Below are 144,179 nucleotides of genomic sequence, written 5' to 3' on the forward strand. Positions count from 1 at the left end.
GAATTCATCCTTCCTAAGGGAGAGGGAGAACCATTAGAACATGTAGCCTTTTTGTCGTTAGGCACAGATTTGATTGTTGTTGAGACTGTGGATCTGGTCAGAAACTCTGCAGTGAGATCTGGGAGGGAGGTGAGGGGCTAAAGGCGGAAATGGAGATTTTGTTCATACTGCACAAGGTCTTAGACTTTGGCATTGGTGGGGAATAACCATGCGGAATCCGACCTGGTTGCCCTACTGTCGCCACTCAGGTCCCTGTGAAAGGTTGTTGCTGAACGATAAGACGCTGGGATTCTTGGCCTCTGGAGGAGAAGAATTCAATCCGGGGCCAGAGACGAGGCTGGATCGCTCAAAGCTTTTGTGTAATAAAATTTTATTAAAGTATAAAGGAGATAGAGAAAGCTTCTGACATAGGCGTCAGAAGGGGGGCAGAAAGAGTACCCCCCTGCTGGTGTTCAGCTGGATGTTATATAGTCACTAGCAGTCTGTTAATGAAAAGAAAGGAATGTCTTAAAACTCAGAATGCATGAGGTCCCTCATCCATAAGATGCATTTTGGGACTCTCTATTGCCTAAAAGAATACACTAATTATCTGTGTAACTGAATAGAATCATAAATTCTATTATGCTTATTGGGGTATGACCACAAGTCTATTGATAATTGTCCATTGTTAACTACCTAGGCTTAAGGCATATGAATGACGGGTTAACTTTGATTGCATCTTTCTTTTCCTTTGTTCAGACTAGTTTCAGGGAATTTGGGGAGGTGGGTTTGGGCACTTAGGGTATATAAGGTTTTCAGAAAAACTCGTCAGGGTCCTTGGCTAAACAGAGACTCTGCCGTGGGCCCGCTGGTGTAGTAAACTGCACTCCACTATCTGCGTTGTCCTTCTGAGTGAGTTTGTTTCCCAGAACTTGTGGCTACAACAATATATCTCAGCATGAGAAGACTATGTGTTGCTTTTGGATGGAGTAAACTAGTAGTCTATAGGTGTCCATATATCCAGTTATATCAAATACGACTGAGCAACTGAACTGAAGTCCATTTTCATATAACACTCTGTGGCTTCCTGGGTGATTTGAATACCTTATGTCAGGTGAGTGTATGCTCCTCGGTTCTGTCTCGTCACAACAAAGGTTTGGAGCGACGGACATCAAAGCCCTCGACGCATTACAGCTCTCGGGTCTTGGACAGACCGTGTTATAGCTCTCAGGTCTCAAACAGACTGAGTTATAGCTCTTAGAGAAAGCAGTGTTACAGCTCTATTTTATTTACAGGATAGCAGGAGAATCCATCCTCGAAGCGTGAGGGCAAGCTAACCCAAAGAAGAGAGTGGAGGAGCGCACCAGCCAGCGCAGGGAGGGGCGGTGGGGGGTGGGGAGGGGGGGTGCGCAGCGCTTGCGTGCAGGGGAGAGGGAGAAAGAAAGCTCTTTGGATCCTCCTTTTACGTGTTTTTCCTTCCCCCTGGGCCTGCCCTATGCAAATTGGGCTTAGGCAGGAGTGCTGTTTGTTCTACCTGAGGTCTTCACTCCGGTCCTCCGACCTTCCTTTGTTCTATTTTCATGGGCTTTTCCCTTCCTTGTCTTTTAGCCACCGCCATTTTGGGCTCCTGTTTCCTATTCTAACTACTTAACACCTTATAATTTTTAAAACTCCTAATTGCTTTCTCTCTCCCTTTTTATTATTTTTCTCAATTGTCCCTCTGCCTCCACAGAGGATTGGTTCCGGGAGTCCCTGCCTATACTGAAATCATTGGATGCTAAAGTTCCATAGTCAGCTCTCTGATTCTGAAGTTTTTGCATTTATGATTCTTCCAAGTATAGATCCTATAGTCATCTGTATTTATTGAAAAATATCCATGTTAAAAAAAAATCCATATATGAGTGGACCCAAGCTGTTCTAACCCATTATTAGATCCAGGATTAACTGTACTGTATGATTATTCTAACATGTTGAATATTTAAAATAATATCAACACCACCAAACCCAGATACAGATTAACAATTGATGCTTGCCAAAGAGGGGGGAGGTCCATTGATAAAATAAGTGAAGGGTGTCAGAAGTGATAGATTTCTACTTATAAGATGATTGAATTTTTGACGTGGAAACGGAGAGCGGCGAGTGGAGGTCCCAGCGTAGCGTGAGTTTCTGTCTTTGGTTTCAGACCTGCCTTCTCTCAGTCTGCTTTTCTTTGTACCCCGGGTCTGAGGGTCGTTCTGACTCTAAATCCCCGCTCCCGCCTCACCACCCCCAGCAAATTCAGACGTCTCCGTAAGCGGCGAAGGGGCGCCTGCCTTTTGCTTTCAAGTCCGCACTGAAGCCGGTTCCTGCTTTTGAAACACTGGAACGCTGCGTTTCGCACCTTTTTCCGGTTTAAAACCGTTTACTGACCTCACTGACCCTTCTACCCTTTCTACACCACATACAATTCTATTAAGCGAGGTGGTGTATTCGCTCCATGTTCTTCAGCCTCTCCTTCTCGGGCCCTGGAGGCCTCGCTGGCCGCCCCGTTCCCGGAGATGCCGCCTTCTCTCCCTGGTCCAGGGATTCTGGAGAGCCCGCCCCGCTCCTGAGACCCCAGTTCCTTCCAGCCCCTCTGTCCTCACGTCTCCTCAGACCTTCCCCTGATCCCTGGTGGCAGGAGGTGACCTGAGCCAACCACGTGACACCCATGGTTCTTAGGCCTCAAATAACGGCCGCTGGAATTTGGCTCTTGCGGGAAGGTCTTTCTTAAAAAAGAAGAAAAAAAAAAAAGATTGAATTTTTGAATGTAATGCACAGCATGATGACTCATTAACAAAACTGTATCTTATATTTAATTAATTAATTATTTATTTATTTAGATGAGTCGCTTGTGGGATCTAGTTCCCTGACAAAGGATAGAATCCTCATCCTCTGTAGTGTAAGTGTAGAGTCCTAACCACTGGGCCGCCAAGAAAGTCCAAAAACTATACTGTATATTCAGAAGTTTCTAAGAGAGTGGTTCTTAAAAGTTCTCATCATGGGAAAAAAATTGTAACTCTGTTAACTAAACTTAATTTGTTAGTTAGTGCAGTGTATGTGTGGTACTTAGTCGCTCAGTTGTATCCAACTCTTTGTGACCCGAAGGACAGTAACCTGCCAGGCTCCTCTGTCCATGGAATTCTCCAGGCAAGAATACTGGAGTGGGTAGCCATTCCCTTCTCCAGTAGATCTTCCTGACTCAGGGATTGAACCCGGGTCTCTTGCATTGCAGGCAGATTCTTTACCATATGAGCCACCAGGGAAGCCAATATCAGATCATGTTATACAGTTTAAAGAAATATAGTGTTCCATTGCAGTTATATGTCAGTGAAATCTTTTAATTCTCTGATGCTCTTACTTTCTCTATGAAACCCAGATTTTTTTAAAAAGTATTTATTTTTATTTATTTTGGCTGCACAGGGTCTTAGTTGCAATATGTGGGATCTAGTTCCCTGACCAGGGATTGACCCCAGGCCCCCTGCATTGGGAGCATGGAGTCTTAGCCACTGGATCATCAGGGAAGTCTGAAACCCAGATTTTTAATTGATGTCATTTTTCATCTGTCTAAAGAATTTCCTTTATTATATTCCCACAATTTTTCTGTGTCTAAGAAAGTATTTCACCATCACTCTTAAAGATTAATGTTACAAAAAAAAAGATTAATGTTACGGATATTAAACTCTAGATTGGGGATGTCCACCCTCCCCAAACCCCATCATAATCACCACACCCACTGCACTTTAAATATTTTAACTCCACTCCATTCTTATTTGCCTGATTTCTGAGGAAAATTCAAATATAATTGTTTTTGTTGCTTCTCTATGAATAGGCATTTATTCCTGTGGCTTCTTTGAGGATTCTTTTTTATTTCCTGCATTTGAATGTGATAGACCTACCTGTAGGTTTTTTTTAATTCAATCTGTCTGATGGTTTGTGAGCTTTGTGGATCTATGGGTTGGTATCTAACATTAATTTGATTGAAGCTTCTCCATCATTATTGCCTCAAGAATTTCTTCTGTTCTTTTTTCTTTTTCTCTTTGTCATGTTTCCATATGTGTATGTTAAACCTTTTGCAGTTTTCCCACATTTTTGAATGTTCTGGTGTTTTCCATTTTATTTTATGTCATTTCTTGTTTGCTTTTTAGTTTTGGAAGTTTATACTAAGAGAACATCAAGCTTAAACATCCTTTACTCAGTTGTGTTCAGCCTGTGAATAATATGTGCATCACAGTCATTCTTCATTTCAGTTACAGTATACTTGACTGTAGCTTTGTTTTTTGGTCCTCTGTTAGAATTCTCATTTCTCAACTTACATTGTCCTTCTGGTATTGTATGCTGTTTTCTTTATTCTTTAGCAGAGGTTAATTAGCTTATTCATAATTATTTTATATTTCCAATGTGATCATCTTAACATCCATGTGATATCTGATTCTGGTTGTGAATCTTTATCTCTTCAAACTCTGTTTCGTGGGACACTGCAGTTATTCAGTAGGCTCCATAGTTGCAAAAGTGTTAGATAAATTAGACTCTGTAGGTACAATTATTAATATGTTTTGGTGAAGATAGAGTCCTAAAATTCCTAAATTCTATCCAATGTCCATTCTTTTCCCTGGATCCACTGGATTTTTTTAATGTGATATTTAAATGTCATATATTGTGTACTGAGTTCCTCTGGGCCAGTGTTACCATTCACCCATCCTGACTCAGTTAGAAGTTGTATAGTTTGTGTCCCATGTAGTCTTTCAGCTTGCAATGGAGAATCCTTGGGGCTTTATGGTATGGACATCACTCTCGTCTCAACATAAAGTGCTCAGAGGTACCCTGGAGAAATGAACGGCAGCTGGGTGAGGGCTTGATATCAGGTCTGTGTTCAAGTCATACAAGAAAGAATGACTTCCTTCCTTTGGACAAGTGTCATGGTGCCATTGTCAGTGGCTACAAATCACTTCTCACATCTTTGTCTATTCTTGACCTTTTGTCAATTTGTCATTTCTACTACTTCCCAGTTTTAACTTCACTGCAGCCTACGATTCCTGCAACTGCTTCCTCAATTTGACTCCAAGCCTATTTCTGAACATACTCCTGGGCAGTGGTTCTTTCACGTATCTGACATGGACTTCTGTTGTCATTCCTTCCTCCAAAAAAGTCAACAAGGACTTCTCTACCACTTATTTGTTTTCAGGTTCTTGGCATGGAGTCCAGGATAAGGAGACACTTTTGGAACAGAGTGAATTGCAGAAGAAGTCTCACAGATGAGGACATCCAGCACAGGTTTGCCTCCTGAGAAGGTCCAGCTGTGTAAGATGTGCATCTAGTCTTGAGAGACATTTTACATTTGGCTGAAGAACAAGGAACAAACAGCAGGCAGAAAACATGTGTATGTGGGTCATGTGGGAAATAATTCTGTTTCACTGCCAACATTCAGCACCACCAGAAGCAGCATGTTGGGGAGAAATCCTGCCAATATGATATGGGCAGACCCACATTAAAATTATTTATTTATTTATTTATTTATTTGGCTGTGCTGAGTCTTAGTTGTGACACTTAGTATCTTTTAGTTGCAGCACACTTTACCAAAGCTGGGAGATCAGTAACCATAGGAAAATCCACACTGCAGAAAAGCCATATCAGTGCAAGGAATGTGATACATCTTTTACCCATAAGTACTCTTTCATTGAACATCAAAGAACTCATACTGGAGAAAGGCGTTATGAGTGTAAAGTATGTGGCTTTCATTATCATCAGGGCATTTACAGGGGAGAAAGGCTATATAAGCCTGGAGAATGTAGGACATCCTTTAACCAAATCCACCACCTCAGTTCCCATAGGAAAATCCATCTTGGAGAAATTTATGAGTGCAGTGAATGTGGGAAATGTTTTATTGATAGTTCAAGTCTTCATTGTCATCAGAGAGTTCACACTGGAGAAAGGCATTATGATTGCAGTGAATGCAGGAAATCTTTTATTAGTAAATCCAGTCTCTTTGTTCATCAGAGAGTTCACATTGGAGAAAGAACATTATGAATATCCCAAATATGGCTGGCTATGACTTTGAAGGAGTTTAACGTTCGCTTCAGTTCAGTCGCTCAGTTGTGTCCGACTCTTTGTGACCCCATGAACCTCAGCACGCCAGGCCTCCCTGTCCATCATCAACTCCCAGAGTCCACCCAAACCCATGTCCATTGAGTCGGTGATGCCACCCAACCATCTCATCCTCTGTCATCCCCTTCTCCTCCTGCCCTCAATCTTTCCCAGCATCAGGGTCTTTTCAAATGAGTCAGCTCTTCACATCAGGTGGCCAAAGTATTGGAGTTTCAGCTTCAACATCAGTCCTTCTAATGAACATCCAGGACTGATCTCCTTTAGGATGGACTGGTTGTTAGAAGGTGCAAAGAATCTCTGCATCAAATGAACCCTTTCTAGAGAGGAAGAACAGAGATACAGTATCATCTGTTTGTGATCTCAGCGATCTTGGCACAATGGGTATGGATCTGGGATTGTGTTGCCTGGTTCAGGATTTGGGGAGTCTGGTCATTTCACTCCTCTGCTGCCCCTCCCCACCGCCAAGTTTGGGGACTGAAAGAACACCTCCATCCTAACACTTCAACACTCCCACCCCTACCCCATAAACCCTGCCAATACCATAGCCAAACCAATGCTGTGAGGGACTTACACAAGTGCCCACTACTGCCAGACCTTTCATGAGAGTGGTTCCTCTACACTCCATGTGTACACTGACTTCTACCCCTCAGTGCAAGGACTCTGTCTCCTGTGTCCTGACCATGAACTACACACACCTTCCTGCCTTACCACCAGGGACTCCAGCTTCATTTCCACCCTTGCATGTCACCCTCCTGCTTGGGAATTTCCTCACAGGGACAGCCAGGCATTGCAGACTGGGTCACCCCAGACTTCTTCACCACCATATGCAATGTTTGGTTTCCAAGGTCCTTTCCATCTTCATATACAGACTTCAGCATACTCCTTGTTGTTGCTGATTAGTTGCTCAGTCGTGTCCAACTCTTTGTGACCCCATGCACTGCAGCACACCAGGCTTCCCTGTCCTTCTCCATCTCCTTGAGTTTGCTCAAATTCATGTCCATTGAGTCAGTGATGGCATCCAATCATCTTGTCTTCTGTCATCCCCTTCTCCTCCTGCCTTCAGTCTTTCCCAGCATCAGGGTCTTTTCTAATGATTTGGCTCTTCACATCAGGTGGCCAGAGTATTAGAACTTAAAGTTCAGCTTCAGTCGTTCCAATGAATATTCAGGACTGATTCTTTGGATTGACTGGTTTGATCAACATGTTCCTATTACTCCATTATTTAGTTGACCCACAGATGGTTCTAGTCAAAGTGAGGGACACTGAAGGAATAAGAGCGTCCACTGTGGTCCTCACATGGCCTGGTTCCCAGGTTCTTCCTCTTGTCCTCTTTACTGATCTTCTCGCTGCTCCTTCCATCCCCACACCCTTCCATAAATGTAAGAATGTAAGTCACCAGATGATTGTTAAGCGACAAGTACTTGCCTACCCATTTTTGGGACCCACACTAGGCCCAGCTATCTTTTTTCTTTATTTTTAATATTTACTTTTAATTGGAGGATAATCACTTTACAATGTTTTGCTCGTTCTGCCATACAACAATGTGAATCATCCACAAGTATAAATATGTCCCTTCCCTCTTGAATCTGCATCCCTTCCCCACACCCAGTTCCACCCCTCTAAGTTGTCACAAAGCACTGGGTTGAGCCCCTAGTTCTATACAGCACCTTCCCAATAGCTATCTGTTTTATGTATGGTAGAGGATATTTCAGTTCTATTCTCTCCATTTTTCATATCCTCTCCTTCCTCCAGTGTTTCCGTAAATTTCTGTCTGTGTCTCTATTCCTGCCCTACAAATAGGCTCATCAGTACCATTTTTCTAGATTCCATGTATATGCATTAATATATGACTTTTTTTTCTTACTTCACTCTGTAAAATGGGCTCTAGGTTCATCCACCTCAGTAGAACTGACTCAAATTGATTCCTTATTATGACTGAGTAATATTCCATTGTATACATGTACCACAACTTCTTTATCCATTCATCTGTCAGTGGACATATAGTTTGTATCCATGTCCTAGCTATTGTAAATAGTACGCAATGAACAATGGGGTCCAAGTTTCTTTCTTTTTTTTTCCATTTTTTTTTTTAGTTGGAAGCTAATTACTTTACAATATTGTAGTGGTTTTTGCCATACATTGACATGAATCAGCCATGGATTTACATGTGTTCCCCATCCTGATCCCCCCTCCCACCTCCCTCCCCATCCTATCCCTCTGGGTCTTCCCAGTGAATCAGCCCTGAGCATTTGTCTCATGCATCCAACCTGGGCTGGTGATCTGTTTCACACTTGCTAATATACTTGTTTCAATGCTATTCTCTCAGATAATCCCACCCTTGCCTTCTACCATAGAGTCCAAAATTCTGTTCTATACATCTGTGTCTCCTTTTCTGTCTTGCATATAGGGTTATTGTTACCATCTTTTAAAATTCCATATATATGCGTTAGTATACTGTATTGGTATTTATCTTTCTGGCTTACTTCACTCTGTATAATGGGCTCTAGGTTCATCCACCTCACTAGAAATGACTCAAATTGATTCCTTATTATGGCTGAGTAATATTCCATTGTATAAATGTACCACAACTTCTTTACCCATTCATCTGTCAGTGGACATCTGGTTTGCATCCATGTCCTAGCTATTGTAAACAGTATGCAATGAACACTGGGGTCCATGTTTCTTTTTGAATTATGGTTTTCTCAGGGTCTATGGTGGGAATGTACATTGATATCGCCATTATGCAGAACAGAATGGAGATTTCTTAAAAAGCTAAAAACTACCACATGACCCAGAAATCCAGCCTACCTTAAACTCTAAGACTGAATGCATGCTGACACCTCCAATGAAGACTGTAATATAGCAGTATGAAATCATTATGATTTTAGTTGCATTTCTCAGGATTTTTGATGTTGAGTGTTGTTGGTTTTTAATGTCTCTTTTCCTGCGTGTCTTGTTTGGATATCTTTCTGTTCCTATCTTTTTGCCTACTTTTATTTTGTGGGATTAACCCATTTTCCCTTTCTGTGACAAAGAGGAGAGCAGGGAAACAACAAAGATATCTGTGACATTTCACTTATTCTTCAATAATGTGAGTGTCTCCTGCATGGAATTTGAATTTGGAATACTGAGAGAACATGGTTCTCATGTTTTCCTCAATTTCTTTGCTATACATAATGTAATGATCAAATACATTATACACATTTAAGATAAATGTATACTACTAACATAAGCTACCTCAATCTTAAGTGCAGACATTCAGTTACAAAGTAAATCCTTTTTTGATATTTAGCTTAATATTATATTTATATTATAGTGTTTGCCAATTTCCATGAGTGTAAATACTTCCACAGCCAATGTCGGATTGCAAACATAATGTTACTGAACATGGAGTTGGGAAGCATTGCCAGTAGTGCACCAATGTATACTTTCCCCCCTTACAGGTTTGGTAGCCAAAAATAACTTTCAAGAATGCTACCATAGTTGAATGATCATATGGTGACAGGTTTTGCATATTTTAAAAATCATTTTATGGTTGTGTAGTAGACTTAAATTTTACATATTTAAAATGTAAATTTCAATATTCTGATACTTTGTGTATACTCCTCAAACCAGTTTCTACCTGCCATTTTAATTCATCCTCAACATTAAAATTACTGATGTAAGAGCATATTCCACTTTTTATTTATGTATTTTTTTTTATATTCCACTTTTTAAAATATATAATTTTATTTATTTTTGATGGTGCTGGGTCTTCATTGTTGCACAGGCTTTTTTCTAGTTTCTAGTTGTGGTGCAAGGGCGTCTCATTGCAGCGTGCTAGAGCAGGGCTCTAGGGCACTCGGGCTTCAATAGGTTTTGCATATGCGCTTAGTAGTTTTGGTTCCCAGGCTCTATACCACAGGCTCAATAGTTGTGACCTCTGGTATTTCCTGGACCAAGGATTGAACCCTTGTCTCCTGCATTGGCAGACGCAGTCTTTACCACTGAGCCATGAGGGAAGCCCACTACTTTTGTGATGACTATTTTCAAATGTTTATATAAATGGAATGACTATTGGGTCCTACCCCTTTGTGAGATCATTTATCACATTATCAGGCAAGTGTATGCTCCTTGGTTTTTGTCTCGTCACAACAAAGATTTGGAGTGATGGACATTAAAGCCCCCCTCGGCGTGTCACAGCTCTCGGGTCTTGGACAGACCATGTTATATAGCTCTTAGATAAATCAGTGTTACAGCTCAGTGTTACAGCTCTATTTTATTTAGAAGACAGCAGGAAAATCCATCTTCGAGGCATCAGGAAAGACATGAAGAGAAAAGAGCCCCAGTGTGCACGAGAGAGAGAGAGAGAGAGAGAGAGAGAGAGAGAGAAAGAGCGAGCGAGCTTTGGCTCCTCTTTTTATGTGTTTTTCTGTTTGTTTCACCTGAGGTTCTCACTCTGGTCCTCAGACTTTCCTTTGTTCTATTGTCCAGGTCTTTTAGCCACTGCCATTCTGGACTCCTTTTCCCTATTCTAACTACCTAACAATATCATGCATTTTTTGTGTGTGTTTTTGTAACATCATGTCATCTGGAGTGTGAGTAGTTTAAGAAACAGAATGTTCTAGTTCTAGGTTTTATGTGGTGGACTGGTTGGAGGCACAGTGGGACAGACAGAAAAGTTGCAGGAGCCTGAACCCTGTTTAGTAGGAATTTGCTTGCTCGCTCCTGGCCCTAGAGCCTGGCAGAGTGAGGTCTGCTTTATCAGCAGCTGGTTTCCAGTGAGCAGGTTCACATATACCCCAGCCAAGGAGAAGATATGCTCTGGCTCCACTGACTCCATGCCCCAACATGTTGCTGGATCTGGTGCGTCAAGACCAGGGTAAGGACTTGATTTTGGGGAGCAAAGTCAAGTTCCAGGGCAGAGCCCAGGCTGGGCTGTGGTGGCCATTGTTGGCAGTTACTCCATGGATGCATGAGGAGCAGCCCACATTTTTGACGGCTGCTTAGCCATAGTTTACCCACCCCCAGCATACCTTCAGAGAAGCCACCCTGGCCCTGCCTCCTCCCTGTGGAACTGTGCCAGGCAGGGCAGGAGTGGCAGAAACTGGAGACACTGATCAGCTGTGAGGGACAAAGGGGTCTAGTCTTAGAGTCGGGATAACATATTAATAATCGCTCAGCCTGAATACCAAAGAAAGAGCCCAGAGACAAGGACAAAGACATCACAAGGTCCAGGAGAGACACACCACCGTGGTCAGACACAGCAGGCGGGATGTGGCGGTAGGCTTTTTTTTAACTGGGGAGGATAGGGAGGTTACTTGCTTTAGAGGGAATTGAGGTGAGGTTGGCTCATCAGTTGACAGGGAAACCAGGAAAAAAGCAGGCCACTCACAGTCTCTGAGAAACTCAATGTGAAGTAATTACTATCTAATGACAAAAACAAGGACTATCTGGGGCTAGAGCAAGAAGGTAGGTATTGACAGATGAGGCTTTATTGTTAAGTGAAAGTTCAGGCAGGTAAGTAGGGTATAGGTGAAGCGGACTGGTGGGGCAGGAAATATACAAAGAGGAAGAATACAGCCATTTTGGGTGTCCTGATTATCCATCATTGTTTCTCACTTAGTTGCACACCATCACTGACTATGCAGGCAAGACAGCCTTTTCTAAGTGTTTTCCCTCTTGTTCAGCTGTAGCAGGCCTGCCCAGTATCAACTTTCCACATTCCCAGTCAGAATCCTGTAGTCTTTTTTTCTTTTCCCTGACCATAATTTATAGATGACTTGAGCACTTCAGGCTGCATGCATTTCAAGAGCAATAAGATAATGTTTTCTTACTTCCAGTTACCAGAGGATGTCAGCTGGATTATCCCTACACTTCAGTGATCAGTATGATTAAAGATTTAAATTCTCTGAAGCACCCACCCCTATTTCGTCATCGACTCCCCATGTCTTTAATGAGGACGGAGGCCCCCGACACGTGATTTCCCAGCGCTCCTCCCAGTGCTGCTTGGCTTTCCTCCTTGGGCTCCCAGTGTGGCGCCATTCCTTGAGGCCTTGGCACTACATTACCCAGAAGAACTTGCGCTAAGGCGAGGTAGAGCCCTTGAAAATTCAGAAGCTGCGCATTTCCTGGAGGCCGAACATCTGGCAGTGTGACTTCCGGCGCGTTTATTTAGACGTTTTGTTTGTTGTTGAGACCGTGGGGCTGGTGATAAGCTTAGTAGTGAGGAGTTTGCTGGGAAGTGAGGGGCGTAAGGGGGAAGCGGAGCCTTCGTGCACACTGCACAGGGTCTGTTCTTAGGGTCGGGGAGGTCACCTTCTGCGGGGAGTTATCGTACCGAAACCGACCTGGTCGCTCCACTTTGGAAGCTCCGTTCCGCCCACAGGCTCGGATGGCGGCGGCTTCGCTGCCGGCGCCACCTCAGGTAAACGCTCTGCCCTGCCCCCTTTGCCGTCAAAATATGAATGCCCCGTGTGAGAGCGCCTGCTCAGGTCGCTTTATCTCAGGGCCCTCTTCCACGACAGGGCTGAAAGCCTCTTGCAGGCCTTCACGGGTGATGTCCTTATTTCCGAGGACCTGTATAATATGTGAGTGAGGCTTTGAGGTGCAACTGAAGCAGGAATGTTGGGGAACCTCAGGTCAGTCCAACTTCTGTGAGGAACAAAGTTTGCGGGCAGGCTTCACCTGGAGTGGCAAATGAGAGATTATAATTTCCTGCATAGACCCTCTGGAAGCGGTGAAGAGTTCTGAGCACAGGAGGAACGTCATCTGAATTTAGTTTTTTTAAAATTAGGCTCCAAAACTGTTCAGTGAAGGAAAAGTCTGTTGGTGGGTGATGATTAATTTGAGGCAGAGGGAATTTCTGGCTTTTCCTTGCTCACAACTCGTAAGAGGTAGTACTGAGGATGGAGTCACGAAGAAGACCTTAGCCAGCCACCGTGCCGTTCCCAGGGCTCTGGTCCCAGGCACAAGTCCTGGGAAAGTTGGAGCCTCTGGAGCGTCACCCAGGTCACCTTCCTCCATGGCCTGGCGGTTCCCACAGATTTCCAGGACTGCAGAAGCATTTTTGGTAAATGGAGGTTGTCCCTGTCCCTCAATTATTCTCAAGCCGATGCACACATTCTTTGTATTTGAGAAGGGTTTTGAGGCTCTTCACCTGCCATTTACCCAGACCCTTGGTTTGGGAACCCTGGAGAACCCCACGTTCAGGGTCCTGAATGCAGGCTGGGGTTTGTTGAGGTGGTTTTTATTTTCCATCATCAATGGGAGGAAGTGTGGAACTGGTCATTTTTAATGTGAGGCTGAACTGGTTTAGGTAAGTGCGGGTATTTTTTTTTTTCTTGGTGGGAATAAACAGTAGGGAAGAGCAGGATTTTGGCTTGAAACGACTACCTGTGTTTTCTGGAGCCAATGGGAGGGTCAGATCAAAGGAGGGAGGTTTTTTTTTTAACCCCAGGTTTCAAGAGGCCCCATCTGACTGGGAAGTGGGGGAGATGTGCAAAGAAGTTGGATGGTGGTTTTTCGGGAGTGAGTTTGTTCATTGTTTTATTTGTCCCTATTGTACCAGGGCAGTGTGACCTTTGAGGATGTGGCTGTGTACTTCTCCTGGGATGAATGGTGTCTTCTTGATGAGGTTCAAATACACCTGTACCTTGATGTCATGCTGGAGAACTTTGCACTTGTGTGCATGCTGGGTAAGGCCTGCACACCCACCTCCTTCCTCTGAGCTAGGCTCTGCCTTTCTCCTTTTCCCCTGGGGCAGTTATGTCCTTCTCACATATGGACCATGGGCACTACTTTCTCAAAATGCTGAGTTATGTCCTGTGGTTAGTATAGCTAGGAAGAGTGCAACCTCAGTGCCAGAACACCTGTATCCCCAAATTTGCAGTTCAGGATTCAGGGTCAGTAGTTTTTTTGTTTTTATAATTTTATTAAAATACTCTGTTCAGTTCTCAACTTTATGTTAATTTTTGCTGCACAGCGTAGCTACTAAGTTTTTTTTATACACACACATACACACAGACATGTATATATATTCCTTATTCGTTTCCCTTACGGTTTATCACAGGTATTGAATATAGTTTCCTGTAATATGACATCAGGACCTTGTTTACCCATGCTATGTTTACTAGTTTGCATCTGCTAATCCTATATTCCCAATCCTTCCCTCACTTACCTCCCTCCCACTTGGCAGACACAAATTTGTTCTCTATTCCTGAGTCTGTTTCTGTTTCCTAGGTATGTTTATATGTAGATATGTTGTGTCATATTTCAGATTCCATAAAGAAGTGATATCAAATGGTATTTGTCTTTCTCTTTCTGACTTACATCATTTGCAAATATTTTCTCCCAGTTTTTATGTTGTCTTTTTTGGTTGCTTTTGTTTTTAGAATACTTAAAAAAAATTTTTTTTTGGTTGCATTGGGTCTTTGTTGCTGGGAGGATTTTCTCTAGTTGTGGTGAGCAAGGTTTACAGGTTGGTTTCAGTACTTGTGACCTGAGGGTTTAGTTGCCCTGTGGCATGTGGAATCTTCCTGGACCAGGGATCTTATCCGTATCCCCTGCAGATATATTCTTAGCCATTGGACTGCCAGGGGATTCTTGACATGGATTTCGTTTATTGATTTTTGAATGCTACATTATCCTTGTGTACCTTGCAATAATCCCAGTTGGTCATGGTATATAATTTTTTTTTTCTTTACAGTTTTTGATTCAATTTACTGATATTTCATAGCATGTGGATCTTTTAGTTGAGGCATGTGAACTCTTAGATGCAGCATATGGTATCTAGTTCCCCGACCAGGGATGGATTCTGGGCCCCTTGCTTTGAGAGTTAGTAGTCTTAGCCAGTGGACCACGAAGGATATCCCACCTCTTTCATTTTTTTTCCCTTTTCTTTCATTTTTGATATTATTAATTTGTGTACTGCCTCATTTTCATAGTTAGACTGACTAGAATCCTTTTTATATTATTAGTCATTTTAAATAACAAGGTTTTTTTGAGCTTTGTTGATTTTTCTATATAGTAGTTTTAAAAGGTAAAAGCACAGATAATTGATTTTAGGTCTCCTTTTGTAATATGTTCATTCAGTGTTATAAATTGCCTTATAAACACTGCTTTCACTTACTTTGAGAAGTGTTGTGTTTATTTGAAAGTACTTAAAAAGTTTCTTCAATTCAGTTTAGTTGCTCAGTTGTGTCCGACTCTTTGCGACCCCATGAACCTCAGCACGCCAGGCCTCCCTGTCCATCACCAACTGGAGTTTACCCAAACTCATGTCCATTGAGTCGGTGATGCCACCCAACCATCTCATCCTCTGTCATCCCCTTCTCCTCCTGCCCTCAATCTTTCCCAGCATCAGTGTCTTTTCAAATGAGCCAGCTCTTCGCAGCAGGTGGTCAAAGTATTGGAGTTTCAGCTTCAACGTCAGTCCTTCCAATGAATATTCAGGACTGACCTCCTTTAGGATGGACTGGTTGGATCTCCTTGCAGTTCAAGGGACTCTCAAGAGTCTTCTCCAACACTACAGTTCAAAAGTATTAATTCTTTGGTGCTCAGCTTGCCTTATAGTCCAACTCTCACATCCGTACGTGACTGCTTGAAAAACCATAGCCTTGACTAGATGGACCTTTGCTGACAAAGTAATGTCTCTGCTTTTTTTCTTTTAATGTCTCTGCTTTTTAAGTGCTGTCTAGGTTGGTCGTAACTTTCCTTCCAAGGAGTAAGCGTCTTTTAATTTCATGGCTGCAGTCACCATCTGCAGTGATTTTGGAGCCCAAAAAAATAAAGTCAGTCACTATTGCCACTGTTTTCCCGTCTATTTGCCATGAAGTGATGGGACCAGATGCCATGATCTTGGTTTTCTGAATGTTGACCTTTAAGCCAACTTTTTCACTCTCCTCATTAACTTTCATCAAGAGGCTGTTTAGTTCTTCTTCGCTTTCTGCCATAAAGGTGGTATCATCTGCATATCTGAGGTTATTGATATTTTTCCTGGCAATCTTGATTCTGGCTTGTGCTTCTTCCAGCTCAGTATTTCTCATGATGTACTCTGCATATAAGTCAAATAAGCAGGGTGACAGTATACAGCCTTGACGTACTCCTTTTCCTATTTGGAATCAGTCTGTTGTTCCATGTCCAGTTCTAACTAACAGTTTTCTTAACATTTCTTTTTTGGGACTACTTCTCTGACCCATGTTTTATTTGAAAATGTATAATTTAATTCTCAAAATTTTGGGAATTTTTTCAGCTATCTTTGTGTTGCTTATTTTTTTTTTTTTGAAAGTTGCTCAGTCATGTCCAACTCTTTGTGACCCCATGGACTATATAGTCCATGGAATTCTCCAATCCTGAATACTGGAGTGGGTAGCCTTTCTCTTTTCCAGGGGTTCTTCCCAACTGTGTTACCGATTTTTGTTATAATTCCACTGTGCTCTGAGAAAAGACATTGTATGATTTCAGTTGTTTCAAATTTGTTAAGGTATGTTTTCTGACCTAGGATGTGGTCTATCTTGTGAATGTTATATGTCAGCATGAATATACTATTGTGCTGATTTTGAATGGAGTATACTTTAGGTGTCCTTACATCCAGTTGATTGATGATGGTACTTTTCAGTTCAACAGCATCCTTACAGAATTTCTGTTTGCTGAATCTGTTCATTTCTGGTAGAGGAGTGTTGAATGAAGTCTCCAACTATTACATCTGTTTCTACTTGTAGGTCTGTTTTGCCTCACATTTAAATATTCTGTTGTTAGGCATTTAAATGTTTTGAAGGATTATTTTGTAATCTGAAAAACTGACCCCTTTATCATTGTGTTATTCTCTTTATCCCTGATGACTTTGCTTGTGTTAAGTCAGCTTTGATATTAATATAGTAACTATTTCTTTTTTTTTTTTTTTTTTATCTTTTCCTCTTTTTTTTGACTGTGAGACATGTGGGATCTTAGTTCCATGGCCAGGGATTGATCTTGCACTCCCTGCATTGGCAGTGCAGTGTCTTAACCACTTGGCTGTGAGAGCCACATCCAGTCCTTGTGTCCTGGACATGGTGAGAGCAGCTGCTACTTCAGTTTAATCCCAGTTCATGTCCTGAACATGATTCCATGGACTGCCTCTTTCATGTATCAGATATACAGTTGTGATGATGTCATTCCCTCCAATAAAGTCAACCTGTTTGTTTTCAGGTTCTTGTCGTGGAGTCCAGGATGCAGAGACATGTTCTGAACAGAATGTATCTGCAGAGGGAGCATCACAGATTAGGGCTCCCAGGGCAGAATTGTCTCCTGAGAATACCCAGCCCTGTAAGATATGTGTCCCTGTCTTGAGAGACATTTTACATTTAGCTGAAGAGCAAGGAACAAATAGGGAGCAAAAAGAATACATGTGTGGGGCATGTGGGAAACAATTCTATTTTACTGCCAATGTTCAGCACCGCATTGGAGTGAAATTCTGCCAGTGTCATATTGGAAGACCTGCATATTTGAAAAGCTGTACAATCCATGCAGCAAGGAATCTGTCTACCAACATGGAGATTGGGAATGACTTACTGGCCTACATGGGAGTTCAGAAACAAACCACTAATACCAGGATGCCACAAAACAACAGTAAGAAGTATGATGCTGTTTTTCACAGTGGAAAAATTCATCAGAGCTGGGGAGGAGGCAAGATAGTCTCCAACCCCACAGACATGCTTGTTCAGGATGAAGAAGCCCTCACTGGTGAAGGATTTTGTGAGTTCAGCAAATGTAGGGAAGCCTGCACCCAAAGAAATAGCCTTATTCAGCACCAGGATGTTCGTGCCAGAGAAAGGTCTTATGAATGCAGCCATTCTGGAAAATTTTTTACCCACAAATCTGGCTTCCTTGCAGGTCAGAGATTTAACTCTGGAGGAACGCTATATGCCTGTCCTGAATGTGGAAAGTCATTTAGCCAAAGGAGGTACCTCAGAATCCATAGAAAAATCCACACTGGAGAAAAGCCTTATAAATGCAAGGAATGTGGTAAATCTTTCATCCAAAAGGGGAGGTTAATTGACCATCAGAGAGTTCACACTGGTGAACGGCCTTATGAGTGCAGTGAATGTGGAAAGTCTTTTGTTGCTCTGCGTGGCCTCCAGTATCATCAGAGAGTTCACAGTGGCGAGAGGCCCTATGGGTGCAGTGAATGTGGGAAATCTTTTATTGCTAAATCTGACCTCCATTATCATCAGCGAGTTCATTCTGGAGAAAGGCCTTATGAGTGCAGTGAATGTGGGAAATGTTATATTGATAAGAGAGGTCTTCAGTATCATCAGAGAGTTCACAGTGGAGAAAGGCCCTATGAGTGCCGTGAATGTGGGAAATGTTTTATTTTTTCAAGTGGTCTCCGGTATCATCAGAGAGTTCACAGCGGAGAAAGGCCCTATCAGTGCAGTGAATGTGGGAAATCTTTTATTGTTAAGAGAGGCCTCCAGAATCATCAGAGTGTTCATAGTGGAGAAAGACCTTATGAGTGCATTGAATGTGGAAAATGTTTTATTGATAGGTCACGTCTTCATCGGCATCAGAGAGTTCACAGTGGAGAAAAGCCTTATGAGTGCAGAGAATGTGGGAAATGTTTTACTGATAGGTCAGGCCTTCATCGGCATCAGAGAGTTCACACTTCTGAAAGGGCTTAAATATTGGTAACTCTTTAGCCAGAGACAGCTTCTACATATCCATAGGAAAATCCACACTGGAGAAAAGTCTTACAAGTGCAATGAATATAATACATCTTTTTTCCAAAACTGGAACATAATTGTACATCACAGAGTTCACAGTGGAGAAAGGCCTTACGCCTGCACTGAATGTTGGAAATCCTTTAGCTGAAGGAAGTACCTCAGTACCCATAGCAAAATCCATAGTGGAGAAAAGCCTTATCAGTACAAGGAATGTGATAAATCTTTTACCTGTAAGTACTGTTGCATTGGACATCAGAGAATTCATACTTTAGAAAGGCCTTATTAGTGTAATGTATGTGGTAAGTCTTATATATTCTGTCTGGCTTCCATTATCATCAGGGCAGTCACAGAGGAGAAACACTGTATATGTGCAGTGAATATAGGACATCCTTTAACCAAACCCACCAACTGAGTTCCTTTAGGATAAACCACGCTAGAGAAAACCCTTACGAGTGCAAGGAATGTGGTCAATCATTTTCCTGAAAGTGCCACTTGATTAGCCGTCAAGTAGCTCACACTGGAGAAAGGGCTTTATGAATATCGCAATATGACTGGCAGTGACATTGAGGGATTTGAGGTAGTAAGAAAGTGGGACGTACCTATGCAGCAAATAGACACTTTCTAGAGAGGAAACTGAAGCATAGAGATGCTGTATCATGTTTGTGATCTCTTTGCAATGGATACAGATCTGGGATTTAATTCCAGGTAACCTGTTTCAAGATTTAGGGAGTCTGGTCATTTTACCTCTTCCTGCTCCCTCCAGGTTTGGAGACTGAAAGAACACCTTGTCCATCCTGACACTTCTGCACCCCTCATCTCCTGCCTGATGAGCCCTGCTTATACCCTAGCCTCACGCTGATTATCTTTTTTCTGAAAACTAACATTGATGACTTTCCTGCAGATTCTTCCATTTAGCTACTCAACCAAACCAGTGCTGTGATTCAGTTTTTATTATTGCTATCTGAGAAAGAAGGGACATCCATCTCAGAGAGGTAGAGGGCTTTTCATAAGGGCTCTCTATTGTCAGACCTTTCGTGAGAGGGATTCCTCTACACTGCACATATACGCTGGTGGCTTTTCTGCTGCTCAGAGCAGGGACTCTTATATCCTGTGTTCTGACCATGAACTATGCACACCTGATGCCTGCATCACCACCAGGGGTTCCAGCTTCATTTCCACCTTTGCATAATTCTTGCAAACACTCTCCCCTTGCAAGTTCTTCACAGGGACAGCAACACTAAGCCAGGGACTCCAGACTCACTCGTTGGGTCACTCTACATTTTACACTGGCTTCACCACTTTGGGATGTGCCTGTTGTCCCATTATGCAGTTGACCCACTCATGTTCTAGGCAATGTGAGGAACACTGAAGAACTAAGAGCATCCTCTGTGGTCCTCACATAGCCTGGTCTCCAACATTCTTCCTGTTAACCTCTGCATGTCCTGTCACTTCTCCTACCCCCACTCACTTCGAAAAGTGGAAGTTGCCCAGTAATGATTGTTAATCAGTAAGAACTTGCCCCCCCCCCCCGCCCCCCGCATCATTAGGAAGCACAGTTGATGAACATTTCTAAAAAAATATTTTTGTTTGGAAACTTTCTTTACAGTACTTTGGTTCCTTTCATACAATGACATGAATCAAGCATAAGTATCTGTATGTACCCTCCTTCTTGACCATGCCCCCCCCCACTCCATCCCACCTCCCTTATGTTGTCAGAGAGCACTGAGTTGAGCTCCCTGTGTTATACTGCAACTTCTCACTAGCTATTTTACACATGGTAATTATATATTTCAATGATACTCTGAATTCCTCTCACCCTCTCCTTCACCTGCTGTGTCCATAAGTCTCTTCTCTATGTCTATATTTCTGTTTTCTCCCTGCAAATAAGTTCATCAGTACCATGTTTCTAGATTCCATATGTGTGCATAAGTAAACTATATTTGTTGTCCTTTTTTTGACTTTGTATAATGGGCTTTTAAGTTCATCCACCTCACTAGAACTGACACATCGATTATTTTTTATGGCTGAGTAATACTCTATATATATACCACAACTTCTTTATCCATTCATCTGTCAGTGAGTGTCTTGGTTCCTTCCATGTCCTAGCTATTTTAATATTGCTGCAGTGAACATTGGAACACGTGTATTTTTGAATTATGGTTTTCTCAGGGTATATAGTGAGAGTGGAAATTGATATAAACATTAGGGAGGACAGTATGGAGATTTGTTAAATGTAGGAATAAAGCTACCACAGGACCCAGAAATTCAATCTATGTTAAAATCTAAGACTGGATGCATGCTGATACCTCCAGTGAAGACCATGTGACAGCAGTGTGAAATCATGATTTTAATTGCATTCATCAGGATTCTTGAGGTTGAGTGTTGTTTCTTAATTTCTCTTTACCTATGTGTCTTGTTTGGAGATCTTCCTATTCTTATCTTTGCCTTCTTTTATGTCCCCATTTTCTCTTTTTTTGATGAATAGGAGAGCAGGTAAACAAGAAAGACATCTGTGAGAGTTCACCCATTAGCCAGTAATGTCAATGATGTCTGCACAGAATTTGGAATACTGAAAGAAAATGTTCTCGTGTTTTCGTCAATTTCTTTAGTATGCATGATGTAATGAGCAGATACATTATACACATTTAAGATAAATCTGAATTTTTAACATAGGCTATTTCAGTCTTAAGTGCAGACATTAAGTTACAAAGTAAGTCCTATTTTATAATGTTTGCCAATTTCTGTGGGTGTAAATACTCCCATAGTCAGTGTCAGATTGCCAGCATAATGTCACTTAACCTGGAGTTGGGAACCTTTGCCAGTAGGCCACCATTGTGTACTTCCCCCTTTTACAAGTTCAGTATCTCTATATATAATTTTAAGAATTTTACATTACTTGAATGTTTATAAAATGACAGGTATTGGATATTTGTTTTAAACATTTCATTGATGTATAGTTGACTTAAAATAAATTTTACTTATTTAAAATGTACGTTCTGATACTTGTGTACACACCTTGAAGCAGTGTCCTCCTGCCATTTTTAATTCATCCTCAGCGTTAAAATTACTGATGCAAGAGCATATTCTACTTTTAAAAATATATAATTGTATTTACTTACTTATTTTTGACTGTGCTATATCTTTATTCCTGTGCAGTCTTTTCTCTAGTTGTGGAGAGCGGTGGCTTCTCTTGTTGCACACTACCGGCTCTAGATCATGGGCTTCAGTCATTGTTCCCAGGCTCTAGAGCACGGGCTCACTAGTTGTGGTGCATGGGCTTAGTTGCTCTGGGGGCCTGTGGGATCTTTCTAGACCAGGGATCAATCAAACCTGCGTCTCTTGCACTGGCATGTGGGTTCTTTACCACTGAGCTTTGAGTGCAGCCCACCACTTTTGTGAGACTATTTTCAAATGTTTATATAAGTGGAATGATTATTGGGTCCTTGCCCTATGTTATATCATCTATCTTATCATGCAAGTTTTTTGTGTTTTTGTAGCATCATGTACTTTTGTGTTTTTTAAATTTATAGTCCCAGGTATCATGTCATTGCATACATCTTAGAATGCATTTGTAAACTAAGAGAGCCCTTAATGTAACTCCAATAACTTTATTGCACATGAAAGTATTCTAAATATTGCTGCATGTTAGCCCAACAGGGGACACAGTGGGACAGAGTTTGAATGCTGACCACCCTTCCATTGCGGCTGGATCTACAAACTCATGTACCAGGGCACAAAGGGGGATGAGAAATGAGATCTTGTTGGAAGATACAGTGGGAATTTCAGACCCAGCACAGCAGGTTTGGCCAGAGAAACACACAGACACTCTAGAGAGATGTTGGGACAGGCGTGTGAGATGGATGCCCAAAGTTCTGGGCTTGTTACAATATGGGTGAAAGATTGAGTTCAATGTTACAGTAAAGACAGCTGAGAATTTATACTCAAGAAGAAATGTTAGGGGACAGTGGATGGAAAAACACTGGCATGAAACACCATAAGGGCTGTTCTTTGCAAGCTGACTTAAGACTCTTGCCATAGAAATCAGATAAGCGTAGGAAACAGGTGTTTGACTAGATATCAATGTGGGAGTTATACTTGCTAAGTTGCTTTATCTCTTGTTAGGCTTCATCAAGCCTGTTAGATACCAACTTTCTGCATTCCCATTCAGGGTATTGTAGACTTTTTTCTTAAATGACTTCAACACTTCAAGCTGCATACATTTCAAGAGCAATAGGATAATGTATGTTTACTTCCAGTTACCAACGGATGTCAAGTAGGGTTGGTTTCAAGGAGTCTGAGATTATGTCTATAACACTTAAGTGATCAGTAGCATTAAATAATTAAAAGTAAAGCATTAAAGGATAGGCTGCTCTGTAGCACCCTATTTTCGTTCCCTCATGGGGCCCCCATCCTCTTTAGAATTGTGGAACCACCCTCCTTCACCTCAGGTGATTTCTCTGCGATCCTCGCGGTGCCGCTGAGCTTTTTCCCTTGGGGCTTCCAGAGTGGGGCGCAATTGCTCGAGGCTGTGGCACTACATTACCCAGAAGATTTTGCGCTAAAGCCACCTTCAGCCAATGAAAATCCAAAGGCGGTGCATTTCTTAGAGGCGGAACATCCGGTAGTGGGACTTCCGGTGTTTCGGTGGCTGACATTTTGGTCGCTACTGGGACTGTGGAGCTGGTGAGAAACTCCGGAGTGTGTTGTTGGAGAGGGAGGTGAGGGACTAAGGCGAAGTTGGACGCTTTGTCCGTACTGCGCAGGGTTGCAGGCGTCGCCGTCGGCCGAGAATAACCGTGCCGAGTCCGACTCGGTTGTTCGACTGTTGTCGCTCCGCCCACAGGCTACTATGGCGGCGGCTGCGCTGTCGGCTCTACATCAGGTAAACGCTTCGTGCTCCGGGTTCTCCCCTGCCCATTTCCTCACTGAAATACTGTTGCCCAGAGTTAGAAGCGACTGCTCAGGTCGCTTTATCTCAGGCCCCTGGTTCAGAATATGGAGGCCTTCGGAGGTGGTGTCCTTATTTCTGAAGACAAGTGTAATGTGTGGGTGAGGCTTGGATGCAGCTGAAGCAGGATCCTTGGGGAATCTATAGTCCATACTGTTTCGGTGAGGAGCAAAGTTTGAGGTCAGGCTGCAGCTCGATTACTAGATGAGAGGTTGTATTGTACCTTTCTTCTTAGGGCCTTGGGAGCCGTGGAGTTTTGAACAAAGGAAGGACACGATCTCGTCGAGCTTTTAAAAGTTCTCCAAAGACTGTTCAGTGGAAGAAAAGTCTGTAGGGAGTGATGAGTACTTTGAGCAGAGGGAAGTTGTGGCTTTTCCACGGTAGCATATGGTAAAGGGTAGCACTGATGATGGAGTCACAGAGGAGAGGTTAGCCAGTCAGCTGAGGCTCCCTGGCCCTGGTACCAGGCAGCGGCCCTGGCATGTCCTGAGTCCTTGGAGCACCGCCCTGGTCACTCTTCTCCGTGGCTTTCGTGTTCCTGCAGATTCCCAGGGCTGCAGAAGCACTTTTAGTAAGTAGAAGTTGTTCCAGTCTCTCACTTGTTATCACCCCTAGGCGCAAATTCTCTGTATTTGAGTAAGGTCTTGGGGCTCTTCACCTGCCATCCTACCAGTTTTTTGGTTTGGGGACCTTGGGAACCCCATGCTTGGGTTATTGAGTACAGGCCTGCTCTGTGGAGGAAGTATGGAACATTACTCCTGGAACTCCTGTCAGTCCATGGAAGTGCTTTGAGGTGAAGCTGAGCTGGTTTAGGTAAGTGCAGGTCTCCTTTTTTTCTGGTGGGAATAAGCAGCAGGGAAGAGCAGGATTTCAGCTTCAAATGACTGCCTGTGTATTCTGGAGGCAGTGGAAGGTTCAGATCAGAGGAGGTTTCCAGGGGGTTACATCTACTGGGCTGTGGGGAGATACATGGGGAAATAGATGGTGGCTTTTCAGGAGAGACTGTTCATGGTTTTATTTGTTCGTGTTATACCAGGGCAGTGTGACCTTTGAGGATGTGGCCATGTACTTCTCCTGGGAGGAATGGTGTCTTCTTGATGAGGCTCAGATACAGCTATACCTCGATGTCATGCTGGAGAACTTTGCACTTGTATGCATGCTGGGTAAGGCCTGCACACCCACCTCTATCCTCTGAGCCAGGCTGTCTTTCTCCTTTCCCCTAAGGACAGCTCTTTACTCCTCACATCACCGCTTTCTTAAAGTGCTGAGTTATGTGCTGTGGTTAGTATGTCTATGGAGAGTGCATCCCTACTCCTTAGTGCCTGAACACCTGTAGCCCAAAATTGCAGCTGAGGATTCAGGGTCAGCAGTCTTTGTTTTGTATTTAATTTTATTGAATTATAGTTAATTTACAATTTTGTTTTAATTCCTGTTGTACATTAGGTTCTGCTGGTTATCCGTTTTAAATACAGTACATGTCAGTCACAAACTCTCTAACTATCCATGCCCTTCTCCTTTCCCCTCTGGAAACAGCAAGTTCATCGTCTAAATCCTTGAGTCTGGTTCTGTTTCGTAAATAAGTCTGTATGTATCAGTTTTTTTTTTTTTTTAATTTTCTTTGAGTGATATTATATGATATTTGTCTTCCTTGCCTGAGGTCCTTTCTCAGTGACCTGGTTTAAAGAGGCCCTTCCCTGGAGAAGGAAATGGCAACCCACCCCAGTATTCTTGCCTGGAGAATCCCATGGACGGAGGAGCCTGGTGGGCTACAGTCCACGGGGTCGCAAAGAGTCGGATATGACTGAGCGACTTCACTTTCAGTTTCAACCCTCAGCTGAGACAACTTTCAGCTCTTGTGTTTGCTATTGATTGTTTTCTTGAGTTCTCAAAGACCTGTGACCATATTTTTTTTAAGTTGCCTGTTTTCTAATTGCATCACTTTACACGCTGTTGTCTAATAATATGTGGTATTTAGAATGCCTTCTTAATTATTTTGAGCAGCCATTGCCTGTATTTTCTTAGCACCTCCTTGATTTTCTTACGTGAACTCATCTGACAGGGAAATGCAGCTTTTTTGTTTGCCCTCTCTGCATACTGGACCGTCTGAGTCAGTGTTCTAACTAATCCCTGATGGTCTCTGAGCTACTGTTCTACCAGACTCAGTAGTTATGTGCTTCAGGAATTTTTCGGTAGAATTGGTCCTATTAGGAGACTCTTGGTGTCACCTTTGTTATCTTAAAAGCTGGTCCCTTCGCTGAGGCTCTTAATTTTTTGAAAACTTGATTCTATTTCAGCTGAAAATTGGCAAGGCTATTTAAAAAATTGAGGAAAGCCGTTTAAGAAATTGAAAAGTAATCACAAACAACATTGGGTAGTTGTGACTTTCAGATCTGTATCAGTTGATTTTTGTGCTCTTTTCCCTGTGTACGTGGTGGTTCTATTTTTCTCCAATAAAACTTTTTATTAAAAAAAAATAAAAAAAATAAAAAAATAAAGAAGCCCTTCCCCAACACATACACACATTAGTCACTCTCTGGGACGTTATCCTGTTCTAAAAGCACCTTTGAGGTGTCCTGGTTGTTTGCTTACTTGTTTATGAACTGCCTTCCCCACTTAGAGTGCTAGTATCCGAGAGTGCTTTTATACCTGCTTCACAGCTGTGTTCACAGCCTGGAAGAGTGCCTGCTGTATAGTAGGTGCTCAGTGTAATCTGGCACATTAACTGGTTGAGTCGCTTTTCCAGTGAACAGATAGAAATATGTTGTTTCTTCCCACAGAATACTTTCAGTTTTGGTTGGTTTGAATCTATTTTAGTTTTCCTAAGTTTTTATTTTGTAGCAGGTTATAGCCGATTAACAATGTTGTGATAGTTTCAGGTGAACAGGGAAAGGACTGGGCCATCCATGTACAGGTATCTGTTATCTCCCAAACTCCCCTCCCATACAGGCTGCCACATAACATTGAGCAGACTTTTGTGTGCTGTATAGTAGGCTCTTGTTGGTTATTCATTTTAAATACAGGAGTGCGCACATGTCCACCCCAAACTCCTTAACTATCCCTTCTTGCAGTCCTTCCTCCTGGCAGCCATTCTCTAAATCTGACTCTTTGTGTTTTGCAACTTCATTTGTATCATTTCTTTTTAGATTCTACATATAAGGGATGTCATAACTATTTCTCCTTCTCTTTCTGACCTAACTTTTCTCAGTATTGACAATCTCTAGGTCCATCCATGTTGTTGCAAATGGCATTATTTCATTTGTTTTAGTGGCTGAGTACTATTCCATGGTATATAAGCACCACATCTTCTTCATCTATTCATCTGTCGACAGACATTTAGGTTGCTCTCATTTCTTGGCTATTGTAAACATTACTGCAAGGAATATTGGGGTGCATGTATTCTTTCAAACTATGTTTTTCTCTGGATACAAGTCCAGGAATGGGATTGGTAGATCTTAAGGTAACTCTTATTTTTCTTGTTTTAAGGAACCTCTGTAGTGTTTTCCATAGTGACTGTACCAATTTACATTCTCACCAGCAGTGTAAGAGGTTTCCTTTTTCTCCACACCCTCTCCCAAATTTGTTATTTGTAGAGTTTTAAAAAATTAGTTAATTAATTTACTTATTTTAATTTTGGTCACACTGGGTCTTTGTTGCTTTGCTGGGTCTTTTCTCAGCGGAGAGAGGGGTCTCCTCTCTAATTGAGGTGTCTTCTCTTGTTGCGGAGCATGGGCTGTAGCCCGCAGGCTTCAGTAGTTGTGGCTTGTGGGTTCTAGAGTTGTGGTGCACAGGCCTAGTTGCTCCGCGGCACATGGGATTTTCCCGGATCATGGATTGAACCAGTATCCCTTGCATTGCAAGGTGGATTCTTTACCACTGGACTATAAGGAAAGACCATATTTGTGGACATTTTACTGATGGCCATTCTGTCCAGTGTGACGTGGTACCTCATTGTATAATAGTTTTGATTTGCATTTCTTTGATAATTAGTGATGATGAGCACCTTTTCATGTGCCTGTTGGCCATCTGTATTTGTTCTTTGGAGAGATGTCTAGTTAGGTCTTCTGGGTTGGGTTTTTTTGTTATCAGTTGTACTCCTCTCTATATATTTTGGAAATTAAGCCCTTATCAGTTACATTATTTGCAGTAGTTTGTCTTTTTGTTTTGTTTATGGTTTCCTTTGCTGTGCAAAAGCTTTTGTTTGATTTTGTTGTTGATCACTCAGTCAGTCGTGTCCAATTCTTTGCGACCACATGAACTGCATGCTAGGCTTCCCTGTCCTTCACCATCTCCTGGAGTTGCCTTATGTCCGGTGACTTAATGGTACCATCCAACCATCTCATCCTCTGTTGCCCTCTTCTCCTTCTGCCCTCATTCTTTCCCAGGATCAGGGTCTTTTCCAGTGAGTTGGCTCTTCACATCAGGTGGCCAAAGCATTGGCGCTTCAGCTTCAGCATCAGTCCTTCCAATGAATATTCAGGGTTGATTCCTTTTAGGATTGACTAGTTTGATCTTTTTGCTGTCTAAGGGACTCTCAAGAGTATTCTCCAGTGCTAGAGTTTGAAAGCATCAATTCTTAAGCTCTCAGCCTTCTTTATGGTCCAAGTCTCACATCCGTACATGACTGTGGGAACATCTATACATGACTATGTTTGATTAGGTCCCATTTATTTGTTTTTGCTTTCATTTCTCTTGCCTTGAGAAACTGTCAGGGTCAGTAGTCTTCCATCAGCCTGATTTATTTCTCCTTGTTTGCCCTCTTTTTGGCCAAGTGACTTTCCAAGTGAATGGTACCCAAGTTTTACTCCATTCCTATACCTGACATTCTTTTTGTGCCTGACTCTGCAACAGTGTTGTCACTGACATGGTTACTACTGAAACAGACCATGAGATGTTTCTGCAAGATCTTTTTTCAAGATTCCAATTTCTTTATATCCATGCCAGCATCTGTTATTTTCTGTTCTTTTGTTTTGGTCTCCCCAAGGGGCATGCAGGATGTTATTTCTCTGACAAGTGATGACCAGGGATTGAATATCTGCCACCTGTATTGGCAGTATGCAGTCTTTTTTTTTTTTTTTTAATATTAGGGAATTGAAGGTATGAGTGCAAGGTTTTTCTTTTTTGTGTTTTGTTTTTTATTTATAGTATTTATTTATTCTTTTGGCTGCCCTGGGTCTCACTTGTGGCACTTCAGATTGTTGATCTTCAGTCTTTGTTGCAGCATGTGCCATCTTTAATTACAGCATGTGAACTCTTAGTTGTGGCATGTGGAATCTGGTTCCCTGACCTGGGATGGAAACCGGGGCCCCTGCCTTGGGAGCCTGGAGTTTCAGCAACTGGACCACCAGGGAAGTCCTTGTTATTTTCTTTTCTTTTAATCATTGCCATCCTAATGGATGTGAAGTGGTGTCTTTTCCCATTTTGGTTACATCCCTCATGGTGTGCTAATTGGTCATTTGTATATCTTTAAAAAATATCTACTCAAGTCTTGTTTTAATTTATTAATCTGGTTGGCTTTTCAGTTGTTTTTGAATTACAAATTTATCCATTGATTGTGAATATCAGTCCTTTACAATTTATTTATTTATTTGGTTGCGCTGGGTCTTCGTTGCTGTGCACAGGCTTCTCTTTAGGGTGGCTTCTCTTTTACCACGTGAAAGAGGCTCTCTCAGTAGTTGCAGCACCAGGGCGCAGGAGTTGCCGTGTGGGGGCCCTTGGATGTGTGGGCTTCAGTAGTTGTGGCGCACAGGCTTATTTACTTACATGTGCAATCTTCCCAGACCAAGGAGTGAACCTGTGTCCCCTGCATTGGCAGGTGGATTCTTATCCACTGTACTATCAGAGAAGTCTGATATTAATCCATTTTTGTATTTGTGTTTTGGAAATGCTTTCTCCCAACCTATGGTTTCTTTTTTTACTGTGTTTATACAAACTTTTCATTTTTTTCTCTTTTCCCCACAGCTTTCTTGAGTTATTATTGACACATGATACTGTATAAGTTAAAGGTATGCAATCGAAATTGTTCCTTTTTATGAGGCCCAGTTTGTCTTGTATGTTTTTTCCTATGAATTTGTAATTTTATCTCTTAAGGTTAGATCTTTGGTATACTTTCAGTGAATTTTTGTATATGGTATTAGATAAGGTTCTATTTTCATTGTTGTACATGTGGGTATACAGTTTTCCTAGCACCATTTGTTGAGAAGACTGTCTTTATTGAATGGTAATGGTCCTCTTGTTAGTAAGTATTGGATTACATATTTGAGGGTTGATGTTTAGACTCGTTAGTCTCTGTTTTATTCCATTAGAATATATATGTTTTTATGTCAGTAGCACACTGTTTTGCTTTCTCTAGCTTTGTAAGAATTTCGGATTCATGTGTTGTGGGTCCTTAAACTTTGTTCTTTTTAAATAAAATGTTTATTTGTTTAACTGTGTATTTATTTCGGCTGCATTGGATCTTAGTTGTATCATGTGGGATTTTTTGCATCATGTGGAATCTTTTGTTGGAGCAGATGGGCTCTTTACTTATGGATCACAGGTTCAGTAGTTGTGGCTTTTGGGCTTAGTTGTTCCAGGGCATGTGAAATCTTAGTACTGTACCACTAAGGAAGTCCCCATCTGAGTGTTAAAATTGATGAACCTACATGAACACATCGTTATCACTCAAAATCTGAGTTTGTGTTAGGGTCCACTCTTGATATTTTCCATTCTATGGGCTTTGATAAATGCTTAATTACAGATATTCACCATTATAGTATCATACAGAATGTTTTCAATTTTCAACTAAAAATTCTCTGGGCTCCGCCTGTCCATTCCTTCTTCCCCCTTACTCCTTGGTATCCCCTGATTGTTATTTTACTGTCTCATTAGTTTCCCCTTTTCAAGAATGTCATACCCTTGGAATCATGCAGTATGTAGCCTTTTCATATTGGCTTTCTCATAATGGTAAGTATTTTAAGCTTTTTGCCTGTCTTTTCATGATTTGAGTAGTTTGTTGCAGTTTAACTCTGAATGATATTTCTCTTCTCTGGGTGTATCATGTTTATCCATTCATCTACTGAAGGACTTCTTGACTACTTCCAAATTTTGAAAGTTATGAATAAAGCTACTGTAAGTTTCTGTGTCAAGGTGTTTGTGTGGATATACAAAGTGGACTCTACCACTAAGCATTCCAGTTGGCATTGAGTAAAATTCCGTTGCTTCACACCTTTACCAGCATTTGCTGTTGTCAGTGTTTGGATTTTGGCTGTTTTATAGATATATTAATGTATTGGCATAGCCTTTTGCATTTAATTTGCAGTTTCTTTCATCTATGCACACGCTAACTTGTTGTCTGTATATCTTTGCCTTTAATCAGGTGTCTAGTGAGCTTGCTCAAACTCTTGTAAATCGAGTCGGTGATGCCATCCAACCATCTCATCCTCTGTCATCCCCTTCTCCTGCCCTCAACCTTGCCCAGCATCAGGGTCTTTTCCAGTGAGTCAGTTCTTCCCATCAGGTGGCCAAAGTATTGGAGTTTCAGCTTCAGCATCAGTCCTTCTAATGAATATTCAGGACTGATTTCCTTTAGGATGGACTGGTTGGATCTCCTTGCAGTCCAAGGGACTCTCAAGAGTCTTCTCCAACACCACAGTTCAAAAGCCATCAATTCTTTGGCGCTCAGCTTTCTTTATAGTCCAACTCTCACATCCATACATGACTACTGGAAAAACCATAGCTTTGACTAGACGGACTTTTGTTGGCAAAGTAATGTCTCTGCTTTTTAATATGCTGTGTAGGTTGGTCATAGCTTTTCTTCCAAGGAGCAAGTATCTTTTAATTTCATGGCTGCAGTCACCATCTGCAGTGATTATGGAGCCCAGAAAAATAAAGTCTGTCACTGTTTCCACTGTTTCCCTCATCTGTTTGCCGTGAAGTGTTGGGACCAGATGCCATGATCTTAGTTTTCTGAATACTGAGCTTTAAGCCAACTTTTTCTCTCTCCTCTTTCACTTTCATCAAGAAGCTGTCTAGTTCTTCACTTTCTGCCATAAGGGTGGTGTCATCTGCATATCTGAGGTTATTGATATTTCTCCTGACAATCTTGATTCCAGCTTGTGCTTCATCCAGCCTGGCATTTTGCATGACATAGTCTACATATAACTTAAATTAGCAGGGTGACAATATACAGCCTTGACGTACTCCTTGCCCTATTTGAAACCAGTCTGTTGTTCCATGTCCAGTTTTGACTGTTGCTTCTTGACCTGCATACAGATTTCTCAGGAGGCAGGTCAGGTGGTCTGGTATTCCCATCTCTTGAAGAATTTTGCACAGTTTGTTGTGATCCACACAGTCAAAGGCTTTGGTGTAGTCACTAAAGCAGAAATAGATGTTTTTCTGGAACTCTCTTGCTTCTTTGATGATCCAAGGATGTTGGCAATTTGATCTCTGGTTCCTCTCCCTTTTCTAAATCTAACTGGAATATCTGAAAGTTCATGGTTCACGTACTGTTGTTGTTAGCGTGTGAGATGAGTGCATTTGTATGGTAGTTTGAACGTTCTTTGGCATTGCCTTTCTTTGGGATTGGAATGAAAACTGACCTTTTCCAGTCCTGTGACCACTGCTGAGTTTTCCAAATTTGCTGGCATATTGAGTGCCATGCTTTCACAGCATCATCTTTCAGGATTTGAAATAGCTCAGCTAGAATTCTGTCACCTCCACTAGCTTTGTTTGTAGTGATGCTTCCTAAGGCCTACTTGACTTCACATTCTAGGATGTCTGGCTCTAGGTGAGTGATCACACCATCATGGTTATCTGGGTCATGAAGATCTTTTTTGTACAGTTCTTCTGTGTATTCTTGCCACCTCTTCGTAATATCTTCTGCTTCTTTTAGGTTCATACCATTTCTGTCCTTTATTGTGCCCATCTTTGCATGAAATGTTCCCTTGTGTATCTAATTTTCTTGAAGTGATCTCTAAAGTCTTTCCCGTTCGATTGTTTTCCTCTATTTCTTTGCATTGATCACTTAGGAAGGCTTTCTTATCTCTCTCTGCTATTCTTTGGAACTCTGCATTCAAATAGTTTTGTCTTTCCTTTTCTCCTTTGCCTTTAGCTTCTCTTCTTTTTTCAGCTATTTGTAAGGCCTCTTCAGACAACCATTTTGCCTTTGTGCATTTCTTTTTCTCAGGGATGGTCTTGATCACTGCCTCCTGTACAATGTCACAAACCTCTGTTCATAGTTCTTCAGGCATTCTGTCTATCAGATCTAATCCCTTGAATCTATATGTCACTTCCATTATATAATCGTAAGGGATTTGATTTAGGTCATACCAGAATGGTCTAGTGGTTCGTTTCCAAGGCAAACCATTCAATATCACAGTCATCCAAGTCTATGCCCCAACCAGTAATGCTGAAGAAGCTGAAGTTGAACGGTTCTATGAAGACCTACAAGATCTTCTAGAACTGACACCCAAAAAGATGTCCTGTTCATTATAGGGGACTGGAATGCAAAAGTAGGAAGTCAAGAGATACATGGAGTAACAGGCAAATTTGGCTTTGGAGTACAAAATGAAGCAGGGCAAAGACTAACATGGTTTTGCCAAGAGAATGCACTAGTCATAGCAAACACCCTGTTGCAACAACACAAGAGACGACTCTACACATGGACATAACCAGATGGTCAATACTGAAATCAGATTGATTATATTCTCTGCAGCCAAAGATGGAGAAGCTCTATACAGTCAGCAAAAACAAGACCGGGAGCTGACTGTATCTCAGATCATGAACTCCTTATTGCCAAATTCAGACTTAAATTGCAGAAAGTAGGGAAAACCACTAGACCATTCAGGTATGACCTAAATCAGTTTATTTATATCCTCTTAATAACTTCCTGGGGATTTGATTTGGATTACATTGAATTCATAGGTGAAGGTGGGTGTAACTGACATCTTGACAAAAGTGGAATGTGAAAGATCTTTGACACTTTAGGAATGTGAAGTATCTTTTCATTTATTTAGTTCTTTGATTTCTTCATCAGAGTTTTTATCATTTCCCTCAAGTAGATCTTGTACATGTCTTGGTAGATATATAACTATTTCTTCCTTTCTCTCTCCATTCTTTCAGGGGGTGTTAATATACATGGTATTATGTTTTTTGGGGACTTCTCAGGTGGTGCTAGCAGTGAAGAACCTTCCTGCCAGTTCAGGAGATGTTAGGGATTCTGGGACAATCCCCTGGAGAAGGAAATGGCAACCTACTCCAATATTCTTGCCTGGAGAATCCCATGGACAGACCAGCTTGGCAGTTTATGGTCCATAGGGTAACGAAGAGTCAGACATGACTGAAGTAACTTAGCACATTGTGTTTTTAATTCCAAACTTCACTTGTTTATTGTTGATGTCTAGGAAAGTAATAATTGACTTTTGTATGGTATTCTTGTATCCTGAAACCTTGCTGTAATTGCTTCTGAATTCCAGGATTTTTTTTTTTTTTTTTTTTGGTGTATATTTTGTTGTTATATAGCTGGTTGTGCCATCTGAAAATGAAGGCAGTTTTATTCTTTCACTCCCTATCACTATAACTTTTATATAACTTTCTTTTCTCATTGCATTAGTTATGACTTACAAAGTTGAAAGGGAGTTGTAAAAGGGAACATCCTTGCATTCTTCATCTTAGTGGTAAAGTTTCTAGTTTTTGTCTAGGAAGTATGATGATACCAGTAGGGTTTTATTTTGATTTTCAAGTTAAAGAATTTTTCTATTTTTAGATAGCTAGGAGAGGGAGATTTTTATCATGAGTGGGTATTGGATTTGGCCAGATACTTTTGTTGTTTTTTTTTTTTTTTTTTGCATCTCTTGATAAAATCATGTATTGGTGGGTGCTTTTGTTTGTTTTTTGGACATGCTGCAGCTTGCAATGTCTTAGTTCCCTGACTGGGGATTGAACCCCAGCTGAAGCAGTGACAGTGCTGAGTCCTAAGCACTAGACTGCTAGGGAATTCCTGCATGTTCATATTTAAAGTGGGTTTTTTGGAGGGAATATGTACTTGACTCCTCTTTCTGAATTCACTCTGATAATGTGTTTTTTCATTGGTGTATTGAGACTATCAATGTTTAATATAGTCATATAGTTGAATAAATATCTAATGAATTTGTTACCATTTTTTACCATTGCCATTATTCTTTTTCCTATGTTTGTTGTCCACTCTTTCATTTGTTAATTGAGAATTTTGTATGATTGCCTTTTCTCTTCTTTGTTAGCATATAACGTATACTTTTTTCCCTTCATTTTTCTTTAATGTAATTGTGCTGGAGTTTGCACTATGTATTTATATCTGATTGTAGTCCACTTTGATATGACGCTGTATGGCTTCCTTGGTAGTTTGAATACTTTATAATTTAAAAAAATTCCTAATTTCTTTCTCTGCTCCATTTTATAATTGTTCTCATTTGTTTTAATGTTATATAAACATACATATATGGGTGTTTTAAAAATGCATAATGGGGTACACAGTTGCTGTTGTTCTTTAGAATACATATATGTATGGGAAGCAGCTACATGAAAACATGCTCAGTATCAAGAATGGTTGGGAAAATGCACATCAGAAACACAATGAGATACCACCTCATACACGTTGTAATGTCTGTTATAGAAAGGACAAAAAAATAAATGTTGGTAAACTTGTAGAGAAAACAAACCCCTTGTGCACAGTTGGTGAAAGCAAAATTGTTAGTCACTCAGTCAGGTCTGACTCTTTGCAACACCATGGACTGTAGCCCTCCTGGCTCCTCTGCCCATGGAATTCTCCAGGCCCAAATGCTGGAGTGGGTAGCCTTTCCCTTCTCCAGAGGATCTTCCCAACCCTGGAGTTAAACCTGGGTCTCCTGCATTGCAGGCAGATTCTTTACTGTCTGTGGGTAGGAATATATATTATTGCAGCCACTATAGTAAAGATTATGGAGACTGCTTACAGAATTAAAAAAGGAACTTACATATGGTCCATCAATTCCACCTTTGTGTATTTATGCAGAGGGAGTAAAATCATCATTTCAAAAACAGTATCTGTGCCTTATGTCTGTTGTAGCTTATTTATAATCAAGAGATGGAAAGAACCTAAGTGTCCATTGATGGATGAGTGGATAACAAAAATGAAATATATATGGAATATTATTCAGTATTATATAACCATAAAAAAGATGCCTGTATTGCCATTTGCAGTTGCATAAATTGACCTGGAGAGCATTATGCTAAGTGAAATAAATCAGGGAAAGACAAATCCAGTTGTCCCACTGTGTCCACTGAGGACTGGATCCAGGATCCTCTAAATACACTGAAGTCTAGAGGCCCATAGTCAGTCCTCTGATTCTGAAGTTTTCCCATTTGTGGATTCATCCAGCTACATAGAGCATATGATTCTGTGTATATTTATTGAAAAGTGTTCGTGTAAAAGTGGACCCAAGCATTCAGAACTCAGGTTGTTCCACATTTACCTGTACTGGATGGTTATGCTTACTTGTTGAATGTTTAAAACAATAACAGCAACACCAAACAGATACAGACAAAGGATTAGTGACTGCCAGACCAGAGCAAGGTGGGCAGATGAAATGAAGGAAGGATGTCAGAAGTTACACACTTCTAATTATAAGGTAAGTCCTCGGGATGTAAGGCACAGCGTAGTGACTCTAGTTAACATGACTGTGTTGAATATTTAGAAATTTCCCAAAGAGGGCGTCCCTGGTGGTCTCCTGGTTAGGAATCCGCCTGGTAATGCAGGAGACAGGGGTTTGGTCCCTGGTACAGCATTGCTGCGCACATGCTGTGGAGCAGCTAAGCCCAAGTGCAGCAGTCACTGAGTCTGCCTGTTGCAACTACTGAAGCATTCCTGCCTAGAGCTTGTGCTCTGCCACAAAAGAAGCTATTGCAATAAGAAGCCCATCCAACACAACTAGAGACTAGCCCCTGCTTGCCAAAACTAGAGAAAGCCTGAGACCAGCGACAACCACCAAGCGAAGTTATAAATGAGTAAATGAATAAAGAGAAAAAAGAAAATTCTAAAAGAGTAGATCTTAAAAGTGCTCATCACAAGAAAAAAAAAAATCACAGATTTTCTGAGGCTTGGAGATCTACTTCCTTACAGTGTCACAGGTTGAGGAGATGTGTTCCTGGTAAAAGCCATTGACAGAGGAGTGAATTGTAGAAGATGCCTTTCTCCTTGGGCCACATCCAGTCCTTCGGTCCTGCACTTGGTGAGAGTATCTGCTTCTCAGTTTTATCCCAACTCCATTTCCTGAACACAGTCCTGTGGAGTGATTCTTTCATGTGTCAGATATAGGATTATGATGGCGTTCCCTTCCTCCAGTAAAGTCAACGTGAACTTCACTGTCAACTTCTTTGTTTTCAGGTACTTGGCGTGGAGTTCAGGATGAGGAGACACCTTCTGAACAGAGCGAATCTGTAGAAGGAGTGTCACAGATTAGGACTCCCAGGGCAGGTTTGTCTCCTGAGAAGGTCCAGCTTTGTAAGATGTGCATCCTAGTTTTGAGAGACATTTTGCATTTGGCTGAAGAGCAAAGAACAAATAGCAGGCAGAAAGCATACACATGTGGGTCATGTGGGAAACAGTTCTATTTCACTGCAAATATTCAGCAGCACCAGAAGCAGCACATTGGAGAGAATCCCTTACAATGTATCATGGACAGACCCTCATTTTTGAAGAATTGCACAGTTCTTGCATCAAGGAATCTCTCTACCTTCATGGAACTTGGGAATGACTTCATGGCAAATATGGGAGCTCAGCCACAGGCCACTAATACCAGGAAGAAACTGAACAATAGTAAGGAATGTGAAGCTGTTTTTCACAGTGGAAAAAGTCATCAGAGCTGGGGAAAAGGCAAGATAGTCTCCAGCCACACAGACATACTTGTTCAGGATGGGTAGGTCCTCACTAGTGAAGGGTTTTGTAAGTTCAATACATGTGAGAAAGCCAGCACCCAAAGAAATAACCTCATTCAGCATCAAAAAGGTCATGCTAGAGAAAGGTGTTATGAATGCAGCCATTGTGCAAAATTATTTAGCCACAAATCCCGTTTCCTTGCACATCAGAGATTTAACTGTGGAGGGATGCTTTATGACTGCAGTGAATGTGGAAAATCCTTTAGCCAAAGGAAATACCTCATTGCCCATAGAAGGATCCACACTGGAGAAAAGCCTTATGAGTGCAAGGAATGTAATAAATCCTTCATTCAAAAGTGGAACTTAATGGAACATCAGAGAATTCACACTGGATTTGCAACCAATGTGGAAAATTTTTTGCCCGCAAATCCAATTTCCTTGCACATGAAAGACTTCACACTGGAGAAAACCCTTACGAGTGCAGCAAATATGGGAAAGCTCTTACTACTAGCTCTGGTCTCTATTATCATCTGAGAGTTCACACTGGAGAAAGGCCTTATGAGTGCAGTGAATGTGGAAAGTCATTCACTACTTGGTCTATCCTTTCTAATCATCAGAGAATCCACAGTGGAGAAAGACCTTTTGAGTGAAATTCCTGTGGGAAGTTCTTTAGCCGAAATGAACAACTAAGTGCACATATGAATGTTCACACTGGAGAAAAGCCTTATGAGTGCAATAAATGTGGGAAATCTTTTACAAGTAGATCAAACCTTTGTAATCATTGGAGAGTTCACAAAGAAGTAAGGGATTTTGAATGCAGTGAATGTGGGGAATTCTTTCGCCAAAAGGCACATCTCAATGCCCATAAGAAGTTTCATGCTGGAGAACAGGCTTATGAGTGTAATAAATGTGAGAAATCTTTAACTGCTAGGCTGAACCACCAGTGTCCCCAGAGAGTTGACACTGGAGAAAGGCCTTTTAATTGCAGTGAATGTGGAAAATGTTTTACTAGTAGCTCGAGCCTTCTTCATCATCAGAGAGTTCACAGTGGAGAAAGGCCTTATGAATGCAGTGAATGTGGGAAATCTTTTATTGCTAAGTTGAGCCTTCGTGATCATCAGAGAGTTCACACTGGAGAAAGGCCTTATAAGTGCAGTGAATGTGGAAAATGTTTTGTTGCTATGAGCGGCCTCCGGTATCATCAGAGAGTTCACACTGGAGAAAGGCCTTATGAGTGCAGTGAATGTGGGAAGCATTTTATTAGTTGTTCGAGCCTTCTTCGTCATCACCGAGTTCACACTTAAGAAAGGCCTTATAACTGCAGTGAATGTGGCCAGTCTTTTACTAGTCAAACCAGTCTCTATGATCATCACAGACTTCATACTGGAGAAAGGCCTTTTGCATGCAGTGAATGTGGGAAAGCCTTTAAGCAAAGACAGCTTCTCCGCACACATTGGAAAATCCACCCTGGAGAAAAGCCTTATGAGTGCAAGGAATGTGGTATATCTTTCACCTGAAGTTGCCACTTGATTAAACATCAGCAAGGTCACACTGAAAAAAGGGCTTTATAAATATTGCAAGTATGACTGGCAATGATGTCAAAGAAGTTTGAGGTGGTGACAGAGTGGGCAGAACCTATGAAGCAAGTGGACCCTTTCTAGAGCAGAATCTGAGGCACAGAGATGCAGTGTCATCTGTTTTATGATCCCTGTTGAAGGGATAAGGATCTGAGATTGAATGCCACATTGCCTGGTTCAGGCATTTGGAGAATCTGGTGACTTCACTCCTCCCCTGCTCTACACCCACCAGGTTTGAGGACTGAAAGAACACCTTGTCCATCCTGACACTTCTGCTCCCTCTGCCCGCACCCCATGAGCCGTGCTTACATCCCAACCCATGCTGATGGTCAGGGTTATCTTTTCTCTGAGAACCAACATTGATGACTTTGCTGTGGATGACTCCATTCATCTACCCAGCCAAACCAATGCTGTGATTTCATCCCTATCATTGCCATTTTAGAAAGAAGGGCTGTCCAACTCAGAGAGTTAGAAGGACTTCCAGAGGAGCTCACTACTGCCAGACCTTTCATGAGAGTGGTTACACTGCACGTGTCCACTGGCTTTTCTTTTGCCCCTCAGAGCAGGGACTCCAGTTTCTGTATCCTGACCGTGAGCTGTGCACACTGACAGCTCCATCACCACAAGGGGTTCCAGCCTCATTTCCCTGTGTGCACGTCTCCCACTGACACCCTCCCACTTGGGAAGTTCTTTATAGAACAACAGCGCCAAGCTGGGGACTCTGGACTGACTCACTGGCATTTCTCCAGATTCGACACTGGCCTCACCACTCTGCAGTGATTGGTTTCCCAAGTCTTGTTCATCTTCTTTACATACCCACCTCAAGATGTCCCTGTTCCCCTGTCATGTGGTTGACCTGCTCACTGTTTTGGGCCGTGTGAGGGACACTGAAGGCCTGCAAATGTCCAGTGTGGCCCTCACATGGTGTAGTCTCTAAAGCTCTTCTTCCTTTACCCCTTTACTCATCTCCTCACTTTTCCTCCTACCCCTCCAGAAAAATGTTGCTTAGTAAAATAATGATTATTAGTATGAATTTGTCCTCACTTTCTGAGACCCACACTTGATCAACCTAGCTTTAAAACTAACAGGAATGCAAGGTGGCCCCTCCCATGAAGACCAAAACCTCTGTATTAAAAAATTGTTATGATTTTAATTACATCTTTCTCAGATTATATTTACTTAACTGTGCCATGTGGCATGTGGGATCTTAGTTCCCCCCAAGCAGCGATCTAAACCATGTCCTGTGATGTGGACATGGGGAATCCTAGCCACTGGACTGCTGGTGATTCTCTTTCTCAGGATTCTTGATGTTAAATTTTTGTTTTTCATGTGTCTGTTTTTTATCTGTGTGTCTTGTTTTGTTAGATTTCTATTCGTACTTTTGCCAACTTCTGTTTTGTGAGGTTAGGCTATTTTCTCTTATTTTGACATTAGGAAAGCAAGGAGATAACAAAGACATGTTAGATTTCACTCATTCATGAATGTGAGTGACTTTTTTTCCTGCATGGAATTGTAATTCGGGATGCTGAAAGTTTGTGTTCTCAATTTTTATACAATACATAATGTAATGGCCACATACATTATACATGTTTTTGATAAGTCTGCTTTATTAATATATGTTACCTTCAGATGTAATTACACTAAATCAATCCCTGTTTTGTAGTGTTTGCCAATTTCCCTGGTGAAAATATTCACACCATTACCAGTGTCAAATTGCGAACATAATGTCGCTGAAATGGAGTTGGGAAGCATTGCTTATAACCCAGCATTGAATTCTTTTTCCCCCTTACAAGCCCAGTAGCTGCAAAATGTTTTAGGAATGTATCTAGTAAACCATAGTACAGTGATTATGAATAGATTTTTCTAATTTGTTTGAAAACTCGTTTTCTGGTTGTATAGTTGACTTTGTGTATGTACATTTAAACATTTTTGGGTACATCGTTAAAATCAGTTTCCTTCTCCCATTTTAAATTCATCTTCAACATTATAATTACTGATACAAGGGCATAGTCTACTTTAGTAATAACTATTTTCAAATATATATATAAATGAAATAAATGACTGTGTTGGACCCTTCCTGTATATTATGTCATTTATCATAATTATATACATTTTTTGTTTGTGTATCATGATTTACCTAGTCATTTTTAAGTTTTGTAATTGCAGGTTTCACATCTTTCAATACATAACTTCTTAGAATGCTCTTCAAAAATAAAAGAAACCTTTTTGTAATGCCAGCAATTTATTACACAAGAATGTATTCTAAATATCAGTGTTTATCTGCACAACCTGGGGGCAGTGCAACAAAAGGCTGAATGCTCACACCCTTCGATGCAGCCTGGATCTGCTAACTCATGTACCATAGCACAAAGGTATGTGACAGAAGTGAGACCTTGTTGGGGAAATACAGCGGGATGTGCTGACCCAGCACAGAATTCACAAGCAGTGAATTTTTTTGGGGCCAGGCATGTGATATGGATGCCCAAATTTGTCACACAGTTCTCAGAGATCCTGTATGATCAGGTAAGTGCAGATGGGATTAGAAAGACAATCGCCCACGTTACTTCAAGTTTGATGCACTGATTGTGTTCAGATCAGGGACTGAGTCACAATTGTGTTACAGGCTGGAGATTCACATCTGTGAGCAGCTTTGTTTAGCAGAGGACTTCGGATTGGGTTGCGCTTGGGGAATGCGCTTGCAAGGAGATGTGAACTGGGGAAGGTGGAGCTGGAGGCCCAGTGAAGTTGTAGCCGCCAGAGTAGGTAGTTCCTGGTTGTGACACAGTTGGTGGTGTGCAAGCTGGGAAGTGCAGAAGAGAAGCCAGTGCATCTGTTTCGTGTAGTGTGAGCTCTTGTCAAAGGCCTGGCAGCTGTGTGTCCTTGTGGAAGCTATTCAGCTGAGATGCAGACCCCTCCCTCCACAAATTCGAAGAATAATTACAGATTCTGAGCCCAGGGAAGTTTGCATAGATAAATGGGATCATTCACATTAAAATTATGAATGTTTGTTCCCACTGAAAAGAAAGGCGTGTCCATTAGCATGGGGCTGTGGTGTGACTGGGGCTGTTGTGGGCAGGGACAGGGTGTCAGGATGTGTACATGGTGTTCTTTGAGTCTCCAGTGGGATAGGGCAGATGTGGCGTACAGTGACAAGACTTCAGTAAATGTGAAGGAATTATGATCAAAAGATCAGAACAATCACTAGCTGAGGCCAGGGCAAGAAGGTAGTCATTGACTGATTAGGCCTTATGATAAAGATGAAAAATCAGCCATGTGAGTAGGGTATAGTTGAATCCGACTGGTTGGGCAGGAGATGTTCAGAGAGCAAGAGAATAGCCATTCTGTGTTCCCGGTTTATACATTGGTGTTTCTCAGTGAGTTGGGCACAGATTCTGCAGGCAAGAGAGCCTTTTCTGGATGTACAAAAGCAGTGCTTTCCCTCTTGTCCACCTGCATTAGGCATACCCAGATTCCCAGTCAGCCTGCTGTCTTTTTTTTTTTTTTTAAGGCAAGGCTTTATTGAGACTTGAGCTGCAGCTGCAGAGAGCAAAAACGTGTAACAGGTTCGCTTCCTTGGTCTCAGAGGGGCCTTTTCTGACATTTTTATTGTCCTTGAGCAAAGCTTGCAAAATAAATTCAAACTTTTTTTTTTCTTCTTTTTTTTGACTGGGACAAGGGGCTTGCTGCATTTTACTACCTGAAATACCGATTGAACCCACCTGCATGGCAGCAGTGAACATAATAAATCCTAATCACTGAACCACCAGGGAATTCCCCCAAATCGCTAACACTTCAGGCTGTATGCATTTCAAGAGCAATTGTTCAGTCTTTTAAGTGATGTCAAGAGTTTTTGACCCCATGGACTGCAGCATGCCAGGCCTTCCTGTCCATCACCAGCTCCCGGAGCTTGCTCAAACTCATGTCCATCGAGTTCGTGATGCCATCCAGCCATCTCCTCCTTTGTCATCCCCTTCTGCTTTCAATCTTTCCCAGCATCAGGAATCTTTTCCAGTGAGTTGACTTTTTGCATCAGGTGGCCAAAGTATTGGAGCTTCAGCTTCAGTATCAGTCCTTCCAATGAATATTCAGGGTTGATTTCAAGATCAATAGGATAATGTTTGTTTGCTTCCAGTTACCAGCAGTAGATGTCAGCTTGGGTTGGCTTTAAGGAGTGAGGCCATGTGCAGACACTTCAGTGGTCAGTAGCATTAAAGACAAATGGTCTTAAGCCCTTCCTCCGGTCCAGAATCTTCCACCCACCTAAGAAGGATTAAGCCCTTCCCCCCCACAGGCAGTTTATCAGTGCTCCTCCCCTCAGTGGTTTAGCTTTTCTTGTTGGTCTCCTAGTGTGGGGTGCCATTTCTTGAGGCCTTGGCACTACATTTCCCAGAAGACCATGCGTTATGACGGCGTTCAACCAATGAAAATACAGAATCCAGACATTCCTTGTAGGCCGAGCATCCGGCAGTAGACTTCTGGTCTCTTCTTGGCAGGCATTTTGATTGCTGTAGAGATTGTGGAACTGGTTGAAAGTCTTTGTGTCTCATATTTATGCATGTCACACTCATGTCAGCTGTAAAGTGACTCAGTTACATGTATATATATTTATTCTTTTTCTTTTCCCTTATGGTATATCACAAGATACATAATATAGTTCTCTGTGTTCATTTAGATTATCACATTTATGGTCTTGGAAATGCCCATATATTTCATTATGTGTTTAATGTGCATTGTCTCTGCAGTGGTTTTTCCTCTTTCTTTCTTTAATTCTTTCTTCTTCTTTTTTTTTTTGGCTATGCTTCGAGGCATGTGAAATCTTCATTTCCAAACCAGGGATCAAACTGTCCCCTGCAGTGGAAGTACAGATACTGGAACATTGAGGAAGTCCTCTTTTATTTTTGATACTAATAATTTATGCCCTGTCTCATTTTTGTGATTAACTTGACTAGAATCTTTTTAATTTTATTGATCATTTTAAGGAACCAACTTTGGCTTTGTTGATTTTTATCTTGATTTTTAAAAATCATTTCTTCTTCCTTTGGATTTTATTTTCTCTTTTTTCTAGTTTCCTAAGGTGATTGCTTTTAGATCTTAATTCTTTCTAATATTTGCATTCAGTGCTATAAATTGCCCTGTAACCACTGCTTTCACCACATGCACATTATTTTGAGAAGTGTTGTGTTTATTTTAAGATACTTAAAAATTTACCTTGAGATTTCTTCTTTAACCCATGTTTTCTTTGAGTTGTTTAATTTCTTATTGCTGTGCTGTTTGCCAGCTATCTTTCTGTAACTGGTTCTAGTGTAATTCCACCATACTCTGAGAACAGACATTGTCTGATTTCTGTTGTTTCAGATTTGTTAAGGTGTGTTTTTTTGGCCCATGGTGTTCTCTGTCTTATAGATTTTCCATGTCAGCTTAAGATTATTCTGCTGTTAGATGGAGTAGACTAGTAGTCTGTAGAAGTCCATATATCCAGGTGGCTGTGCTGGGTCTTCATTGCTGTGCAGGCTTTCCTCTAGTTGCAGCAGGAGGGGGTACTCTCTAGTTGTGATGCACAGACTTCTCATTGTGGTGGCTTTTCTTGTTCAGAGTACAGGCTCTCAAGCATTCAGGCTTCAGTGGTTGTGGCTCCTAAGCTCTAGAACAGAGGCTGTGTAGTTGTGGCACACAGACTTAGTTGCACTGTCGCACGTGGGATCTTCCCAGACCAGGGATTGAACCTGTGTCTCTTGCGTTGGCAGATGGATTCTTTACCACTGAGCCACCAGGGAAGCCTCTGGTTAGATATTAATATAGTTAATAACACTTTTTATTTTCTTGAATTCTGTTAATCTCTATCATTTTACTTTAATGTATATTCAGGTTTTATTTAAAGTGCATTTTGTTGTTTTAAATTTCATTTACTTAAAGATTTACTTTGGCTGTTTGGTCTTCTTTGTGGCGCACAGGCTCTGGAGTGTGCAGAGTCAGTAGTTGCAGAATGTGGGCTTAGTTGCTCAGTGGCATGTGGGATTTTAGGTTCCTGACCATGGATATAACCAGTGTCCCCTGAATTGCAACGCTGATTCTTTATCACTGGACCACCAGGGGAGTCCTAACCCCCTAAGGGGTTAGACAACATATGGTTGAGTCCTGTTTCTGAATCCACCCTGATAATCTCTCTTTTAATTGGTACACTGAGACTATTGATGTTCACTACATTGATATAGTTTGATAAATACCTAACGTGTTTGTTACCATTTTCTAAAATTGCCCTTGTTCTGCATTCCTGTGTTAGTCTACCACTCCTTTTTTGGTATTAATTGAGCATTTTGTATGATTTTATTTTCTCTCCTTTGTTACCTTACCAACTATGTTTGCTTCTTTCCATTTTTTTATTTAGTGGTTCTAAATTTGTGTTATGTATTAACAACTGATTTAAGACCATTTCCATATAATCCTATATGACTTCATGGGTAGTTTGAATAAATATATATTTGTGTCTTGTGGGATCTTAGTTCCCTTACCAGGGATCGAACTTGGGCTTCTGGCAGTGAACCACTGGGCCACCAGGGAATCCCTACATAATTAAAAAATATCCTAACTGAGGTGAGGTTCCATGGTTGCCTAGTGGATAGGCATTTTTTCACTGCTGTGGACCAGTTCACACCAGTTGTTATCTGTTAGATGTGAAAAGATATTTTTCCAAAGGAGACATGCTAATGGGAACCTTGTACATAAAAAAATGCTCACTATTACAAATGGTAGGGAAAATGCAAGTCAAAATGACGATACTACATCACACGTTATAACGTCTGTTATGAAAAACACAAGAAATAATGTTGGTAAAGATGTGGTGAAAAGGAACCCCCTGTGCATTTAATTTTGATCCTTTGTTAAAATTCCAATCTCTCTGCTTACATTGTCCTTCTAGTTTCAATGCTGTCTGCCCTATCCATTAGTAGACATTAATTAGCTTATTAATCATAATTGTTTAAAATTACCAATATCATTCCAGTATGTCTGTAGTATTTGATTGTAGTTTTGAAGCTTTGTCTATTCAAACTCTGTAGACTTTGTAGGTCTACACTGTAGAGCTTCAGTAGGCTCAATAGTTGCAAAAGAGTTATATCAGTTAGATTCTGCCAGAGCAGTTATGTTTATGTGGGGAGAGGAAGTCTTAAAAAGTTTATACTCCATCCACCGTACATCCTTTCCTCTGGCTCCAATAGAGATTATTTATTCATTTATTCATTTTAACTCCTTATCTTATATTATAGTTTGGTTGGTTTACAATGTTGTGTTAGTTTCAGGACACTTTTCATAGTACTTAAAGATTATTTAAATGTTTTCTTTGTAGTATTTGATGTCATGTATTGATGCTGAGTTCCTCTGAGCCACTCTTGCTGTTCTTTTGTCCTAACTCTGTTAGGACTTGCATCATTTTGACTCAGGTAACTGGGAATGGAGAGTCCTTGGGCCTTATGGGATGGACATTACTCTGGTCTCTGCAGAAGTGCTTGGAGAGTCTCTGGCCAAGATGGGTGTCAAGTGGGGAGGGACTTGTTATCAGGTCTTTGTTCGTCATACCAGGAACATGTGACTTCTGTCCTTTGATAGTGTTGCGGTGCCATTGCCAGTGGCTACAAATGACTTCTCTTGCCTTTCTCTATTCTTGACATTCTGCCAACTTGTCATTTCTACTGCTTTACATTCTTAGTCTGACTCCAGCCTGGGATTCATCTCCCACCACCTCTGTAAACCTCATGTGGTCTTCACATTGTTTTCCCTGTGTTACTTGGTGGCAAAATTGTTTATGTCCTCAAACATGCATGTATGCTTTACTGTTTGTTGAACTCCAGCTACATGTTGCAGCTAGATTTTCAGTGGCATGGATGTACAATATACTTCTCCACAGTGTCACAGGTCAACAGAGGATGTAGTCCTGGTAAATCCATTGAGAGAAGAGTGATTTGTAGAACATACCTTTCGCCTTGGGTCACATCCAATCCTTGTGTCCTGGACATGGAGAGAGCACCTGCTTCCTCAATTTGACCCCAACTTCATATCCTGAACATGATTCCATGGACCTGTGTATGCTTTCTGTTCCCCATTTGTCCCCACTGCTTCTTTCATGTGGCAAATATACAATTGTCATGATATCATTCCCTCCAATAAAGCCAACCGGAACTTCACCATCACTTGTTTGTTTTCAGGTTCTTGGCGTGGAGTCCAGGATAAAGAGACACCATCTGAAGAAATCAAACCTGCAGGGGTGTTACAGTTTTGCACTCCTAGGGCAGGTTTGTCTCCTGAGAAGACCCAACCCTGTGCGATATGTATCCCAGTCTTGAGAGACATTTTGCACTTGGCTGAAGAGCAAGGAACAAATGGGGAGCAGAAAGTATACACATGTGCGGCCTGTGGGAAAGAATTCTATTTCACTGCTAACATTCAGCAGCACCAGAAGCAGCACGTTAGAGAGAATCCTTTCCTATGTAATACTGAGAGACCCTCATTCTTGCAGACCTTCACAGTTCACCCAGCAGGAAATTTCTCTACCTACTTGGAGATTGGGAATGACTTCATGACCATCATGGGAGTTCAGCCACAGGCCACTAATACTGGGAAGAAACTGAACAACAGTAAGGAGTGTGAGGTTGTTTTTCACAGTGGAGAAAGTCATCACAGTTTGGGAGAAGGTAAGATAGTTTCCAGCCACACAGACATACTTGTAGAGGATGAGAGAGTCCTCATTAGTGAGGCATTTTGTGAGGTAAACAAATGTGAGAAAGCTGGCACCCAAAGAAGTAATCTTATTCAGCATATGCAAGTTCACACTGGAGAAAAATCTTACAAATGCAGCCAATGTGAAGAATCTTTTAGCCACAAATCCCAATTCCTTTCACATCAGAGCTTTAATTGTGGAGGAACGCTTTATGACTGTAGTGAATGTGGGAAATCCTTTAGCCGAAGGAAATACCTCATTTCCCATAGGAGAATCCACACTGGAGAAAAGCCTTATGAGTGCAAGGAGTGTAATAAATCCTTCAGACGAAAGGGGAACTTAATTGAACATCAGAGAGTTCACACTAGAGAAAAACCTTATCAGTGCAAACAGTGTGGAAAATTTTTTGCCCGCAAATCCATTTTCCTTGCACATGAGAGAATTCACACTGGAGAAAACCCTTATGAGTGCAACAAATGTGGGAAAGCTCTTACTACTATCTCTAGTTTCTATTATCATCTGAGAGTTCACACGGGAGAACGGCCTTATGAGTGCAATGAATGTGGGAAATCTTTCACTACTTTGTCAACTCTTTCTAATCATCACAGAGTTCACAGTGGAGAAAGGCCTTTTAAGTGTAGTGAATGTGAAAAATTTTTTAGCCGAAAGGAACATCTCAGTGCCCATATGAATGTTCACACTGGAGAAAAGCCTTATGAGTGCAATAAATGTGGGAAATCTTTTACAAGTAGGTCAAACCTTTGTAATCATTGGAGAGTTCACATTGGAGAAAGGCCTTTTAAGTGCACTGAATGTGGGAAATGTTTTACCAGTAGCTCAAGCTTTCTTCGTCATCAGCGAGTTCACACTGGAGAAAGGCCTTACGAGTGCAGTGAATGTGGAAAATCTTTTGTTGCTTCAAGTGGCCTCCGGTATCATCAGAGAGTTCACAATGGAGAGAGACCGTATGAGTGCAGTGAATGTGGGAAAAATTTTACTGCTAGGTCGACCCTTCGTGATCATCAAAGAGTTCACACTGGAGAAAGGCCTTATAAGTGCAGTGAATGTGGGAAGTATTTTACTAGTAGGTCGAGCCTTCTTCGTCATCAGAGAGTTCACACGGAAGAAAGGCCTTATGAGTGCAGTCAATGTGGGCGATCTTTTACTACTCAAACATACCTCTATGATCATCACAGAGTTCACATTGGAAAAGGCCTATGAGTGCAGTGAATGTCGGGAAAACCTTTAAGAAAAGACAGTTCCTCCTCATCTGTTGGAAAATCCACATTGGATAAAAGCCTTTTGAGTGCAAGGAATGTGTTAAATCTTTCACCTGTTTGTGCCACTTGATTAAATAACAGTGTTCACACTAGAGTAAGGGCTTTATGAATATTGCAAATATTGCTGACAGTGATGTTGAAGAAGTTTGAGGTGGTAACAGAGCGTGAAGAACCTGTGCAGCAAATGGACTCTTTCTGCAGAGGGAACTGAGGCACAGAGACTGTATCATCTGTTTGTGATCTCCTTGGAATGAATAGGCATCTGGGATTCAATGCCAGGTTGCCAGGTTTAGGGTTTAGGGAGTCTGGTCACTTCTCTCCTGCTCTCCTCTCCTCCTCCCTGCAACACACCAGGTTTGAAGACTGAAAGAACACCTTGTCCGTTGTGACCCCTACCCTAGGAGCCCAGGTTAAACACAGCTTCATGCTGATTGGACAGGATTATCTTTTCTCTGCCATCCAGCATTGATGCCTTTCATGTGAATGACCACATTATCTACTCAACTAAACCAGTGCTTTGGTTCAATTATTATTATTGCCATTTGTGAAAGAAGGGGTTTCCAGTTCAGAGATTTAGAGGGACTTACACAGGAGCTCACTACTGCCACACCTTTCACGAGAGTGGTTGCTCTACACTGCAAGTGCTTCTCTTCTGCCCCTTAGAGCAGGGACTCCATTTCCTGTGTCCTGACCATAAGCTACACAGACCTGAAGCCTGGATTAACCCCAGGGACCCCAGCTTCATTTCCACCTATGCACATCTTTCACTAACAACCTCCCACTTGGAAGGTTCTCAGGGACAGCAGCCTTAAGCCAGGGACTCTAGACTGGCTCATTGGTATTGCCCTAGGTTTGGAACTGGCTCCACCACCATAAGCAGTGATTGGTTTCCAAGGTCCTGTCTACCTTCTTTATATAGCCACCTCAAGATGTCCTTGTTGTCCTGTTAAATGGTTGACCACTCATTGTTCTGGGCAGTGGGAAAGACACTGAAGGCCTGAGAATGTCCAGTGTATCCCTCACATGGCGTGGTCTCCAAGATTCTTCTTCGTTTACCCCTTTACCCATCTTCTCACTTTTCCTCCCACCCCTCCAGAAAAATGTAGCTCAGAAGAATAATGGTTGTTTATTAGTATGAACTTTCCCTCTCTCCATGATCAGCCTAACTTAAAAACTAGCCCTGAATGCAGACTGACCTCTCCCATGAAGACTAAAACCTCTGTATAAAAAAATCATTATGATTTTAATTGCCTTTTTTCTCAGGATTTTTTCCCCCTTCACTGTGCCATGTGGCTCTGGGATCTTAGTTCTCCTGTCCAGGAATCTAAAACGTGCCCCATGATATGGACATGTGGAATCCTAGCCACTAGACTGCTGGGGAATTCCCTTTCACTGGATTTTTAGTGTTAATTTTTGTTTTTCATGTGTCTGTTTTTCACCTGTGTGTTCTATTTGGGAAATTTTCTATTCATATTTTGGCCTACTTTTGTTTTCTGAGATTTGTATTTTCTCTTTTTTTGACAAGAAGGAAAGCAAAGAAAGATCAAAGACATCTGTTAGATTTGACTTATTCTCCAGTAATGTGAGTGACTTTTTCTGCATGGAATCGTAATTCATAATACTGGAAGTATGTTCTAAAAGTTTATACTATGGGTAATGTAATGGCCACATGCATTATACATGTTTTCAATAAATCTGCTTTATTCACATTTGTTACCTTAGTCTTAAGGCCAGACAGTTAATTGCACAGTAAATCAAGTCCTGTTTTGTAGTGTTTGCCAGTTTCTTTGGTGTTAATATTCCCATCCTTGCCAGTGTCAAATTGTGAACATAATGTCACTGAAATAGAGTTGAGAAAAATTGCCAGTAGCCCACCATGTATGCTTTTTCCCCCTTACAGTTCCAGTATCTGGAAAATATTGTAGGAATGTAGCTAATAAATAATACTAGAATGATTATTGATAGATTTTGCTAAATTGTTTTAAAAATCATTTACTGGATGTAAAGTTCATTTAAATTTTATGTTTTTAAGATGTACATTGGACATACTTGTGTACATCCTTCAAACCAGTTTCCTCTTGCCATTTTAAATTTACCTTCAACATTACCATTACTGATGCAAGAGTATAGTCTACTTTAGCAATGACTGTTTTCAAATATATATATATAAATGGAATGACTGATGGACTCTTCTTATATCTTATACCATTTATCATATTTATACACATGATCACTTTTTGTGTTTGTGTATCATGATTTACCTAGTCGTTCTTAAGTTTTATAATCTCAGGTATCATGTTTTTCAATGCATAACTTCTTGGAATGCATTTCTGAAATGAAGCTTTTTCATAACTCCAGTAACTAACACAAGAAAGGATTCTGAATATCAGTGTATGTCAGCACAGACTGGGACACAGTGTGACAGAGTTTGAATGCTCACACACCTCGATGCAGCCTCGATCCACAAACTCGTCTGGCGTAGAATGAAGGATGTGTGACAGAAGTGAGACCTTGTTGGGGAAATAAAGTGGGACATGCTGACCCCGCACAGCAGGTGTGGGTACAGAATTCGTAAACACTCCAGGGAGACTTGGGGCCAGGCATGTGATGCAGACGCCCCACACGTTGTGGTGTGTGGGCCACACACACTCACACAGTTCTTGTGGATCCTGTGTGATAAGGTGATTGCAGACAGGCTTGGAAAGAACAAGTTTTGACATCACCACAAGTTTGATGATGCATGATGGTGTTCAGTTGAGGGACTCGGTCACAAATGTGTTACAGGTGAAGATTCACAGCTGTGAGCAGCTTTGTTTCACAAGGACTTGGGGTTGGGTTTTACAGACGTTATGGGAGGTGTCATTCTTCAGCCCCTAGCATTTGGACTAAAGTCTGTTACAGATGGGTCCCCAGAAGATATTGGCACTTTCCTTCTGGTTATCTTGATAATTAATAATCATTTGGTGATTTATATTTTTCTGCTGGGCAGGAGGAGCAGTGGAGTGATGAGTGAAGTGGTTAGGAAGAACCGCTGGCGCAGAACAAGAAGGCCTTAGGATTAAGAAGGAAGGCCAGTCCTGTGTGTAGATATAGTTGATTAAGACTGGTTGGGCCAGGGGATGTTCAGAGAGCTAAAGAACAGCTTATTTGAATGGCCTGATTATACATCGGTATTCTTCAGCAAGTTGGGCACAATAAAAAACCACAGGCAAGAAAGCCCTTTCTGGGGGAGACCAAAAGTAGTGCTTTCCACCTTGTCCACGCGCTCAGACCTGTTCAATATTTCTTCTATATTCACAGTCAGGGTCCTGGCTGACTTTTTTCTTTCCCCTCAGACCAGGAAGAAAAACGAGTAACAGGTTCCCTTGCTGGCTCTTTGAGGGGCCCTGTCTGACATTTTTAGTGTCCCTGGCCAAAGGTTACAAAATGACTTTTTCCCCTGGCTACACAAGGGCACTTACTGGATGTTATTTTTTGGACCAGCGCTTGAACCCAGACACATGGCAGGAAACACCAAGTCCTAATTGCTGAACCACCAGGGAATTCCCCAAAATAGCTTTAACACTTCAGGCTGCATGCCTTTCAGAAGCATTAGGATAATATTTATTTGCTTCCAGTTTGCACTGGATGTCAACTTGGGTTGACTTTTAGGTGTCTGAGACCATTTGCAAACACTTCAGTAATCAGTATCATTAAAGACAAATGTTCTTAAGCCCTTCCTCCTGCCCTGGATCCTCTGCCTGCCTAAGGATTGAGCACCTCTGTCACAACAGGTAGTTTTTCAGCTCTCCTACCTCAGCGGTTTTCCTTTTTATTCTTCCAGTGTTGTTCAGTCGCTCAGTCATATCCAACTCTTTGTGACCCCATGGAATGCAGCACTCCAGGCTTCCCTGTCCTTCACCATCTCTCGGAGCTTGCTCAGAGTCACATCCATAGAGTCAGTGATGCCATCCAACCATCTCATCCTCTTGTCCCCTTTTCCTCCTGCCTTCAGTCTTTCTCAGCATCAGGATCTTTTCTAATTAGTCGATTCTTCACATCAGGTGGCCAAAGTATTGGAGCTTCAGCATCAGTCCTAATGAATATTTAGGACTGAATGGTTGGATCTCCTTGCAGTCCAAGGGACTCTCAAGAGTCTTCCCTAACACCACAGCTCAAAAAGCATCAGTTCTTTGATGTTCAGCCTTCTTTATGGTCCAACTCTCACATCCATCCATGACTACTGGAAAAACCATACATGACTAAGTTGCTCCACAGCATGTGGGGTTAGTTCCCTGATCATGGATTGAACCAGTGTCCCCTGTATTGTAAGACAGATTCTTAACCACTGGGCCACCAGGCAAGTCCTAAAGTGGGTTTCTTGAAGACAACATATGGTTAAGTTCTGCTTCTGGATCCATCCTGAAATCTCTCTTTTAATTGATGTACTGAGAATATCCATGTTTAGTATATTGATGTATACTTGGATTAATAGCTAACATATTTGTTACTATTTTCTAAAATTGCCCTTGTTCTTTTTCTTTCTTTTAATTTTTTTCTTTTTCATTTTCGTTTTTTGGCTGTGCTGGGTCTTGGTTGCTGCCTGGACTTTCTCTGCTTGCAGAGAGAACAGACTACTCTCTAGTTGTGCAGGCTTCTCATTGGCATGGCTTCCCCTGTTGTGAAGCTTGGGTTCTACCGTGCACTGACTTCAGTAGTTGCTGCTTCAGGGCTTTAAAGCACAGGCTCGATAGTTGTGGTGCATGGACTCAGTTGCTCTGTGGCATGTGGGCTCTCCTGGGATCAAGGATTGAACCCATGTCTCCTTCCTTGACCGGCAGATTCTTTACCGCTGAGCCACCAGGGAAAAAACCCTGCCCTCGTTCTCTGTTCCTTCGTTAGTGTACCACTCTCTTTTTTGTGGTGTTAATCAAGTGGTTGTATGATTTTATTTTCTCTCCTTTGTTAGCTTATCAGCTCTATTTGCTTCCATTTTTTTTATTTAATTGTGCTAAAATTTGCATTATGTATTTAGAAATGATTTGAGTGCTTCCTTATGCTATATGGTTTCATGGGTAGTTTGAAAAAATATGTATTTCTATATAATACACAGATACACATATATATGCATATATATGCACATTTGATCCTGTGGTTTTTTATTGAAAAGTATTCATGTATAAGTGGACCCAAGCATTTTAGAACCCCTGTTCCAGGTTTACCTGTACTGAATGATTACGCTACATGTTGAATCTTTAAATCAACATCACCACCACCAATCAGATACAGACAGAGGATTAGTGATTGCCAGATCAGGGTAAGGAAGATAGATGAAATGAGTGAAGGATGTCAGAAGTTACACACTTCTAGTTTATAAGGTAAATCCTGAGGATGTAGTGCACAGCCTAGTGACTTTAGTTAACAAGACTCTGTTTAATATTTAGAAATTTCCTGAGAGCATTCCTGGTGGTCTGGTTAAGAATCTGCCTGCCAGTGCAGGAACAGGGATTCGATCCCTGGTGCAAGCAGATCCCATATGCTGTGGAGCAACTAAATTCATGTGCTGCAACTTCGGAGTCTGCCTGTTACAACTGCTGAAGCATTCCTGCCTTAGAGCCTGTGCTCTGCAACAAGAGAAGACACTGCAGTAAGAAGCCTGTGCATTGCAACTAGAGAGTAGCCCCTGCTTGCCAAAACTAGAGAAAGCCTGAGACCAGCAACAACGACCAAGAGAAGCCATAAATAAATAAAAGAAAAAGAAATTGCCAAAGTAGTAGATCTTAAAAGTTCTCATCACACACACACAAAAATTGCAGTCAGAGTTTCTGAGTTCGGGAGGTATACTTCCTTACCTCTTCACAGGTCCAGGAAGTGTGTTCCTGTTAAAAATCATTGACAGAGGAGTGAACTGTAGAAGCCGCCTTTCACCTTCAGCCACCTCTAGTTCTGTCCTGCTCTTGGTGAGATCAGATGCTTCTCAGTTTTAACCCAACTAATTTCCAGAACACAGTCCTGTGGAGTGGTTCTTTCACTTGTCAGAATTCATGGCTGAATCTAACATTTTTAAAGTTTTCCCTGTTTTTTCCCCTAGGAATTGTGTAACTTCAGCTCTTACATTTTGGCCTTTGATATATTTTGAATACCTTTTTGTATATGGTATTAGGTAGGACTCTAACTTCATTCTTGTACATGTGGCTACCCAGTTTTTACAACACTATTTGTTGAAGACTCTATTGAATAGTAATGGTCGTCTTGTCAGTAATTATTGGGTCATACATTATGAGGGTTGATCTTTATAATCTGAAGTCTATTTCACTGGAGTAGATATCTGTCTTTATGCTATTAGCATGCTGTTTTGGTTCCTGTAACTTTTAATATGGTATGAAATAAACCTTAGGTGCCTTTCATGAATCCCACATGGTCATGATATGTAATTCTCTTTATATAGTTTTTGAATCAGTTTACTGATGCTTTGTGATTTTGCCTTTATGTTCATGAGAGATATTGGTGTATATATTTTTTTGCATCTTTTTGGTTTGGTATTAGAGTAATGTTGGCCTCACAGAATTAGTTAGGAAGCAGTCCTTCTGTTTCTGTCTTCTGAACAGAATTGTAGACAATTGTATATCTTCCTGAAATGTTTGTCATATTTCACCAGTTAACCAATCTAGGCAAGTTGCATTCTGTTTTGGAAGATTACTCCTTATTGATTCAGTTACTTTAACAGATGTATACCTATTTAGATTGTGTATTGTTATGTGGGTTTTGGTAGACTGTATCTTTCAAAAAACTGATCCATTTCATTTAGGTTATAACATTTATGGTCTTGGAGATGCCTGTATATTTCACTATACCATTTAATGTCCATTCCGTGTAGTGGTTTTTCCTCTTTCATTCTCTTTGTCTCTCTTTGTTTTCTTTTGGCTGTACCTCCAGGCATGTGAGATCTTTGTTTCCAAACCAGAGATCAAGCTGTCCCCTGCAGTGAAAGTACAAAGACTTTACCATTGAAATAGTGGGGAAGTCCTCTTTTATTTTTGATATTAGTAATTTATGTCCTGTCTTTTTTTTTTTTTTTTTCCTGTCTTGTTTTTGTGATTACCCTGATGAGAATATTTTTTATTTTATTGGTCATTTTAAGGAACCAGCTTACTTTGTTATTTTTCTTTGTTGATTTCTTAAATGATATCTTTTCTTCCTCCTTTGGATTTAATTTTCTCTTTTTTCTAGTTTTCTAAGGTGATTGCTTTTAGATCTTAATTTTTTCTAATATATGCATTCAGTACTATAAATTGCTGTATAACCATTGCTTTCACTGCGTCCACATATTTTGAGAAGTGTTGTGTTTATTTCAAGATACTTAAAAATTTACCTTGTGATTTCTTGTTTGCTCCATGTTTTATTTGGGTTGTTTGATTTCTCATTGTTGTGCAATTTTTCAGCTATCTTGCTGTTACTGGTTCTAGTGTGATTCCACTATGCTCTGAGAACAGACATTGTCTGATTTCTCTTGTTTCAAATTTGTTAAGGTGTTTTTTTCTGGCCCAGGATGTGCTCTGTTTTATAAATTTTCCATGTCAGCTTAAGACTACTCTGCTGTTAGATGGAGTAGACTTGTAGTCTATAGGTGTCCAGATACACAGTTGACTATGCTGGGTCTTCATTGCTGTTCAGGCTTTTCTCTAGTTGCAGCGACTAGGGGCTACTTGCCAGTTATGGTACACAGACTTCTGGTTTGGTGGCTTTTTTTTTTTTTTAGCACAGGCTCTCAAGCATTTGGTCTTCAGTAGTTACAGCTCCTGGGCTCTAGAGCACAGTCTCAGTAGTTGTGGCATGTGGACTTAGTTGCCCTGCCGAATGTGCGATCTTACTGGACCAAGGATTGAACCCATTTGTCCTACATTGGCAGGCTGATTCTTTACCACTGAGTGACCTGGGAAGCCTCTGGTTAGGTACTAATATAGTTACTAACATTTTTATTTTGAATGCTGTTAATCTCTCTCTATCCTTTTACTTTAATGTTACATGCATGTTTTTATTTAAAGTGGGTTTTGTTTTAAAATTTTATTTATTTAAATATGTTTTTAGTCCGTGCTGGGTCTTCATTGTGGTGCACAGGCTCTGGAGTGTGCAGAGTCATTAATTTTGGCCCACAGGCTTCGTTGCTGTGGCATGTGGGCTCCTGACCATGGATTGAACCAGTGTCCCCTGTGTTGCACTTCGAATAGTTAACCACTGGACCACCAGGGAAGTCCTATAGTGTGTTTCTCAGAGACAACGTATCACTGAATCCTGTTTCTGGATCCACCCTGATGATCTTTCTCTTAATTGGTACATTGAGAGTATCGATGTTTAGTATATTGATATAGTTTGATAAATATCTAATATATTTGTTATCATTTTATAAAATTATCCTTGTTCTTTGTTCCTGTGTTAGTCTACCATTCTTTCTTTTTGGGTATTTATAGAGCATTTTGTATGATTTTGTTTTCTCTCCTTTGTTAACTTAACCACCATTTGCTTCTCTTCATTTTTTATTTAGTTGTGCTAAAGTTTGTATTATGTTTTCAGAATTGATTTAAGACCACTTCTATATAACATTATATGACTTTATGGATAGTTTGAGATATATATATATATATATATATATTTCCATCTTGTAATGTCTTAGTTCCCTGACCAGGGATCAAACCTGGACCCCTGGCAGTGAAAGTGTGGTATCATAACTGCTGGCCCACCAGGGAATTCCTACATAATTAAAAAAATCGTAACTGAAGTTCCATGGTTGCTTAGTTGAATAGAACCCCAGGCTTTCATTGCCATGGACCAGTTTGAACAAGGTATTATCTGTTAGATCTGAAAAGATATTTTTCTGAATGAGTCATGCAAATGGGAACCTTGTATGTTAAAAAAAAAAGTTCAGTATCACACATGGTCAGAAAATGCCAATCAAAATGACAGTGAGATACCATGTCACACCTGTTCTAATGTCTGTTATGAAAAAGACAAGAAATGATGTTGGTTAAGATGTGGGGAAAAGGAACCCCTTGTGCACTCTTGGGAGGTGTGTACATTGTTGCCACCACTATGGAGTAGATCATGGAGAATCCTTACATTAAATAAGGAACTACAGTATGATCCAGCAATTCCCAACTCTGTGTATTTATCCATAGGGAGTGAAATCATCATATCAAAAAGGTATCTGTACCCCATGTTTATTGTTGCATTTTTAACACTATCCAAGTGATAGAAACAAGCTGAGTGTTCATTGATGGATGAATGGATAACAAACAGGTGGAATATATGGAATATTATTCAGCCCTAAAAAATAAGGCCATTTTGCCATTTGCAACATGCGTGTTTGCTTTACTGTTTCTTGAACACCAGCTACCTGTTCCACCCAGATTTTCAGATATACAAGATGTACGGTATACTTCTGCACAGGTCACCAGAGGATGTGGTCCTGGTAAAAGCCATTGACAGAGGAGTGAATTATACAGCATGCCTTTCACCTTGGGTCACATCCAGTCACATGTCCTGTGCTTGGTGAGAGCAGCTGCTTCCTCAATGTGACTCCAACTTCATATCGTGAACATGATTCCATCGACTGCTTCTTTCATGTGCCAAACGTACAATTGTGATGGTGGCATTCACTCCAATAAAGTCAACTGGATCTTCACCATCACTTGTTTGTTTTCAGGTTCTTGGCGTGGAGTCCAGGATGAAGAGACACCACCTGAACAGAGCAAATCTGCAAGAGTGTCACAGTTTCGCACTCCCAGGGCATGTTTGTCGCCTGAGAAGACTCAACCTTGTAAGATGTGCATCCCAGTCTTGAGAGACATTTTGCACTTGTCTGAAGAGCAAGGAACAAATGGGGAGCAGAAAGTATACACATGTGTGGCCTGTGGGAAGGAATTCTATTTCACTGCTAACATTCAACAGCACCAGAAGCAGTATGTTAGAGAGAATCCTTTCCTATGTAATACTGAGAGACCCTCGTTCTTGCAGACCTGCACAGTTCACCCAGCAGGAAATTTCTCTACCAACTTGGAGATTGGGAATGACTTCATGGCCATCATGGGAGTTCAGCCACAGGCCACTAATACTGGGAAGAAACTGAACAACAGTAAGGAGTGTGAGGTTGTTTTTCACAGTGGAGAAAGTCATCACAGTTTGGGAGAAGGTAAGATAGTTTCCAGCCACACAGACATACTTGTAGAGGATGAGAGAGTCCTCATTAGTGAGGCATTTTGTGAGGTAAACAAACGTGAGAAAGCTGGCACCCAAAGAAGTAATCTTATTCAGCATGTGCAAGTTCACACTGGAGAAAAGGCTTACAAATGCAGCCAGTGTGAAAAATTTTTTGCCTATAAATCCAGTTGCCTTGCACATCACAGAGTTCACACTGGAGAAAGGCCTTATGAGTGCCCTGAATGTGGGAAATCTCTTGCTAATAGGTCGACCCTCTCTTACCACCTGAGACTTCACACTGGAGAAAAGCCTTATAAGTGCAGTGAATGTGGGAAATCTTTTCCTGCTAGGTCAAGCCTTTGTCATCATCAGAGAGTTCACACTGGAGAAAAGCCTTGTGAGTGCAGTGAATGTGGTAAATTGTTTAGCCGGAATGAGCATCTCAGAGACCATAAGAACATTCACTCTGGAGAAAAGCCTTTTGTGTGCAATAAATGTGAGAAATCTTTCACTAGTAGCTCCAGTCTTCGTCATCATCGGAGAGTTCACACTGAAGAAAGGTCTTATGAGTGCAATAAATGTTGGAAATCTTTTACCAGTAGGTCCGGCCTTCGCTATCATCAGAGAGTTCACACTGGAGAAAGGCCTTATGAGTGCAGTGAATGTGCAAAATCATTCACAACTCAGTCAACCCTTTCTAATCATCAGAGAATTCACAGTGGAGAAAGACCTTTTAAGTGCAGTGCATGTGGCAAGTTTTTTAGCCAAAAGGTACATCTTAGTGCCCATATGAATGTTCATACTGGAGAAAAGCCTTATGAGTGCAATAAATGTGGGAAATCTTTTACAAGTAGGTCAAAACTTTGTACTCATTGGAAAGTTCACATTGGAGAAAGGCCTTTTAAGTGCAGTGAATGTGGGAAATGTTTTACTAGTACCTCAAGCCTTCTTTGTCATCAGAGAGTGCACAATGGAGAAAACCCATATGAGTGCAGTGAATGTGGAAAATCTTTTGTTGGGTCGAGTAGCCTCCGGTATCATCAGAGAGTTCACAATGGAGAAAAACCTTATGAGTGCAGTGAATGTGGGAAAAATTTTACTGCTCTGTGGACCCTTCGTGATCATCAAAGAGTTCACACTGGAGAAAGGCCTTATAAGTGCAGTGAATGTGGGAAGTATTTTTCTAATAGCTCGAGCCTTCTTCGTCATCATAGAGTTCACACTGGAGAAAGACCTTATAAGTGCACTGAATGTGGCCGATCTTTTACTACTCAAACACATCTCTATGATCATCACAGAGTTCACACTGGAAAAGGCCTATGAGTGCAGTGAATGTGGGAAAACTGTTCAGCAAAAACAGTGCTTCTTTATCCATTGGAAAGTTCATACTAGAGAAAAGCCTTGCGAGTGCCAGGAATATGTTAAATCTTTCACCCGAAGGTGCTGCATGATTAAATATCAGCGAGATCACACTGGAGAAATGGCTTTATGAATATTGCAAATATTTCTGGCAGTGATGCTGAAGAAGTTTGAGGTGGTAACAGTGGGAAGAACCTCTGGAGCAAATGGACCCTTTTTAGAGAGGAAACTGAGGCCTAGAGATGCTGAATCACCTGTTTGTGATCTCCTTAGGATGGACAGGGATCTGGGATTTCATGCCAGGTTGCCTGGTATAGTTTCTGGTGAGTCCGCTCACCGTTCACCCCAGGTTTGGGGACTTGAAGAACATCTTGTCCATCCTTACCCTTCTGCCACCCTGCTACACACACACACAGTGCACCACCCCATGAGCCCTGCTTATACCCCAGCCTCATGCTGATTGCAGAGGATTATGTTTTCTCTGGAATCAGCATTGATTACTTTTCTGTGGATGACTCCATTTATCTACCCATCCGAACCAATGCTGTGATTCAGTTTTTATCATTGTCTTTTGAGAAGGAAGGGCTGCCCAGCTCTGAGAGGCAGGGGGACTTCCAGAGGAGCTCACTACCGCCACACCTTTCATGAGAGTGGTTACACTGCACATGTCCACTGGCTTCTCTTCCCCTCAGAGCAGGCACTCCATCCATTTCCTATGTTCTGACCATGAGTTAGGCACACCTGAAGCGTGCATTGACATCAGGGGCCCCAGCTTCATTTCCACCCTTGCACATACCCTACTAACACCATCCCGCTTTGGAAGTTCTCCAAGACAGCAGCAGTAAGCCAGGGCCTCTGGACTGCCTCGTTGTTATTGCCCCGGGTTTGACACTGACTTCACCGCTATATGCAGTGATTGGTTTCCAGGGTCCTGTCCATCTTCTTTATATACCCACCTTAAGATGTCCCTGTTGCCCTGTTTTATGGTTGACGTGCTCACTGTTTTGGGCAGTGTGAGGTACACTGAAGGCCTTCCAGTGTGGCCCTCATATGGCATGGTCTCCAAGGCTCTTTTCCTTTACCCCTCTAACCATCACCTCTCTTCTCCCACTCCTCCAGAGAAATGTAACTCATGATTATATGTAAGAACTTGTCCTCCCTCCCTGGGTGCACACTTGATCAACCTAGCTTAAAAGCTAACACTGAAATCAGGGTTGACTCTTCCCATGAAGACTAAAACCTCTGTATAAAAACATCATTATGATTTAATTGCATTTTTCTCAGGAATTTTTTCTTGACTGTGCCATGTGTCTATGGAATCCCCCTGTCCAGAAATCTAAACTGTGTCCCGTGATGTGGACGTGTGGAATCCTCACCACTAGACTGCTGGCAAATTCCCTACTCAGGGTTCTTGATGATCAGTTTTTGTTTTTCATGTGTCTGTTTTTCACCTGTGTGTTCTGTTTGGTAAACTTTCTATTCATATTTTTGCGCATCTTTGTCTTCTGAGATTTGGCTATTTTATCTTATTTGACAAGAAGGAAAGGAAAGAAACAACAAAAATAACTGTTAAATTTCACCAATAATATGAGTGACTTTTTTCCTGCATGGAATTCTAGTTCAGAATATTGGAAGTTTATGTTCTCAATGTTTAAACTATTTGTAATGTAATTGCCACATACATCATATATGTTTTTGATAAGTCTGCTTTATTAACATATATTACCTATTCTTAAGTTCAGACATTTAATTACACTGTAATTAAATCAAGCCCTGTTTCACAGTGTTTGCTAATTTCTCTGGTGTAAATGTTCATACAATTACCAGTGTCAAATTGTGAACATAATGTCACTGAAATGGAGTTGGGAAGCACTGCCAGTAGCCCACCATTGTATGGTTTTTCCCCCTTACAGGCCCAGTAGCCACAAAATATTTTAGGAATGTAGCCAGTAAACCATAGTAAAATGATTATGGATAGTTTTTGCTAAATTGTTTTTTAAATAGTTTACTGAATGTATATTTGATTTAAGTTTTACATATTTAGAATGTACATTGAGACATACTTGTGTACATCCTTCAAACCAGTTTCCTTCTGCCATTTAAAATTTATCTTCAACATTGGGGGGTGGGGAAAAAAAAATAAAATTTATCTTCAACATTGTAATCACTGGTGCAAGAGTATATTCTAGTTTAGTAATGACTATTTTCAAATATATGTACAGATGGAATGACTGTGTTGGACCCTTCCTGTATCTTATATCATTTATCCTATTAATACACATTTTTTTGTGTTTGTGTGTCATGATTTATTTAGTCGTTTTTAAGTTTTATAATCCCAGGTATCGTGTCTTTCAATTCATAACTTGTTAGAATGCATTTCTAAAATAAAAGAAGCCTTTTCATAACTCCAATAACTAACAGAAGAAAGAATTCTAAATATCAGTGTATATCAGCACAGCCTGGGATACAGTGTGACTGAGTTTGAATGCTCACACCTCAATGCAGCCTGGATCTACTAACTCATGTGCCATAGCACAAAGGATGTGTGACAGAAGTGAGACCTTGTTGGGGAAATACAGTGGGACGTGCTGACCCAGCACAGCAGGTGTAGGTACGGAATTCACAAACACTCCAGGGAGATTTGGGGCCATGCATGTGATACAGACACCCCACACATTGTGGTGTGTGGGCCACAAACACTCACACAGTTCTTCTGGATCCTGTGTGATAAGGTGAGTGCAGACAGGCTTGGAAAGAACAAGCTCTCCTACATCACTGCACTTTTGATGATGCACTGATGTTGTTTAGTTGAGGGACTGGGTCACAAGTGTGTTACAGGTGAAGATTCACAGCTGTGAGCAGCTTTGTTTCACAAGGACTTGGGGTTGGGTTTTACAGGCATTATGGGAGGTGTCATTCTTCAACCCTTAGCATTTGGACTAAAGTTTGTCAAGGATGGGTCCCCAGAAGATGTTGGCACTTCCTGCTGGTTATTAATAATCATTTGGTGAGTTATGTTTTTCTACTGGGTAGGAGGAGCAATGGGATGATGGGTGAGGGCGTTAGGAAGAAGAGCTTTGGAGAAAGGGAGAGAACCACAGTGGTGACTCCTAGTCCTTCAGGGTCACTCATGACACTTGGGTTAGTCACCAGGAGAGTGGATACAGGCACATCTTGAATTAGGTTCTTGAGGAAGATGGGCGGGACCTTGAGAGCAAATCACGGCCTATGGCTGTGGCCAGTGTCAAATCTCCGGGGACACTGAAGACGGTGTGGGGCTAGCATGTTTGTTGCTGCTGTCCCTTTGAACAACTTCAGAAAAAGGAAGGTGTCTGCAACGAAATGCAAACTGGGCGCAGTGGAGCTGGAGTCCCTGGTGGAGATGCAGACAGTGGTGTGGCTGCGCCACAGCTGGTGGAGTCCATGCAGAGAAGTGCAGAAGAGAAGCAGTGCACCTGTCAGTGTAGAGGACGCCCTCATTAGAGGCGGGCATCTGGGTGCCCTTGTGGAAACTTAACCTGAGGGGCAAACCCCTCCCTCCACAAGTTGGAAGAACAATAAATTCTGAGCACAGGGCAGTTCAGGTAGATAAATGGGGTTATTCACATGACAGCCATCAGTATTTGTTTTCAGTGAAAAGAAAGGGGTGTCCATCAGCGTGGGGTTGTGGTATGACTAGGGCTCTTTGGGGGAGGGAGACAGAGGGTGTAAGGATGCCCAAGATGTTCTTTGAGTTCCCGAGTGGATTGGATAGGACAAGGAGTGCAGTGATCAGATTCCCTATGGCCCGAACCGGGTAACCTGGGATGGATTCCCAGATACTCCTCTGTTGCTGGGGAATCACAAGTAGCAGACAGTCACTTGCTGTGCCTGTTCCTCACCTTACCACCTCACACTCCTCCAACCCCATTCCTCTCTGTGACCTTTCTGTCTCCTTCTCCATCTAAACACCCTCACGGACTCCCCTGGTGGTCCAGTGGTGGAGGCAAGCCTCCTTGACTGGTTGGAGACATGGTGGGATAGGTTGGAGGAGCCTGGACTCTGTTTAGTAGGAGTGAGCGTGTTTCCTCCTGGCCGGGAGGCCATGCAGAATGAGTGCTTCAGCAGCTGCTGGTATCCGATGAGCAGGCTCACTAGACACCCCAGCCATAGAGAAGTGCTCTGGCTCCACAAATTCCATGACCCAGCATGTTGCTGCATCTGGGGCAGTCCCAACCCCATCATGCCTGCAGAGAGACCATCCTGGCCCCGCCTCCTCCCTGTCCAGTGGTGCCACAGCACGGCGGGGGTGAGGAGGCTGGCAACGCTGATCAGCTCTGAGAAACCAGGTGGTCTAGTCCTAGGGGCAAGATAACATATGAATAATTGTGCATCCCAAAGACCAAAGAAAGGGCCCAGAGACATCAATAGTTGAATGGTTTGGGGATCTTAACTCAGCCAAAGCAAGGTCCAGGAGAGACAGCCCTGTGGTCCAGACACAGCAAGCAGGATGTGGTAGCAGTCTGTTTTACTCCAGAGGAGATTACCAGATTTAGAGAGAATTGTGACACAATTGGTTCATGAGTTATTAGAGAAACCAGCAGAAGAGTATGCCTTTCACAGCCTCCTTGTTACACTGTCAATGTAAAGTTATGATCTAAAGATTAGAACAATCACAAACTGGGGCCATATCAACAGGGTAGTCATTACTGATTCGGGCTTAGCATTGAGCAGGAAGGTGCTTCACGTGAGTAGGGACTAGTTGAATAAGACTGACTGGGCCAAGGGATATTCAGAGATCTCTTTTGGGTGGCCTGATTATACATCAGTATTTCTTTTTTTCTTCACATTAGGGAGAAAAATGAGCAACAGGTCCCTTGCTTGCTCCCTAAGGGGTCCTGTCTGACATTTTTAGTGTCCTGACCAAAGCTAACAAAATGACTTTTCCCCCTGGCTGCGCAAAGGCGCTTGGTGGATCTTCATTTGGACCAGTGGTTGAACCCAGACCCATGGCTGGGAACACACCAAGTGCTAATCACTGAACCACCAGGGAATTCCCTGAAATAACACTTAAGACTGCATGGCTTTCAACAGAAATAGGATAGCTTATTTGCTTCCAGTTTCTGCTGGATGTCGGCTTGAGTTGGCTTTAAGGAGTTTTATGTATGTATGCTAAGTCGCTTCGGTCCTGTCCGACTCTGTGACACTGTGGACTGTAGCCCTCCAGGCTCCTCTGTCCATGGGATTCTCCAGACAAGAATACTGGGGTGGGGAGCCATTCCCTTCTCCAGGGTGTCTTCCGGACCCAGGGATCGAACCTGAGTCTCCTACAGCTTCTGCATTTTTTAACCACTGAGCCACTGGGGAAGTAACCTGAGACCCTGTGGAAACACTTCAGTGATCACAAGTATTCAAGACAAATTCTCTTAAGCTCTTCCTCCCTCATTGGATCCTCCGCCCACCTATAAAGGATGAAACACCTCCCCCACAACAGGTAGGATTTCGGCGATTCTCCCCCAGCAGTTTCGCTTTTCTTCCCAGTCTTCCTGTGTGTGTTGGGGTGTGTGTGGGGGCGGGGGGAGGGGGGTGTCCCTTGCTTGAGACCTTGGCACTACATTACCCAGAAGACTTTGCGCTAAGCTACGGTCATCCAATGAACGTGCAGAAGCGGGGCATTCCCCGGAGACCGAACATCCGCCAGTGGGACTTCTGGTGTATTCCCGGCAGACATTTTGATTGCTGTAGAGTCTGTGGCCGGTCAGAAGTCCTGGTGTCTGGTGTTGGGAGCGAGGTGAAGGGCCAAGAAGGAAGAGGAGGCTCTGTGCTCACTGGACAGTAGCGGGTCTTAGGGTCTGGCCCACCGCCGGCTTCCGGGAGTAACCCGGCGGAATCCGAATGAGTCCTTGGAGTGTCTCTTCTGCTGCGCTGAGGGAACCAGCTGAGGTAAAGGCCGCGTGCTCCGGCTTCTTCCCTGGCCGATTCCCCATCCGAATATGAACTCCCCGAGTGAGAGCTGCTGGTCCAGGGCAGTGAGGCCTTCAGGAGTGGTGTTCCTGTTTCTGATGACCAGTGTTATGAGGTGTGAATGAGACTTGGAGATGCACCTGAAGCGGGAGCATTGGGGAACCTGGAGTCCATCCTGTTTCTGTGGGGGACAAGGTTTGAGCCCAGGCTGCACCTGGAGTGGTAGATGAGGGTTGGTACCTTTTTTCTTAGGGCCCTGGCTGTGGTGGAGAGTTTTGAGCACCTGAAGGACAGGGTCTGGGTCAGGCTTTTAAACATTCTCCGAAACCCGTTGACTGGAAGAGCAGAGTGTAGGGGGAAATAAGGACTTTGAGGCGGAGCGAAGTCGTGGGTTTTCCTTGGGCACAGCTGTGAAAAAAGGGTATCACTGGGGACAGTGTCACAGAGGAGACGTTAGTCAGTCACCTGGCTCTGGTACGGCCAAAGGGCCAGGGAACGCCTGAACCGCTGAAACACCTCCAGCGTCACTTTCTTCCTTGGCGGGCCAGTGTCACAGATTGCTAGGCTGCAGAAGCACTTTTGGTAAATGGAGCTTTTCCCAGCCCCTCACTTATTCTAAACACCCCCCCGCCCCCCGCCACAAACCCCACATTCTCTTCATTTGAAGTGCATTTAAGGGGCTCTTCACCTGCTATTCTGCCACTCTTCGGTTTGGGGACTTTGGAGAACCATATTCTTGGGGTCATGAGAGCAGGCGGGGTTCTCTGGAGGCAGTGTGGAAGTTTCTCCTTCAATCGGTACCAGTACCTGGAAGGGCTTTGAGGTGAGTCTGAGGTGGTTTAGGTCATTGCAGGTCTGATTGTTTTCTGGCGTGGGTGAACAACAGGCAAGAGCAGGATGTCAGCTTCAAATGACTGCCTCTGTTTTCTGAAGGTTCAGGTCAAAGGAGGAAGGTTCTTGCACCCAGGTCTTTGGAGGCTCCATCTGACTGGGCAGTGGGGGAGATGTGTGGGAAGATGGATGGTGGGTTTTCAAGAATGAGACTGTTGATGGTTTTATTTGTCCCTGTTATACCAGGGTAGTGTGACCTTTGAGGATGTGGCCGTGTACTTCTCCTGGGAGGAATGGTGTCTTCTTGATGAGGTTCAGATACACCTGTACCTTGATGTCATGCTGGAGAACTTTGCACTTGTATGCATGCTGGGTAAGGCCTGCACACTCACCTCCTTCCTCTGAGCTAGGCTCTGCCTTTCTCCTTTTTCCCAGGGACAGGTCTGTCCTTGTGACAACTGGACAGTGGACTCTGTTTTTAATTTATTTCTCTGTTTGACTTCTTCTTCCTTGGGTCTTAGTTGCAGCAGGTGGTATCTTCATTGTTGCAAGGGGGTTCTTTCCTTGAGGCGTGCCGTCTTCTCTCTAATTGTGGTGTGTACAGACTCCAGAGCTCTCTGGCTTACTTGCCCTTCACTGTGGGAGCTAGTTCCCAGACCAGGAATTCAACCCATGTCCCCTGCATTACAAGACGGATTCTGAACTACTGGACCACCAGGGGAGTCCCCATTACTTTTTTGCTAAATTGTTTGGTTATGTGTTGAGATTATTATGGCAAGGCCAGAGTACATCCCAACACTGGTAGCTCCAAAGTTGCTGCTAAGGATTCAAGGTCAGTAATCTTTTGTTGTTTTTAAGTTTATTGCAATGTTGTGTTCAATACAATCTTTAATTTTGTGTTAATTTCTCCTGTACAGGGAAGTGACTCAGTTATACATATATATATATATGTATATATATATATATTCTTTTTCCTTATGGTATATCACAAGATATTGACTATAGTTTCCTGTGCTATAGAGTAGGACCTTGTGCTTTATCCATCCTGTATGTACTAGTTTGCATTTGCTAATCTCGAACTCCTAATACTTCCCTCACCCACCTGCCTCCCACTTATAAATCACAACTCTGTTCTCTGTGTCTGTAAGTCTGTTTCTTAGATGTGTTCATTTATGTCATATTTTAGATTCCACATATAAATGATACCATATGGTATTTTTGTTTTTACTTTTTGCCCATTTCACTTTTAGAATGATAATGCCTAGGTCCATGCATGATGCTGCAAATGGCATTATTTAATTCTTTTTTATGGCTCAGTAATATTCCATTGTGTATATGTACCACATTTTTATCCATTTATCTTAGTTTATTTCAATGTCTTACCTTAGGTTATTTCCATGTCTTAGGATATTTAGGTTGTTTCCATGTCTTGGCTAATGTGAATAGGGCTGCTATGAACATTTGGGTGAATGTATCTTTTCAAATTATAGTTTTTTCTGGGTATATTACCAGAAGTGGAATTGCTGGATCATGTGACAACTAGTTTGTTTTTTGAGGAACCTCCATACATTTTTCCATAATAGCTGCATTAATTTACATTCCTACAAACAGTGTAAGAGACTTCCCTTTTCTCCACACCATCATCAACGTTTGTTAATTGTAGACTTTTTAATTTTGGCCATTCTGACAGTTTTTCAGTGGTACCTAATTGTAGTTTTGATTTGCATTTCACTGATAATTAGCAATGATCGAGCGTCATTTCATGTGTGTATTGGCCATCTGTGTGTATTCTTTGGACAAAAGTCTGTTTAGGTCTTCTGCCCTTTCTCCCAGTGCATTGGTTGTTTTCTTGTTATTGAGTTATATTGCTGTTTATATATTTTGGAAATTAAGCCCTTATCAATTGCATCATTTTCTTCCAGCTAGTATGTTCTCTTCATTTTGTTTTTGGTTTCCTTTGTTGTGCAAATAAATGCTTGTAAGTTTGATTAGGTCCCATTTGTTTATTTTTGCCTTTATTTCTGTTTCCTTGGGAGACTGTCAGGGTTAGTAGTTTTGCTGTCCAACTGATAGATCCCTCCTTGCTTGCCCTCTCTTTGTCTGGGTATCTGTTTAAATGCATGGTGTGCATGTTTTGCTCCATTCCTGTACCTGACATGTTTTTGTTGCTGACTGTACAACAGACTGTTGTCACTGACGTGGTCAGTACTGAAACAGACCTTGAGATGTTTATGCAAAACTTTTTCAAGGTTCTGATTTCTCTATATCTGCACTGGCATTTGCTATTTTGTGTAACTTTTTGATTTTTTTTCCCTAAGTGTGTTTACTGGCCATTTGTTTATCTTTAGAAAGATATCTATTCAACTCCTTTTTCCATTTCTTAATCAGGTTTTTTTTTGGTTGTTGTAGACTACTGTTCTACAACATGTATTCTTTTTGGTATACATGTTTTTGAAATGTTTTCTCCCGATTTTTTCTGCGATGTTTATAGTGTCTGTTAATGTACAAGTTTTTCAGTTTTTTTGTTTTTGCTCCAGCTTTCTTGAGGTACAGTTGCCACATTATGTAATATAAGTTGGGCTTTCCTGGTGGCTCAATGGTAAAGTGGAGAAGGAAATGGCAACCCACTCCAGTATTCTTGCCTGGAGAATCCCATGGACAAAGGAGCGTGGTGGGCTACAGTCCATGGGGTCGCGAAGAGTCGGACACGACTGAGCGACTAACACACACATGATGGTAAAGAATCCGCCTGCAATGCAGGAGCCACAGGAGACATATCTCTGAGTTGGAAAGATCCCCTGGAGGAGGGCATAGCAACCCAATTTAGTATTCTTTCCTGGAGAATTTCATGGACAGAGGAGCCTGGCGGGCTACAGTCCATAGGGTCACACAGAGTCAGATATGACTGAAGCAACTTGGCACACAGGCACATGATACAAGTTAACATATAAAATGGAAATTGTTCATTGCTTTGAAGCCCAGTTTGACTATTTTTTCTTTTGTTGCTTTTGCCTTTATTGTCATAGGCAAGGAATCATGGCTGGATCCAACATTTTGAAAGTTTTCCCTTTTTTTCCCCCACCTCAAAATTTTGTAATTTTAGCGACCCCAAGAACTGTCACCTGCCAGGCTCTTCTGTCCATGGAATCCTCCAGACCAGACTGGAGTGGGTAGCCAGCCGTTCCCTTCTCTAGGGGATCTTCCCAACCCAGGTCTTACCGACTGAGCCACCAGGGAAGCCCAAGAATACTGGAGTGGGTAGTTTATCCCTTCTCCAGGGGATCCTCCCGACCCAGGAGTCGAACCGGGGTCTCCTACATTGCGGGCAGATTCTTTACCAACTGAGCTACCAGGGAAGCCCATATGGTATTAAGTAAGACACTAACTTCTTCTTGTACATGTGGGTATCCAGTTTTAACAACTCTTATTTGTTGAAAAGAAAGTGAAAGTGAGCTTGCTCAGTCGTGTCCAACTCTTTGCAACCCCGTGGACTATAGCCTACCAGGCTTCTCCGTCCATGGGATTTTCCAGGCTAGAATGCTGGAGTGGGTTGCCATTTCCTTCTCCAGGAGATCTTTCCTACCCAGGGATTGAACCCGGGTCTCCCAAATTGTAGGCAGACACTATACTGCCTGAGCCACCAGAGAAGTACCTAACAACCTATTTGTTGAAAAGACTCTCCTCATTGAATGGTATTGGTCTTGTCAGTAATTATTGGATCACACGTTATGAGGGTTGATATATAGAATCTCAAGTCTCTATTCTGTTTCACTGGAGTATATATCTGTTTTTATGTTATTAGCGTGCTGTAGTTATCGTAGTAATGTGTGAAATACGTCTTACATACCATTCCTTAATCCCACTTGGTCATGATGTGTAATTCTTTTTATGTAGTTTTTGAGTCAATTCAGTGATAACTTTGTATTTTTGCATCTGTGTTCATGAGCGATATTGGTGTATACTTTATTCTTTTTTTTTTTCCTGAAACCTATACTTTATTCTTCGTGTCTTTGGTCTGGTGTTAATGTTGGCCTCACAGAATTAGTTAGGAGCAGTCCTTTTGTTTTTGTCTTCTGAAAGTCGTCATAGAGAATTGTGTATCTTCCTGAAGTGTTTGTCATATTTCACCAGTTAACCAATCTGGGCCAGTTGCATTCTGTTTTGGAAGGTTATTCCTTATTGATTCAGCTACTTTAACAGATATATACCTATTTAGAACGTATATGTTTCTGTTGGTTTTGGTAGACTGTATTTTTCAAGAAACTGTCCATTTCATTTAAGTTATCACATTTATGATCTTGGAGATTCCCATTTATTTCATTATTATCCTTTAATGTCCATTTTAAGGAACCAGCTTTGACTTTGTTGGTTTTTCTTTATTGATTTTTTAAGTTATTTCTTTTCTTCTTCCTTTGGATTTAATTTTCTCCTTTTCTAGTTTCCTAAGATGATGGCTATTAGACCTTTCTTCTTTTCTAATACATGCATTCAATGCTATATATTGCCCTAAAACACTGCCTTCACTGCATACACATATTTCAAGAAGTGTTGTGTTTATTTCAAAATACTTAAAAATTAATCTTAATATTTCTTCTTTGACCCATGTTTTATTTGGATTAATTTCTCAGTATTGTGTGATTTTCCAGCTATCTTTTTGTTATTGGTTCTAGTATAATTTCACCATGCTCTGAGAATAGACATTGTATGAATTCTGTTGTTTGAAATTTGCTAGGGTGTGTTTTCCGGCCCATGACATGCTCTGTCTTGTGACTGTTTCATGTCAGATTAAGACTATTCTGCTGTTAGATGGAGTAGACTAGTAGTCTATAGAAGTCCATATATCCCGTCAATTGATGATTTGGGGAAGTTGACCCCTTTGTCACTGTGTCATTTTCTTTACTCATGATAGCCTTGCTTAAGTGAAATCTGGTTGGCTATTTGTTTATTTTGCTGGGTCTTTATTGATGTGTATACTTCTCTTTAGTTGCGGCAAGTGGAGTTACTCTCTAGTTGAGGTGCTTGGACTTCTCACTGTGGTGGCATCTCTTGTTGAGGAGCACAGGCTTTAGAACATTTGGGCTTCAGTAGTTGCAGCTCCTGGGCTCTAGAGCACAGGCTTACTAGTTGTGACTCACAGGCTTAGTTGCCTCACCCCATATGGCAGCTTCCCAGACCAAGGATTGAACCCAAGTCTTCAGCATTGGCAGGCGGAATCTTTACCCCTGAGCCACCAGGAAAGCCCTGCCCTTGTTCTTTGTTCATTTGTTAGTCTACCACTCTTTCTTTCTGTGGTGTTAATTGAGCATTTTGTATGATTTTATTTTCTCACCTTTATTAGTTTATCAGCCCTATTTGCTTCTTTTTTAAAATTTAGTTATGCTAAAATTTGCATTATGTGTTTAGAAATAATTTAAGACTCCTCCCATATAATGCTGTATGACTTCGTGGGTAGTTTATATATATATATCCTGCACCCCCCCACCCACCCTGCTCTGTCAGTCTTACGGGATCTTAGTTCCCTGACCAGGCATTGAACCTGGGTCCCTGGCAGTGAAAGTGTGGGGTCCTAGCCCCTGAAACACCAGGGAATTCCTACCTCATAATTTAAAAATATCCTTACTGAAGTTCTGTGGTTGCCTAGTGGATAGGACTCTGGGCTTTCACTGCTATGGACCAGTTCAAATAAGCTAGTATCTGTTAGAGCTGAGAAGACATTTCTCCAAATAAGACATGCAAATGGGAACCTTGTACATAAAAAAAGCTCAATGTCATTAATGGCTAGGAAAATGCAAAATTAAAACAGCATTGAGATACCTCACAGATACCTCTCACCTGTTATGATGTCTATTAGGAAAAGACAAGAAATAATGCTGAGGAAGATGTGAAGTAAGGGGACATCTTGTGCACACTTGGGGTGAATGTACATTGTTGCAGGCACTGTAGAATAGAGCATGGAGAATCCCTACAATATTAAATAAGGAACTACAGTATGATCCAGCAATTCCAACTCTGCATATTTATCCAGAGGGAGTGAAATCATCCTATCAAAAAGATACCTGTACCCCATGTTTATTGTGGCATTATTTTACCCTATCGAATAGATGGAAACGAAGGCAGTATTGCCATTTGCAACCACATGGAAGGACCTTGAGGGCATTATGCTGAGTGAAATAGGTCAGAGAAAGACAGATAAGTTCTTCCTGTTTCTTCAGAGCTTTGGTCCCAGCATACGTGCTAATACTGATATCTGTGGATTCTGAAACCACTGATTCTGAAATTTTCACACTTGTAGATTCATCTAAGTACAGATCATGTAATGCCGTGTAAATTTATTGAAAAACAGCCATGTACGAGAGGATCCAATCTTTTGTAATCCATGTTCTGTGTTTATTTGTAGTATGTGATGATACATATACAATGAATCTTTCAAACAGCACTACCACCAAACTCTGATATAGACAAAGGATTAGTGATTGCCAGAGTGAGGGAAGTAGGGTAGGTGAAATGTCTGAAGGGTGTTGGAAGTTACAGACTTCTAGTTTTAAGGTGAATAGGTCCTGAGGATATAATGTACAGCATAGTGGTTGTAGTTTTAACTAGATTGCAGTTAGGACTTGTATCAGTTAGGACTTGTATCATTTGTAACCCATGTTGTTATTCAACCGGGAATGGGAGTCCTTTGGGCTTCACAGGTTGGACATGACTCTGGTCTCAGCAAAAGAGCTTGGAGATTCTCTGACCAAGATGAATGGCAAGGGGGGAAGGGCTTGATATCAGATCTGTATTCAAGTCATACCAGGAAGATATGACTTCCATCCCTTGACTAGTGTTGTAGTGCTATAGCAAGTGGCTACAAATGACTTCTCTCATCTTTCTCTATTCCTGACATTCTGCAAGCTTGTCGTTCCTGCTACTTCCCATTTTTAGTCTGACTCTAGCCTGGGTTTCATTGCTTCTCTCCTCTATAAACCACTTATCTCATGTGGGCTTCACACTTGTTTTCCTTGTGGTACTTACTGACAGAATTTTTTATGTCCTTAAACTTGCATGCATGCTTTACTGTTTCTTGAACACCAGCCACTTGTTGCAGCCAGATATTCTGGGGCTCTCATGTTCAGTATACTTCTGCACAGTGTCCCCAGCCACTGGCAGATATGGTCTTGGTAAAAGCCATTAACAGAGGAGTGAATTGTAAAGCATGCCTTTCACCTTGGGTCACATCCAGTCCTTATGTCCTGTGCTTGATGAGAACAGCTGCTTTCTCAATTTGACTCCAACTTCATGTCCTGAACATGATTGTATGGACTGCTTCTTTCATGTGGCAGATGTACAATTGTGATGGTGTCATTCCCTTCAAGAAAGTTAACCAGAACTTCACCATCACTTGTTTGTTTTCAGGTTCTTGGCGTGGAGTCCAGGATGAAGAGACACCTTCTGAACAGAGTGAATCTGCAGAAGGAGTCTCACAGATTAGGACCCCAAGGGCCATTTTGTCCCCTGAAAAGGCCCAGCCCTGTAAGATATGTGTCCCAGTCTTGAGAGACATTTTGCATTTGGCTGAAGTCGAAGGAACAAATAGGACACAGAAAGCATACTCATGTAGGGCATGTGGGAAAGAATTCTGTTTTACTGCAAACATTCAACAGCACCAGAAGCAATACATTAGAGAGAAACACTTTCAGTATGATATGGTGAGATCCTCATTTTTGAAAAGCTGCACAATCCATGCAACAGGGAATCTCTCTACCAACATGGAGATTGGGAATGACTTCAAGGCCAACATGGTAGTTCAGCCACAGGCCACTAATACCAGGAAGAAACTGAACAACAGTAAGGAGTGTGAAGCTGTTTTTCACAGTGACAGAAGCCATCAGAACTGGGGAGAAGGCAAGATGGCCTCCAGCCACACAGACATACTTGTTCAGAATGAGAGAATTCTCACTGCTGAAAGGTCTTGTGAGTCCAACAAAGTTAGGAATGCTGGCACCCAAAGAAATAGTGTTACTCAGCACCAGAAAGTTCACACTGGAGAAAGGTCTTTTGAATGCAGCCGTTGTGGAAAATGTTTTACCCACAAGTCCGGTTTCCTTGCACATCAGAGATTTAACTGTGGAGGAACGTTTTATGATTGTAGTGAGTGTGGGAAATCCTTTAGCCGAAGGAAATACCTCATTGCCCATAGAAAAATCCACACTGGAGAAAAGCCTTTTGAGTGCAAGAAATGTGATAAATCTTTTACCCGAAAGGGCAACTTAATTGAACATCAGAGAGTTCACACTGGAGAAAAGCCTTATCAGTGCAACCAATGTGGAAAGTTTCTTGTCAGCAAATCTAGTTTATCTGTACATCAGAGAGTTCATAGTGGGGAAAGGCCTTATAAATGCAGTGAATGTGGGAAATATTTTATTACTAGGTCTGCCCTCTATTCTCATCTGAAAGTTCACACTGGAGAAAGGCCTTTTGAGTGCACTGAATGTGGGAAATCTTTTACTAGTAAGTGGATCCTTTGTAACCATCAGAGAGTACACAGTGGAGAAAGACCTTTCGAGTGCAGTGAATGTGGGAAATTCTTCAGCCGAAATGAACAACTCAGTGCTCATATGAATGTTCACAGTGGAGAAAAACCGTATGACTGTAGTAAATGTGGGAAATCTTTTCCTGCTAGGTCAAGCCTTCGTCATCATCAGAGAGGTCACACTGTTGAAAGGACTTTTGAGTGAAGTAAATCTGGATAATCCTTTAGCCAGAGACGGCTTCTGCATATCCATGGGAAAATCCTCACTGAAGAAAAGCCTTTGAGTGAAGGAATGTGATAAATCCTTCATTGACAAATTCCACTTGTTTAAACATCTAAAAGTTTCATACTGTAAGGGGCCTCCTGAGTATATCAAATACATATGGTACTGACGTTGGCGGAGTTTGAGGTGGTAACAGGGTGGGAAGTACTTGTGCAGTCACTGTGCAGCAAATGGCCGCTTTCTAGGGAGGAAACTGAGCATAGAAATGATGTGTCATCTATTTGTGATCTCCCAGCAATGGACAGGATATGGATTCAGTGCCAGGCTGCCTTGTTCAGGACATGGGCCGTCTGTTCACCTCAGTCCTCTTCCACCCACCCCGTCCATTTTGAGGACTGAAAGAACACCTTATCCATCCTCATACTTCTGCCCTGCTCCATCCCCACCAGAATATCTCTGCTCATACCCCAGTCCCTTTCTGATGAACAGTAGTTTCTTTTCTGTGGCATTCAACATTATTGCCATTTGAGGTGTCTCACTTAGAGAGGTAGAGGGACTTCCATAACAGCTCACTACTGCCAGACCATTCATATGTATGATTCTTCTACACTGCACATGGCCACTGGCTTCTCTTCTGTCCCTAGGAGCAGGGACTGTCCACACCCGACAGGGCTCTGAGCTCTGCCTCTCCCAGTGTACATCTCCTTCCTGCAAGCGTCCTCCTGAGATAAATTCTTCTCAGGGACAGCAGCGTGAAACCAACCAGCCTGGAAAGGATCATTGTCCTTGTTTCCCCATCACGTGGTTTACCCGCTCACCATTCTGGACAGTGTGAGGGACACTGAATGACTAAGAATGTCTTCTGTGGGCCTCACAAGGCCTGGTCCCCAAGGTTTCTCTTCCTAACCCCTTTACCCATCATCACACTTGACCTACCTATCTTAAAAACTAAGACTTGAAAAAAAAAAGAAAAAAAAAAACTAAGACTGAATTCAGGCCAAACCCTTTAATGAAGACTGTAAAACCTCATTTAGAATCATAATTTAAATCACATTTCCTTCAGAATTATTAATGTTGAGCTTTTTTTTTTCTCTCCATGTGTCTGTTTTGTACCTGTATCTCTTGTTTGGTTAAATTTCTGTTCTTTCGTGTATTTTATTTTGTATGATTTGGCCATTTTCTCTTTCCTTGACAAATATGGGGTTGGGGAAACAAAGACATTTGTGATATTTCATTCATTCACCAATAATGTGAATGACTTCTGCATGGAATTGTAATTTAGAGTACTAAATGAGTGTTTTTTTGTTTTCCTCACTTTTTTTTTTACTATGCATACTGTAATGGCCCCATACATTATAAAGGGTTTAAATAAATCTGCCTTGTTAACATATGCTACCTCAATCTTAAGTCCAGACATTGAATCATATAGTAAATTAAGCCATGATTTGTAGTGTTTGCCAATTTTCCTGGTGTATATACTCTCATCATAGCCAGTAGTCACACTGAGAACATAATATCACTGAACATGGAGTTGGGAAGCATTGCCAGTAGCCCACCATTGTGTGTGTGTGTTTTTCTATCATACAGATACAGCCACTTAAGAATGTAGCTAATAAAGCCATAGTAGAATGATTTTTTAAAAATTTATTTTTGTCTGTGCTGTATCTTCCTTGCACACAGGCTTTCTCTAGTTGCATTCAGTGGGAGCTACTCTTGTTGCTGTGTACAGGCTTCTCATTGCAGTGGCTTCTCTTGTGGAGCACTGTCTCTAGAGAGTGTGGCCTTTGGTAGTTGCAGCTTGCAGGGCCTAGAGCACACGGGTTTCAGTAGTTGTGGCCTGTGCGCTCTAGAGGGCTGGCTTAGCAGTTTTTGTGCACGGGCTTAGTTTCCCCATGGCATGTGGGATCTTACCGGGCTAGGAATTGAACTTGTGTCTCCTGAATTGGCAGGCAGATTCTTAACCACTTGACCACCAGGGAAGCCCCAGGATGATTTTTTAAAGAGATAGGTTTTGCATATTTGTTTTAAAAATCATTTAATGAATGTGGAGTTGACTTAGAATCAACTGCACATATTTTAAAATGTACATTTTAACTTTGTGATACTTGTGTGTACCTCTGAAAATGGTTTCCTCCTGCCAGTTTTAATTCATTCTCAACATTATGATACAAGAGCATATTCTACTTTTGTAATGACTGTTTTCAAATGTATATATAAATGAAATAACTGTTGGATCCTACCTCTGTCTTACCTCAGTTTCTTATATTTAAATTTTGAGACACAAAATAGGCAGGCCTACTCCTGACCCCATGATGGGTATTTGGGTAGTTGAATTTTTCATGGCCTTGTTTTCCTTCAGCCTGCCATGATTAGATGAGACTTTATAGGAGGACTTGTCAGGCGGTCATGTGTATTTGTAGCATCTGTAGCTGTAGGTGTTTGAGTCGCCTATGCAACATTAGTTGTTCTTTGAATAGAAATTCAAAACATGCTCTTGAACATCACTTGATGAAAATCAAATCCTTTTCCAAGGACGTTTACAGCTATCAAAAAGTATTTACCCACTACTTTGAATGTTTATTTCAAACCAGTTACTGTAATAGTTGATATATTTGGGTTTAAATATATCTTGTTATTTTTGTGGATTTCTTTTCCTACCCCTTGTTTTTTATCTTCTCCTTAAAACAATTTTAAATTTTATTATTTCAAATTCAGTTTGTTTATTAAACTAAAAATTTTAACACATTACAGCACAATTATAAATACTTCTAGACATTACAAGGAGTATCAAGTATTGATTCATTTGTCCCATAGGAATATATGTTCTTCCAGCTATGCATAAGAATTCTTTCATTCTAAATCTCTAGGCAAATATTGTTCATACCTTACACAGTTAATGACATGTGTGTCAAGATTCAGATGTATTTCTCAAATCATCATTCCTTTCTATCACCAGTGATTCTTGAACTGGAATTATAGTCCCCTTTCCACTGTCTTTAAATAGAACCTTAGCTTTCCTTTATATGTGTTAATTTTGAATTAATTTTCTCACTTCCAATCATTTTGTTGCATCCATTCTTGAATGACAAGTTTGTTGACATGTTTGCTGTATATAGAAATTATGGTTTGTGATTTTCTTTTCTGCTGTAGGCATTGTTTCATTGTGTCCCATTCTGTAGCTATATATAGGGAGGAATGGTGAGAAATAACATCATTTTGTTTACATACTTCTTGTCTCAGCATAGACTAAGAACAGAAGGGCTACCATTTAACTTGAGACCTAATAAGTGGAGGTGGTTTACAGTTGTCCCAGTAAAAAGGGCTGAAAGTGCTGAATGTATAGGTAAAATAATAAATGAGTGTCTGGTGATCAAACTGAGGAATTGTAGTAGAAACTGGGTAAGTTCTCTCCAATCCAGTTTCCTCTTTTTCTGAATACCCAGCTTCCCTTTTGCTTGAGTTGAATGGTATGAATGTGTTTTACACACACAAAAAATGGGCAGAAATGATTGTGAAGTTGGGTCAGAACATGGTTAGGTCTGAAAATTAAACTAAAATTAAACTAAAATTAAACAGGAGAAAAGCATATAAATGTTACTGAATTTTTATACATACATCACTGCCTTCACATGAGAATGAAAACCTGAAGAACTGACAAGAGTGGCAAGGTTTGTTTTATACATTTAGACCAAAAAAATTAACTGTTTTAAAAATGACAAAAACTAGGGGTTTTGGCTATAGGTAGTAAATTGGTGAAAAAGTAACAAGGTATGTTAATGGTTTTCTCCACTGTGAATTCTTTGTCTCTAGTGGTTAGAATGTACCCGCTATACAGAGAAGGACCTTTCACCTGGGAAATTTATCTACTTTTAGGGAAGCAAGATGTAGGGGTGATGGGAGGTAGGAATGGGGGGAAGTCAGAGTGAACTTCCCTAATTCAATGGGTTTTTTTCACCTCTTTGAGCTTGAGTTATCCAGTATGCCAAGGGGCCAATTTTTGAGGTACTGTGTCCTGAATTCAACAAGGTCAACAAGAAAAAAGTTTAGGAAAGACCCCCCACAATACACACACCTACCCAGTCAGCACACAGCCTGTCCCCCTGTGAGTTGATTCTTCCAGGGAAGTGGCAGTGATCCCACCAGTTACATTGTAAGGGGTTGTGACCCCCTTTACTCTCTTACAAGTGATTTTCTTTCTTTCCCCTCTATATTTTGACCTTAAAGTGGGATCTTAGTCCCCTCACCAGGGATTGAACCTATGCCCTCTGCAGTGGAAGTGTGGAGCCTTAACCACTGGACCACCAGGGAAGTCCCCCAAGTGATTTTCATCTGTTCCTTTCTGTAACTGTTGACTGTTGGTCTTCAACAGCTCTTTACCTCCTTGGGTTTCCCTGCTTCTTGGGATTTCTTTTCCAGACACCCCTGAATGGGAGAAGACCTGGACAGGGGTTCGGGATCACTGTGGGCCTCTTGGTTCTTGTTTGGGCTTTTCAGGTGGACCAGAGCCCAGGGATGTAGGGGGAACCCCATGAAGGTTAGTCCACTGAAACTCTTCCTGCTCCCCTCTTCCACATGGAGCTTGATGAGGACTTTTCCTCCCTGGCCCCCTTCCCCCTCAGAGGGGACGATGAGAAAGGAGGTGAACCAGGTGGGGTACAGAGTGGGGAATGGGGCCGCTGCAGACTCCCAGAGACATCTGGCATTGGTGGTTCCCCAGGAGGGCTATTTAGGAAGGACTCCTAGACTGAGACCCCTCTCTCATTCCATAGGCAGTATCCCCCTCCCTCACTCAGGCTGTGGAGTAGTGACTGGATCCTAGACACAAAATTCAGAGTGTTTGCCCTAAGCTGAGCCCTGCCTTTTCACCACTGTGGTCCTGGCTCCCACCCAGGTGTGCACCCCCAGGTCACAAAATTGAGTACCCCCCTTCCAATCGGGTCCAGAGGCTGCACCAAGAAGAGCAAGAAAGAAAAGGAGCTTTGCCCACTTTTGAGGGGCTCAGTTCTCCCTGGGATTCCCCTGCCTCCAGATTCCCAGTGTGGGGAGCCAGCCTCAGGGCTGTGCCCTCTGCATTGTAGCCAACACATCCTCTGGAAGGTCCCCCAGGACAGGAAGCCACCCAACCAGGTGGCCCTGATTTCATCTTCCTGGATTCCTGGGGACACCATGGCCTTGAACCATGCCCCTCTCCCACCTCTCCTCACCTTTAGGTACTTGATCTCTGTCTGGAGGCAGAGACAGCTTGCAGGAGGACAGAAAGGGGCCTCCTGACTTGCACAGAGAGTTCCCTGGGAACCTGCAGGCAGTTTCTCTGCCCTGGTGGAGGGACCCTGCAGGGACTGAGGTGCCAGTGGTGGCCCAGAGCCAGACTGTGTGGTGCATATAGACAAGGGACAATAAAGCAGGCCCTAAAGGAAGAAGGCAGCTTGATAAATGAAGATACATAGATGTCTTATACACACACACACATCTGTATACCAAATATGATTTTACTTTTATGAAACAAAAAACACCTTGTATCTGAATATATATGTCTAGTTGAGGGGTACAGCCATGTGCAGAAAGAGTAAAACATACCATGCTGCAGGAACCCTCCTGCTCTGTTGGTGGGAATGTAAATTGGTATAACCATTATGAGGAACAGCATAGGGGTTCCTTACAGAACTATGTTTACAACTACCCTATGATCCACTAACCCTACTCCTCAGCATATATTTCAGAGAAAACCATAATTCGAAAAGATGCTTGCACCCCATTCCCTTTGTTCATTGCAGAGCTATTTACGATAGCCAGGACATGGAAGCAACCTAAATGTCCATCGACAGAAGAGTGGATAAAGAACAGGTGGTATACATATAATGGAATATTACTCAGGCATTAAAAATAATGAAATAATGCCATTGGCAGCGTTACGTGTTGTCATATTGAGTGAAGTAAGTCAGAGAAAGACAAGTATATGATACCAATTATGTGAGGCCTTGGTACAGATGAATTTATTTACAAAGGAGAAACAGGGTGGGAAGCAGGGGAGAAATTGGGAGACTGGGATTAACATATACACAGTATCAAATGTAAAATAGATAGCTAATAACTCACTGTATAACACAGGGAACTTTATTCAGTATTCTGTAGTAACCTACATGAAAATATAAAAGGAGTGGATATATGTTTAACTTATGAATCAACTATACTCCAATAAAAATTAAAAAACAAGAAAAAATATACCATGGTGCAAGCTTTGTGTTTGTCTTTTTAAGACTTATTTATTAATTTTTTTGGCTGGTCATTGTTGTTGCACATGGGCTGTCTCTAGGAGAAGAGCAGGGCCTACCCTTCATTGTAGTGCGAGGGCTTCTCATGGTGGCTCTCTTGTTGCCAAGCACAGGCTGTAGGGCTCAAGGGTTTCAGCACTTGTGGGTTGCAGTCTCTAGAGTGTGGGCATGTAGCATCTTCTCAGACCAGGGATCAAATGGGTGTTCCATGTATTGCAAGGTGGATTCTTCACCAGTGGGCCATCAGGAATGCCCCAAACCTTGTTCTTGTTCCTGAGCCTTTTCACTTTCTTTTTCACAAGTTTGTATACTGAGGTACACCTTTATTAACAGTCACCATTTTCGTATTTCATTCATTTGAAGTTGCAGTGTATATTGAAGAACAGGGCTTCCCTGGTGGCTCAGACTGTAAAGAATATGCCTACCAATGTAGGACACCCGGTTTGATCCCTAGGTTAGCAGGATCTCCTGGAGAAGGGAGTGGCAACTCACTCCGGTATTCTTTCCTGGAAAATTCCATGAGCAGAGGAGCCTGGCGGGCTACAGTCCATAGGGTTGCAAAGAGTCAGACACGACTGAAGCAGCTGAGCGCACACACAGATTGAAAAACCTTACAGTTGCCCAGCTTCAAGACCAAAGAGCCCAGAGACAGCAGTGGTTTAGTGGACAGGGGGTCTTACCCAAAGCAAGGTCCTGAAGAAATACACCTACCATGGTCCACAGACAGCAGGCAGGATGTGGCAGCAGTCTTTTTTTTTTTTTTCTTTTCTTTTTTTTTTTTTACTGGGGATGAGAGGGAGGTGACCTGCTTTAGGGGGGACTGACATGAGGTTGACTCATTGGTTCTCATGGAAACCAGCAGAAGAGCACACCACTCCCAGCCTCTTTGACGTACTGTCAATGTTTAGAAGTTAGAAAAACAATCACTAGCTGGGGCTACAGCAAGAAGATAGAGTTTTTACTATGCATTTACAACTAATGGATGTCTAATTCCATATAACACTATGGCTTCCTGGGTAGTTTGCATATTTGGCTGTGCTGGTTCATAGTTGCAGCACTTGGAATCTTCAATCTTCATTGCAGCTTGCAGGATCTTTAGTTTGCAGCATGTCGTATCTAGTTCCCCAAGCAGGGATCGAACCCAGGCTCACTATGTTGGGAATGTAGAATCTCAGCCAATGGGTCGCCAGGGAAGTCCCTGAACACATTTTTTTTTTAATAATTTTGTTTTCATTTTTATTTTTTATTTCTTGGGTACACTGGATCTTCATTGCTTTGCATGGGGTTTCTTTAGTTGCAATGAGCGGGAGCTACTGTTCCTTGTGTGTGTGCTTTTCATTGCTGTGGATTATCTTGTTGCAAAGCATAGGCTCCGTGCACGTTGGCTCAGTAGTTGGGGTTCACAGGCTCTAGAGCTCAGGCTTGGTAGTAGTAGTAGATGGGCTTAGTTGCTCCCTGGCAACTAATCTTTTAAACACCAGCTACCTGTTGTAGTCAGATTTCCTATAGTATACCTCTGAACAGTCACGGGTCACCAGCAGATGTGGTCCTGGTAACAGCTATTGATAGAGCAGTGATTTGTAGACATGACTTTCACCTTGGGTCACATCCAGTCTTTGTGTCCTGGACATGGTGAGAGGAGCTGCTTCCTCAATTTGACTCCAGCTTCATATCCTGAACACAATTTTATGGACTGCTGCTTTTGTGTGTCGTGTACAATTGTGTGTCATTCCCTCCAATAAAGTCAACAAGAACTTCACCATCACTTCTGTGTTTTCAGGTTTTTGGTGTGGAACCCGGGATGGAGAGACACCTGAACAGAGCGAATCTGCAGAAGGAGTGTCACAGATTAGCACTCCCAGGGCAGGTTCATCTCCTGAGAATGTCCAGCCCTGTAAGATATGTACCCCAGTTTTGAGAGACATTTCACATTTGACTGAAGAGCAAAGAAATATTAATAATAGTGGACAGAAAGCATACACATGTGAGGCATGCGGGAAACAATTCTTTTTCACTGCAAACATTCAACAGCACCAGATACAGCACATTGGACAGAAATCCTTCCAGTTTAGTATGGGGAGCCCCACATTTTTGAAGAGCTGCATGATACATGCAAGAGAAAATCTCTCCCCCAACATGGAGATAGCAAACAACTTTGTGGCCAACACGGAACTTCAGCAACAGGACACTAGCACCAGGGAGAAACAAAACAACAGTAAGGAGTGTGAAGCTGTTTTTCACAGTGGAAAAAGTCATCACAGCTGGAAAGAAGGCAAGATAGCTTCCAGCCACACAGACATACTTGTTGAGGATGAGGGAGTCCTCGCTAGTGAAGGGTTTTGTGAGTTCAGCAAACATAGGAAAGCCAGCACCCAAAAAATTAACCATATTCAACACCAGAAAGTTCACACTGAGGAAAGGCCTTATGAATGCAGCCAATGTGGAAAATTTTTTAGCCACAGATTCCGTTTCCTTGCCCATCAGAGAGTTCGCTGTGTAGCAAGGCTTTATGACTGCAGTGAATGTGGGAAATCCTTTAGCCTAAGGAAGAACCTCACTGCCCATAGGAAAATCCACAGTGGCGAAAACTCTTATGAATGCAAGCAATGTAATAAATCTTTCACCCAAAAGTTCAACTTAATTGAACATCAGAGAGTTCACACTGGAGAAAAACCTTATCAATGCAGCCAATGTGGAAAATTTTTTGCCCATAAATCCAGTTGCCTTGCACATCAAAGAGTTCACACTGGAGAAAGGCCTTATGAGTGCAGTGAATGTGGGAAATCTCTTACTAATAGGTCATCCCTCTCTTATCATCTGAGACTTCACACTGGAGAAAAGCCTTATGAGTGCAATGAATGTGGGAAATGTTTTACTACTAGATCTATGCTTTGTAATCATCAGAGAGTACACAGTGGAGAAAGACCTTTTGAGTGCAGCGAATGTGGGAAATTCTTTAGTCGAAATGAGCAACTCAGTGACCATAAGAATGTTCACACTGGAGAAAAGCCTTATGAGTGCAATAAATGTGAGAAATCTTTTACTAGTAGCTCCAGTCTTCGACATCATCGGAGAGTTCACACTGGAGAAAGACCTTATGAGTGCAATAAATGTTGGAAATCTTTTACTGGTAGCTCCAGCCTTCGTTATCATCGGAGAGTTCACACTGGAGAAAGGCCTTACAAGTGCAGTGAATGTGGGAGATCTTTTGCTGCTAGGACTGGGCTCCGGTATCATGAGAGAGTTCACAGTGGAGAAAGGCCTTATGAATGCAGTGAATGTGGGAAATCTTTTACTGGTAGCTCCAGCCTTCGTCATCATGAGAGAGTTCACAGTGGAGAAAGGCCTTATGAGTGCTGTCAGTGTGGGAAATTATTTTCTGGTATTTCCAGCCTTCATTATCATTGGAGAGTTCACACTGGAGAAAGACCTTATGAGTGCAGTGAATGTGGGAAATCTTTTATTGATAAGTCAAGCCTTCGTCGTCATCAGAGAGTTCACACTGGAGAAAGACCTCTTTGAGTGCAGTGAATTTGGGGAATCATTTACTCAAATACAGCTTCTCCATATCCATAGGAAAATTCACATTGCAGAAAAACTTTATGAGAGCTAAGATTGTGATAAGTCTTATCCAAAGGTGCCACTTGAGAAAATATCAGAGTTCACATGGGAGAAAGGGCCTTATGAATATAGCAAATGTGGACAGCAGTGATGTTGGAGTTGTTTGAGGTGGTAATGGTGGGAAAAAATAATGTAGTTACTGTGCATCAAATGGATCCTCTCTTTTGTGGAAACTGAGACAAAGAATGTGTCATTTGCTTGTGATCTCCCAGCAATGAACAGGGATCTGGGATTCAGTGTCAGGTTGCCTGGTTCAGGGTTTGAAGAGTCTGATCACTTCACTCCTCACCCCCTGCCCCGCTCCACCCTCAGGTTTGGGGACTAAAGAACACCTTGATTATCCTGATATTTCTTCCCTCCTTAATCCTCCTGCCCTGAGTCCTGCTCATTCCTCAGCCCCATACTGATGGACAGGAGTATCTTTTTCTCTGGCATCCAACATTGATGCCTTTCACATGAATGACACTTATTTACCCAACAAAACTAATGCTGGGATTCTATTATTATTATTTGCCATTTGTGAAAGAAGGGGTGTCCAGCTTAGAGAGGCAGAGAAACTTCCACAAGAGCTCACTACTGCCAGACCTTTCATGAGAGCAGTTCCTCTACACTGCACATGTGAACTGGCATCTCTTCTGGCTCTCAGAGCAGGGCCTCCATTTGCTGTGAACTACTCACATGAACTACCCACACCTGACATTTTTATTTCCACCAGGGCCCCCTAGTGCACATCTCCTTCCTATAAACACTCCTGTTTGGGAAGTTCTTCACTGGGACAGCAGCACTAAAGCAGGCACTCCAGACTGGGTCGTTGGTGTCACCGCAGACTTGGCACTGGCTTCACCACCATACACAGTGATTGGTTTCAGATACCCTGTTCATCTTTTCATACACTCACATCAGGTGTCCGTGTTTCCCTGTTATGCAGTTGACCCACTTACTGTTCTGGGAATTGTGAGGGACTCTGAGATGCTAATTGTGGCCCTCACATGGCCTGGTGCACAAGGCTCTTCCTAACCCCTTCACCCCTTGCCTCACTGCTTTCTTCCACCACTCCCTGAAAAATGTAAGTCACCAGCTAATGATTGTTAATTAACAAGAACTTACCCACCTCTCTTTGGGACCTACACTTGAGCAACCTAGCTTAAAAATTAAGACTGAAAAAAAAAAAAAAGACTGAATGCATGCAGACACTTCCAAGGAAGACTGTAAAACCCACTGTGAAATCATTTTAATTGCATTTCTCTCAGGATTCTTGATTTGAGTTTTGTTTCTTTTTCATGTGTCTATTTTTTTTTAACTTGTGTATCTTGTTTGGATGAATTTCTATTTGTATATTTTGTCTTCCTTTATTTTGTTAGATTTGGGTATTTTTTTTTTCTTGACAGGTAGATCAGCCAAACATCAAAGGCATCTGTGAGATTTCACCCATTCACCAATGGTGACCAAAGTCAGTGACTTCTTTTCTCAATGTAATTGTAATCTGGAATACTGAAAGAATATGTTCTCAATTTTTTCTCAATTTTATACTTTGCATAGTGCAATGGCCATATACATTATACACGTTTAGGATAAATCTGAATTATTAACATATACTACCTCAGTCTTAAGTCCAGACTTTCAGTTACATAGTAGATTAGTCTCTGGTTTGTAGTGCCTGCCAATTTCTGTGGTGTAAATATTCCCACCATAGCCAAAATCAAGTTGCCAACATAATGTCCCTGGAGCTGGGAAACATTGTCAATAGCCCACCAATGTCTTCTTTATGTACCATTACAGGTATAGTAGCCACAAACAATTTTAAGAATGTAGTTCATAAACCATAGCAGAATGATTATAAAAAGAAAAGTTTTGTATATTTGATTTAAGAATGGTGTCATGGATGTGGAGTTGACTTAGAATAAATTGCATGTATTTAAAGTGTACAACATTTTTTGTATTTGTGTAATGTATAATTCTAGATATGTCGTTAAATAACTTCTCAGAATACATCTTTCATTAAAAAATTTTTTTGGCTGTAGTTGGTCTTTTTTTTTTTTTTGCTGCTCACGGGCTTCTTTCGGTTGTAGCACAGAGAGCAGACTCTCTAAGCTGCAGTGCTGGTGCTTCTCCTTTTGGAGGCTTCTCTTGTGGAGCACAGGGTCTAGGCACCTGGGCTTTAGGAGCTGCTGCAAATAGGCTCTGTAGGTGCATCCCTCTGGCTGGATCAGTAGTTGAGGTGGATCAGTAGAGCGCTGCGGGATCAGTAGTTGAGGTGCAAGGGCTTAGTTTCTTCCCAGACCAGGGATGGAACCTGTGTTTCTTGCAGTGCAAAGAGGTTTGGTAACCACAGGAAGAGCCTTTTCTACGGAACGTTTCCCTCCTGCAGTTGCCTCAGGCCTGTGAAAACTCCCTCCACATTGCCAGTGGAGACTCCACATTGCTGACTTATTTTGGTTCCTGACCAAAACTTAAAAAATGACTTTAACTCTCCATTTCAGAAGAAATGGGATAATGTTTAGTTGTTTCCTGCCACCAGTGAATTTACACGTAGGTTGGCTTCAAGGTGCCTGAGATCATGCCCAAAGTCTTCAATGATAAGTAAGGTTAGATTCTTAAGTGCTCTTATACTCCTCGTCCCCGTGGGTCCCAGCCCCCTTAAGAAGGCTGGAGCCCCTTCCCAGCACTACAGGTCATTTCCCAGTGCTCCTGGGGGTGCTGCTTGCCTTTTTCGCAGTTGCTTCTTGGGCATCCTTCCTTGAGACTTTTGCACTTCGTTTCCCAGAAGGATTTCTGATAAGGGCAGAGATGTTCACCCACTGAAAATCGAGTCGGGGGCTTTTCCCTGATCGCGAACCTCCTGGAGAGGGACTTCCCGGTTCCTAAGTGGCGGCCGTTTTGGTTACGGTGAGGTTTGTGGAGCTGGTCAGAAGGTCTGGTTTGTGGTGTTGGGAGCGGGCTTACGGGACAAGAGGCGCAAGAGGAGGCTCTGTGCGACCTGAACCTGGGCGGTTCTGGGGGTCGGGGACACCGCCGCCTGCGGGGAGTTTCCGTGCAGAGTGGGACCCGGTAGCTCGACCCTCACTGCCTCACTCCGCCCAGAAGTTACGATGGCTGGCGGTGCCTGCGCTGAGGGACGCGTCGCCTCAGGTAAGCGAGGCATGCTCCGGGGTCTCCCCTGCCTGTTTCCACAGAGAGTTAAGAACGCCAGGGGTGAGAGGCGCCTGTCCACGTCACTCTACCCCGAGACCCTTGCTCCAGCGCAGCGAGACCTTCAGGGGTCGTTTCTCTTTTTCCGTGTGAGTGAGGCTTGGAGATGCAACTGAAGCAGAACCATTCAGGGAACCGGAGTCCAGCTTGTTTCTGTGAGGAAGAAAGCTTGAGGCCAGGCCTCACCTGGAGTGGCAGATGAGAGGTTGTACCTCCCTTCTTATGGCGCTGGGAGTGGTGGAGGGTTTGAGCACAGGACGGGCATCACCTGAATTAGGCTTTTAAAAACACTCCATGGCAGAAGCCAGCAGGATATTGTAAAGCAATTATCCTCCCATTAAAAGTAAATTTAAAAATTACTCCAGAGCCTGTTCAGTAGAAGCACAGACTTCAGCGGGTGATGAGGTCACTGAGGCAGAGGGAAGTTGTGACTCTTCCAAAGTCACTACTGGTAAGAGATAGATTGCATTGGGAACAGAGGCACAGAGGACTGGTTTGCCAGTCCGCCTGAGGTTACCTGGCTCTGGTACCGGGCAGAGGTCCAGTTGTGAGAAGGACGAGCTGTTCTCAGGGAAAAGGAGAGGAGCCTGGTTCAGAGGATAGGTGTGGGCCTGCAGGCCTTACCCAGCGTGTGGAAAAGTGCGTGAGGCTCTGACACACCGCCATGGTCACTGCCCTCCATAGCCTGCCTTTTCTTACATATTCCAGAGACTGAAGAAGCACTTTGGGCAAGTGGAGGTTGTTCCAATCCCTCACTCATTCTCACCCTCACACACACCTCTCTGTATTTGAGGAGGGTCTTGGGGCTCTTCACCTGCCATTCTCCTAGCCCTTTGTTTTTGGGACCCAGAAGAACCCCATACTCAGGGGCCTGAGCTCAGGTCAGGTTCTAAGAAGAGGGTTCTCATTTCCCTCCACCAATGGTCCTGGATCCCATACCAGTATGTGCATGTTCTGTGTGGTGAGGCCTAGCTGGTTTAGGTAAGTTCTGGTCTGCTTCCTTTTCAGTGGGAATAAAGAGCAGGATTTAGGCTTGAAATGACTGCCTGTATCTTGGAGGCAATGGGAGGTTCACATCAGAAAACACAGCCTTTCCCAAAAGACATAGGCTGGTTGGGCAGATGAAAATATGTGCGTGTATGCTCTTCTACCTAACTTCATCACTGTGCTTCAGTTCAGTTCAGTCGCTCAGTCGTGTCTGACTCTGTGACCCCATGGACTGCAGCACACCAGGCCTCCCTGTCCATCACCAACTCCCGGAGTTTACTCAGACTCATGTCCATTGGGTCTGTGATGCCATCCAACCATCTCATCCTCTGTCGTCCCCTTTTCCTCCTGCCTTCAATCTTTCCCAGCATCAGGGTCTTTCCCAGTGAGTCAGTTCTCTGCATCAGGTGGCCAAAGTATTGGAGTTTCAGCTTCAGCATCAGTCCTTCCAATGAATATTCAGGACTGATTTACTTTAGGATGGACTGGTTGGATCTCCTTGCTGTCACTCTGCTTGAACCCCGCCCCCCAAATTGTATGTAATTATTTTATATTGTTAGGTTAATCAGGTTAGGCTTGTAATTGTCTTTTATTTTTGTCTATTTATTATGAAAACTGGTAAACGTCTTTTTTACTATTGTGGGGGAAGAAAAGGTTTTCTTCCCCAGGTCTCAGGTGGCTCCATCTGATCGGGCAATAGTGTAGATGTGTGGCAGGTTTGATGGTGGGTTTTAGGAGTGAGACTGTCCATGGTTTTATTTGTCCCTGTTATACCAGGGCAGTGTGACCTTTGAAGGTGTGACTGCGTACTTCTCTCAGGAGAAATGGTGTCTTCTTGATGAGGCTCAGATATACCTGTACCTTGATGTCATGCTGGAGAACTTTACACTTGTATGCATGCTGGGTAAGACCCTCACACCCAACCCTATCCTCTTAGCTAGGCTCTGCCTTTCTCCTTTTCTCCAAGGGCTGCTGTGTCCTTCTCACACGGGGACTATGGGCACTACTTTCTTAAATTCCTTGGTCATGTGTTGCAGTTACTATGGTTAGGCAGAGTGCATCCCTACTCCTTAGTGCCATGACCCCCGAGGCCCCTGAGTCTTGCAGGGCACCATTGTTTCACTAGTCTTACACCTACAAGACCCTTTCCCAAGATTCCAATTTTTTGTATCCACGGTGGCATCTGTGAGCATTGCAATCAGCAGTGAGTGAAAATCAGCAGTGAGTTAAAGGCAATGTGTATTGCTCCACACCCTTACTAGCATTTGGTGTTGTGAATGTTTGGATTTTGGCCCTTCTTACAGGTATGTAACATTGTGTATTTTTCAGTTTAATTTGCATTTCCTTGCTTTGTGTATATAGTTATCTGTCATCTGTATATCTTCTTTTAACATGGTGTCTATTAGGGGATTTTTCTCATTTAGTATTTGGGTTTTTGTTTTCTTAGTAAATTTTAATCTTTTTTTTTTTTTTTTTTTTTACATTTATGTCCATTTTGAGTTAATTTTGTTGTGAAGGGTATAAGGTTTGTGTCTAGGTTCATTTTTGACATGTGATGTTTAGTTGTCCTAGTACCACTTATTACAAAAACGTCCCTTTTCTCCATTGTATTGTGCTTGCTTATCTGTCAAAGGTCAGTTGAGTGTATTTTGGGTTTATTTCTGGGCTCTCAGTACTGTTCATTGATCAGTTTCTCTATCCTTTCAACAATACCATATTGGCTTCATTACTTTAGCTACTACGTCTTGAAGTTGAGTAGTATCAGTCTGCCAGCTTTGTTTTTCAGTAGTGTGTTGGTTATTCTTGGACTTTTGTGTCTCTGTATAAACTTTAGGATCAATTTATTTATATCCACAAAATAACTTGCTGGGATTTTGATCTGGATTGCATTGAATCTATAGATGAATTTGGGCAGAACTGACATCTTGACAATACTGGGTCTTCCTATTTATGAATATAAAATATCTATTTATTTAATTTTTTGATTTCTTTATTAGTGTTTGATTTTTGTCCACACTGCTCAGCTTGAGGGATTTTAGTTCTCTGACCAGATATCGAAGCCAGGCCAACTACTGCAGTGAAAGCAGGGAGTGGTAACCCCTGAACCACCAAGGAATTTCTGATTTCTTTATCAGAGTTTTATAGTTTCATCTCATGTAGATCTTCTTGTGCATGTCTTGGTAGATTTATAACTTAGTATTTCTTTCTCTTTTATCCCCCCTTTGAGGGGTACTGTGTACATGGTTTTTAATTTCAAATTCATTTGTTCATTGATGATACTGACATGGTTGATTTTTGTATATTAACCTTGTATCCTGACACCTTGCTATAAATTTCTTCTTTGGTCCAGAATTTTTTTTTTCTTCATCTAGTTTTTTGTTTTTTTACATAACTAGTCAGTCATGTCACCTGAGAATGAAGAGAGATTTATTCCTTCCTTCCTGATCAGTATATCTTTATATAACCTTCTCTCTTTGCCTTTGTTTTGGCTTCCAATATAAAATTGAAAGGGAGTTGTAAGAGGGAACATCCTTGCCTTCTTCATTGTAGAGGGAGAGTTTCTAGTTTTTCTCTTATAACTGTGATAGTAGGTGTAGGATGTTACTTAGATCATCAATTTGAAGATATTTTTCTGTGTTTAGGTTATCATGAGATTTTTATCATGAATGTTGGATTTTGTCAGAATAGATGAGATCATGAGTTGTTTTTTTGTTTGTTTGTTTTTTAATTTATTTCACTGCACCGGGTCTTAGTTGTGCTATGTGGGATCTTTAGTTGCAGCTTCAAACTCTTAGTTTGAGGCTTGTCGGATTTCATTCCCTGACCAGAGATTGAACCCAAGGCCCCTGCCTTGGGAATATGGAGTCTTAGCTACTGGACCACCAGGGAAGTCCCCAAGAGTTGGTTTTTAACCTGCTGATGACATGGATTATATTAATTAGTTTTTAAATATTAAATCGGCATTGCATTCCTTGGATCATTTTCAGGTGATCACAGTGTATAATTCTTTTCCAGCAGTTTTTGAAACAGCTTACCGATAACTTTGTTAGGATTGTTGCAACTATGTTCTTGAGAGGTATTGATCAGTGGTTTTCTTGTACTGTCTGTTTTGGTATTTTTCTCATGGAATTAGTGTGAAACTATTTCCTCATTTTTGTTTTCTGAAAACAATTAGAGAATCGAATAATCTCTTTGTTAATGTTTGTCAGATTTGACTAGTGAAGCAATCTGGGCAAATGGCATTTCCAGGAAGTTTGGAAGTATATTCATCATTGATTCAGTTTCTTTAATAGATGTAGACCCATTCAGACCATCTATTCTTGATAACTTTGCTTATGTGAAATCTGTTTCGATACTAGTACAGTTATTTATTTATTTATTTTTTGATTGTTTGGTATGTGGAATCGTGGGATTCAGTATGTAGGGATTTGATGTGGGATCAAATGCATGTTCCCTACAGTGGGGGTGGGCTGTCTTAACCACTGGACCACCAGGGAAGTCCCTACTATTAATCTATATGCCTGCTTGTATTTAAAGTGAGTTTCTTGGAGACAGCATATAACTGAGTCCTGTTTTTTGATCCAGTCTGATAATCCTTCTTTTAATTGATGCATTGAGACTATTGATGTTTAACATATTGATACAGTTGGATAAACATCTAACATATTTGTTACTGTTTTCTTTTCACTGCCCTTGTTCTTCCTATTTAATCTTCCAGTCTGCTTTTTGTGGTTTTAATGACGCATTTTGTATGATCCTTTCTCTCTCCTTTGTTAGCATATCAGCTATCTTTGTTCCTTTTAATTTTTAATGTATTTGCACTAGAGTTTCCAATATGTATTTAAAACTAATTCAAGTCCACTTTCAGGTGACACTTTATGGCTTCATGCGTAATTGCTTTCTCTCCATTATATTATTGATCTCATTTTAGTTTTACATAAGCCTACATATATGAGTATGTTTAAAAATGCATCATGAGTACATTGTTGCCAGGTTTTTTTTTTTTTTTGGTATAAACTGTTATCTGTTAAATCTGAATACACAGCTTTTTGGAATAGATACAAAAATGGGAATCTTCTGCATGAAAAGATGCTCAGTATCAATAATGGTCAGGGAAATGCAAATCAATATCACAATGACATACCACCTCACACCTGTTATTATATCTTTTATGAAAAAGACAAGAAATAAGTATTGGTGAAGATGTGGGAAAAAGGGACCCCTTGTGCACTGGTGGTGGGAATGTATATTGTTGCAGCCACTGTGGAAAAGAGCATGAAGAATCCTTATAAAACAAAAATGGTACTATCATATAATCAGCAATTCCATCACTGTGTATTTATCTAAAGGGATTGAAATAATCATCTCAAAAAGATCTGTACCCCATGTTTATTGCTGCAGTAGTTATAATATCCAAGACTTAGAAACAACCTAAGTGTCCATTGATAGATGACTGGATGACAATCATGTCATATATATGGAATACTATTCAGTTTTATTCAACCATAAAAAAGGAGGAAATTTTCCCATTTACAACAGTATGATTGGATTTTGAGGGCAGTGTGCTAAAGTGAAATAAGTCAGAGAGAGAAAGACAAATCCAGTGGTCCCTCAGTTTCCACAGAGGATTGGTTCCAGTTTCCACAGAGGATTGGTTCCAGGATCCCATGCATATACTGAAATCTGTGGATGCTTAAGTCCTTTCTGAAGTTTCTCATTTGTGGAAACTTCGTTCATGCAACTAAAGATCATCTAGTGCTCTGTATTTACTGAAAAATATCCCTCTGTGAGTGAATCCAGGCAGTTATAACCCATGTTGTTCAAGAATCTTAAATAAAAAATCAACACTACCACCAAACTCAGATGCAAACAACAGATTAGTAATTGCCAGAACAGGAGAAGATAGGTAGATAAAATGAGTGAAGGATATTAGAAGTTATAGATATCTAGTTGAGAGATGACTAAGACTTGTGGATGTAATTCACAACTTTATGACTTTAGTTAACAAAACTAAACTGTGTATTTAGAGGTTTCTAAGAAAGTAGAAGTTGGCTAGGGTATGAAGGATTTGGAACCCTTGTGGTATTGCTGGTGGAAATGTAAAATGGTGGAGCTGCTATGGAAAATGGTATGACAAAATCTTAAAAAATTTAACACAGATTTAACATATAACCCAGCAATTTCACTTTTAAGCATATACCCAAAACATTTTAAAGCAAGGACATGAAGATACATTTGTACAGCCATGTTCACGTCAGTGTTATTCGCCATATCCACAGGTCAAAACAACCCAAATGTCCATCAACCACTGAATGGACAAACAGGTGTTGTATACATACACTGGAATATTATTCATAAAAAGGAAGGAAATTTTGATAACTGCCACAACATAGGTGAATCCTGTGAACAACATAAATGTACTTTATACTTTTAAAGAATGTACTTAGAGATGGCTAAAGCAGCAAATTTATGTATGTCTTTAAAAAACAGTAAAGGTGAGCTAATTCTGCCCACAGGATTAACACTTCAGGAAATGACTTTGGTGTAAATAAAGTGATGAGTTTTTTAAAATTTGGGTACTTCTTATCTGCCTTTTAAGCATTTAAGAAAATGTGATATTTAATAAAAATGCTTGGTCCTTTGAATATCTACCAGTTTTGCATCTGCAGTCAAGCAACCATGGATCAAAAATATTTAAAAATCCCAGAAAGTTCCAAAAAGCAAAACTGGTATCCTCTGTGGGTTTTGGAACCAATTTCAATCAATTACTAAGTCCAGCCAGTTCTAAATTTGAAATTTCCTGAGAAAGCTGAGGCCCCTCTGTTCATAACTGGACCCAGGCTGCTCCACAAGCCTGGCTGACCTTTTCCTTGTTTACAGGGAGTGTATGTGAGTCTACTGAAAACAGGAGCATCCACATTTCCCAACAATATTTCCATTCCAGGCATGGCTCTTTACTTCCTCCTGCTCTCCCCTCTGGCAGATTCTTCTTGTACCAGAGTACTCCTCCCCACTAGAGGCAGCCTGAGGGAGCCATACTCAGTTCAGTTCTGCCCTTCACCACATTCCTCTTCAGAATCCATCTGACAGTGAAACCTGGTCTCGCACTCTGAGCACCAGGCTTGATTCTGGTCCAGGCCTCAGGGTCCCTCCTCAAAACTCCAGAGCTGGAATCCAGTTGCCTATGTGCCAGCTTCACTTTGGGGATCTCAGAATCCCCATATCCAAAATACAACTCATAATCTTCCCTGAATCCTGTTTCTCCCACCAAATTCCCCATCTCCATTCTCCTAGGTGTTTGGGCAAAATATCTGAGTGGTTATTTACTTCGATCATTAAGATCCATCAAGAACCTGCATTAACCTCCAGGCTACTGCCACTTCTAGAACTGTCCACCGCCAGAACTGCCCTCCTGTGGCCTTGTCACTGGTTTTCCCCCTCCACTTTCTCTTTTTTTTTCCCATTTATTTTTATTACTTGGAAGCTAATTACTTTACAATATTGTAGTGGTTTTTGCCATACATTGACATGAATCAGCCATGGATTTACATATATTCCCCATTCCGATCTCCCCTCCCACCCCACCCCCTCCACTTTCATCATGCCTTGTCCTTCCCAGTCTGCTCGCCCTGAGCAACATCTGAAATACTTTGAAAACCACAGCTCAGAGTCCCTCCTCTCTTCCAATATGATTCCCAGGAGCCCCCTACTGAAGAGGCAGCTGCTTGGACTGCTATCCCGGTGTGCCTCCTTTCACACTGCTTCCTGCGGACACGAGAGGGAACCCAGGTTTCCAGAATGCTCTTGACTCACGTGTACCTCCAAGGCTTTGAATACGCATGTCCCGCTGCCTGTAACACTCTTCCACATTTCATCATTCCCTGTCAGAACTGGGGACCCTATATCTATAACTGCCCGGCTGTTCTCGAAACAGGAGCATGCACTGCTATAGCCCGAGCTGGAGACCCTTCGTTTTTAAGTAGGGTTAAGGCTGAGGGTTTGGATAACCGACATTCACCTGGGCCTGGGCCTTCCGCACGGCCGTGGGAACGTGTGGGCGGAGCAGTGCGGGGGCTACCCGGGAGATAAAGGGTAGACCTGAGCAGGTCACTGCGGATGCTCAGCAGCGCCCACAGTGAACGTCAGACCCGCCACTGTGCAGTGGGGACCTCTTCCTCTCTACCATTTTAAGTGACCTCGAACCTCTGATCGAGCGAATGGTATCAAAAACAGTCATAATAAGCGCCATGTGCAAGATGCCGGAAGTCCCACACCGACACGTTTCACGCTATCGGAAATGCTCCTCTTCTGGTCTTTAGCTCATCCCCCACGCTGTCTGCAACCTACTGAGCCTGTCAGTCTGGGAAGTGTTTCCATCATGGCGGCATCCGCAGGGATGGTCGGTGCATCCTAATATCCAGAAATTAGCTAAGTGGTATTGTGGGCAGACAAGGATGAAATACATTAAAGATAAGAGCAAAGCCTACGGTTAATGGAGTAAAAGAAGAGGCCTTAAACTCAGGATTCTCAACGTATAAACGGAGACATGATTATAGTCAAAATGTTGAAAGAGCGTTGGCACAGTGCCTAGTTTTTATTTTATTACATGTTTTGTCTATATGACTACCTCGATGAAAATCTTGGAGAGAACTTTTAACTGCACTGAATCTTAATTGTGTCATATGGGATCTAGGTCTAGCAATGGAACCCTGTCCCCTGCAGTGGAAGCACAGTGGCCTAACCGCTAAGTCCGCCAGGGAAATTCCAGTGCCATTCTAAATATTAGTAGAAATTAATGATTTCCACAGGAGGCACCTGACTCAGATCAACCAACCCCTCTACTTCTTGGGCAGAGGAATACTTAGTCCCGAGTACCTTCTCCTGCCAGCCCCTCCATTTACACCACAATTTCCTGCTCTGTATCTCCGACCATGACCACTCCTTCCCCTTAGTTAAACCCAAATATCACCAATCTTTACATGAACTTTACTAAATCATCATCTTTCACCCTCCCACAACACCACTGCTGGGCCTACAAACTTCCCTTGAGACATAAACCAAGATTTATTGTAGATCTCACAATTTGTGTATACTTTACAACTCTACCAAGATAATATTACTGATCCCCCAAATTACAGATGTTTTCTTGGGTAATGCCATAAAAAAGAGTAAACCTAATTATGGGCCGACCTGTAAAAACTCCTTTTGTCTGGAGTTATGGTCCTTCTCTTCTTCCCTAATGGATACTTTCTTAGATTCTGTATCTGTCAGTTTGGCAGCGACTGATCACAGGGCCAACGAGTTGTGTTTCTACTATAAATAGCCTCCCTGGAGCACACCATTCAAGTGTAGATTCAGGGCTCTGCCACCTTCCACTTACACGCATGCGATTGTTTCTCCTGTCCTAAATCAACCCAGGGCCAGGAACGAGAAGACTAGGAAAAAGGCTTTTAACCCAGCCCTGCCTTGCCTTTAATGCAGAAACCCCAACAAAGCCTGTGTTTTAGGAATTCCCATTCTTCCCCCTATTTCTCCCTCCCGATTACCCTGGTCACCAAATATGGGGATATGGTATTAGAGGTGGAAAGGACCAAATGAACACAAATGATAGGGCAAACTTAATGTCTTTTGGACACAATATTAGTAATTATACAAGTGTCAAGAATGGTGTGAATTCTTCAAACTTTCTGAAAACTGCATAAACTGATACAAAGGAGGATAGAGTATGTGGATGTTAATGGTATTTGTGAGATAGCTTATTTTTTAAAAAACTATTAACCTAATTTAAGATATTAAAGATTCCTATTGCAAGCCACTTAACAAGAGGTGGGCTCTCTTCTGAGTTATCAATACAAGGTTCAAGAAAGTTGCGTTAAAAATAAAAGAATGAAAAAATATAGAAGAATGGTCAACAGAAAAACACAAATCAGTATCATTTTTTTTCCAGGTTAACATTTAATAGAGATCATTGTTTATAACTGATTGGAAAAGGAAAGGGGGCTGCAGAGGATGATGGTTGGATGGCATCACCTACTCAACAGACGTGAGTTTCAACAGACTCCGGGAGATAGTGAAGGACAGGGAGTCTTGGTGTGCTGCAGTCCGTGGGGTTGCAAAGAGTCAGACATGATTAAGTAACAGAACATCATTGTTTATAAATTGGACCTATGACATGCAAATTAATAATTCCTGTATAAGACACTCTGAAGAAGGGAATGGTGATCCACTCCAGTATTCTTGCCTGGAGAATTCCATGGACAGAAAGCCTGGTAGGCTATAGTCCGTGGGGTCACAAAGAGTCGGACACCACTGAGGGACTAACACACGCACACACACACAAGACACTGCTGCACAGCCCACTCACAGTGCCTACCAGCCCTGCTCTGGGACACGATCTCTTCTGGTTCTGTTCTTCACTTCGTTCATATCCTGTGCTTTGTGGGAGTATGTGAAATGCTGCTCTGACATTTCAGTGAGCATTTGTCTTTATACTGAGGCCCTCGCTCACTGCACGTGTCGCTTACAGCAGCAGTTTAATGGGCTCTTCAGGGCTGGAGAGACCATGCGTTCAGGAAGCCTGTGAGCAGTTGATAACAGACCAGTTACATGCCTTATGAAGGTAGTCAGGAGACAGATCTGTAGGTTTGCTTCTCCATATTTTGATACCATGAGCTAATGGGAACAAGGTTTAGAGGGTCTTAGTGTGCTAATGGGCTTCCCGGGTGGCTCAGTGGGCAAAGAAACTGCCTATAGTGCAGGAGACACCAGAGTCATGGGTTCGATTCCTGGATTGGGAAGATCCCCTGGAGGAGGCCATGGCCATGGCAACTCCAGTATTCTTGCCTGGAGAATCCCATGGACAGAGGAGCCTGGTGGGCTACAGTCTATAGGTCGCAAAGAGTTGGACATGAGTGAAGTGACTGACCGCAGCATACTGCTTTTAAATGTTAAAAAAAATAGTATAAAATAAATGATAGTTTTCTCACAGACTTTAAAATAAGCAAAGGAAATCACTGAACATGTGTACATTAACTTTAAAAAACAGCAATAAAATAGATTTGATAATTTTGGAATTAAGTAAGATTAAAGACTCATAATTTAGGTATGTAATAAATGCTATTGGCAGTTCAATATAGATATTTACACATGTATATACATTATATCTAGACTTCACTAAAATTGCTGGTATTTCCAATTACAAAAATTGAGTAAGACTTTAAAAAATAGAGCACACTCAATTATCCAGAGAGAAAGAGACCTTTAAAAAAAAATAAGCTATCAGTATTTAAAGTCAGAAAAATTTGAAATTATTTGAGTGAAAACAGCTGATGAAAATAAGTTTTAATTATTTAAATACTTAATGCTGGCCATTAGAAACTGATAATATATTTCCTTTTAGGGTTAATTAATATCCAGCACTTAAGAGGTCCCCAAAATATTCACAGATGTTGAGATAAATATTTGAATGCCACTGAGAACAGACTCATAGAATGACAATCACGTTAGCAAACTGTTTTCCTTGCCCTACAGGCAAAGCAGAACTGAGAGATACGAGTGTCCTTGATAATGAGCACAAAGGGGCTGAATGCTGGAAAACTTGTGGCCAGAAGGACAGAGGTGTTCACCATCCACTGCCCTCGGGTCGCAACTAGAGTCAACCAAATTGTCAAAACAATGTAGATTGTATAGAATGTAACGAAGGCGCTTACCAGGATCAGGACCGTGCCTGTGGCTCTGACCACGTGAGAGGGTCTTGGGGAGAGTCGATTGCTGCACATGTGTTGGAGTCGCTGTTTGTGTCTGCACAGGAAAAGAACTATAGTGCTACTGGCCCAAACCATAAAACCTAAACTTGTAATATCAAGGGAAAAATACGTGACTGTGTATAATGCGCCTACAGAACCCTCTATCATATGCCAAGAACAGTATCCATAGTTATTTCTCATACTGAAGTTCTTCTCCTTCAGTGGACCCTTTACTACCATAAGAACACATGAATTTATCAAGATGTGCACAACCCAGCAAAGGAAACAGCAGAAGGCAATGAATCTTAGAGCTCTCATCTGGCGTTCCATCCACCTCCAGATACTGGGCTTGAGCTTGATGGCCTGGAAGCCATTGAAGAGGCAGATGGTGCTAAGGGAAACTCCCGTGCCTACTCTGTGGAAATAGAAGACAAGTTTACATCCGGTGTCATCCAGGAAATACCTCCATCCGAAAGCTGCCAGTGTCTGTGGTATGCCTTTAGAGAAAAGAACCGTGGCATTGGCGATGACCAGTTGCATGAGGATTGGGTCTATGGGTCTCAAACTATGTCCAGTGAGCAAAGTGAAGTTATAAAGACAAAAGAGGGAGATATTTCCCATGAGGCCAATTCCTGTCTGAATGAGAAATATAGTCCCCATTTCCAAGCTGGCAGAAAACATCACATCCGTGCCTAGAGGGCACTCATTTTACTGAAGTTAGAGGAATGAAGAGTTAAAAGGATGAAAAGAAGTGTGTCATAATCACCATGTCCCTCAATTTTCAATATTAAGCCTGCATGTCGTATAATCTCACGTTAAGTGGGCACTTAGAATTTTTGCTCATGTGTGCAAAGGCAATAGAAATGAAGACTACAATCCTGAAGTCACCTGCTGAATGAGTGGAAGTGGCCAAACTGACAACAGGAAACTCTGAGGCTGCGGAGATGTGTGAGGGAGTTATCTACGTACTGATACAGCTCTTCCCCCACAGTACACTCTGAGAAGAAAAATGTAAGATACAAAACACGTGTATGTTTCCAGTTTTTTCTTTTTAAGAAAGTAGAGGAATATCAATCGAGGCAAAGATTTCACAGGATAGAAGGATAAACTAGGCTTCGTGAAGGAGTTTTACACATATAAATATGTCACATAATTGTTGAAAAATATTAATCAAAATTAGATATCAAGATTCAAATAAAAAAAATCTCCCTGGTTGTCCATCAGCATGATGTTCTATGTATACTTGTAAAAAAAACATTGCAAGTTACACAGAGGCATATATGAAAATAAAAGTGAAAAGAATGAAAAAAATGAAAATAAGATATATTAAACATTTGTCCGTACTCACATTTTGCCAGTTATTTGGCATTAATTATTACAAACATATGCAAAGTGTATTAATAAATTGGCAAATAAGACTTTCATCATAAGGCAAAAGAATATACAAATATTTTAAATGAAAACTCGAATTCCTATACATTTTTCAAAGAAATAAGGCATGTATTAATAGTACATAATTTTAAGACACGTTTCTTGCCCCCGCCCCCCGCACTGAGTCTTTTTAGACACTGAACAAGTCTATGGTTAGCAAATGTAAGCTTTTGAATCGATAAACAAGGTCCTACTGTATAGCACAGAGAACTATATTCAGTATACCACGATAAATATAGTGAAAAAGAATAAAATATATATGTCTATATATATATATTTGCTGTACAGCAGTGATTAGCACAACATTGTAAATCAACTATACTTCAATTTTAAAAAATCTGTGGTAACAACCACCTAAAATACCAAGATTATGATATCTAAAGCCATTTCTTGCTAATAATAAAATATCTTGAAGATACATAATGCTTCTGGTGTGGGGCGGAAAACATCCAACATGTCCCTATAACTTCTTGTCAAACACAATAGTTAGCCACACGTTTCTTTAAATAATTTCCCTGACATTGGGAGATGTCAGGAGATGAAATGAACCTTACTTTTCTCTAAATAAATATTAACTTTCATTTAATAAGAACAGAACTTTATTATTATTATTAGACTAGAACTTTAAAGGCATATTAAGACAGATTGCTTTTAACCCAACATACTCTCTCCCCCCGCCCCAAAACAAAACACAGACACCAGATGTCAGCTCAGCTGCTGGGAGCTCATCTTCTCTTATCTTATTTTTGGCCATTTGCCTGTAGCATGAAACCATGACAGTGAAAACTGCGAGGCTCCCTGTGTTGAGTCAGAGACAAAGGAGAAAGAGAGATGGCAGGTGGTCTCAATACAGGTGAATGAGGGTAGCACTATGCTGAGGGTATCCTGGAAACAGCCTATCCTGCCTGCTGTATAGCACAGGGAACTCTACTGTGTTCTGTAATAAACTACATGGGAAAAGAATCTGAAAAACATATGTGTATGTATAACTGAATCACTTTGCTGTGCACCTGAAACTAGCACACTATAAACCAACTATACTTCAATATGAAACAGAAAAAAAGTAAAAACCTGTCCTGAATGTGTCTGTATTACACCTGTGTGTATGGTTTTATATTCCAGTCCCCCAAAACAGAATTTTTTTCCATATGGATGACTGAATTTTCTAATGAAGTTTGTCTCAAAATCTGACACTTACCTGAAACATATCGCTACTTACCTGACTGGTGTTTCCCGTCAACACAGTAGATGCCTGGTCAGCAGCTGTGCAGGTGTGAAAAAGGGGCATCTCAACCCTGAAATAAGGCTTTGTGCTTCTATGACCTCATCTCCTTGTTGGGAAGTAATTACCATGTCACCTGTAATAGCAGTGACAAGGTCTGCAAAGGGACTGGTGAGTATCTGTGAAAACCATCTGTGAATTGTGCACATGAGCAAAGCTATTAAGGTGAGAAAGTTATCTAACAGAAATGGCAGAAACAGAGGAGTGAAATCACTTGTTCAAAATGAACAATAATCCCAGTGGAAGTTAAATGGAGGACACTGAGGTCCCATAAGTGGGAGAAGTCGTACACATGGCTGTGTGAAACTTTTAGTTCCTTTGTTAGTCTTGTCTTCAAAATACAATTGTTGTTTTTATGCCTGAGACTCTGGGGTACTGAAAATGAAGGGAAGACAGAGAGTGGTTCAAACAGACAGGAATATTACAGAGACACTGAGTGCTTCATGACACATTCATTCTATAGCTTATGTGGGTCATGCCCTTTCCTGGGGTGCAGAGGCTAGGTCAGTACACAAACCATTACAATGATTTTGCCACCTTGAAATTTTTATCCTGGTTGAGGGAAACTGACCATAAGTGAGGTGGTCAAGTTATTACACTGTACATTATTAGATACTGATGGGTTGTATGCAAAAGAGAAAAGGACAGGAGTGTAGTAAAACACAAGAGTAGGCATGGGTCACAAAACTGAAAAGGATATTCATAGTAGGACTCAAACTGATTACGCTATTTTAGAAAATGCTTTAGTAATGGAAATCAACCCTAAATATTCATTGGAAGGACTGATGCTGAAATTGAAGCTCCAATACTTTGGCCACCTGATGAGAAGAGCCGACTCACTGGAAAAGACCCTGATGCTGGGAAAGATTGAGGGCAGGAGGAGAAGGGGGCGACAGGATGAGATGGATGGATGGCATCACCGACTCCATGGACATGAATTTGAGTAAACTCTGGGAGATGGTGAAGGACAGGGAAGCCTGGTGTGCTGCAGTCCATGGGGTTGCAAAGAGCTGGACACGACTGAGTGACAGAACAACAAGATGAGAAAAAACAGGTTTATTTTTTCCTTTGCAGTTTTCTCTCTATACATATGTGCATGGACTCAGTCGCTTCAGTCATGCCCAACTCTTTGCAACCCTATGGACTGTAGCCTGCCAGACTCCTCTGTCCATGGGATTCTCCAGGCAAGAATATGGTTGCCGTGCCCTCCTCCAGGGGATTTTCCCAACCCAGTGATTGAACCTGCGTCTCCTGAACCGCAGCTAGATTCTTTACCTACTGCTGAACCACTGAGGAACCCCCTATGTGATACAGTGATAATTCTTTCATCCCTGAGCTTGGGTGAAATATTTTAATAATGAACCTTTATTTTTGATGTCTGTGGTAGGGTTCTGTTGTTAATACTTATTAGAAGTTTACGGAAGTTTCCTTCTATTTCTAGTTGGTTTTAAAAATGTCAAGAAAGGTTGAAATTGCATAAATATTTAATTCACTTAGGTTGATTATATAAAAGATCTCATTTCTTACTAAGTAGTGAAACACATGAAACAATTTTTCCATTTAAAAAATTTTGATACAATTTCCAACTTACAGAAAAGCCACAAGAATTTTAAATATATATATATGTGTAAACACATTTTCCAAATTTAATAATTATCTTTTGCTGCATTTACTTCTTTTTTCTTTCACCACGCACATATCATATACATGTATGTATATGTTTATATATACATATATATTTTTTCTGAACAACTAGCATATAATTTAAATTTTTCCTATATACCAATGAATACTTCAGTGCATAATTCCTTTAGGCATAGAAAACTTCTTATACGTAATCAGAGTTCTCTAATAAAATCAGGAATTTCAATATTGACACAATACTATTATTTAAAACACATACATATTACATTATCATTTGTCCCAATATTCCTCTTTGTATTTTTCTTTCTGTAGGACCAAATGAAATTAATGCATTACATTTAGTTTTCATGTTACTTTATAAAAGTCCTTTCACAAAACAGTTCCTCAGCCTTCAGCTGAGTTCTTTAGACTTGTCATTTTTTACATGACAGGCCCACTAGTTTGAAACTTTCCCCTCTAGTTCTCTAATGTTTTCAACTTATCTGAATAAGTTTTTAGATTTTTTGCAGGCAAAATGTCTTTTTTCTTTTTTTTTTAGGGAAAATGTCTTTCTCACAGTTTTGTATAGGAGGAAGATGTTCGTATTTTTCAAAACTGATTATTTTTGTCACTTAAATTTTGTCAGGCTTCTAGACTTTAAATATAATACTTTTTCTATATTTAATAATTAGGAGATATTTTGAAAACATAAATATCCTGATCAGTGACAATTTTCTATCACTAGTTTTAAAAACCACTGAGTATTTTCTAACTCTCTCAGTCCATACATTTTACCTGATATTCTACTGATCTCCCATTTCCTCTATTAATCACTCATATAGAGTTTCATTAATTTATTCACATACACATGAATTTGTGGATTCTTAAATATTTGATTTTTTTCTCATTGCTCCATTAGGACAATTTCTTGTTGTCTAATTGGTTCAGTTCAGTCACTCAGTTCAATCGTTACCAACTCTTTGCAACCTTATGGACTGCAGCACACCAGGCCTCCCTGTCCATCATCAACTCTCGGAGTTTACCCAAATTCATGTCCATTGAGTTGGTGATGCCATCCAACCAATTTCTCATCCCGTCGTCCCCTTCTCCTCCTGCCTTCAATCTTTCCCAGCATCAGGGTCTTTTCCAATGAGTCAGCTCTTCACATCAGGTGGCCAAAATATTGGAGCTTCAGCTTCAGCATCAGCCCTTCCAATGAACACTCAGGACTAGTCTCCTTTAGGAGGGACTGGTTGGATCTCCTTGCAGTCTAAGGGACTCTCAAGAGTCTTCTCCAATACCACAGTTCAAAAGCATCAATTCTTTGCCACTCAGCTTTCTTTACAGTCCAACTCTCACATCCATACATGACTACTGGAAAAGGCATAGCTTTGACTAGATGGACCTTTGTTGACAAAGTAATGTCTCTGCTTTTTAATATGCTGTCTACGTTGGTCATACCTTTTTTTCCAAGGAGCAAACATCTTTTAATTTCATGGCTGCAGTCACCATCTGCAGTGATTTTGGAGCCCCCCAAAATAAAGTCTGTTTCCATTGCTTCCCCATCTATTTGCCATGAAGTGATGGGACCAGATGCCATGATCTTAGTTTTCTGAATGTTGAGTTTAAGCCAACTTTTTCACTCTCCTCTTTCACTTTCATCAAGAGGCTCTTTAGTTCTTCACTTTCTGCCATAAGGGCAGTGCCATCTGCATGTCTGAGGTTATTGATATTTCTCCCAGCAATCTTGATTCCAGATTGTGCTTCATCCAATCCAGCATTTCGCATGACATACTCTGCATATAAGTTAAATAAGCAGGGTGACAATATACAGCCTTGATGCAGTCCTTTCCTAATTTGGAACCATATCAGGGAATGTTTGACGGGAGGATTCCTACGTGCTGTTTCTCATAAGTCCTCTGTTCCTTATCAGCTTCTGCCAGAAGCGAGTAGAACTGCACGCAGCTCTCAGGACTGAGGCCATTGTGTGAGACAGGCTTGGGTCTCCTTTAGTAAAACATTCTTTTTATGACAAAACTGCTTCGTCTCGCCCCCTTTCTTGAGATGCGGATTGTCTCCTGACCGTGTGACCATTATTATCCTTTGTTCCCTTGGTAACAGTTACTGCGCGTTTGGCTTTCTGATCTTTATCACTGTCGTAAGAAACTTCTTGTACCACAGCCTATATATACTCACATAAAAACCATTAAAGCACCTTTGCTCCATCAGAGCTTAGGTCCCTGTGTCTTTTTTGTTTCTCTTTCTCTCCTTCTCTCTCTCTCTCCCTTTCTGGCTGATTCTCTGGAGCGTGGAGACCCGTCGTGCTCACTTTCCTGCCCGGGCTTCTAAGACCCTCTCAAGAAGGCACTTTGTGCCTTCACCCCCTCGAGGGGGCGCCTGGTGCCTTCGTGAGCGATGCAAGTCCTGTGTCAAGGGCTCTATTGATCTTCTGCGTAAACCAGGGAATATCAGTCTCTTTCTCTCTTTAACTTCCTTATTGTTGACTCCATACCACCAGGTTCCGGTCCATTAAAGGACCCCATCAGAACCAGTCTGTTGTGCCATGTCCAGTTCTAACTGTTGCTTCCTGACCTGCATACAGATTTCTCAGGAGGCAGGTCAGGTGGGCTGGTATTCCCATCTCTTTCAGAATTTTCCACAGTTTGTTTTGATCCACACACTCAAAGGCTTTGGCATAGTCAATAAAGCAGAAGTAGATGTTCTCATGGAACTGTTTTGCTTTTTCGATGATCCAGTGGATGTTGGCATTTTGATCTCTGGTTCCTCTGCCTTTTCTAAATCCAGCTTGAACATCTGGAAGTTCATGGTTCACGTACTGTTGTTCATGTATTGTCCATTATTGTTAGTGATAATCTTTCCCCAAAGTGTCCTTGCCATTTCACATTCCCAAATCAGTGACTGTTATATTCTTGCCAATGTTTGGTGTCATCAGTGTTCATTATTTTATGCTTTCCTCTGCATTTGGAATGATCTGTAATTGAGGTTTTAATTTTCTTCTTCTTCTTTTTTTTTTGGTACCAAATTACTTTATTTGAAGGAATGGTACTAAAGAAAGAACTTAAGTAGATGTTTTGCTACAACTTACAGAAAGGTGAAGGTAACCCAGATATGCATGCACTGCCTCGGTGACCAGGAGTCACCCCTGTGGCTGTGGGAAGCCAGCCTGAGGCTTAGCTCTCACTGTGTCCCAGGGTGTGCTTGTCGAAGAGGTACTCTGCCATGCCAGATCCAGGGGCCCCCGTCTTGCGCAGGTTGGTTATGTGGTCACCCAATTCTTTGATGGCTTCCACCTGCTCATTCAGGTAATGAGTCTCAATGAAATCACACAGTATGGGGATCATTTTTTTCAGTGGCCAGTTTGTGCAGTTCCAGTAGTGATTGATTCACACTTCTTTCCAAGCACAGCGCACATTCCATTGCATTCAGCCCATTCTCCCAGTCATCACGGTCTGGTTTCTTGATATCCTGAAGGAAGATTCAGCCGCCTCACTGGTTCTGCAGCTTCATTGGTCTCTCAGCACGTTCCCTCTCCTCATGAGATGGGTGAAGGAAGTACTTGGCAAAGTTCTTCAAAGCCACGTCATCGCGGTCAAAATAGTAGGACATGGACAGGGACACATAGGAGGCGTAGAGCTCCAGGCTGATCTGGCGGTTGATGGCGGCCTCCGAGGCCTGGTGGTAGTTCTGGCGCTCCTGCGAGGGGGGATGCGGTCGTCACGGCGGGCGGAGGAGAAGGGGCGGCGGCGGCGACGGCTGCGCTGCGCCGGAGCGGCGGCGGGGACCTTGGGGCGGTAGGAGGGCGCTGTCAAGCGGTGACCAGGGCTGGCTCTGAGTGGCCGGCCGGGGTTGGGGGCCGAGCAGCCGGGTTCCGTTCAAGCACTGTTGAAGCAGGAAACCGCGGCGACTCTCCGCGAAGGCTGTCGGTTTTAGTTTTCATTTCCCTTATGACTGATAAAGTGAAAACACTGGAACATAGTTTGTGAAACATATAATGCACTTGCTTCAACATAAAATTTCACGATTTTGTTCACTGTACTCAGAATATGTGAGTTACTGTTCATTATTTAGGAACTATAACCAAAGTATTCATTGGCCAAAGGTTTAATGTTCCCAGTTTACTCTCAAAACATTAAAAAGAAAATGTGTACACATGGAGAGAAAATATTTATAAAACCAAGATAAAAGAGTCTTCACTCATAAAGAACATGAACTAATTCTATAGAAAATATATCTCAAACTTGATTGTAAAAATATTCCCTTGAGATCAGGAATCAAAAGAAGATGGCCTCTCTGCACTGATACCATATGTTACTGGAGGTGCTACTGGAGGTCTTGCCTCATACAATAAGGCAAGACAAAAAATATGTAACAATTCCTCAAAACTTCAACTACTTCCACAAATGTCATCTTCACTATGACTCCTACTGGGGACACTCTATTATTTCAACCCATCCTAATCCACTGTCCTTACTCCTGTTTCTTTTTCTATAGGGTCTTCCATTGCCTTCTGAAATACAATGCAACCTAGTAACTGAGGTGCTCTGTTTATTATATGTTTCCAGCAACTACAATTTAAGTTTCATGAGGGGAATTTTTAGTTTTGGGTACTGATATATGGGGAAAAAAAAGAAAAAAGTCCCTGATACACAGAAGATATACAATAAATACTTGCTGAAACACAGTATTCCCATTAACTTATACCAATCTGGAAACTCCCTTTGCTCTACTAACACTATTTCTGCTTTCAACTTCAGAAAACTCCCTGCACTTTGGGAAAAAAACAAACTGTATTTTTGTGTCAAAACTCTCCTGATGGTTCAACATCCATTCGACAGTCTTGTGTTTACCTCCATTACCTTACTTGGATCTCAATGTCCTCTGCTTAGCTGCCCCTGAGATTGAGTTTTCCATTTTCATTTTTCCTAGTTAAGGTGTTCCCCAGCTACTTTGGTAACTCTCACTGGAAATTTTTAGTTGGAAATTAATAGTTTCCAGTAATACACACAAGTCACAAATGTTTTTCACAAGCAGTCTCCACTCCCCTTGTACATACCACCACTGCAATTATAGGTGAAATGATAATCACTCCCTAGCAGAGGGATGACATCATGAAATCAAAATCCTTTTCCTTGGGTTCAAATATCCACTTACCACTTCTGCAGAGATGCTACCCCTGTAATGCAGAGTCCTGACAGCAAATACCCATCAAGTAAGTAACACTTCTCTTCAGATAACTTTCACATTCCTAGAAGGAAAATATCTCAGGGAATCTAACAATGCCTATTCGGGCTAAAATATTTATGTCTTCTGAGTTTGAAACAGAAGTATTTTTATATTCATGTATGTTGGAAGTTTGTTTGATGAGAAAACAAACTATATTACCACCCTTATCCAACCCTCCCCTCCCAAGTTGAGCCCTCTCTGAAGTGATCTCTTCCTCAGCGAGATTTGACTAATTGAAATATTAGGGGGGAAAAAGTTATACTATAAAGGCTTATTTCTATAAATCTTATATGAAATACACCCCAAATTGGAGGGGTTTTGTAAAAGAGGTAAAAGTGGGTGAGGGGACCATACACATATAGATATATAAATCTCAGAGTATTCAGGTTTTCAACATCTTTCAGAGTTTAGGCTAGTATAAAGAATTACCAGTTGTAAAATTAATAAGTCCTGGGGATGTAATATACAGCATGGTGACCGTAGTTGTTGTTCAGTCGCTAAGTTGTGTCCAACTCTCTGCGACCCCATGGACTGTAGTCTGTCAGGCTCCACTGTCCATGGCATTCTCCCAGCAAGAATACTGTAGTGGGCTCCCATTTCCTTCTCAAAGAGTTTAATACTGTATTTGAAAGTTGCTAAGAGTTTCTTAGCAAAAGAGTTTCTTTAGTTTCTGCTAAGAGTAGATCCTAATAATTCTTATCACAAGAAAATTGTGATTATGAATGTTGATGGATGTTAACTAGACTTACTGTGGTGATAATTTCCCTATACATGTAAATGAATCATGCTGTACACATGAAACTAGTATGATGCCACATGTCAATTATAAACATTTAAACAAAGAATTGTTAGTTATAAATCATGCTTAATTTATTATGGTTTGTGATAGCAATTGAAAGATAGGTAAAACTTCTTTCAGGGGAATTTGATCCAAAATAATGTATGTTATAGTTGAAAATAATAGAATGTTACCTCAAATTCATTTGTTTTTCTGATGATTTGTGAGTCCTATGTTAAAAGCTTTACTTTTTCTAAGGACTGCCCCATCATACATATTAGCAGCATTTCTAACTGTATAGTGTCAACACTGAGGTGATTATTGATACTTTATGTCTTACTATGTTCTATTCTAATGAATGTTTTAATAAATATTTTACTTAAACTAATTTTTAACATGTGGCCTGTTCCTTCTGCCTTATTTCATTTTTATGAAATAATCTTTTGTCTGTAGCATATACAGTATTGATGTACTCTATCAAAGATTGTAAAAATACAGCCTGTATTTTATCTATGAGATTTGTTATTCATAATTTTACGTCCTTTAATTTATTATTATTATTTCTTTAGGTCCTGTTTTGAAAGCTCTCTAAGGTGTGAGATAAAAATTTACCTCTAATTTCAACCACTGTTATTCTAATACTGTGTGACAAAGTGAAATACTTCATTCCCCAAATAATTAAAGATGCTACTGTCCATAGGGTCGCAAAGAGTCAGACAGGACTGAAGCAACTTAGCAGGCACGTGTGTGATCTTAGCTCCCTGACCATAGATCAAATTCCTACCCTCTGCATTGGAAGGTAAAGTCTTAACCACTGGACCACCAGAGAAGACTTTGCCTTTGTTGGGGAAAAGTTCTTTTAATTGCACGTTTCAAATCTTATTAATTTTTTAAAGTATTTTTAAGGTGCGGAGAAAATTTAGAAGGATTTTCATTTGAATGATATTAAACCATATATTTTCTCTGGTGGCTTAGAGGGTAAAGCATCTGCCTGCAATGTGGGAGACCCAGGTTCGAGCCCTGGGTTGGGAAGATCCCCTGGAGAAGGAAATGGCAACCCACTCCAGTACTCTTGCCTGGAAAATCCCATGGATGGAGGAGCCTGGTAGGCTACAGTCCATGGGGTCGCAAAGAGTCGGACACGACTGAGTGACTTCACTTTCAAACCATATATTTACATAAATGAAGCTTCCCGTAGCTTAGTCAGTAAAGCTTCTGTCTGCAATGCGGGAGACCTGGGTTCAAATGGTTCAAATCCTGGGTTAGGAAGTTCCCCTGGAGAAGGAAATGGCAACCCACTCCAGTATACTTGCCTGGAGAATTCCATGGACAGAGGAGCCTGGCAGGCTACAGTTCAGTGGGGTTGCAAGAGTCGGACACGACTTAGCACTATCTTTCTTTACATAAATGAAATGGTTTGCAATATTTTAATTCCTTTTTTAGTCTCAAGTGTACCTCTACTGTCTTCATTTTGTCCCGAAGTCAATATATAAAATTAGTTCTTACTTTTGTTTCAATATCCCTTTATCAATTTATAGAATAAATACTCTATTCCTTAATTTCCTGAAAATTTAACCACTTATTAACCTAAAGTAATCTCAGATGTTTGGGAAAATTTCCTTGCTTGATGGTCTGAGAAAATGTTCCAGGCAGCTTTTATTTTACTTTTTTTTTAAGATACACATTTTTTTTCAGTGAGGAACTGTTTTTGTGAATACAGTTGTAGTAATGGGAATGGGAGTTAGTCAAAGTATGTAAATATGTTCAATGGAGTGGTATACAATATATATTTATGCTTCAGATAAAATACAGATCAAGTTAATGATAATCCTTTCAAACAAATGTAAAAGTATAAAATTTTCTCTTAAACTCTTTGCAGTTTTGTTTTTTCTTAGTTTTACAGGAAGCCTCATTTTCCAACAACCTTAAAATACTAATTTCAAAATATTTATATCCGTTTTTATTAATATGGTCATAGGAAATTTTAACATCTTTGAAGGTATTTTTGCTTTGATATTATAGTTCAGTTGAAATATATAGTACAAAAAAAAAAAAAGAAATATATAGTCCAGCTGTGATCCTATAGTGGTTAGTACTCTGTGGTGTGAAATATAGAGACCAAACTTCTTTTTCTTTTCGCTGTACCAAGCAGCTTGCAGGTTCTTAGATTTCTGACTGGGGATTGAATTGGGGTCCCAGCAGTGAAAGCATTGAGTCCTAACCACTGGACAACCAGGGAATTCTCCCCATTTTTTTTTTTTTAATGACATGTTTTTATTGCTATATTTGCAGTGACTTTTTAGCATACTCAGGGTGTCCCTGCTGGACCCCCACCCCAACCCTGCCCCAACCCTGCAGCCCACGTCAGAGTATGAGGAAAGCCTTTCCAGGACTCCCTTGGCTTTCTCATATTGGACATGACACAGATGTGGGCTAAACGAAGCTGCTTCAAGGAAGAATTGAGTCATAGAAAGTGCATATGCCTTAAGTTCGAAGGCCCCCAAACATTTTTTAAAGTATTTATTTATTTGACTGAGCCAGGTCTTGGTTGCAGCCACAAGATCTTTAATTGCAGCCTGTGAACTCTTAGTTGCAGTACGTGGGATCTAGTTCCCTGACCAGGGATTGAACCTGGCCTCCTGCACTGCGGGCATGGAGTCTTAGCCAGTGGTCTACCAGAGAAGTCCCCCCCAAACATTTTTTAAGTTAGAGTCTTACCTTGTTATAAGGATAGGACGCATACCTATTACATAATATACTGAGCCATATATGTTTAATTATAGATTTGCCTTTGAATTTTAGTAATGTTTTAATTCCATTTTAAGTGAAATAAATTTTTAGTTTTTTAAAAAAATTTTTTTTTAGTTTTTAAAACTGTAACACAAGATCAATTCATATATATCTAGCTTTCATTTCTGCCCTTCCAGCTTCTACTTCCTATGCATTGCTATGTCATTCATCTTAATATGGGTTTGGGGTTTGTTCTTACATGGATTATTAAAGCAGTTTAATACACATACATGTGTATTCATTTGGAAGCCTAAGAAAATTGTAGCCTACTATGCCTTCTCTTCCCCATCTCTTCTTTTACTTAAAAACTATATTCTGGAAATAATTTCATACACATGTATAGAGAAGTTCCTCATTCAGTTTTACAGATGTCAGTATTCTATTGTGTGAATGGTGCATTACTTATTTCAGTGCAGTTCAGTCGCTCAGTTGTGTCCAACTCTTTGCAACCCCATGAACCGCAGCACACCAGGCCTACCTGTCCATCACCAACTCCCGGAGTTTACCCAAACTCATGTCCCCTGAGTCAGTGATGCCATCTAGCCATCTCATCCTCTGTCATCCCTTTCTCCTCCTACCTTCAATCTTTCCCAACATCAGGGTCTTTTCAAATGAGTCAGCTCTTCTCATCAGGTGGCCAAAATATTGGAGTCTCAGCTTCAACATCAGTCCTTCCAATGAACACCCAGGACTGATTTCCTTTAGGATAGACTGGTTGGATCTCCTTTCAGTCTAAGGGACTCTCAAGAGTCTTCTCCAACACCACAGTTCAAAAGCATCAATTCTTCAGCACTCAGCTTTCTTTATAGGCCAACTCTCACATCCATAGATGACTATTGGAAAAACCATAACCTTGACTAGATGGACCTTTGTTGACAAAGTAATGTCTCTGCTTTTTAATATGCTGTCTAGGTTGGTCATAACTTTCCTTCCAAGGAGTAAGCGTCTTTTAATTTCATGGCTGCAATCACCATCTGCAGTGATTTTGGAGCCCCCCCCCCCCCAAATAAAGTCTCTCACTGTTTCCATTGCTTCCCCATCTATTTGCCATGAAGTGATGGGACCAGATGCCATGATCTTAGTTTTCTGAATGTTGAGTTTTAAGCCAACTTTTTCACTGTCTTTCACTTTCATCAAGAGGCTCTTCTTCACTTTCTGCCATAAGGGTGGTGTCACCTGCATATCTGAGGTTATTGATATTTCTTCCAGCAATCTTGATTCCAGCTTGTGCTTCATCCAGCCCAGCATTTTTCATGATGTACTCTGAATATAAGCTAAATAAGCAGGGTGACAATATACAGCCTTGACGTACTCCTTTTTCTATTTGGAACCAGCCTGTTGTTCCATGTCCCGTTCTAACTGTTGCAAGCAGGACTAGGGCTTAATACAGCTCTCTCCCCTCCGACCCCTGCATTGCCAATATGCCTGGAGTTAGCAGGAGAAGTAAATTCTTGAGAGATCTCCCTGACGCCTCAAATGCCTGTCAGATCCTGCTGAACATCATATCCTGTAAAAATCCTAAATATGCAAAAGGAACGTCAGGCCCCTACCCATCTCCGCATATCCGTGACTACATCCAGAATTCACGGATACAAAGGCTTTCTGGTGAACTTTCTTGTGCAAAAGTCCTTGTACACGTACTTACAACGCATTTAGCGTTAAATCCCTAGGAATGTAAAGTGTTAAGCACAGGAAAATACGACAACCATCGTCTCTGCGCGCTCCGCGTAGGCGCGCTGTGACAGCTTGTCTCGCGAGATGACAAGGTCTCGCGGAGGCTGTGAGCCCTCCCACCACGGAACGTAGCGAATCCCGGCTCGAGATGGGGTGGGGTGGGGCCTGCGGCTCCCGGAAGCAGTTTCTGCCTGGAAACTAACTTTCCCGCTTGAATGGATTCTCGCTGTGTCGCTAGGCTTTACATTAACTACATTCCCATCTTACATCCGGAGAAGGCCTTGGCAACCCACTCCAGTACTCTTGCCTGGAAAATCCCATGGACGGAGGAGCCTGGTAGACTGCAGTCCATGGGGTCGCGAAGAGTCGGAAGGGACTGAGCGGCTTCAGTTCCACTTTTCACTTATTCATGCATTGGAGAAGGAAATGGCAACCCACTCCAGTGTTCTTGCCTGGAGAATCCCAGGGACGGGGGAGCCTGGTGGGCTGCCGTCTACGGGGTCTCACAGAGTTGGACACGACTGAAACGACTTAGCAGCAGCAGCAGCAGCATCTCACATCTTCACTTGTAAGATTATATTATGTATTGAGGGGACTTCTCTGGCGGTAAGGTTAAATGAGACTCCACTCTCCCAACGCAGGGGGCCCGCTTGATCCCTGGTTGGCGAAGATCCAACATGTCGCATAGCGCGACCTCCCCCCCCCCCGCCAAAGGGGATCTTCATCTCTATTACAAATTATGACAGGGTTTTAATTTCCTAAAGTTGTGTTTAGGATATTCTGTGTCTATGTTCATGTGGGTGCTGGTCTTCAGTTCTAGTAGTACTGCCTGATTTTGGTATCAAGTTAATTTTGGTATCAAGTTAATCTCCTAAAACTAGTTGAGAAGAGTTTCATCCTTTAAAAAAAAAATGATTTGAGTAATATTGGAATTACTTCTTCCTTAAATGTCTAGAAGAATTCACTAGTGAAGTCATCTTGGCACAAAATCATAATGGGAAAATTTTAAACTACCAATTTAGTGTCTGTAATAGAGGGCACTTCAGAGTACTCATTTCTTCCTCAGTGAACCTGAGTTGTTGGAGTATTTCAAAAAGTTTTTTGGTCCGTTTCTAGTTTTTGTAGAGTTGTTGGAAAGAGTTGTTAAAAATATCGTATACTCCCTGGAGTCCTGCCTGAGAACTGTCTTCCCTGCTAGAACTCAGGGTGAAAGACGCATCGCCTACAGCAGATTTGAGGTCAGGGGCCAGGGCACAAGGGGCCAGGACGGGACGTGGTAAAGGGCCGCAGAGGCTCTGCCCTTCTTTCCTGTATCCTGTGGACTCACTCTTCTGAGTTACCTACACTGGCCTAAGGTAGGCCACTGTTCATCCCCAGTCAGGAAATTTAAGATCCTGCGTGCTGCATGGCAAGCCCCCGTCCCCACCCCCCCCACCCCCAATCTAATTTTTCTTGTGATTTCTTTTTCTACCCAAACATAGTTTGTTCTGCCCAACTTTTTATTGGGCTAACCCTGAGAGAGAGGAAACCCAGTGTTGTGAGATGACTGGAGTGGTGCAGCTGCTATATAAATCAAGGTTTTGTTTCATTTTAAATAAATGAAAACTGAAATATCACATATAACCTGGACTTCCCTGGTAGTCCATTGGTTAAGACTCTGAACTTCCAGTGCAAGGGACATGGGTTCAATCCCTGGTCAAGGAACTAAAGATTTCACACGGGGCAGCCAAAAATCACATTTAATTCTTTTTTTGGCCACACCATGCAGCGTGGGGAATCTTATGTATAATCCTTTGAATGTTTTTTACTATATCTAGTGCTATCCCATCTTTCATTCCTTATATTGGTAATTTTTTTTCCTGATAAATCTACCTAGAGATACATCAATTATTTGATCCAATCAAAAGACAGCTTTGGAGTTCACTGATTTTCTATATTTTAATTATTAATTTCTCTTCTTTATTCTTTCCTTTTGCCTACTTTGGTTATGTTTATTTCTATAGTGTCTTAACTTGGATATTAAATGTTTTATTTCTTCCCTTACTTTCAAAATACTTATATCTATACCTTTTCTTCTAATCTCAGCAATAACAAATCTTGATATGTTAGGTTTCATTACATTTGGTTCAAAATATTATCTAATTTCTCAGGGTCTTCCCTGATGGTCCAGTAGTTAAGATCCTGCATTCCCAATGCAAGAGGGCATAGGTTCAATCCCTGGTCAGGGAACTAAAATCCTGCATGGTACATGGCATAGCTAAAAAAAAAAAAATTATGTTTTAACTTCCAAATATGTTAAACTAGGGATTTTTTTCTAGCAGTGTTCTTTAATAAATTCTAGTTTAATTCTCCTGTGCTTAGAGTATATATCTTCATGATTTTAATTTTATATTTATTGACATTTTTTATGTCCTAGAATATTGTTTATTTTTGTGAAAATTCTTTGTGGCCCTTAAAGTTCTCTAAATGTTAATAAGGCAAAAGGTGGTTGCTAGATTAGTTCCCACAAACTGAGTGGTTTAAACACCATTTTATGCTCTCACAGTTGTGGAAGCTAGAGGTCTGAAATCAAGATGTTAGTAAGGCCATGTTTCTTCTGCTCTAGAGAAGATTCCTTGAACTTCCTACCTTCCGGTGGTTGCTATCTGGTTTTTAAACAAAATAGGGAAATGTCTCAGCTCTTCCTTTTTTCTTTCTTGTTATGCTCTCGCTTCTGGCCTTCCAAACACGTGTATATTAGATCATGTGGTATTTTCCTACAGGTCACCATTGCTGTTATTTTTTCACTACGTGATTTATTTTGCATAATTTCTGTATCTTTAAATTCACTGATTTTTTTCCCCCCTTTTGTATTATCTCATCTGCTTTTCATATTACACAGCATTTTTCTTTTATGGCTGTGCCCTGCAGCATGCGGGATGTCAGTTCCCCCACCAGGGACTGCAGTGAAAGCCTGGAATCCTAACCACTGACCACCTGGGAATCACCATGGTCCTTCCTCTGTTCTTTGCCCCTCCCCTTTCTCTGTACCCCTCATCTCTAGCTCCCTCCTCTCCCTTATTATGCCACCTGAATTCTACTCACATTGCTCTCATGTACCCTGAGCTGTGTCTCTAAATAGACAAAATCATAGAGCTCTACTCCTGTTTCCCTTCTGGAAAGCCAAGTATCCCAGGGGGTACTTCTGATTTTTCCTAAGACTCACTGAACTGCTGGAAACAAAGACCAAAAAAAAAAAAAAAAAAAAAACTGACCAGAAAACAGGAAACAAACAAGGGTCTTTGCCCGGGGAGGGGGGGTGGTGTCAGAGAATGAAAAACTGTCACAAACTATCACATCAGAGCTTTTTTTCTGACAAGAAAACTTAAGCATTTGCCCAAGTATGGGCCTCCTGTTTCTAGGGAGTCATTCAAAATGCCCAGAAAAAAATGCCTTCCCTAGAATTCACCCTGAATTAGGTATACATTGGTACTACACAGCCCTCAGTCTCACAAACAACCCCATATATCACCACCTGAGGATGTCCACAAATCCTAGGTTCAATTGGACTACCTTCTCTCACGCTAGACTTAATATAGCTACACTTATTTCAGTGTTTCCTCTATGATGCAGGATGACGGAGTGATTTTGTAGCAAGGCCAGGATTTGAGACACTGGAGACTTGGGCATAGGGGCCTGCAGAACCAGGTAGATGCCTGGTAGGTTACTAGGGCCTGAGGCAGAGTAGTGGGTGTGAGAAGTAATCTTGGCAACCAGGGGAGAGGGGTCAGAACCCTTGATTCTCCAGGAGCATTGGGTGTAGGCAGAGTGTGGAGCCATTAGGTGAGATGGTGGAAGCAAAGCACTCAAGCCATGCTGCTCCCAAATACATTGTAGGTTGTTCCAACAACAGCACCCTCCTCAAGGTGATGTCTGGACCTTCCAATAACTTTGTCAGCAGTGAGAAGTGTTCTCTGCCAACCTGCTGTTCCACTTGAGGCACCCAAAGTTGAAAGCCCCTAAAAACACTGTTTACCTCCTCAGTTTGGCAGAGCCTAAGAGTTTCCAGACCACTCCAATAAAAAGAACCTTCACGGTTAAAGGTGGCTTAAATAATAAGGTATTTATTATCATAAGGTATTTGTCATCACACAAACCAGAGCAACATGAGGCAAATAATTATCTAGGTTGGGTGACTTGGAGGCTGGAAAAATGTTACAAGTATCACATGAGAGTGAAACCAACAATGTCCATGAAGAAAGTAAACCTTTTCTGTTACCAGAACCTCAGATCCTCTTGGCTAAAGATGGGTCATGCCCACACCTTTGCCAGTCAGAGGGGAGAAAATGAAGACCTCCATTTAATTCAGGTTTCCATTTACTTATTTATGGCCACATGGCTTGTGGGATTTTATTTCCTCAACAAGCAACTGAACCCAGGCCCTCAGAAGGAGCACAGGGTTCTAACCACTGGACCACCAGGGAATTCCAGAACTCAGGTTTCTTATAACTCCCTCCAGGGACTAGACAGAGAATACAAAGTTCTGCCTCCCCTGAGGATATTAGGGTAACTAAGCTGGTAGAGTTGAGATGTTTTCAGCCACAGGCACAGATACTAAAAAATTCAGCAAAGAACCTGAGCAGGTCTGAAAGTGCAACATAGCTTCTGAAAGCTTCCCCCGTACATGGCATTCATAAACTATCTCTCAACTGTCAGTGTCTAGATATACATGGTTCAACACATGATTGGATGTCTCCCTCTCTACAGGAAGTCACAGGGCTCTTCCCCGTGAGTCCTGCTGTGTTAAAAGCACTCCTAAAGCCTTCCTGCAGCATGAACTTTCTGGTGCCTAATGAGGTGGGAGCTTAAGCTATATGACTTCCCACACTCATTGCATTCATATGGCCTTTCTCCAGTGTGAACTTTTTGGTGCCGAACAAGGTGGGAGGTTCTGATGAAATCTTTCCCACATTTGCTGCACACAAAAGGCCTTTCACCTGTGTGAACTCTCTGGTGTGCAATAAAGTCAGAACTTCGACTAAAGAATTTTCCACATTCAATGCACTCAAAAGGCCTTGCCTCAGTATGAATTCTCTGGTGTTTAATGAGGGTGTATTTGTGGCCAAAGGATTTTCCACAGTCACTGCAAACGTAAGGATTTTCTCCAGTATGGATACTCTCATGCTGAACAAGTGTGGACTTGTGCCTGAAGACTTTCCCACAATCATTGCATTTGTAAGGCCTTGCTCCATTGTGAACTCTCTGGTGTACAATTAGGTTGGAGTGATGGCTAAAGTATTTGCCACACTCACCACACTTATAAGGCATCTCTCCGGTATGAACTCTTTTGTGCTGAGTAAGGTTGTCTTTGCGGCTAAAGGCTTTTCCACATTCGCTGCACTCGTAAGGCTTTTCTCCTGTATGGATCCTCTGGTGCTGGACAAGTGTGGCTTTGCGGCTGAAAGCTTTCCCACATTCGCTGCACTCATAAGGCTTTTCTCCAGTGTGGATTCTCTGGTGCTGAACAAGCGTGTCCTTGCGGCTGAAAGCCTTCCCACATTCGATGCACTTGTAACGCATCTGTCCAATGTGCAAGGCCTGGCCACTCTCAGGACTCCGTGCCTTCCTCTTGCTGTGGGTGGCCTTTTGCTGGTGACTGCCCAAACTGGCCTGGAAGTTCTTCTGCTCCTCCTTACATGCAAAGGGCTTCTCTGACAGTGGAGGTTCTTCACGAGCTCTACAGTTAGTTACAAATGAGGTCTTGCCTTTGTCACCTCTTAGGAATTTCTCTACATCGTACAGCTTCTGATGCTGGTCAAAGTTTGCACTGAACCAGAATTGTCTCCCACACGCCCCACATGTGTAAGGTTTCAGTCCATGGCGTGTTTCTTTGTGTTCGTCCAGGTGCAAAATATCTTTCAAGATTGGGCCACATAAGTTACAAGGATGAGCCATCTGAGTCAATGAATCTGCCTTGGAAGTATGAATGTGTGACACTGCTACAAAAACACTCCGCTCAGAAGGTGCCTCTTCCTTGCCCACTCCGTGCCAACAACCTGAAAGCAAAAAAATGTCACTGAACATCATGTTGACTTCAGTGGGAGTGGACACCCTCATCACAAATGTGTGCCCAGCATAGCCACGACAATAGATTTAGGGTCAGGTTAAAGAAAGCTGCTGTGCAGTACTGGACTCTATGGGTCACAGGATGGGGAAAGCCTCACAACAGCAAAGACACAGGGATGGGGTGTGCCTCAGGGATATAAGGCAGGCAGGATCTTCAACTCACAACACGCAAATGACTTTCAGAAGGGCCTTGGCATGACTGAGAGGGACCACTGTCCAGAAATGTATGTCCAGGCCCAGAAAACCTGACTTAAAGTAAGTAAGTAATTCATATTCAAAAACTATTTTAAGGACATGCTTATGTCTCAAGACATATGAACACTGTCCAAAAGAGAAAAGTCCCACAGAGGGGGCAGTAGAGAACACTGGTGAGTGGGGTGGGCAGCCCTGGGCCACAGATCAGAATAAAAATGACAAGTGAAAAAAAAAAAAAAAAAAAAAATGACAAGTGAAGTGTCCAGAATGGGGAGGAAAAGAGAAATAAGGTATGGCCTGTAGCCTGGGCACCAATCAGTAGTGGGCACAGGACAGGTTTCTAGTGCTATTTGAACCCATCCTTGAAGTTACATTCTTTCCAGGTTCCCACTCACCAGGACCTGTCCAAGCTCCCTCTGCTGTGGCTTGAGTCATGACCTCTCAGAGTTGAGTCACAACCTCTCATAGTTCTACAGAGGATCTAGAACACACAAGTCACAGAGGAAAGGCAGGGCAAGTGAGCAGGAAAGCACTGGCCAGGGGAGTCCGCCCAGGGGTGAGCGAAAGAAAACTAATTATAACAAAATGAATGTCTTAAAGCAACAACCCAGTGGGCCCCACGAGCAGTGACTGTGACTGTACTTCATGACAGAGGTATGCCCAAAGGAATGACAATTAAAGGAAGCGAACGTAATCTGCAGTATGTGAACATGAAAGTCACTCAGTCACGTCCAACTCTTTGCAAAACTATACAATCCACGGAATTCTCCAGGCCAGAACAGTGAAATGGATAGCTGTTCCCTTCTCCAGGGGATCTTCCTCACCCAAGAATCAAACCCAGGACTCCCACACTGCAGGTGGATTCTTTACTAGCTGAGCCACCAGGGAAGCACAGAGGTGCCCTAAATGAAGACAGAGCCATCCAACCAGGAAGAGGCCAGGCAGGGTAGCATCCACTAGGTTGACCACAAGACCCTCGACCTTCCCGGCAATTCTGGGGCAACAGAAGCTGGGAAGCAATAGGGAATTCCCTGGTGGTCAGGTGGTTAGAAGTCACAGCTTCAGTGCTGGAGGGTGCAGGTTAGCACAGGGAGTGAAGAAGGCAGTGTACACATTGAGCCCTGGCACCCAGAGGATCTATGTGACGGAGTGCCCCTGGTCCACTTACAGGAAGGAAATCACAACTTCTAGGGGAAAAGGGGGAAGGGGAGAACATGCAAAACTAGGTGATGCGGGGCCTTACCCAGGAAAACTGTAAGAGCGAAGCATAGAAGGCACTGCACTGCGATATGAATGTGTCAGAGCCTTATCAAGAAGTCCCCATTGCTCCCAGGAAAAATACACAGATCCTCAAAGGTCACGTGTTCCTGCATGAAGTGGACAACTGAGCAAAAGGGCAGCCTCTCTCCCCAGGTTTCCTGGCTTATCTGCCACACATTCACTTTTTTCTCAGGCTCCCCAAGTCACAAGAAGACAGCAGGCCCTCATGTGACTGACACCTCCTCTCTCATTTCCCATCGACCACCTTGTCCATCCTAGAGCAAGTAAGCGGACAGACACGGTATAGTCTGGGCCTGGCAAGAAGGGACCAACCCTTCACTGCCAGCTAGTTCCCATGGGATCCAAAGATGATGCCCCTCATACACAAATTTGAGCTTCGCATTCCTTCTAGAGCCCTCAGTACCAAAGCCCCCAGGCAGTGACTTCAGATTGCACCTCAAAGGGCATGTCACTCTTTAGCCCACACTTCCCTTGTTACCTAAGAAGGCTTACAGCACAAGTACCTCCCAGACATAAACCTGCACACAGCATCCAGAGAATGCTTGGTCACTGAGTCCAGGATCACCTCCAGCCCCCACTGCCATAGGTATATCCAAACACAGCTTTTAAATTCTTCCTTCCTTGATTCACCTTCAGCAGTTCAGAACCATGTGCAGATTATCAGATAAAGCCAGCCCTTTCCCACCTTGCTATAGCATGTTTGGGATACTATATCCTCATCAGTCACAGGGTTCACACTTAGCACTAAGTTCTCATTCAAAGCCCACACCCACTGGCTTTCCACTCCAAGTACAGTGGCTCTGTCAGCTGACCCAATTTAGCCCTGAACTAACCAATCAGCCTGACTGAAACCTGCCAGTGCCCACAAAGGTCACCACAAAAGCCTGAGAAGCACAGGGACAGGGGAATAAGCACTGACTTTGGTCTCACTTTCGCCTCGTCTCCTTTACTGCTTTACCCCAGCATTCATCTCGTGTCCACTTTCTCCCTAGAAGACTTCAACCGCCACATCCTACTTTCCTTACTCACCATGCACACTAACACTAACCTCCCTTTTCTTGCCTTGAAGGTAACTCTTCCACTCCACTGTCCCCACCTCCTTTCCAGACCCCCATGACATAAAGGTTCTCTCTCTAAACGTGATACACGACTCTACCCTAATAAGTTACTGGCTGTCATCTTGTGAATGTCTCCAACTTGAATCCCACCTCTGAACTCCATACCCATGGGTCCAGCTGTCCACTTGATACCTCAATTCAGAAGTCTTTGGAACATCACAGATTCAACATGATCAAAACCTAACTCCTGATACTACTTCTGAAAGTTACTCTCACCACCAACTTCACAAATTCAGTTGAGGCTTTTTTCTCCCGTACATCTTCTCAGGCAAAAAAAAACTGTGGAGTCATCTATGACTCTTCCTCTTCTTTCTCACACCCTCCACATCAGAAAATCTGGTTGATTCTACTTTAAAAAACAAAACAAAACCCACCAGAATCCAAGCACTTGTCTCTTATCTCTGTAGTCACCACTCTGGCCCAGCCAACATCAACAGTCCTCTTTCCTATACCCCCATAGTCTTTTCTTCACTGTACAGCCAGAGATATCCTGTTAAGAACAGAATCGGATCACTCCCTTCTCTGCTCCAAACTTTTCATAGCTCCTACCACTTTCAAAAGAGAAGCCCAGGTCCAAAGGTTCCCAGTCCAGAGCTGAATCCTGTCCCCTGCTCTCTGATCACCAAACATAATGGAGACCTTAAATTCCTGAACACAACCTGTTCAGTCTTAAGTGATGCATCTGCACAGGCTGGTTCCCATGCCTGGGACACTGTTCCATACTTCACCCCACTGCTTGCTGGAAATGGAAACCCTTTCACATAATTCCAGACCAGTTTTCAGAGCACAAGACCTTTGGGGACACAAGGGTCTCCAAACCCAATGGCAGGCAGAAGGGTAGGTTAAAATTCCCAAGATCCCACTATTTGCCATATAGGTCACCAAGAACATGGAGGGGTGGGCTAGGCTGACTGAGGACTGGCACACTTTACACTCATTTATGCAGGGATAATAATCACCTCTGTCACTACAGCAACCTGGTAGGAAGAAGGATCTGGGAATGCTAGGTTACCCCAGTGGAGTCTCATGAACTTAACTGTCTGCCTCATCCCTGCTCTGCCCTTTGGTGAGAATGATTTCAGGATGTCTGACTTTAGATACTCAGACCTTAGTGCTGCCTCCTACCAGCTATGTGACCATAACCCAAGCTCTCTGTATTCTCACATATAAAGCAGGGATAATGGTGATATCCACCTAATAGGGCTGTTTGTATCATACGTGTTAGTACACATCAATTTAGTAGACATCAACCTCTGAATTAACTTTTACGGCATATGCTTAACAGTTTTGCAAATATTTTCAGTGCAAATGAAGTAATACGTTCTGAGTTTTTAAAGCCTTTAATTTTAACTGTCTACTTATGTCTACTTGCCAAGGATACACTAGGTCCTCTCACCAAACCAATCTGCCAGGTATATATCCCTCTGTAGGTGAGCATGCTGTTGGCTCTTCAGCTCTTCTCACCTGAGGAGCTGGGGAACTGATGTACCAGTGCCCTGGAATGGGGTGAGGCTGCTCCACTAGCCTGGCTGACTCCTCCTCTGTGCCACAGAGGGGCATGCTGAGTCCACAGGGTGGCAAATTTATAGTACCTCACACCTTGCTCTCCAACTCAGGTCAGGTCCTAACACCCTATTGCCTTCTCCTTCTGCTGACACCAGCCAGAACCCGTTCATATTCCAGGACTTCTCCTTTCTGGAGGGAATCTCAGGGATGCCCCCCTCTTCTTCCCTGTACTCTAATATCTCACCTCAGGGACCACATAAAGTAACATCCTTAACATTCTCCCCCTAAATCTCATCTCCAGGCTTTGACCTTTGGGGCCTCAATCCTCAGAGGTCTACAGCGTAGCTTGCTCTGCATAACTCTGGACCAAATTAACCAAATGCCCCTGTGACGCCTCTACTGTGAGACACTATGGATTTACCATGTCCATGTTCTGATCCTCCCCCACGAAAGGTGCTCCCTGTTCCAATCTACCCACTTTGATTCTCTCAGATGTTCAGGAAAAAAACCAAAACAAAACTTGGGTAGTTCTTCACACTCTTTTTCACTTAGTCATATTTGACGCAGCAGAAAACTCTTAGTTCTATCTTGAAAATCTCTCCAGAATTTAATGACTTATCCACTCCCAACCCTTCCTGCCACTGTTCTGGAACAGCCCCCACAACATTCCTGGAGTTTATAGTCTCCTTACCGGTGTGCCTGCCTCCATCCTCATCACCTCCACCCCACCCTAGTTTGTCTTCCCCTAAGCTTTGGCATACTTTTAAAAACTTCTGATCAGATCAGATCCCTTCATGGCTGAGAACGTTGTACTCGTACTCGCCTCACCCTGCCAGTCCAGGAGACTACTACTCACCCCCGACCCCGCCCTGCTCCCCGAGGATGTGAACACCCACGTTTCGCGAAAGTTCCCGGCTCATTCGCTCAAGCCTTTGCTCCTGCTAGTCGCTGGGCCGGTAACACTCATCCAAGTCCCAACACAAAAGCCGTCAGAAATGGCGGCTCCATCTACAAACGCTCCGGAGCCTAGACCACAAAGACCTCAATAAACACCACTCATTCAGGGTCCTACGATTCTGAGGTGGGGGTCGCGACCCGTCAAGATCCAGGGAACGCAGCACCCACCTACGCGGGTCCACTGCTGCCGCCGCCATCAGTCAGGACCACAGAGTCCGGAAGGATCTCACGTCGGAACAGCGCACCGCTGTCGACTGGCGTGGTGGCGGAATCCTCGCGAGAGTTGCCGCCGCCGAGCCTCTTCGTAGCGAGAATAGGGTCTCCTCCCGCGCCTTCTCGCTTTCTGTCACCTCTGAACCGGACAACAGGTCCCGAGTTTCTGCTCGGACAGGTCGACCAAGAACCGAGAAGATGTCCGCCGCGAGAAAGATGCCGGAAGTCCCTCCCAGACGACCTCGCACGTACAGAAACACCGTTTAGCAGTGCCGCTGCTCTGTGGCGCAGAGGCGCAGAGGCTTCTGGTTAGTGTAGTTTCCGCTGAGACAACAGTTGCAGCGACTCGCAGACGCCCTTGCGGCCTGGGCTAACGCCGATTGTTATCACAAGGAGCGCTGGGGCGTCGCGGCTCCGAGGATGGGGCGGGGCTTCACTCTTCAGAAGCCCGCACCCAGCTACCATGTAGTGTACTCTGTAGGGATGGAAGAAACGTTTAGAAATGTCCTCTCGGATATTCCCCAAAGCTCTAAGACCTAAAGGACACACCAAATGTCACTCTGAGTCCAGTCACACTCCACTCATATTTCCGTTTTTCAAAAACACAGATGGAAGCCTTAAGTGGTTTTTGTGAGTTTCAGCTGTGTTAGGGATAAGAGAGACTTATCACTGAAGGCTCAGATGATGGTTAGCATTTTTTTTTTTATAAAATATCTTTTGAATAAAAAGTATGCCAATACTTTAAATAAAGTAGTCCTTTTTTTTCCGGATTATACTGCTATTGCACACAATAGGCTACAGTATAAACATAACTTTTATTTTAGCTGGGAGACCAAAAAATTATGTGACTTTCTTCCACTTCTCCAAATGTGAGAAATCTTTTAACCAAAACTCCAGCCTCATTCAACACCGAAGAGTTCACACAGGAGCAAGGCCTTATGAGTGCAGGGAATGTGAGAAATCCTTCAGAGAAAGATTCAGACTCACTCTACATCGGAGAATTCACATTGGAGAAAAACCTTATGAATGCAGTTGAATGTGGAAAATCATTTAGCCAAAACTACAACCTCATTCAGTACCATAAACTTCACACTAGATGAAGGCCTCGAGAGTATAGCCAACATGAGAAAGCCTTCAGTTAACAATCTGCTCTGACTGACCACCAAAATCTCAACTCAGGCCTTAAGTTTTGGGAATTCTGCTTATGTGGAAAAAAAAAGCTTTCTGCATGACAAAATCTACATGAGGTAATGGCCTTTGACCTTCAAGGAATGTGCTCTCTGCTCAGTGTGAAAACACTAGAAGGCCTCTATGAGGAGACATCTACCATGGGTTCCAGGTATGTGAGGAATCTTCAGGAGCTGTGTTTCATATTTCACCTGCTCAGGACCCTTGCCGTAATTAAGTCACTGCCAGGTTTTATGGTGGAAGTCATCTCACCTTTGCCACCAGACAGATCCTCATAGAGTGTATCAGTCACCACAGTATCCTCAGAGAAGACAGTTGTCTGTCTACCTACAGAGGCAGCAGTAAAAAGGAAGGGGTAACAGGTGGAGGCAGAAAAGTTGGGTGAAGCCAGGAACTAAAAGTCAGAGTTAAAATGACAAGTTGACCAAGTATAAAGAATGAGGCCAAAGATGTAAACGAGGTGTGGTACCCAGCAATGGCTCCAAAACACTAGTCTAAACAGGTTCCTGGTAAGATGTGAACTCTGATGTCATGTTCTTGACCCACCTTAGCCCAGGCCTCTGTATTCCATCTTGCCATGGTAGGACTGATATCCATTCTGTGAGACACCCAGGTCTCCCATGCAATCCATGCTGAGCAACTACATGGAACCTAGAAAACTAAAGTCCCGAGGGAAAGGCAAGACAGGTAAATGGCCATTACCAGCCCAGAGAAACTTATCCCATGACCGATCACAGAAAAGAAAACTAAATGTTACAAAAGAACCTCACATGAGGGTATCAGGAAATAGCTCATTGTGCACCTAAGCAGTCCCACCTCAGTGATGGCAATTCTCAGCACAGGCAGGTATGAAAGTGTGAGAAGAAGGGAGCCAAACCAAGCAATCATGGTCTGCAAAGTGATCCAACCATGGAAAGGACAAGCAAGATGGGATCCATTCAGCTTCCTACTAGGCTTCAGAGCAGCAGGTATTGACGCTCCAAGGAGAGAAAAGGGTAGCGCAAACAACTCAGCCCTGGCAACAACAATATCTACCCAAGGAACTAGGAACAAAAGTAATTCCCATGGTTTGAATGCAGGAAGGACAGAGCAGCCCCTAAAGAAAAGCAGAAAGGCAAAGTCTAGCCCACGTCACAGGGGTGATTGTGCAGGCCTTACCCAGTGAGGATATAAGTGCAAAGACCTGCAGCATCACGTCATGGTACTGGCGTCTCTGAGCCTCATTAAGGAGGCTCCATTCCTCCCAGGAAAAGTACACAGCCATGTCCTCCAGAGTCTCATTGCCCTGTCATGATGGGGACAGATGAAACCGCTGGTCTTCTCTCCTGAGGATCCACAATCCATCCTGCACACACCTACCCCACACCCAGGTTTCTCTCGGGCTCCCCACTTCAGATGATATACCAAAACCTGAGGCCACCAGTACTGCTCTCCACTCATGGTTCCACTCATCACTGTGTCCAGCCCTCAACAACTACACACAGGGAGGCAAAGAGATGCCATCGGAGAGATGCTCAGGGACAGAATTGCAGGACTCAATCCCTTCCTGCCAGGGCTTCCCTGGTGGCTCAGCCAGCAAAGAACCCCCCTACAATGAGGTTTGATCCCTGGGTCGGGAAGATCCCCTAGAGAGGGAAAAGGTAACCCTCTCCAATATTCTTGCCTGGAAAATCCCATGGACAGCGGAGCCTGACAGGCTACAGACCATTGGGTTACAAAGAGTCAGACATGACTGAGCAACTAAACATCCCTTCCTGCCAGGCAATTCCCATGGGATCTTCCATATCGCGCCTCACAATAAAATGTGGAGTTACCCATTACCCTTTTATATCCTATACCAGGGCCCAAGAGCCATCAATTCATGCTTCCTACCTCCACTTGTACCTCTCTCACATCTCCAGACCCCACAGCTGCATTCCTGCAGCCACTATCAATTCCTTGTCCCACACCATAGTCATCTCCTTGGACTCACCCCAGAGAACAGGGCAAAACCAAACAGTATCCAGTTCTACCCATGACCTCTCATGGATCCCAGCACCATTTGAAAACCTCTTACCTGTCTCTAATTCTCGCTTTAACATTAGTCATACTGAATCATAAGTGAATTTTAGATACCTATAACTCTCTACCAGGCTTAGCAGGTGGCTCAGTGGTAAATAATCCACCTGTCAAGCACGAGACACAGGTTCAATCCCTCGTTGAAGAGATCTTGGAGTAGAAAATAGCCAACTTCCCCAGTACACCTGCCTAGAAAATTCCATGGACAGAGGAGCCTGGAGGGCTACAGTTCGTGGGGTTCCAAAGGGTCAGAAGCAATTGAGTTCACACACACCTGCTGAACCACACCCCAGATTCCCAGACTTCTCTGTCCAGCTGCCCACCTGATGCCACCACTCATTTGTTCTCTGAAAAAAAATCTCAGAATGGAAACCCAGCCAAAAACAAAAACTTCTGACATCTCCACAGAAAATCACTCTTACTACTGAACATCTTGTCTCAAAGTTAATGAAGCTTCCAGGCTTTCAGTCGCTAAGACCAAAGCTTTGCCATCAACCCTGACTCTTAGCTTTCTCTCTCTCACCCTCAAAATGAGAAAATCTGGGCAGCCCATCTTAAATAATGAACCCAGAATCCAACCACTTCTTCCACCTCCACAGCCACTACTCTGGTCCGTGACCATGCATCAGGACTTCTGCAGTAGCCTCCTCCCTGGTCCGCCTTCCTCCCCCCAAGTCTGTTTTCCACTCTGTAACCAGATGAAGCTGGAAGTAAGGTTATCTCCCTCCTCTGTTCCAAATCTGCATTACTTCCACAGCAGATGCCCAACTTCACAGGCAACCACATTACAAGAATGACTCCTCTCCCCCTACACTCTGTTCCTAAAAGAAAGATCTGTGCCCTGTTCCCAGCTTGTGGCCACCCAACCAAGCACTTGCACATGCTGGTAGGTGTTCCCGAGATAATCTTCTACACCTTTTCTCATTGGTGGCAGAAAGAACAATTCCTCCAGAAAACCCTTTGCCCTGGGCTCAGAATGAGTCTAGATGATTTCTCCCAGGTCCCCAGACCCAAGGGCTGGGGAAATGGCAGGCGAAGAGTCCTAGGACACCACAATCTCAGGTTCTATGAATGAGATCCAAACCAGTGAGGGCCTGGGACACCCTCGACTTCTCTGTGTAGGTTCCATTAAGTGATTCTTCAGCCATGGGGGTCTGTGAGTAGAAGCAAGCCATAGAGGTGCATTCCAAAGGGTTCAAACCTCCCCTGTACCTCTCCCCAGCCCTGGAGACCAGATAAGCTGGGGTTAAAAGACTGAACTCTCTGCTTCAGTCAGCAGACCTGCCTCTTTGCAGCTATGCTGGACAAGGACTCACCCTCCCTGCACCTCACTGCCAGCATCACTCCCATTTCAGTCTGTTCTCTGAGTAGCTCTTGGAAAACGTTCAAAATCGTAAGTCAGACTGTGTCTTTCTTCTCTTCACAACTCTCCATGGCTCAATGGGTTATTAGAAGTGAAAGTGAAATTGTTAACTGCTCAGTCCTGTACGACTCTTTGTGACCCCACAGACTGTAGCCTGCCAGACTCCCCCATCCATGGAATTCTCCAGGCAAGAATACCAGAGTGGGTTGCCATTCCATTCTCTGATGAATTTTTCCCACCCAGGGATTGAACCCAGGTCTCCCACATCGCAGGTGGATTCTTTACTGTCTGAGCCCACAAAACTCTCAGCTTGACAGTCTAGGTGAGACTCCACCTCACACTCTCTGCTCTAGGCAGATACAAGACAGATTCCAGTTTTTTCTAACACTGCCGCCACAGTCCAACCTCCAAGCCTTTGCGCCTGTGGGTCCCTTTCCCACTCGCCATCACACAGTCCATCAGACACAGCCCATCAGTCCGTCCCATGCCTCATAGACAGTCCGTTAGTCCACATACGACCACCTCACCGTCCTGGACCCCACTTTCTGGGCTGCAGGCACATGAGCAGGTGCCTCGGACTAAAAAGGAACTAAAGAGCCTCTTGATGAAAGTAAAAGAGGAGAGTGAAAAAGCTGGCTTAAAACTCAACATTCAAAAAACTAAGATCATGGCATCCAGTCCCATTACTTCATGGCATATAGATGGGGAAACAATGCAAACAGTGAAAGACTTTACTTTCTTGGGCTCCAAAATCACTGCGGGCAGGGACTGCAGCCATAAAATTAAAAGACACTTGCTCCCTGGAAGAAAAACTATGACAAAACCTAGACAGCATGTTAAAAAGCAGAGACATTATTTTGCCAACAAAGGTCCATATAGTCAAAGCTATGGTTTTTCCAATAGTCATGTATGGCTGTGAGTTGGATCACAAATCAGGCTGAGAGCCGAAGAATGGATGCTTTTGAACTGTGGTGTTGGAGAAGCCTCTTGAGAGTCCCTTTGACTGCAAAATCAAAGCAGTCAATCCTAAAGGAAATCAACCCTGACTATTCATTGCAAGGACTGTTGCTGAAGCTGAAGTGCCAATACTTTGGCCACCTGATGTGAAAAGTCTACTCACTGGAAAAGACCTTGATGCTGGGAAAGATAGAAGGCAGGAGGAGAAGGGGACAACAGAGGATGAGATGGTTGGATGCCATCACTGACTTGATGGACATAAGTTTGAGCAAGCTCCGGGAGATGGTGAAGGACAGGGAAGCCTGGCAGTGCAGTCCATGGGGTCACAAAGATTTGGACAGGACTGAGTGACTGTACAACAAGAAAACACTAGAAATAACTCAAATATCCATAAATAGATGAATGGATGAACAGTCAATTATACATGGAAGAGAAAAGTACTGAGAAATAAGAATGTTCTTGTAAGGAACATTTAATGAACAATTAATGAGTCACAAAGTAACTATATAGCATCGATGAAATCAGAAAAAGATGTAAACATTTCATGATCCATCATAAAATTCTAAAAATACAATCGATTGTAAAGTAATGTACATAAATGGTTGTCTGTATAGCCAGGGCGAGTCAGGAGACTATAAAATAGCATGAGGAAAATATGCAGGTAACAGGTACACTCATTATCATAATAATGGTTTCACAAGTGTATACAGATAAAAATTTCTCAAACTGTACACTTTGAATATTCACAAGTTATTCCATACCCTCACAGCAGTTAAAAAACTGGTTCCATAATAAAAATCCAAATAAAAATCTAAATGCCCAGTTCTTCAGAAAATGACTCCACTATCTCGATTCTCAAGACTTGAGGTGGCATCTCTTCTCAGTGGCAGGAAATATTGGCAAACAATGAAGGCCATCTCCCACTGAGTCAAGAGGACTGCTGACTGGATCACAAAATCACATGTCTGGACACAGTATCTCTCCACACTGCTTCTGTTGCCTGTATAGCAATGGCCTTGAGATGAACAGCTCAGAAAGGCTAGAAGAATCCCAACTCCTTATTTTGTCTGCCAATGACTTCACAACATAAACATACCTGGAGATTTCTGGACATACTCATCCTATAGTCACTCAGTAGAACATCTGTGGCTGTATCTTAGAAGAGGTACCTTCTTCCACACAGATTGCTGCAGTCTCTTCCCCTCTCTACTATCTCTACTAACCAATGTTTTCATACCAACTGTGGTCTCCCCTGCCCCTGCAGTCTTACAACCATGGACACTAGCCTACAGAATTCTGGGTATCAGGGTACATGGCTCCTTTGGAGGAGAACTGGGGTTAAGATTCCCCTCAGCAGAGCTTGACATTGTGCATTATCCCCTTTAAGCAAGGAAAAACAAATTCATGTTGTCTCCAGTAATAGAATCCACAGACCTCTGACATCCAGGCAGAAAAGTATAATACAAAGTAGTCTTTCCTAAGAGGCCTTGGCAGCAATGCAAACTGCTACAAAACAAGAGTGCCATATTCGGCCATCTCAGGCACCTGAAGTTTGGATCTCCACTACAAAAGTAATTTACCCCTCAGGCTGACAGTCCTATTGTGCTTTCAAACTATTCCACACAGTGAAGAGCATTTCCAAGACTAAGGTGCTTAAACAATAAGGCCTTTATTATTATACAAATCAGAGTAACATGCAATAGGCAATTTCTGGTTTGGTGACTTGAAAGCCGGAAAACTCCAACACAAGCACTACCTGAGACCAACTGTGTCCCTATAAAAGCTAGTTTGCTGCAAGGACTCAGATAGCAGTCTTTGAGCCAACATAGGGTCAGGTCCAGGCCCTAACTTGTGAGAAAAAAGGGAATGAAGACTCCTTAAGGGCTGACAGTACTCATAATTTCCTCCAACGCAGGGGAGAGTACAGAGGCCAGTTGCTGTGAACACACCAGGGTGGTGACTATGCCAACCATCAGGACATGCCAGATGCTAGAGGTGAGATGGTTTCTGGCAAAGAAACTGGCAGTGAACCTGGCAGGTTACACGTACTTCCCACACAACTGTGAAATTTACAGTGAGTCAATCTCCAGTCTGTGGACATCCCAATATGAGATTTAACTTAGGTGGATGGTTCCTCACAGACACTTACCTCCACCACAACTATACTAAGGAAGGAAAAAGCATACATTCAATGTGTATACAAGGCCTTTTCCCAGTGTGAATTCTTTGGTGTTGACTGACGTTAGATTTGCAGCTAAAGGACTTCCTACATTCACTGCACATGAGCTCTCCTGTGTCGAAGGAGACTAGAGTGCTGAGTAAAAGATTTCCCACATTCATTGCATTTACAAGGCTTTGCTCCAGTGTGCACTGTTCGGTGTCGAATGAGATGGGTTTTGTGGCTAAAGGATTTTCCACATTCACTGCATTCATAAGGCTTTTCTCCAGTGTGAACCCTTTGGTGTTGAATGAGGATAGATTTCTGACTAAAGGATTTCCCACATCCACTGCACTCATAAGGCTTTTCTCCAGTGTGAACCCTTTGGTGTTGAATGAGGACAGATTTCTGACTAAAGGATTTCCCACATTCACTGCACTCATGAGGCTTTTCTCCAGTGTGAACTCTTTGGTGTTGAACAAGGAGAGATTTCTCACTAAAAGATTTTCCACATTCAAGGCATCCATAAGGTCTAACTCCAGTGTGAACTCTCCAATGTCGAATGAGATGGGTTTTACTGATAAATGATTTCCCACATTCACCACACTCATAAGGCCTTGCTCCAGTGTGAGCTCCTTTGTGTCAAAGGAGGCCAGAACTTTGGTTAAACATCTTCCCACATTCACTGCATTTATAAGGCCTTTCATTAGTGTGAACTCTCTGGTGTTTAATGAGAATGGATTTCTGGATAAAAGATTTCCCACATTCACTGCACTCATAAGGCCTTTCTCCGGTGTGAACTCTTTGGTGTTGAATGAGATCAGATTTCTGGCCAAATGATCTCCCACAGTCACTGCACTCATAAGGCTTTGCTCCAGTGTGAACTCTCCAGTGTCGAATGAGGTGGGTTTTATGGCTAAAGAATTTTCCACATTCACTACACTCATTAGGCCTCTCTCCAATGTGAATTTGCTGGTGCTAAACAAATCTGTATCTGCATTTGTCACACTCATCAAGACCCTCTCCATTGCAAACTCTCTGGTGGTGAAGTGTATGAGTGTTGCCAAAAACTTTCTTGCATTCAATCCACTTCTGATAACTTTCTCCATTCTTCAAGGCCTCCTCACACTCAATGCTGCTGGGTGGCTTCTCACTGTTGAGAGTGGTGTGGTGCTGAGGAAGGCCCAAGGTAGCTAGGAAGTCCTTTCCACTCTCCTCACTAGGGACAGGCTTCCCTGACACATGGAAAATGCAACTCGTCACAATCGAGGCCCTGTTCATGTCCATTTTAAAGACTTTGTCTCCACTGCCATGCTCTTGGTACTGGTGAAGGTTTGGGTTCAACCAGAAGCCTCTGGACCACCCACCAAAGTATGGTGTCTGCCCAGGATATGCTGCTTGGAGCTCAGTCAGCTGCAAAATATCTTTCAAGACTGGGACACATTTCTCACAGAGATGAATCTTCTGGGTCAATGGACCTGACTGAGAAGTCCTGACCTGTGACTCTCCTACAGAAAGGCTATGCTCAGAAGGTATCACCTCATCCTCCTCCGTTTCACACCAACAATCTAAAAGCAGAGAAACACTAATAATGTGCATGTGAGCTTTAGTGGGATGTGGAAGTCCCACAGAAAGGCATGTCACACACATACATTCAGGCCAGAGAATGAAGCCATGTAAATGTTTTCAGGATGAGGCACTGATTTGAAGGGAGGGCTGCTCTGCAGTGACATGCCTCTAAAGATCACAGAAGGGAGACTTTCCAGAACAAAGGGCATAAATATGAATGCCACATGAGGAGGAGAGGCAAGATCAATGACTCACTCGTCTGCCAACAACCTTCAGCAAGATCTTGTCAGCTGAGAACATGTCCATACTACGCAGAAGGATGGCGGTGTCCAGGCCCATGGAAATACAACTGGAACTGAGCAGCTGGGTCCAAGGACTATTTAAGAATATGCACACACCTCACTTTACAGACATACCTCATTATCATGGCACTTTGCCCTATTGCCCTTTGTAGATACCACATTTTTTACCAATTGAAGGTCTGTAGCAATGTTAAGTCCAGCAAGTCTATGGGTGCCAATTTCCCTATAGCATTTGCTCACTTTGTGTCTCTGTGTCACATTCTGGTAATTCTCACAATCTTTCAAACTATTTCAATATTATTATAGCTGTTATGGTGCTCTGTGAATCAATGATCTTTGATGTGACAACTATGAGTCACTGAAGGCTCAAATAATGGTTAGGATTTTTTGGCAAAAAGGTACTTTTTAATTAAGGTAGGTATATTGTTTTTTAGACATAATTTTATAGCACACAATATACTAAAGGATGGTATAATAACTTCTATATGAACTGGGAAACAAAAAAACTTGTGTGATTCACTTTATTGCAGTGATCTGGAAACGAATCCACAATATCTCTGAGGTATGTCTAGTAAGTGTAAGTCACTGTGGGAGAACTACAGAGGGTGCAGTGGAGACAAAAGTGATGCATGCAGATCAGAAAGGTGGGGACAGTCAGAAACTGAAATGACAAATCAAGAAAGTGTCAAGTATGCAGAAGAAAGTGTTGAGATGATCTGTGTCCAGTGTCATTCGCAACAAAACACTGGTGGTCACACAGTAAGTTCCTAGTATGATTTAAACACAATCTCGTTTTCATGCCCTCACCTCCTTTGACATGCACTAGGGCCGGGCCTTCTTTGAGACCATCTTGCCCTGTTCATACTGTAAAGCAATCAGGGTTCCCCCCACATCCCCCCCCAGTTACATTTCTGTAACTACATGAGACCTGAATGAAACATGTCCTTAGGGAAAGACAGGAAATGTCAGCACTGGTCCAGAGGAACTCAGGAAACAAGAGACCATAGGAGAGGAAAGAATATTACAATGAAATCTCAAGACAGGGTCTTTCAAGAAAAACCTCCATATAGATAGTGACCATGACAAGGTCTAGAATTCCTGATATAGGCAGTCAGAAGGAAGTCTTAGAATTAAAAGTTCTCATCACAAGGGGAAAAAAAAATGCAACTCTGTGTGGTGATGGATGTTAACCAGACTTACTGTTGTGAGCATTCTGAATATATACAAACATCAAATCTTTATGTCAAACACCTGAAACTAATATGTCCTATGTCAGTTATATCTTAATTTAAAAAAAAAAAAAGAGGAAAAGAGAAGGATCTGGGTCACAGGGTGTCATAGATATGGACAGTCATCCAGCCAAGGAGAGGGCAGGAAATGTGAGCTCTGTTAGGCTGACTGACAGACTGACTCCCAGACACTTCCCTGCACGCCTTGGGGCAGCAGATGTTGGGGCTGCTTCAGGAGCACAGTGCTTGGGGCGGTGCACACAGCTCAGCACTGGCACCCACAGCACATATGCCAGGAAGGGGGGAAGGTAGCAGAGACCACGGCCCAGCTGTGGAATGGACAGAGCTGTCTCCTGGAGAGACGGGAAGATGGGAAAACACAGAGGTCAGTTGAGGACACTGGGAGGAATATGAAGGCCTTACCCAGGGACGCTGTAAGTGCAAAGTTCTCCAGCATCACATCACAATACAGGAAACTGTGTCCCATTAAGGAGCCTCCACTCCTCCTGGGAGAAGTAAATGGCCACATCTTCAAAGGTCACACAGGCCTGCCATGATGGGGACAATTCATTCCATGATCAGCTTCTTCCATAGGACCCCAAGTTCATCCACCCACCAGTCAAACTCTGCTCACCCACCTCCCCATTTCCCCATCTCAGAGGAGATATCAGACCTGGTGACTCTGATGTCCACATTCTTCTCATGGTCCTGTTTGATTACTTTGTCCACCCACAGCAACAGGCAGGTGGGCAGACAGATGATTCTTAAGCTCTGGCATGCAGGGACTTCTCAGCTTCCAGAAATGGAAGTATTTTAACTCCAAACTTCCCACCGACAGGTGGGGTCCCTCCACCTGTCACCCTCTCCCAGGAGCCATCAGTCAGTCACAAGATCCCACCCACAGCCACCTGACCGTCCTGGACCCCGGCGCCTGGGCTGCCGGCACGTGAACACTCGGGGCTTTAGTGTCTGGTGGGATGAGGGCGGTGCGGGCCCTGAGGACCAGCGTTTACCTGAGGTGGGTCCCTCAGCGCTGCCGCCGCCATCGGACTCTGCGGGGGGAGCGGGGCTAGGAGCGGCTGGAGAGGCGGCGGGACGCGGGAAGAGCGGTTTCTCCCCTGGGCCTGGGGCGGCAAGAGTCTCCCTTCGGACCCTCTCGATCTGCACTCGCCGCTCCGTCACCCGAGACCGGGCGATAGCACCCAAGGGCCGACAAAACGACCGCCACCAGGAGGATGCCGGAAGTCCCGGCCCAACGCGAAGCTCACATAGGAAGTGCACTTCTCCTGAATTCTGATCGGGCGAAGGCGATCGGGGCAGAATCCTCTGGGAAATGTAGTTCTCCCGGCTCTGTGCCTGAGCTAGGAGCGCAGCTTACCAGGACCTCCAGGTAAACTCGCAGGGTGAGGGCCGTAAGTGCAAAGAAGATTCTGGAACCCTGAAGTTTGGGACATCAGCCTTTCTCTTTAAACAGTCTTGGAGTCCTGCTGGGAAAAAAGACTTCTGAAAGGACACATATATCTGGAAGGCTGTGATCCAAGGCCGTTTATGCTGGATATAAATAAGCCCAGTCTCTGGAACCAGAGGGAGCATGCAGCTCTTCTTAAAAATGTGTTCTCGAAATGAATTCTAAATATCTAGGTAAAAGATGTGCTCATGTGTACAGAGCAAAGAACAACAACACAACACCTGATGGAAAACAGAACAAAACCAGAGTAATCTGGGGGGAAATATCTCGTGTTCACAGAGACAGTGGCATGATTTGTTTCAAATCCCTAAGCAACCTTCTTGCTAACACCAGTGGACATAGAATCTGTGTGATGCTATACTCCTCAAGGATATAAACCCATTCAAACGTAAATAAATAAAAGCGTGGAAAGAACAACCAAAAACAAAAAAATTGGGGTCACCAAAATCTGATCTCTTTGATGAGAAGTGATTATTGTCATAGTCTGGGTGCAGGATGGAAAAGAATTTCCAAACATGAGACAGAATGAGCAGGAAATAAAGTTTATTAGAATGGGAGATTCTGTTAGAACAGCAGGCCAGCTCAAGGGAGAACTGACATTGAACAGGAGTTCTTAGTCCACTTTTATGTCTAGGGTACAAGGAGTGGGATAGGGGTCTTGCCGGTCATTTGCTGATTGGATGAGGCATGTATACGTGGGGGAAGAGTAGGGCAAATACCTTCTCTTTATGGGGTAGGAGGGAAGACAGGTTATACAGTTCCGTTAATAGTTACAACATGGGGGAGGGAAGGACGATAAGGGTCTGGTTTTTCCATTCCGGCATTCCAAGACCCTCCTTGGTTTTATCTGCTCTTTCATCCTTGTGTCAACACAATGATCATTGATTGCTACTGTTATTGCAACGATTGCATCTGCGTGGGGAGTGGAGATGATTCCAGAAAACATTGTGAAATGAAAATCACTGAAAACTGTTAACGTAGTTTTTAAAAAATAGTGGCTGGATAGCTCTGGCAACATATCTGCAGAGGATTGAAAAACAAAAGATCTCAAAGAAAACTGAACAGGACATGTGAGTCTGAGAATCGACAGTTATCTGAGCAGTGGCTATGTGGAAACTTTGGCCATTCAGGATTTTGTCTTAGAAATTTGATTATTTTTTCATTCTTTAATACAGTAATACTTTGAAGTATAGTTTTAAGACTTTTCAAGTAGCCTTAAAACAGTAAAAACCTAAAATGGATAGGAATCTGGGGTGTCACATTCATTCGATTCTTTAATAATTAAATGTTTAATAAAAAATTAAATGTTCAATGAGTATCTACTGATTTTCAAGCTCTATTGTAGTTTTGTATTTACGTAAAGGTTTTTGCCACATTCCACACAGCCGTAAAGCCTTTTTCCAGTGTGAACTCCCAAGTGGCCACTGAGATGGGAGTTTGGCTAACAGATTTACCCTATTCCCTATCCTACAAATAAGGTCTTTCCCAGTGTGTAATGCCTAGAGCTGAACACCTGAGCACTTGCTGTAAAAGCTTCCTTACATTTGCTAGACTTGTAAAGCCTTTTCCTAATGCAGACTCTAAGATGGTGATCAAGAACGTTTTTGTGGCCAGAAAGAAGTGACCTGATTAGGCGCCTCTTATTCTTAGGACACGGATGGGGGTAAGGTAGGGTGAGGACATGGAGAACCCTGAATTACATGACGAGGGTTGCTCAACACGGTGACTGCCATCCCCAGGTGTGGGTTGAGCGGGATCCCTAAGGGGAGGAGGAGAAGTACAGGATCCAAGCACATTTGTTATTCACCATCGTTGACCTTCAGACATCGCTGTGAAGTTTAGGGTGGGGGTGAAATTTCTCTCGAGACTTCCTGGGGCCAGACACCACATTCTTGAAGCTATGATGGAGTGTACAGACCCAGCAACAGACAATGACCGCCACCTGTGTGATGCCGGAAGTCCTGCCCCAAGCCCATGGTCCAGACACTCCGCATTACCCAGAGTTCCCACCGCTCTATAGGCTTTGGCAAGGGGCGCGCTGCGTCAGCCACAGGGAACAAGTGTAAACCGGCCCTACTAGGGACAATGGGCATGAGTTTGAGAAACTCCGGGAGATGGTGAAGGACAGGGAAACCTGGCGTGCTGCAGTCTGTGGGGTTGCAAAGAGTCAGACACCACTGAGCAACAACAGGGACAATGGGAAGTGGCGCTGCCAACTTCCAGGAGCAGAGGAAGAACTTAACTCCTTTTAAAAGAGGCCAAAGACTGATTTCTGGGAATCTTGTCTGTAGATCACCAGAACGTTGAGAAAGAAATCACTTCAGCCTCCATCAAGCGCAGCTACTTCTATTTGGGACTAAAAATAACTGCTTGGCTGCACAGGTAGGGAAAGCCTCACAGAGCAGGAAGGGCAGCCCTTAGCAGGTAACCTTGTTGTGCTTCGTCACGCAGCACCCTGTTACTAGGCAACAGGTCTTGCTCAGCCATTGGCCAGTGCCTCAGTGGGCCCCGCCCACAAGCAACCAACGTCATTGAGCACCCTGGTAGTTGTCCTGCTTAGCTACTGGTCAGCACCGAGTGGGCCCCGCCCACAGGTAATTGTCAATGAGGGGCCACTGGGGAAATGATTCAGTCCAAGGTTCATGATGTGGTGGTCATTAAGTGGAGAGTGAGGTAAGAAGCAGATTCAGACCTTCTCTTGGAGGCCCTCCAGCTCACCCACCTTGGGCTAGTGGGTGAACTGGAGAGCCCAGGAAACAGACTGAGGTCTACATCCTGAGAGCTCCAGAGCCCTTATTAAGGCCTTCCACTAGCCGTGGCCCAGCCCTTGAGGCAGCGGTGAACCTCTCCCCCATCCCTTTCTCTGTGATCTAATAGCAGTGGCTGTTTGTGTGAGTTGCAGTCTGTGAGATCTGGTCTTCCAATTTGGGTGGCCTGAGGGGACAGAGGGCCAGTTGGGTTGGATGCCTGGCTTCCTCAGGGATGACAGCTGGGCAGGATATGGGAACCTGGCCCTGAAGGAGCTGCCAACTGAGATCTGCCTCCTCTTAGCTAGGACTGGGACCTTGGAGGGTGAAAGTTGTGCCTTGGGACTTTGCCCTTTCTTGTCAGGACAGATAATAACATCCATCTGGTAGAGACTTACAGGAACATCATTACCTGACCATGACCGGACCTCAAGAACAAAGGATCTGACACTGAGAAGTCTGCAACAGCCAACCATGCCCATCCCTCACCTCTTGCTTTTAAAGGGACTTGCTGAAAGCTTTTAAATAACTTTGGAGTTCTTAGGGCATGAGCCACCCACCTTTGTACGAATCTGTAATAAACCTTTCTCTGTTTAAGACTCTAATATTTAGTATTGATGGGCTTCATTCTGTGTCAGGCACAAGGACTTGCGATTTCAGTAACAATTTATGGCACCCCAGATAGGACCTCTGTGCCCACAGCAGGTTGATCCCGGCCAGGGGCAGCCCCTTCCCAAGTTCCCAGAAACTGCTCCAGGGAGTCATCATTTTGCTCCAGGGAACTGGGAGGGATTCTCCCTGTCAGGCGCCAGCCACTCAAGGGATGAGGCTGTTTGGAGCAGAGAAATGTCCAGATCTATGGACCACATTTCGTGTCACCTGGAGTAAGTCACTCAAGCTTGTGCAGGCCGGGAATTCTGTCCACTCCAAAAAATCCAACTGCCACTTAAAAAAAAATTTTTTTTTTATAAAGTCCAGTTTATTTTTTCTATTGCTGTTTCTGCTTTTGGTGTCTTATCTAAAACACCATGACCTAATCCAAGGTCATGAATATTTATTTATTTTAAGAGCTTTAGAGTTAAGCTCTAACATTTAGGTCTTTGATCCGTTTCAAGTTAATTTTTGTATCTGGTGTTAGGTTGGGGGTCCAATTTCATTCTTTTGCATTTGGATTTTTTTACTTATTTTTTACTAATTTGTGCTGAATCTTCATTGCTCCATGGGCTTTTTCTGTCGTTGTGGTGAGTGGGGGCCACTCTCCAGCTGTGAAGCATGGATTTCTAATTGTGATCGCCTCTCCCGCTGTGGAGCATAGCCTCTAGAGCATTCAGGCTTCAGTAGTTTCAGCACGCCAGTCCAGTAGTTGCAGTTCCAGGGCTCTATAGCACAGGCTGAATAGTTGTGGCGCAGGGACTTTGTTGCCCTGCAGCATGTGGGATCTTCCTGTATCAGGAATCCAACCTGTGTCTCCTGCATTCGCAGGCTCATTTTCCACCGCTGAACCACCAGAGAAGTCCCTAACTGCCACTTTTGAAGAGCCTGGAGCGAAAGTAGAGGGTCAGGAGCAAAAGTAGGGTGCTGAGCCCCACCTTGGGGAGCAAGCAAACAAGGGAACGTATAATTTGTTTCTGCTCCCCTCTGCTGCAGCAGGGACCTCAATAAAGCCTTGCATGAATTTCTTTTCTGGCCTCTGATCAATTTCTGTTGATTAAGAAAGGAGGCCAAGAACCTATTGAGCTTCAGGGGAAGGTCGAGGCCTGGGAGGACAATAAGATCTGATATCCTCAGCGGGACCCAGATCGCCCCAGATTCACAGTTTCTGAAAAGGTGAAGCCCACAAGATAAAGGGTGTGGACAGAGAGCAGGGTAGCAGGCAGCAAAAGCTTCAGTGGACCTCTATGAGCAGGGGATCATGTGTCCTG

At 42.4% G+C, this 144,179-nt stretch overlaps 6 protein-coding genes, 1 long non-coding RNA gene and 1 pseudogene across 14 annotated transcripts; 3 read left to right on the plus strand and 5 right to left on the minus strand.

Moving 5' to 3' along the window:
• Positions 1 to 1,012: 1,012 nt before the first annotated feature.
• LOC122421107 lies at positions 1,013 to 25,756 on the minus strand. The gene is made up of 4 exons (XR_006263443.1): positions 25,541 to 25,756; positions 8,586 to 8,591; positions 3,624 to 3,630; positions 1,013 to 1,026 (listed from the first exon to the last, which is right to left on the minus strand). It is a non-coding gene; the product is annotated as an uncharacterized LOC122421107 (long non-coding RNA).
• On the plus strand, positions 12,268 to 62,992 carry LOC122421102 (zinc finger protein 211-like). 7 transcript variants are annotated; one of them, XM_043436902.1, is made up of 5 exons: positions 21,970 to 23,664; positions 24,346 to 24,543; positions 24,767 to 24,893; positions 47,372 to 47,857; positions 58,843 to 62,992. In XM_043436902.1, exons 3-5 carry the CDS (start codon positions 24,794 to 24,796, stop codon positions 60,657 to 60,659), a joined length of 2,403 nt encoding a protein of 800 aa, XP_043292837.1. In that variant the 5' UTR covers positions 21,970 to 23,664; positions 24,346 to 24,543; positions 24,767 to 24,793; the 3' UTR covers positions 60,660 to 62,992. The 7 variants fall into 7 exon arrangements, with proteins under 7 accessions (XP_043292835.1, XP_043292832.1, XP_043292838.1 ...); XM_043436901.1 differs by having other exon boundaries at positions 24,455 to 24,543; XM_043436900.1 differs by lacking the exons at positions 21,970 to 23,664; positions 24,346 to 24,543; positions 24,767 to 24,893 and adding exons at positions 12,268 to 12,508; positions 13,652 to 13,778.
• LOC122421103 lies at positions 33,477 to 43,144 on the plus strand (annotated as a pseudogene).
• A 2,959-nt stretch (positions 62,993 to 65,951) lies between the features above and the next one.
• LOC122421104 (zinc finger protein 211-like) lies at positions 65,952 to 88,120 on the plus strand. 2 transcript variants are annotated; one of them, XM_043436905.1, is made up of 3 exons: positions 66,342 to 66,617; positions 67,716 to 67,842; positions 84,260 to 88,120. In XM_043436905.1, exons 1-3 carry the CDS (start codon positions 66,570 to 66,572, stop codon positions 85,999 to 86,001), a joined length of 1,917 nt encoding a protein of 638 aa, XP_043292840.1. In that variant the 5' UTR covers positions 66,342 to 66,569; the 3' UTR covers positions 86,002 to 88,120. The 2 variants fall into 2 exon arrangements, 1 of the variants encoding a protein (XP_043292840.1); XR_006263442.1 differs by lacking the exon at positions 67,716 to 67,842 and having other exon boundaries at positions 65,952 to 66,617; positions 84,260 to 84,396.
• Positions 88,121 to 100,763: 12,643 nt separating this feature from the next.
• Positions 100,764 to 101,681, minus strand: LOC122420505 (vomeronasal type-1 receptor 1). Its single transcript, XM_043435633.1, has one exon. The coding sequence runs from the start codon at positions 101,679 to 101,681 to the stop codon at positions 100,779 to 100,781; it is 903 nt and encodes a 300-aa protein (XP_043291568.1). The 3' UTR covers positions 100,764 to 100,778.
• Positions 101,682 to 119,925: 18,244 nt separating this feature from the next.
• ZNF134 (zinc finger protein 134) lies at positions 119,926 to 127,310 on the minus strand. The gene is made up of 2 exons (XM_043436786.1): positions 127,174 to 127,310; positions 119,926 to 121,878 (listed from the first exon to the last, which is right to left on the minus strand). The coding sequence occupies exon 2, from the start codon at positions 121,775 to 121,777 to the stop codon at positions 120,638 to 120,640; it is 1,140 nt and encodes a 379-aa protein (XP_043292721.1). The 5' UTR covers positions 121,778 to 121,878; positions 127,174 to 127,310; the 3' UTR covers positions 119,926 to 120,637.
• A 7,622-nt stretch (positions 127,311 to 134,932) lies between these two features.
• LOC122420506 (zinc finger protein 551-like) lies at positions 134,933 to 135,920 on the minus strand (the record flags this gene model as incomplete). The annotated part of the gene is given in 1 exon segment (XM_043435635.1): positions 134,933 to 135,920. A coding segment is annotated over 1 exon segment (864 nt), but the record flags the coding sequence as incomplete, so codon positions are not given.
• On the minus strand, positions 135,889 to 136,630 carry LOC122421050 (zinc finger protein 416-like). The gene has a single exon (XM_043436787.1). It carries the CDS (start codon positions 136,590 to 136,592, stop codon positions 135,921 to 135,923), a length of 672 nt encoding a protein of 223 aa, XP_043292722.1. The 5' UTR covers positions 136,593 to 136,630; the 3' UTR covers positions 135,889 to 135,920.
• Between the last annotated feature and the right edge of the window lie 7,549 nt (positions 136,631 to 144,179).

This window comes from Cervus canadensis, chromosome 18, assembly GCF_019320065.1.
Source record: "Cervus canadensis isolate Bull #8, Minnesota chromosome 18, ASM1932006v1, whole genome shotgun sequence".
Classification (NCBI taxonomy): Eukaryota; Metazoa; Chordata; class Mammalia; order Artiodactyla; family Cervidae; genus Cervus; species Cervus canadensis.

Bases quoted from the DNA above. Each gene is read 5' to 3' on its own strand.
- LOC122421102 (XM_043436897.1), top strand. From the start codon at position 13,671: ATGTGGCTGTGTACTTCTCCTGGGATGAATGGTGTCTTCTTGATGAGG. The intron at 13,779-24,766 runs GTAAGGCCTGCA...GTGTTATACCAG, and splicing joins TGCACTTGTGTGCATGCTGG to GGCAGTGTGACCTTTGAGGA. The intron at 24,894-47,371 runs GTAAGGCCTGCA...GTTTGTTTTCAG, and splicing joins TGCACTTGTATGCATGCTGG to GTTCTTGGCGTGGAGTCCAG.
- LOC122421104 (XM_043436905.1), top strand. From the start codon at position 66,570: ATGAGTCCTTGGAGTGTCTCTTCTGCTGCGCTGAGGGAACCAGCTGAG. The intron at 66,618-67,715 runs GTAAAGGCCGCG...CTGTTATACCAG, and splicing joins CGCTGAGGGAACCAGCTGAG to GGTAGTGTGACCTTTGAGGA. The intron at 67,843-84,259 runs GTAAGGCCTGCA...CTGTGTTTTCAG, and splicing joins TGCACTTGTATGCATGCTGG to GTTTTTGGTGTGGAACCCGG.
- LOC122420505 (XM_043435633.1), bottom strand. From the start codon at position 101,681: ATGGGGACTATATTTCTCATTCAGACAGGAATTGGCCTCATGGGAAAT.
- ZNF134 (XM_043436786.1), bottom strand. From the start codon at position 121,777: ATGGCTCATCCTTGTAACTTATGTGGCCCAATCTTGAAAGATATTTTG.
- LOC122421050 (XM_043436787.1), bottom strand. From the start codon at position 136,592: ATGTGTGTGACATGCCTTTCTGTGGGACTTCCACATCCCACTAAAGCT.